At 41.7% G+C, this 144,179-nt stretch overlaps 2 long non-coding RNA genes across 2 annotated transcripts; both read right to left on the bottom strand.

The window, feature by feature from the left end:
• Positions 1–25,643: 25,643 nt before the first annotated feature.
• On the bottom strand, positions 25,644–32,954 carry LOC135229194 (uncharacterized). Its single transcript, XR_010319968.1, has 2 exons — positions 29,953–32,954; positions 25,644–27,973 (listed from the first exon to the last, which is right to left on the bottom strand). It is a non-coding gene; the product is annotated as an uncharacterized LOC135229194 (long non-coding RNA).
• A 10,344-nt stretch (positions 32,955–43,298) lies between these two features.
• Positions 43,299–99,559, bottom strand: LOC135229195 (uncharacterized). Its single transcript, XR_010319969.1, has 6 exons — positions 99,455–99,559; positions 98,012–98,216; positions 55,942–56,089; positions 48,738–48,912; positions 45,655–45,695; positions 43,299–44,679 (listed from the first exon to the last, which is right to left on the bottom strand). It is a non-coding gene; the product is annotated as an uncharacterized LOC135229195 (long non-coding RNA).
• Positions 99,560–144,179: the final 44,620 nt, after the last annotated feature.

Consider the following 144,179-nt stretch of genomic DNA (forward strand, 5'->3'; position numbering starts at 1 on the left):
TCTTTTAGTCCTTCTTTTTTGAGTTAATGTTGTCATCTTTTACTTCCTGATGTCTGTTTCCCTGTTCTGAGCATTTTAGCTTTGATTTAGTTTTGTGATTTCTCTGTCTTGGATGATATCTGGTTTCCCTGTTCTCTGTTCTTGTCTTGGGTTGTGATCTGATGTTATTGAGTTTCTAACTGGAGGATTTCCTTTAGAATTTCTTGTAATTTTGGTTTGGTTTTGGCAATTTCCCTCAACTTCTGTTTATCTGGAAATGCCATAATTCACCTTCATATTTGAGACAGTTTTGCTGGATATATAATTCTTGGCTGGCAATTATTTTCCCTTTAAGTCTTTATATATGTCCTCCCATTGCCTTCTTGCCTGCATGGTTTCTGCTGAGTAGTCCGAGATTAGTCTTACTGACTGTCCTTCACAGGTGACTTTTTGTTTATCCCTAGCTGCTCTTAAAATTCTCTTTATCTTTGGTTTTGGCAAGATTGACTATAATATGTCTTGATATCTTTCTTTTGAGATCTACCTTCTGTGGGGTTAGACGAGCATCTTGGATGGATATCTCATCTTTCATGATATCAGGGAGGTTTTCTGCCAACAAATTTTCAACAATTTTCTCTGTATTTTCTGTTTTTCCTCCCTGTTCTGGTACTCTGATTACTTGTAGGCTATTTCTCTTGATAGAGTCCCACATGATTCTTAGGGTTTCTTCATTTCTTAAAATTCTTTTATCTGATTTTTCTTTGAATATATTGGTGCCAAGTATTTTGTTTTCAGTCTCACTAATTCTGACTTCACTTTCTTGAATTCTGCTCCTTTGACTTTCTACTGAGTTGTCTAATTCTGAAATTTTATTGTTGATCTTCTGAGTTTCTGACTGCTGTGTCTCTAAGGATTCTTGAAGCCTATTAAATTTTTTGTTATTCTCTTGAATAACCTTCTTAATTCCCTCAACTGCTTTATCTGTGTGTTCCTTGGCTTGTTCTGCATTTTGCCTGATCTCTTTTTTATTTTTTTCTTTCCTGATATCTTGAAGAGTTCTGTATATTAATATTTTGTATTCTATCTCTGGTAATTCTAGGAATATATCTTCATCTGGAAGATTCCTCAATTCTTTGCTTTGGAAGCTTGCTGACATGATCATTGTCTGCTTCTTTATGTGATTTGATGTTGACTGTTGTCTCTGTATGTTTGCATACTGTGTCCTAGCTTCTTGCTTTGTTTTGTTTTGAAATACTTAATAAACTTAATAGGCTGCTCAAATTAGTTGGCTTGATTAATGGAGCCTTTGAAGCTCTAATGTCCTGTCACCAGATGGCTAGAGCTGTTATCAGATATATGAGCCTAGAAGTCCACTCAGTTTTCTTGTAAGGATTCAGCTCAGATTTCCAGGTAGTTGGTCACCAAGTGTGTGGTGTAGGCTCTCACCTACTGTCTTTGAGGAGCAGTGGCGATTGGTGTATGCACAGGTCTCTTGTTGCATCAGGTGGTCACACTCTGAGCAAGGTAGGGGGCTGACAACCTTTCCCTGAGTGTTTGTGAGGAAGACATGTCCCTGTTCTCTAGAGTGCACAAGCGGGTGAGCTCTGCAGCCATACCACTGACACCCGATACTTTTAACTGTAAGGACTGGGAGGCACCACTTATCCTTGTATCCCTGATATGGGTGGCTAGCTGGTATAGGTGGAGCCACCAGTCCTCAGGCCCCTGATGTTGGTAGTTGAGGACCCTCCTTAATAGAGCAGTGTCAAGCATCAAGAACCCACCTCGCCACTGCACAGCTGAAACCGTTAAAGTCAGACCTTAGGCCACACGCCCATGCACTGTAAGAAGAACCCAGCTCCTGAAATGGGCCACACAGTTCTATGCAGGGGTGAAAGCCATTCAAAGTCTATGGACCACTTGCGCCTGGCCAGGAGCTGCTTCTGCCCTGAGTTTCCAGCTTAGAGGAGCCATCAGATCATTTTTTCCCTGTTTGTTAATTTGTTCCTTCTCCAGTGGCTCTGGTTGCATGCCAGGACCTATCTCAGGCCCAGGGAAATCGAATGTCACTGAAGCCAGCTCGGGGGCCTGGGACAGAGGGGTGATGGCTCAGTTAAATGGGGGAGAGTTTTTTTGAAAAGGGAGGTATTTGATCTGTGCAGTGAATTAAATGCTAGCACTTATGCAGAGAGCGCTGTTCTTCTCTGATTCTGGAGGCATGAGTAGACTCTGTGCCACTGGCTCTCTGTGGCTGGGGAAACCGTGTACAGAAAGCTACTGCCAGCCCCTCTGCAGTCACACCAGCAGATCAGGGATGAGGGGCACTGGTTCCCACTGAGTTAGGTCCGGCAACTTCTTGCTGCTTCTGAACCATATCTCCCTCCCTCTGTTGCTAAGTCCAATTTCTTAACTTTGCCTTTGATGTTCAGGGCTTCTAGCTTGTCATATATATAATCAATTTACTTGTTTTTTCAGGTCTTTGTTGTAAGAGGGACTATCAGAAGCATCTGACTACTCCACTGTCTTGGCCCTGCCTGCATCTGATGCATTCTTGTCTAGCTATATTTGATAGATATTTTTCTAGGTTAGAATATAAGTTTTCCTAATGCTTTCAAAGTAGACATTATGTTCTCATGCCTGACTGATGGAAATTCACAGTCATGGGAATGCTTTCCTTTTTTTTTTTTTTTTTGATTCAAAAAATCCTCTTATAAAATGTAATAAAGAAAAGTATGTAAAGTTGTTTATTTGCATTTTATGAATTCCTAACTTGGATTATTTCTAGCACAAATATAAATATTGAAAAAACTGCAAATATATCATCACAAAGTTTCACAATCCATATTTGCAACAATGGCTGAGGGCACCTGCTTTCCCTTGGACCATTACTATTACTATTTTTAAATCTTCCAATATCTGCTAAACCATTTGGAAAAATGATGAATTCCAACTGCCATTTTAATTTAAATTTATTTTTTAGTGAAATTAGATAAATTTCCATGAATATAGTAGTGCCTTCTTATCTTCTACTGGACTCTCCTGACATATATTTTGCTCATTTTTATACTTTTATGTTGATTTGAGGAGTGCTATAGGAAACCCTGGTGGCATAGTGGTTAAGAGCTATGACTGCCAGTCAGAAGGTCGGCAGTTTGAATCCACCAGGTGCTCTTTGGAAACCCTATGGGACAGTTCTACTCTGTCAAAATTGACTCAATGACAATAGGTTTTGGTTTATATGTATCATAAAGACAGGAAAGAAAGAAGAGACCAAAACGGATGTCAAAAGAGACTTCGAAACTTGCTCTAAAATATCCGGTAGCTAATGGGAATAGAAGAAATTAAGAAGTAGAAGAGCTGAACAGAAGATTCAAAGGGCAGCTTGAAAGACAAAATAAAATATTATAATGAACTGTGCAAAGATCTGGAAGTAGAAAATCAAAAGGGAAGAAAACTCTCAGTATTTCTCAAGTCAAAAGAACTGAAGAAAAATTCAAGCTGCAAGTCGCAATATTGAAGGATTCTATGGGCAAAATATTGAACGAAATATCAAGAGAAAGATGGAAGGAATACACAGAGTCATTATACCAAAACTAATTGGTCAATGTTCAACATTTCAGGATGTAGCATATGATCAAGATCCAAAGGTACTGCAGGAAGTCCATGCTATGCTGAAAGGAATGGCAAAAAACAACGGTCCAGGAACTGACAGAGTACCAACTGAGATGTTTCAACAAACAAATGCAGCACTGGAAGTGCTCATTTGTCTATGCCAAGAAATTTGGAAGACAGCTACCTGGCCAACCAACTGGAAGAGAGCCAATATATATGCCTATTCCCAAGAAAGGAGGTCCAATCAAATGCAGAAATTCTTGAACAATATCATTAATATCACATACAAGCAAAATTTTGCTGAAGATCATTCAAAAGTGGCTGTAGCAGTGTATTGACAGGGAACTGCCAGAAGTTCAAGATGAATTCAGGAGAGGATATGGAATGAGGGATATCATTGCTGATGTCAGATGGATCCTAGCTGAAAGCAGAGAATACCAGAAAGATGTTTACCTGTGTTTTACTGACTATGCAAAGACATTCGACTGTGTGGATCATAACCAATTATGGATAACATAGCAAAGAATGGGAATTTAGAGCACTTAATTTTGCTCATAAGAAACTTGGACATAGATCAAGAGGCAATCGTTCCAACAGAACAAGGGGATACTTCATGGTTTAAAGTTAAGGAAGATGTGCATCAGGTTTGTATCTTTTCACCATACTTATTCAATCTGTACGCTGACCAAGTAACCTGAGAAGCCAGACTGTATAGAAGAATTTGGCATCAGGATTAGAGGAAGACTCATTAACAACCTGTGATATGCAGATGACAAGACCATGCTTACTGAAAGTGAAGAGGACTTGAAGCACTTAGTGATAAAGATCAAAAACCACAGCCTTCATTATAGATTACACCTCAACATAAAGAAAACAGAAATCCTCACAACCAGACCAGTAAGAAACGTCATGATAAAAGGAGAAAATATTGAACTTGTCAAGGATTTCATTTTACTTGGAGTGACAATCAAAGCAGCATTCAAGAAATCAAATGACGTGTTACTTTAGGCAAATCTGCTGCAAAAGACTTCCTTAAAGTGTTAAAAAGCAAAGATGTCACTTTAAGGACCACGGAGTGCCTGATCCAAGCCATGGTGTTTTCAACTGCCTTATACGTGTGTGAAAGCTAGACAAGGAGTAAGGAAGACCAGAGAAGAGTTGGTGCCTTTGAATAATGGTTTTAGTGAAGAATATTTAATGTACCGTTGACTGCCAAAAGGAGAAAAAAATCTGTCCTGGAAGAAGTACAGCAAGAATATCCTACTGAGCAGTTACATCTCTCTTATAGGGTTGCTGTAAGTTGGAATCAACTCAATAACATGGGTTTCATTTGGTTTAAGTGGAGTTCAAGGAAAAAATGTTTTATATAAATATCACAAAATACATTTCCTAAATCTAAATTGATAATTTAGATTTAGGAAATGTATAAATTTTGTTGCATTTTTTATTTATGAGAAAATAAAATTTGTAACTCTTCAGGGTTATACTTTATCTATATTAATGGGGTGCCAATTATACTTTCTGAGCATTCTTTTTAGTTCATATGATTTTTCAGTTGAGTCTAATAGTGTTTCAGGTTGATTATATCATACGTAAATACCATTCGTTTTTGCTAGCTTTTCAAAGGTAAGATATTTTTGGTTCCAGTGTTGTTTGCCATGATATCCAGGTCTACAACTTCCAAGAAAAATGTTGAGTATTTGATCCTTAATGTTTGATTGTAACATTGAGGGAAAACATTAACAGTGTTTTATTTTCCATTTAAACTATGTATGCATTTTATCATATTACAGATTTTTTTCTGCCTCTTCTAGACTATTAAAAAAAATTAGTATGTTTGTATTTAGTGTTCTATGGGAATTTGTATTATTTTTTACCAAAAAGGTTTATCCCCCACTGATGTGATGTCAGGGTTTTTCTCTAATTTGGACTCATCAATGACTTCTCTCTTTCTTTAACATCTTATATACAACATTTTCTGTTGGTTGTATCTTCAGAATAGATTCCATATCTGCCCACTTCTAAATTACTCCCTTGCCAACACCCTGGGCCTGGCTGCCACTACAGCTTGCTCAGACACTGTAAGGGCCTCCTAACTGCTCTCCCAACCTTCAGTTTTTCCCTCTAGAGTCTAATCAGACAACAACCAGGTGGAAGTTCTTAAAACATTACTCAGGTGACATGTCTCTCTGATCAAATCTTTTCAAAGATTTTAAATAAATCCAAGTCCTTTAGGCTGCCATGATAATCTTTTGGACATATCTCTCGCCTCACTACACAGCAACCTTCTCTCCCTTGATTTCTGCTGTGCATCCTGCTTGTTTTGTTTCATTTTCTCTAGGCCTTTGGACTGGGGTTTGTTCTCTCTCCTAGTATTTTTTTTTTTTTTTGCATATTTTCCTGTTGTTTGGCTCTCCCCTATCATTCAGATCTCTGCTGAGATATCACTGTTAAGAAAGGACTTTGCTGACCAACTAATTTAACCTATAAATTAACATTCTACTTCAATGCCTTGCTCATTTTGTAAGCATTAGCATCACTTTGATTTTTACTGTTATCTCTATTTGTATATGCATTTTTTGTGTATTTCTACATTGGACTGTAAGTTTCTGATGGGCAGAGAATTTGTCTGATGGTTTACTTATGTTTCTATGGGACCTGAAACAGCAGTTGACAAACAATATGCACTTACTTAACATTTTTTTTTTGTATTTTTTTATTAACTTTTATTAACCTTCAAGTGAACGTTTACAATTCCAATCGGTCTGTCACATATAAGTTTACATACATCTTACTCCGTTCTCCCACCTGCTCTTCCCTTATTGAGTCAGCCCTTTCAGTCTCTCCTTTCGTGACAATTTTGCCAGCTTCCCTCTCTCTCTATCCTCCCATTCCCCCTCCAGACAAGAGCTGCCAACACACTCCCAAGTGTCCACCTGATATAATTAGCTCACTCTTCATAAGCATCTCTCTCCCACCCGCTGACCAGTCCCTTTCATGTCTGATGAGTTGTCTTCGGGGACGGTTCCTGTCCTGTATCAACAGAAGGTCTGGGGACCATGGCCGCCGGGATTCCTCTAGTCTCAGTCAGACCATTAAGTATGGTCTTTTTATGAGAATTTGGAGTCTGCATCCCACTGATCTCCTGTTCCCTCAGGAGTTCTCTGTTGTGCTCCCTGTCAGGGCAGTCATCGATTGTGGCCAGGCACCAACTAGTTCTTCTGGTCTCAGGATGATGTAGGTCTCTGGTTCATGTGGCCCTTTCTGTCTCTTGGGCTCCTAGCTGTCGTGTGACCTTGGTGTTTTTCATTCTCCTTTGTTCCAGGTGGGTTGAGACCAATTGATGCATCTTAGATGGCCGCTTGTTAGCATTTAAGACCCCAGACGCCACATTTCAAAGTGGGATGCAGAATGTTTTCATAATAGAATTATTTTGCCAATTGACATAGGAGTCCCCTCAAACCATTTTCCCCAGACGCCCGCCCCTGCTCCACTGACCTTTGAATCATTCATTTTATCCCGGAAACTTCTTTGCTTTTGGTCCTGTCCAATTGAGCTGATCTTCCATGTACTGAGTGTTGTCTTTCCCTTCACCCAAAGCAGTTCTTATCTACTGATTAATCAATAAAAAACCCTCTCCCTCCCTTCCCCCTTCGTGACCACAAAAGTATGTGTTCTTCTCAGTTTTTACTATTTCTCAAGATCTTATAATAGTGGTCTTATACAATATTTGTCCTTTTGCCTCTAATTTCGCTCAGCAGAATGCCTTCCAGGTTCCTCCATGTTATGAAATATTTCAGAGATTCGTCACTGTTCTTTATCGATGCGTAGTATTCCATTGTGTGAATATACCACAATTTATTTACCCATTCATCCGTTGACAGACACCTTGGTTGCTTCCAGCTTTTTGCTATTGTAAACAGAGCTGCAATAAACATGGGTGTGCATATATCTGTTTGTGTGAAGGCTCTTGTATCTCTAGGGTATATTCCTAGGAGTGGGATTTCTGGGTTGTATGGTAGTTCTATTTCTAACTGTTTAAGATAACGCCAGATAGATTTCCAAAGTGGTTGTACCATTTGACATTCCCACCAGCAGTGTATAAGAGTTCCAATCTCTCCGCAGCATCTCCAACATTTATTATTTTGTGTTTTTTGGATTAATGCCAGCCTTGTTGGAGTGAGATGGAATCTCATCGTAGTTTTAATTTGCATTTCTCTAATGGCTAATGATCGAGAGCATTTTCTCATGTATCTGTTGGCTGCCTGAATGTCTTTAGTGAAATGTGTGTTCATATCCTTTGCCCACTTCTTGATTGGGTTGTTTGTCTTTTTGTGGTTGAGTTTTGACAGAATCATATAGATTTTAGAGATCAGGCGCTGGTCGGAGATGTCATAGCTGAAAATTCTTTCCGTCTGTAGGTGGTCTTTTTACTCTTTTGGTGAAGTCTTTAGATGAGCATAGATGTTTGATTTTTAGGAGCTCCCAGTTATCGGGTTTCTCTTCATCATTTTTGGTAATGTTTTGCATTCTGTTTATGCCTTGTATTAGGGCTCCTAGGGTTGTACCTATTTTTTCTTCCATGATCTTTATCCTTTTAGTCTTTATGTTTAGGTCTTTGATCCACTTGGAGTTAGTTTTTGTGCATGGTGTGAGGCATGGGTCCTGTTTCATTCTTTTGCAAATGGATATCCAGTTATGCCAGCACCATTTGTTAAAAAGACTATCTTTTCCCCAACTTACTGACACTGGTCCTTTGTCAAATATCAGCTGCTCATACGTGGATGGACTTATATCTGGGTTCTCAATTCTGTTCCATTGGTCTATGTGCCTGTTGTTGTACCAGTACCAGGCTGTTTTGACTACTGTGGCTGTATAATAGGTTCTGAAATCAGGTACAGTGAGGCCTCCCACTTTCTTCTTCTTTTTCAGTAATGCTTTGCTTATCCGGGGCTTCTTTCCCTTTCATATGAAATTGGTGATTTGTTTCTCTATCCCCTTAAAATATGACATTGGAATTTGGATCGGAAGTGCGTTAAATGTATAGATGGCTTTTGGTAGAATAGACATTTTTACTATGTTAAGTCTTCCTATCCATGAGCAGGGTATGTTTTTCCACTTAAGTATGTCCTTTTGAATTTCTTGTAGTAGAGCTTTGTAGTTTTCTTTGTATAGGTCTTTTACATCCTTGGTAAGATTTATTCCTAAGTATTTTATCTTCTTGGGGGCTACTGTGAATGGTATTGATTTGGTGATTTTCTCTTCGATGTTCTTTTTGTTGATGTAGAGGAATCCAAGTGATTTTTGTATGTTTATTTTATAACCTGAGACTCTGCCAAACTCTTTTATTAGTTTCAGTAGTTTTCTGGAGGATTCCTTAGGGTTTTCTGTGTATAAGATCATGTCATCTGCAAATAGTGATAACTTTACTTCCTCCTTGCCAATCCGGATACCCTTTATTTCTTTGTCTAGCCTAATTGCCCTGGCTAGGACTTCCAGCACGATGTTGAATAAGAGCGGTGATAAAGGGCATCCTTGTCTGGTTCCCGTTCTCAAGGGAAATGCTTTCAGGTTCTCTCCATTTAGAGTGATATTGGCTGTTGGCTTTGCATAGATGCCCTTTATTATGTTGAGGAATTTTCCTTCAATTCCTATTTTGGTAAGAGTTTTTATCATAAATGGGTGTTGGACTTTGTCAAATGCCTTTTCTGCATCAATTGATAAGATCATGTGGTTTTTGTCTTTTGTTTTATTTATGTGATGGATTACATTAATGGTTTTTCTGATGTTAAACCACCCTTGCATACCTGGTATAAATCCCACTTGATCATGGTGAATTATTTTTCTGATGTGTTGTTGGATTCTTTGGCTAGAATTTTGTTGAGGATTTTTGCATCTATGTTCATGAGGGATATAGGTCTGTAATTTTCTTTTTTTGTAATGTCTTTACCTGGTTTTGGGATCAGGGAGATGGTGGCTTCATAGAATGAGTTGGGTAGTATTCCGTCCTTTTCTATACTTTGAAATACCTTCAGTAGTAGTGGTGTTAACTCTTCTCTGAAAGTTTGGTAGAACTCTGCAGTGAAGCCGTCCGGGCCAGGGCTTTTTTTTTTTTGTTGGAAGTTTTTTGATTACCGTTTCAATCTCTTTTTTTGTTATGGGTCTGTTCAGTTGTTCTACTTCTGAATGTGTTAGTTTAGGTAGGTAGTGTTTTTCCAAGAATTCATCCATTTCTTCTAGGTTTGCAAATTTGTTAGAGTACAATTTTTCATAGTAATCTGATTCTTTTAATTTCATTTGGTTCTGTTGTGATGTGGTCCTTCTCGTTTCTTATTTGGGTTATTTGTTTCCTGTATTTCTTTAGTCAGTCTAGCCAATGGTTTATCAATTTTGTTAATTTTTTCGAAAAACCAGCTTTTGGCTTTGTTAATTCTTTCAATTGTTTTTCTGTTCTCTAATTCATTTAGTTCAGCTCTAATTTTTATTATTTGTTTTCTTCTGGTGCCTGATGGGTTCTTTTGTTGCTCACTTTCTATTTGTTCAAGTTGTCGGGACAGTTCTCTGATTTTGGCTCTTTCTTCTTTTTGTATGTGTGCATTTATCGATATAAATTGGCCTCTGAGCACTGCTTTTGCTGTGTCCCAGAGGTTTTGATAGGAAGTATTTTCATTCTCGTTGCATTCTATGAATTTCCTTATTCCCTCCTTGATGTCTTCTATAACCCAGTCTTTTTTCAGGAGGGTATTGTTCATTTTCCAAGTATTTGAGTTCTTTTCCCCTAGGTTTTCTGTTATTGATTTCTAGTTTTATTGCCTTGTGGTCTGAGAAGATGCTTTGTAATATTTCGATGTTTTGGACTCTGCAAAGGTTTGTTTTATGACCTAATACGTGGTCTATTCTAGAGAATGTTCCATGTGCGCTAGAAAAAAAAGTATACTTTGCAGCAGTTGGGTGGAGAGTTCTGTATAAGTCAATGAGGTCAAGTTGGTTGATTGTTGTAAGTAGGTCTTCCGTGTCTCTATTGAGCTTCTTACTGGAATTCCTGTCCCTCTTCGAAAGTGGTGTGTTGAAGTCTCCTACTATAATTGTGGAAGTGTCTATCTCACTTTTCAATTCTGTTAAAATTTGATTTATGTATCTTGCAGCCCTGTCATTGGGTGCATAAATATTTAATATAGTTATGTCTTCCTGATCAATTGTCCCTTTTATCATTATATAGTGTCCTTCTTTATCCTTTGTGGTGGATTTAAGTCTAAAGTCTATTTTGTCAGAAATTAATATTGCTACTCCTCTTCTTTTTTACTTATTGTTTGCTTGATATATTTTTTTCCATCCTTTGAGTTTTATTTTGTCTGTGTCTCTAAGTCTAATGTGTGTCTCTTGTAGGCAGCATATAGATGGATCGTGTTTCTTTATCCAGTCCGTGACTCTGTCTCTTTATTGGTGCATTTATTCCATTTACATTCAGCGTAATTATAGATAAATAAGTGTTTAGTGTTGTCATTTTGATGCCTTTTCATGTGTGGTGTTGGCAATTTCATTTGTCCACATACTTTTTTGTGCTGAGACGTTTTTCTTAGTAAATTGTGAGATCCTCATTTTCATAGTGTTTGACTTTATGTTGGTTGAGTCATTACATTTTTCTTGGCTTTTATCTTGAGTTATGGATTTGTTATACTTTTTTGTGGTTACCTTATTATTTACCCCTATTTTTCTACGTAAAAACCTAACTTGTATCATTCTATATCGCCTTGTATCGCTCTCCATCTGGCAGTTCAATGCCTCCTGTATTTAGTCCCTCTTTTTGATTATTGTGATCTTTTACCTATTGACTTCCATGATTCCATTATGTGTATTGTTATTTTTTTAATTAATCTTAATTTGTTTGTTTTTGTGATTTCCCTATTTGAGTTGATATCAGGACATTCTGTTTTGTGACCTTGTATTGTGCTGGTATCTGATATTATTGGTTTTCTGACCAAACAATATCCTTTAGTATTTCTTGTAGCTTTGGTTTGGTTTTTGCAAATTCTCTAAACTTGTGTTTATCTGTAAATATCTTAATTTCTCCTTCATATTTCAGAGAGAGTTTGGCTGGATATATGATCCTTGGCTGGCAGTTTTTCTCCTTCAGTGCTCTGTATATGTCATCCCATTCCCTTCTTGCCTGCATGGTTTCTGCTGAGTAGTCTGAACTTATTCTTATTGATTCTCCCTTGAAGGAAACCTTTCTTTTCTCCCTGGCTGCTTTTAAAATTTTCTGTTTATCTTTGGTTTTGGCGAGTTTGATGATAATATGTCTTGGTGTTTTCCTTTTTGGATCAATCTTAAATGGGGTTCGATGAGCATCTCAGATAGATATTCTTTCGTCTTTCATGATGTCAGGGAAGTTTTGTGTCAGGAGTTCTTCAACTATTTTCTCTGTGTTTTCTGTCCCCCCTCCCTGTTCTGGGACTCCAATCACTCGCAAGTTATCCTTCTTGATAGAGTCCCACATGATTCTTAGGGTTTCTTCATTTTTTTTAATTCTTTTATCTGATTTTTTTTTCAGCTATGTTGGTGTTGATTCCCTGGTCCTCCAGAAGTCCCAGTCTGCCTTCTAATTGCTCGAGTCTGCTCCTCTGACTTCCTATTGCGTTGTCTAATTCTGTAATTTTATTGTTAATCTTTTGGATTTCTACATGCTGTCTCTCTATGGATTCTTGCAACTTATTAATTTTTCCACTATGTTCTTGAATAATCTTTCTGAGTTCTTCAACAGTTTTATTGGTGTGTTCCTTGGCTTTTTCTGCAGTTTGCCTTATTTCGTTTCTGATGTCTTGAAGCATTCTGTAAATTAGTTTTTTCTATTCTGTATCTGATAATTCCAGGATTGTATCTTCATTTGACAAAGATTTTGATTCTTTTGTTTGGGGGGTTGTAGAAGCTGTCATGGTCTGCTTCTTTATGTGGTTTGATATGGACTGCTGTCTCCGAGCCATCACTGGGAAACTAGTTTTTCCAGAAAATCTGCTGACTGGTAAGCTGGCTCCAGGCTCTGAAAACAATCGCTGCCTCTCCGTATTTGTTCATTCTCCATCTCTAAATCTGTGTTTGTTGTTCAGGGTTCATAGATTGTTATGTATGTGATCAATTCACTTGTTTTTCCGAGTCTTTTTTGCAAGAGGGATTATTAATCACATCGTTTTGTTCTATTTTATATTCTCCATTGTCTAAACAGAAGCATAGCAAAAGGGGGGCAGAGGAGGGCACATGCACCAGGGTCCAAGTCCAAGGGTGCAGCAGACAAGGTACAGAATGATTTTAGGCGCCACATATATGAAAGCCAGACAAGAGGGGGGAAGACATTTCTGCTGACTCATCAACATCTATTCATCTTGAAATTTGGGATAGGGAAAGGCTGAACTTAAAGATTGCCCCTGGAAACTCCTTACCCTCACTATGCCCTGTGTGTGAAATATACTACAAAGTATAAGAATTGCAACTTTCTTGATATTTTGATAAAAGTAACATAAAAATTATACGACAGCAATTTGCTTTGGATTTTAATGGTTCAGTAGCTTTCTGGTTTAGGTATTTTCTATTCAGTGTTTTTTTGGTATTTTATTGATTATATTTTGTTAATGTATATCTGTGAACAGACTTACACGCGTGTATATGAATGCACACTTGCATGCACACACTCCTAGACTCGTGAACACACATATCCACTCAAGGATTTCATGGATAAAATTATAATATTGACATGAAGGTAGATCTCAATAATTCTTGAGTTATAGAAAGTTAATGGTTAAGAAGACTAAATTCCACCAATACTGTTTATATATTCTACGCAAATCTAATAAAAATCACAACAAAATTTGTAAAGAAAATGACAAACTAATTCTAAAACTTATGTAGGTATGTAAAGGCCCAATAGTAGCCAGAGTAATACCAAAAAATAAGTAACAGCCCCTACCAGATACCTGACATTTTGTAATAAATGAACAGTGCTGTGTCCTTATTTAAATAAACAGACTTCTCATTTGACTAAATCCAGTTTTTTTTTTTTTTTTTAGTTTATGTCATTGTTTAATTTCTACAACCAAATTTATACTTCCAAATAGAATCTCTTCCCTGAAATCCATGGTTGAATATCAACTTCCAAGGTAATATCTCCATGAGGATATATATTAAGTATTCAAAATTGACATATTTGAAGTTTAAAGGTTGATTACGCTCTCCAGGATATTTTCCTGCTCAATCTTCACCCTATCGTTAAATGATGCCTTTATTCAACCAAAGCTTTAGTAGCATCCCTGACTCCACTGTTCTCTCAAAGAATGCATTATTCAGCATTTCCTCATTGTCTTCAGGACTTTGCTACTTTTGCTATTTTCCATAGTTGATGGTTCAAGTCATCATACTTACTCACCTGTACTTTTGTAGTATCTACCTAAATGGTCTTACTGTGCCCATCTTTGTACCATAAAGCACATGGAATAATCCATTTAAAGTATGTTAGATTTTATTAAGGTTCTACTCAATTTTACAAAAACTTGAGTTGAATGGAAAGCTTTTAAAATTAAACTCAAGGCCCAACTCCACATGGCCTCCATTATTGTATGCTCCTCAATTCCTATTACCTCACTGGGCTCTTTCATTGTATTACATCTATATTTTGCTGAGGTTTCTTCTTTGGATAATAACTCATCTCTTATTTTAGGGCTTTAGCCAGTTCATTTGCTTTGAGCAGTCTGCTTCTAGAAATCATAGAGAGACTTCATCCCTGAACCAGTTACTATCTTGTCCTTTTACCTTACTTTTTAAATTTTTCTTCAGATAGCAAGGCACCATCTTACTATATATATGTAATTATGTGTATCTATTTCTGTCTACTACTAGAAAAAGAATCGATGCATGCAAACTCCAGTATTGATGAAGAATATTCAATATACCATAGACTCCCAATAGAATGAATGTTTAGTCATTCAGTCTTAGAAGAAATACAACCAAAATGTACCTTAGAAATTAGGATGGTGTCTTAGTCATCTAATGCTGCTATATCAGAAATACCACAGGAGGATGGCTTTAACAAAGAAAAATTTATTCTCTCACTGTCTAGTAGGCTACAAGTCCAAATTCAGGTCGTGAGCTCCAGGGGAAGGCTTTCTCTCTCTGTCTGCGCTGGAGGAATGTCCTTGTCATCAATCTTCCCTTGGTCTGGGAGCATCTCAGTGCAGACCCAAAGGACATGCTCTGCTTCAGCACTCCTTTCTCGGTGGTATGAGGCCCCCATGTCTCTCTTCTCACTTCTCTCTTTTGTATCTCAAAAGAGATTCACTTAAGACACTACCTGATCTTATACATTTCATCAACATAACTTCTGCTAATCCATCTTATTACATCATAGTGATGGGGTGTACAACACTTAGCGAAACCACATCAGATCGTAAAATGATAGGCAATCATAGAATCGTACAAGGGAATCATGACCTAGGCAAGTTGACAGATATTTTGGGGGGGGGACACAATTCAATCCATGACAGATGGTGAGACTTCAAATTGCTTGCTTTGGACATGTCATCAGGAAAAACTAATTGCTGGAAAAAGGTACCATGTTTGGTAAAGTAGAGAGCCAACCAAAATGGGGGAAACCCTCAGTGAGACGGATTAACCCAATAGCTGCAACAATGGACTCAAAATACCAAAGATCATGAAGATGTTACAGGACATGGCAATCTTTCATTTTATGATGCATAAAGTCACCATAACTCGGAACCAACTTGATGGCAGCTAACAACAACTAGAATGCATATACTTTGACATCCTGCTTGGTACCCGAAAAAAATATTTGTGTCCAGAAAGTATTTCTTGGATGAGTGAATGCAACTTGTGTAGATTAGATTATTAGTCACCAAATATTGACATTATTCCCCTGCTTGCCCCCACACACATAGACCTACACTGTCTCCATGGGAGGAGTATATTTCCTGACCCACTGACACTAGTCTTGGCCATGGTACTTGGTTAATGGAATGTGGATATGAGTGTGAGTGTGGTGTTTCCCAGCCTAGTCTGTAAGAGACTTCTCCTCTGAAAGCTTGAAGTTCTACCATGAGATGAACATGCCTCAAGTGTCTGCTGCCCCTTCAACTTGTCCAAGGAAATTAAGAGATGCATGGAAACAACCTGAACTCAAAACCTAGCTGATCTGTAGAGTTGCATGAAATACTTTTTATTATTTGTCACTAAGATTCTGTGGTTGTCTTTCATGCACTATTGTAGTAAATTCTGACTAATATCCCAACCCAGTGCCTTCGAGTCGATTCCACGACTAATATAAGAACATGATATGGAAGCCAAATACAGGCCTAATGGTATATGAAATATATGATTAATTCACTATACCTAGAAACAAGGGAGAGGGTTATCCTTGGTGCATCCTGAGTAGCGGGGTATTTCTCTTCTCTTTCACGTCAGGATTTGCGATATGACTTGCTGGGCAAATGGAATATGAGTGAAGTGAAGGATTCCACATTCAAACAGAAGAATTAAGTGCCATTTATCTGGTTCCAGGCATATTCCTATGCATTTGCCATGATAGTGGCTAACATAAGAGCTGCTAACCACAAATGAAATAGGAAAGATGATAATACAGAGCAGATTTGCACTTGACTCACATCCAAGAGGTATTATAAATGAGAAATATCCCCACATTTTAAGTCAATGAAGCTTGTGGATTGTCAATCAACTAGGATAGAGTTCAAGCCCAGTTCCAAGGATATAATCTAACCATTTCACCAATAACTGTAATCCCATTTGTCGTGATTATGTCTGGAGCATGAATTAAACCAGATGTTGTCTAATTAGGTCAGTTGTTTATTTTTCCTAAAGGGGTTCATGCACCTGTAATTATTATACAAGTTTGAACTCAGGTTTTTTTTTTTTTTAACCCAGTTAAAACAAATTTTAACTGATTTAGTGATAATGCAAAAAAAGTGCTGTTGCTGATAATAATGGCGATGATATACACCCGTCCCAACCCATATGTATTTTATATAATTAATACTGACAGGAGCTTGGGTGAAATTTTGACTTGCTCTACAAGCATGACTAGAAACCAGTGAGATATCATAGATGTCTCCTATGAACAATAGGCATATTGGTTTTGACAGACCCTAAACCAAAGAGGTCTCTATAATAGCTGACTTGAATATCATATTTTTAATACCATTAGGTGACCATTTATATATTTTTATAACTGGTCCTTATTAATGGTAAGATAAACGGGACATTAATAGATTTGAATATCAGTATAACAACAGGGAACTGCAAGAAATTCAAGCCAGATTCAGAAGAGGGAGTGGAACCAGGGATATCATTGCTGATGTTAGATGGATCCTGGCTGAAAGCAGAGAATACCAGAAGGATGTTTACTTGTGTTTTACTGGCTATGCAAAGGCATTTGACTGTGTGGATCATAACAAATTACGGATAACATTGTGAAGAATGGGAATTCCAGAACACATAATTGTGTTATCAGGAACCTGTCCATGGATCAAGAGCCAATTGTTCAGACAGAACATGGGGAGACTGAGTGGTTTACAGACAAGAAAGGTGAGTGTCAGGGTTGTGTCCTTTCACCATACCTATTCAATCTCTGTGCTGAGCAAATAATCTGAGGAACTGGACTACATGAAGAAGAATGAGGTATCAGAATTGGAAGAAGACTCATTACAGCCTGCATTATGCAGATGACACAACTTTGCTTGCTGAAAGTGAAGAGGATTTGAAGCATTTACTGAGGAAAATAAAAGACTACAGCCTTCATTATGGATTACACTTGAACATAAAAAACCAAAAATCCTCACTATTGGACCAATAAGCCAAACCATGATAAACAGAAAAAAGATTGAAGTTGTCAAGGATTTCATTTTACTTGGATCCACAATCAATACCCATAGCAGCAGCAATCAAGAAATCAAAAGATGCTATTTCCAGAGGCAGAGCCAAAGTGGCAGAATAGACAGGCGCTTCCAGCGAGCTCTCTTTACAACAAACACCTGAAAAAAACAAGTGAAACAAGTATATTTATGACAAGCTAGGAGCCCTGAGTATCAAAGGCAAGCTTAGAAAAAGAACTGAGGGGCAGGGGGAGGAAGAGATGGTTCAGAAGTGGAGAGGAGTTACCAGACCTGAATCATGGGGAACCCTCAGGCACCATTCCCAGGAGCTGCAGTGGCTGGTTGGTACTAGCGTTCGGCCACAGTTTCCTCAGGGAGAAGCAGCCAGCCATACAGCCTACTCAGACCTCCGGAACCAGAGAAGAATGGCGCTCTCAGCAAAAGCTAATTACCTTCATATATTTCACTGCAATCCCCACTCTGCACCCCCACCCCCCTACTCCCAAGATGGCTTCAGTGGCTGACTTCCCTGGGCCTGAGATAGGTCCTGTTTAGAGCCTAGACCCATCCTCACGGGCTTTGAGAAGGAGTAAATTTGCAACTGGGGAAAATCTTAATTTACCAGCTCCATTAACCAGGGAAGCTCAGGACAGAAGCAGCTCCTGATCAGACATAAGCGGTCCATGGACTTTGACAACCTTTCCCCTCTGCATGGACCTGTCTGGGCCTATTTCAGGAGAATAGGCCCCTGTTGGCAGACAGCAACTATTTCAGCTGTGCAGTGGAAAGGTGGGTGTTTGATGTTTGACATTGCTTTGCCTATTAAACAGGGTCCTCAGCTACCCATATCAGGGGCCTAAGGACAGATGGCTCCACTCAGGTCACCCAGCCAACCACAAAAGGGGTCCGAGGATAACTGGTACTTCTCAGTCCTTACAACCAAAAATATTGGGTGCTCATGGTCCATCTAAAGAACCCACCCAACTGTACACTCTAGGGAATAGGGGCACACTTTCTTCAGAGACACTTGGGGGATGATTCTCAGCCCCCTGCCTTGTTCAGAGTATGACCACCTGCTACAACCAGATACAGGTACCTGCACCAATCACCCCTGCCCCTCTAAGGGTGTAGGACACAGCCTGCACCACACACTTGATGATCAGCTACCTAGACAACTGAGCTGAATTCATACAAGAAAACTGAATGCACTCCTAGACTGATCTGCCTGATAACAGCTCTAACCATCTGGTGAGAGGACATCAGAGCACCAAAATTGAAAATAATCAAGTTAGCTCACTCAAGCAACCCATCTGGGCATATCAAAACAAAACAAAGCAAGAAGCTATGACACAGTAAGCAAACATAAAATAAACTAATACAATAACTTATAGATGGCTCAAAGAAAACAGTCAATTTCAAGTCACATAAAGAAACAGACCATAATCACCTCAACAAACTCTCAAAACAAAGAATCAAGGGATCTTCTAGATGAAAGTGCATTCCTGGAATTACCAGAGGCAGAAAACAAAACATTAATATGCAGAACCTTTCAAAACATCAAGAAGGAAATAAGGCAATGCGCAGAACAAGCCAAGGAACATACAGATAAAGCAATTGAAGAAATTAAAAAGATTATTCAGGAACATAAGGAAAAATTTCATAAGCTGGAAAAATCCATAGACAGACAGCAATCAGAAATTCAGAAAATTAACAATAAAATTAAAGAAATAAACAACTCCAATAGAAAGCCAGAGAAGCAGATTTGAGCATATGGAAGGCATAATTTCTGAACTTGAAGATAAGCACTTGGCACTCATACGTTTGAAGAAAAATCAGACAAAAGAATTTTTAAAAAATGAAGAAAGCTTAAGAATCATGGCAGACTGTATCAAGGGAAATAACCTACGAGTAATTGGAGTATCAGAACAGGGAGGGATAACACAAAATACAGAGAAAATTGTTGAAGATTTTTTAGCGGAAAACTTCCCTGATGTCATGAAAGATGAGAAGATATCTATCCAAGATACTCATCTAACTGAACATGAGACAGATGTCAAAAGAAAGTCTCCAAGACAGATTATACTTGAACTTGCCAAAACCAAAGATAAAGAAAGAATTTTAAGGGTAGCTAGGGATAAAGTAAAAGTCACCTAGAAAGGAGAGCCAATAAGAGTAAGCTTGGACTACTAGGCAGAAACCACACAGGCAAGAAGGCAATGGGATGACATATAAAAAGTTGAAGGAAAAAATTGCCAACCAAGAATCATATATCCAGCAAAAATGTCTCTCAAATATAAAGGTGAAATTAAGACATTTCCAGATAAACAGAAGTTTAGAGAATTCATAAAAACCAAAGCAAAACTACAAGAAATACTAAAGGGAGTTCTTTGGCTAGAAAATCGATAATATCAGTATCAACCAAAGACTAGAACACTGGGCAGAGCAACCAGAAGTCAACCCAGATGGAGAAATCCAAAAAAACAAAGCAAAATTATTTAAAAAAAAAAAAGCTCAAAACAGGGTAACAGCAATGTTATCATATAAAAGAAGACAACATTAGAATAATAAAGAGGGAGTAAGAAATGTTATCATACACCTTCTATATGGAGAGGAAAATATGGCAATACAAAGAAATAGAAGTTACATTTAAATTTGGAAAAATAGGGGTAAAGAATAAGGTAACCACAAAGGAGACAAACTATCCTACTCATCAAAATAAAATACAAGGGAAAAATACAGACTCAGCAGAAACAAAATCAACAACAACAAATATGAGGAAAAGACAATATATAAAGAAAATCTACTCAGCATATAAAATCAAGTGGGAAAAAGAAACTGTCAACACACAAAAAAAGACATCAAAATGATAGCACTAAATGCACACCTATCCATAATTACTCTTAATGTAAATGGACTAAATGCACCAATAAAGAGACAGAGAGTGGCAGAATGGATTAAAAAACAAGATCCGTCTATATGCTGCCTACAAGAAACATACATTAGAATTAGAAACACAAACTAAAACTCAAAGGATGGAAAAAAAAATCAAGCAAACAACAATCAAAAAAAGCAGGAGTAGCAATATTAATTTCTGACAAAATAGACTTTAAAGTTAAATCCATCAGAAAGGATAAGGAAGGACACTATATAATGATTAAAGGGACAATACACCAAGAAGATATAACCATATTAAATATTTACACACCCAATGACAGGGCTGCAATATACATAAAACAAACTCTATCAGCATTGAAAAGTGAGATAGATAGCTCCACAATAATACCAGGAGATTTCAACACACCACTTTCGCTGAAGGACAGGATATCCAGAAAGAAGCTCAATAAAGACACGGAAGATTTAAATGCCACAATCAGCTAACATGACCTCATAGACATATACAGAACACTCCACCCAACAGCAACCAACTATACTTTCTTTTCTAGTGCACATGGAACATTCTCTAGAATAGACCACATATTAGGCCATAAAACAAGCCTTAGCAGAATCCAAAACATTGAAATATTACAAAGCATTTTGTCTGACCAGAGGCCATAAAAGTGGAAATCAATAACAGGAAAAACAGGAAAAAGAAATCAAACACTTGGAAACTGAACAATACCCTGCTCCAAAAAGATTGGATTATAGAAGACATTAAAAAAAAAAAATAAGGATGGAATAAAGAAATTGATAGAATCCAATAAGAATGAAAACACTTCCTAACAGAACCTTTGGGACACAGCAAAAGCGGTGCTCAGAGGCCAAATTATATCAATAAATGCACACATACAAAAAGAAAAAATGGCCAAAATGAAAGAATTATCTCTACAACTTGAAGAAATAGAAAGACAGCAACAAAAGAAACTCACAGGCACTAGAAGAAAACAAATAATAAAAATTAGAGCAGAACTAAATGAAATAGAAAACATAAAAACAATTGAAAGAATTAACAAGATCAAAAGCTAGTGTTTTTGAAAAAAATGAACAAAATTGATAAACCACTGGCCAAACTGACAAAAGAAAAACAGGAGAGGAACCAAATAACCCGAATAAGAAATGAGATGGGCCATATCACAACACACCCAACTGAAATTAAGAGACTCATATCAGATTACTCTGAAAAATGGTACTCTAACAATTTGAAAACCTAGAAGAAATGGATGAATTCCTAGAAACACATTACCTACTTAAACTAACACAAACAGAGGTAGAACAACTAAATAGACCCATAACAAAAGACGAGGTGGAAAAGGTAATCAAAAAACTCTCCCCCCCCAAAAAAAAGCTCCGACCCGAACAGTTTCACTGAAGAGTTCTACCAAACTTTCAGAGAAGGGTTAACACCACTACTACTAAAGGTATTTCAGAGAACAGAAAAGGACAGAATACTCCCAAACTCATTCTGTGAAGCCACCATATCCCTGATACCAAAACCACATAAAGACATCACACACACACACAAAAATTACAGACCTATATCCCTCATGAACTTAGATGCCAAAATCCTCAACAAAACTCTAGCCAATAGAGTTCAACAACATATCAAAAAAATAATTCACCATGACCAAATGGGATTCATACCACGTATGCAGGAATGGTTCAACATTGGAAAAACCATTAATGTAATCTATCATATAAATAAAACAAAAGACAAGAATCACATGATTTCATCAGTTGATGCAGAAAAGGCATTTGACAAAGTTTGACACCATTCATGATAAAAACTCTCAGCAAAATAGGAATAGAAGGAAAATTCCTCAACATAATAAAGGGCTTTGATACAAAACCGATAGCCAACATCATCCTAAATGCAGAGAGCCTGAAAGTATTCCCCTTGAGATAGGGAACCAGACAAGTTTGCCCTTTATCAACACTTTTATTGAACACTGTGCTGGAGGTCCTACCCATAGCAATTAGGCTAGATAAAGACATAAAGACATCCAGATTGGCAGGGAAAAATAAAAGTATCTCTATTTGCAGATGACATATCTTATACACAGAAAACCCTAAGGAATCCTCCAGAAAACTACTGAAACTAATAGAAGAGTTCAGCAGAGTATCGGGATACAAGATAAACATACAAAAATCAGTTGGATTCCTCTACACCAACGAAAAGAACACCGAAAAGGAAATCCCCAAATCAATACCGCTTACAATAGCCCCGAAGAAGATAAAATACTTAGGAATACATCTTACCAGAGATGTAAAATACCTAAACATAGAAAACTAGAAGACGCTACTGCAAGAAACCAAAAGAGACCTACCTATGTGGAAAAACATATGTTGCTCATGGATAGGAAGACTTAACATTATAAAAATGTCTATTCTACCAAAAGCAATCAATAGATTTAATGCAATTCCAAGCCAAATTCCAACTTTTTAAAAATAATTTGTATTGTGCTTTAAGTGAAAGCTTACAAATCAAGTCAGTCTCTCACATATAGACTTATATACACCTTACTACACAATGAGATAGCCCGCTCCCTCCTTCCAGTCTCTCTTTTCGTGACCATTTTGTAAGCTTCTAACCCTCTCATCTTCCCTCCAAACAGGAGATGTCAACATCGCCTCAAGTGTCCACCTGATACAAGTAGCTCACTCCTCATCATCTCTCTCTCCAATCCGTTGTCCAGTCCAATCCAGGTCTAATGAGTCCAATGACATTTTTTAATGAGATGGAGAAAAAATCACCATCTTCATAGGGAAGGGAAAGAGGCCCCAGATAAATAAAGCATTCCTGGAAAAGAAGAATAGAGTGGGAGGCCTCACTCTACCTGATTTTAGAACATATTACACTGCCACAGTAGTCAAAACAGCCTGGTACTCCTACAACAACAGATACATAGACCAATGGAACAGATTTGAGAATCCAGACATAAATCCATCCACATATGAGCCGTTGATATTTGACTAAGGCCCCAAAACAGTTAAACGGGGAAAAGACAGTTTTTTTTAACAAATGATGCTGGCATAACTGGATATCCATCTGCAAAAAAATGAAACGAGACCCATACCTCACTCCATGCACAAGAACAAACTCAAAATGGATCAAAGACCTAAATATAAAATCTAAAATGATAAAGATCATGGAAGAAAAAATAGCGACACTGTTCGGAGCCCTAATACATGGCATAAACAGTATATAAAACATTATTAACAATGCAGAAGAAAAATTAGATAGCTGGGAGTTCCTAAAAATCGAACACCTATGCTCATCCAAAGACTTCACCAAAAGAGTTAAAAGATTACCCAGACTGAGGAAAAGTTTTTAGGTATGACATTTCCAATCAGTGCCTGATCCCTAAAATCTACATGATACTGCAAAAATTCAACTACAAAAAGACAAATAACACAATTAAAAAATTGGTAAAAGATATGAACAGACACTTCACTAAAGAAGACATTCAGGTAGCTAACAGATACATGAGGAAATGTTCATGGTCATTAGCCATTAGAGAAATGCAGATCAAAACTACAATGAGATTTCATCTCACTCCAACAAGGCTGGCATTAATCCAAAAAACACAAAACAAGAAATGTTGGGGAAGTCGTGGAGAGATTGGAACACTTATACACGGTTGGTGGGAATGTAAAATGGTACAACCACTTTGGAAATCAATTTGGCGCTTCCTTAAAAAGCTACAAATAGAACTACCGTAAGATCCAGCAATCCCACTCCTTGGAATATATCCTAGAGAAATAAGAACTTTTACAGGAACAGATATATGCACCCTTATGTTCATTGCAGCACTGTTTAAAATAGCAAAAAGATGGAAGCAACCAAGGTGCCCATTAACGGATGAATGAATAAATAAACTTTGGTATATTCACACGACAGAATACTACACATTGATAAAGAACAGTGATAAATCTGTGAAACATTTCATAACATGGAGGAACCTGGAAGGCATTATGCTGAGTGAAATTAGTTACAAAAGAATAAGTATTGTATAAGACCACTACTATAAGAACTGAGAAATAGTTTAAACAGAGAAGAAAATATTCTTTGATGGTTAAGAGAGATGGGAGGGAGGGGGGAAGGAGAGGGATATTCACTAATTAGGTAGTAGATAAGAACTACTTTAGGTGATGGGAAAGACAACACACAATACAGGGAAGGTCAGCACAACTGGACTAAACCAAAAGCAAAGAAGTTTCCTGAAGAAACTGAACGCTTCGAAAGCCAGAGTAGCAGGGGCAGGGGTTTGGGGACCATGGTTTCAAGGGACATCTAAGTCAATTGGAATAATAAAATCTATTAAGAAAACATTCTGCATCCTACTTTGGAGATTGGCATCTGGGGTCTTCGGCCCTAGCAAGCGGCCATCTAAGATGCATCAATTGGTCTCAGTCCACCTGGATCAAAGGAGAATGTAGAACACCAAGGACACAAGGTCATTAAGAGCCCAAGAGACAGAAAGGGCCACATAAACCAGAGACTACAACAGCCTGAGACCAGAAGAACTAGATGGTGCCCAGCTACAACTGATGACTGCCCTGACAGGGAACACAGAGAACCCCTGTGGGAGCAGGAGAGCAGTGGGATGCAGACTCCAAATTCTCTAAAAAGACCAGACTTAATGGTCTGACTGAGACTAGAAGGACCCTGGTGGTCATGGCCCCCAGACCTTCTGTTGGCCCAGGACAGAAACCAACTCTTCAGACAGGGATTGGACTGGACAATAGGTTGGAGAGGGATGCTGGTGAGGAGTGAGCTTCTTGGATCAGGTGGACACTTGAGACTATGCTGGCATCTCCTGTCTGGAGGGAAGAGGAGAGGGTAGAGAGGGTTAGAAGCTGGAGGAATGGACATGAAAAGAGAGAGTGGAGGGAGGGAGTAGGCTGTCTCATTAGGGGAAGAGCAATTGGGAGTATGTAACAAGGTGAATATAAGTTTTTGTGTAAGAGACTGACTTGATTTGTAAACTTTCACTTAAAGCACAACAAAATTTAAAAAATTAAACAAATCAAAAGACGCATTGCATTAGGTAAATCTGCTGCAAAGGACTTCTTTAAAGTGTTGAAAAGCAAATATGTCACCTTGAAGACTAAGGTGTACCTGACCCAAGGCATTGTGTTTTCAATCACCTAATATGCATGTGAAAACTGGACAATGAATAAGGAAGACCAAAGAAGAATTGACACCTTTGAATTTTGGCCTTGGCAAAGAATATTGAATGCACTGCCAAGAGAAGGAACAAATCTGTCTTGGAAGAAGTACAACCAGAATGCTCCTTAGAAGCAAGGATGGCGAGACTGTGTCTTACATACTTTGGACATGTTGTCAGGAAAGATCAGTTCCTGGAGAAGGACATCATGCTTGGTACAGTACAGGATCAGTGGAAAAAAAGGAAGACCCTCAAAGAGAGAGACTGACACAGTGGGTGCGACAATGGGCTCAAGCATAGTAACGATTGTAAGAATGGCACAGGACCAGGCAGTGTTTTGTTCTGTGATACATAGTTTGGCTATGAGTCAGAACAGACTTGATGGCACCTAACAACAATCGACTTGAAAATGATACCTTCAGTTCTTTTTTTACTCCAGTTTACTGAACGCTCTGTAATTCTGGTTGACTCATAGTGCCACAGTATTTCAAATTTATTTTCCTAACTTTTTTCAGATTCTTTGAAATGATCCTACTGAGTGATTTGGATAACTTTTATATACAACTTCCATCAACCTAGTTGCATGGTACATTCAAATATTAACAACAAAAAAAAAATTAGTCAACCCATTTATTTAAGTCTGATCAGAGCCACTTCATTTCTCACAAAATGATTTAATAAATATCTAATTATTTTACAAATAGTTGTGTTGACATTTGCAAACATATTCCATTTTTTCATGCTGTACTTGAGTCATATTAAGCCCTGATATCCTCCTTCCTTTTGGGAATGTGAGAGTGGAGAGGCAATTAAGAATAATCCACAGCGGGCTCCAGTCAGGCATTTCCTTTCCATGGACCCTTCCTTTATGATAAAAATCTCACATGAGATGATTCTAGATGATATAATTATCAAGGGAGAGTAAAATCCCCATGTTTCCATATGATGTTTCATTTCACTGGGAATTAAAATTACCTTGATTAGTGTTTATTTTCCTGGTGCCACACACAAGCAGTTGCACATAGAAGATATTGCTTATTTAAGATGTTTCTATTCATTTGTTTAACTTAATAGTCTTCTTTGGGACCCAGTCAAGACAGCCAAATTGCATTTGGTTCTTTTTCTCGTCTTTATGAGCCAATGATGTAATCACCAGGAAGGTAAGTAGCTATAAAAATGAATGTTTCTGCAAAAATGACTTTAAATGCATGACTGCAGGACATCAGGAATGTTCTGGATGAAATATGATGAATATGTTGCTGCTTCTAAGATTTTGTGGAAACCCTGGTGGCATAGTGGTTAAGTGCTACAGCTGCTAACCAAAGGGTCAGCAGTTTGAATCCTCCAGGCGCTCCTTGGAAACTCTATGGGGCAGTTCTACTCTGTCCTATAGGGTCGCCATGAGTAGGAGTGGAGTCGACTCGACGGCACTGGGTTTGGTTTGGTTTTTCGGTTCTAAGATTTTGCAGGTAAGGATAAATTTTCTTAATCTTTTTATTCCCATAAATGATTGTCTAATCAAATATACATTATTCTATTTTAAACACCATTGTAGAAGCAACCTTCTGTATGTTCCTGCTACGAACATATTTTACCTTTTGTTTATTACTGTTCTAGTCCTACTCTTCTGAGAACCAATCCTTTTGAAATCCTTACCTGCTCTTCATATTAGGTGTCTAACTTACTCTTCTTACATTAATAACAAAATATTAATATCTATATTTATAAATTTATCACTTCAACATGACAGTTAAATTATCTAGCCTGATGTATGGATTCAATAGATAATAAGTAACATATTTATATTTTCTTACTATTTTAAATAACTTTCGCATGTCATGTGAGGCAGACAGTGCAGGAATTACCTACATTTCAATTTCAGGAAGCTAAATTTGCTTACTTATATGCATACCCCCAATAGCATATAAACACTGAAATTCAACCTAGCGTTTATGAATTCACAATAAAACTGAAAGGGAAAAAAAAAGAGGCAGCATAGAAAGAAAGAAGAAAGGAAGGAAGGAAATGTAACTGAGTAAACCGTCTAGAAGCTTGGAGTAAAGAAGGCAAAAAAAAAAAAAATAGCAGTATTTGTTAGTATTGTCAGAAGTAAGCTTCATACGTCTGTATATATGTATATATGTATATTCTTTCCAGATGAAGGTCATCGTCCCATTCTGTGGGTGAGTAAATCAAGGCTACGGAAAGTAAAGAAGCATACTTAAAGTCATCAGCCAATTAAGGGCAGAGTGGGATTACAAAGACAAATCTGCCTAATTAAAAAGCCAACATTGTATCAATGATATTTCCCTTAACGTTATAATGGCTCCCACTTTATACTTACAGTGTAAGCATTGCTGGACAGTATAAAATATTTGATTCCTGAGTTTCCTATACAAAAAAGTAATGATGAAAGTGGTGAGAAATTTAAAGTATTGAACACTACAAACACTCTGGGCTGTACCATACATAATACGACATGAACAATTGACTTCGTTCTCCAAAAGTAAAAGATAAAAAATATTAGACAGTAAAGATAATTTAAATCTATTAGCCAGCAAAACATGTGAAAATAGTAGCCTAACCACTCCTGATCGTCTACAGGGTTAGCATCATAATCACTATTCAGAGACTGATGCTGAGTTTGTGCCATTGAGAATGGGTGAAAACAGGAGCACCAACTGGTCTCAAAGGCATTTAAACCCCTACTGAGATTTGGAGCTAATCATTTTATCTTACTTATTTGGAATTTATTATAATTTTTGATCAATTTACATTTTAAACTTTTAAACATTACATAATTCTCTTTGACATATTTCATGCACTAAATACATAGCTGGAATATAAGCTTATCAATTTATCTGACTTATTACAAGAAAGGAGTCCTGGTGATGTAGTGGATTACAACCTGGCTGCTAACCAAAAGGCCGACAGTTCAAATCCACCAGCCACTCCTTGGAAGCCCTTATGGCGCAGCTCTCCTCTGTCCTATAGAGTCGGTATGAGTTGGAATCAACTTGATGACAACAGGTTTGGTTTAGTTTTTTTATCACAAGAAAAATCTAAATGTTAACATCATTTTTGGTGAATTTATATTTTGAAATTTTAAAAAATGTATATATCTAAAAAAAGCATAGATTGTAACCTGTTTTACAAATGTTGAAATTAAGTTTTATAGTCAGTAAGTATTGCCGATATACAGTTAGTCAATGAAGGAAGTAAAACCCGGGTAATTGAAACTTGATTCTAAATCCCATTCTGTCTCCACAAAAATGTAATTACCCATATGTTTAATCATGCCTGAACTCTGAGTGGACAAGAAGAAATATAATAAAAGAAAACAACAACAGCAAATAAAATGAAACACTGTTTTAACTGTTAAGGTAGAGAAATAAGAAAGACATTTGAAAGTAAATACCAAGGCTTCAACAACAGGTAAAGAGCGCAATAAGGCAGTAAACATGTTGAGTCGACAATAGTGACGAGGTAAAAAAAAAAAAAAAGACTTCACAGGGATACAGAGTGATCAGTATCACATAAAATGGTGGTGGGACTAGAACTTGGGTTTACAGCTTTGCGAAGATTTTCAAAGCTATTTAGGAAGTGGTAAAGGGAAAAGTAATGGATTCAGAATGGGAAGAGTTGTGAGCAAAGCTATGTTTATGTAATGATTTAAGCATTTTTTCTACAGCATGGGACTTGTAAAATGATTTATTGCACTAAAATAATACGTGAATGACATGGACAACTAGTTTAATTCCAATAAATCAGAAATTGCAACACCTGCTAAAAGGAAAAGCTGCTGGATGCACATTTTGAAGCATCTAGCTATTTTATTTCGGTGTCAAGATGCTCCTCTCTTTTACATAATGCTGGTAACCTCTGCTGCACTTATTTTTTATTCTTTGTTTTCTGTTTGTATCTGTCATGATAATAGACATCTATTGACTTATTCTGCTGTTTAATGTGTTTTTATTTGTTTTTGTCTTTTTTAACCATCCGAATTATTACATTAAATATTTATCTACAAGTACACCTACAGTTATGGAACATATTTGTTGTTGAAACTTTCATGTCAAAATATTTTTTGATTCAATATTCTCTAGCCACAATAGTCCCTCCAACTCTTTAAACCATTGGAACATCACTTTATAATTTGAAATGTAATGATATACACATTATTACACACCTGATTGCTGCCTTAAGCCACATAGTGGTGAAAAATTTATATAGAGACGATGATTTGACAAAATAGTGGTTTGCCTAATAATAAAACTTAACATTTTTATAAGATTTTTCACTGTACTTTTCAAGGAGAGATTTGAAGCCAATTCTTGAACAATGCTCTTGGCAGGCTGAAGAATTTTTACCTTAGTAGAAGGTGAAGAGCAGTGGCAGATATTGAGACAAAGCTGTCTTTCTTCCTGTGCTGAGATGAAGGTCCGTGTTGCTGTGTGGAACTGCATCAGGCAGAGAATTTCTAAAGGGAGCCAAGACCCGCTATGCAATTTCTTCATCCTTAGAGTTAAATAACCATAAGAATATTTCCTATACTTCAATTTATTCTTGAACATTGAGTGAATGGTCAAAAAAATGAATGACATTGGGTAATATTTGTGAGAAACCTACGTGTAGAATGTTCATTATATGTACACAGAACTCTGGGTATATGGAGCAAGAAAAATATCTACAAAAAATATGAATTAATTAAGAGAATTAGATTCTGGCAACCAACACAGAACCAATATGCACTTATGTCTTTAGTGATGTTCAATATCCAATGCCTTTATTTTTAACTGACTTGCTTACAGAGCTGTGTTTTGTTCTAGAGATCAGTGTTACGAAGGCAAGTGGGACTTGCTGAGGCACCGCAAATGCAGTCAGTGTGATTGTGTGTATCCAACTGGGGATCCGTCACCAACACTGTCGGGAAACTGCTGGTAAGTAAGCACTTTTATTCAACCTGTTTCTGACTAAAAGAGCCAGTCCCCAAAATATACTAAAAGGTGGATGTCATGGATTGTATTATGTCCCCCCCGAAAAATGTGTGTACCAAGTTGGTTAGGCCATGATTCCCAGTGTTCTGTAGTTGTCCTCCATTTTGTGATTGTAATTTTATGTTAAAGAGGATTAGGGTGGGATTGTAACAAAAAACATTACTAACAATGTACAAGTACCCAAAGAGAAATTAGGTAACTCCTAAAAATCAAACACTTATGCTCATCCAAAGTCTTCACCAGGAGAGTAAACTGATTGCCTACAGCCTGGGAAACAGTTTTGAGCTATAACATTTCCGATCAGCATCTGATCTCTAAAATCTACATGATATTGCAAAAACTCAATAACAAAAAGACAAATAATCCATTTTAAAAATGGGCAAAGGATAGGAATAGGCACTTCAACGAAGAAGACATTCAGGCAGGTAACAGATACATGAGGAAATGCTCATAATCATTAGCCGTTAGAGAAATGTAAATCAAAACTACAATGAGATACCATCTCACTCCAACAAGGCTGCCATTAATCCCAAATCACAAAATAATAAATGTTCGAGAGGTTGTAGAGAGACTGGAACACTTATTCACTGCTGGTGGGAGTTTAAAATGGTGCAGCCACTTTGGAAATCAATCTGGCACTTCCTTAAAAAGCTAGAAATAGAACTACCATAGCATATGGCAATCCCACTCCTTGGAATATATCTTAGAGAAATAAGAGCCTTTATATGAACAGATATATGCACAACCATGTTCATTGCAGCACTGTTTACAATAGGAGAAAGATGGAAGTAACCAAGGTGCCCACCAACAGATGAATGGATAAATAAATTGTGGTACATTCACACGATAGAATACTTCACATAGATCAAGAACAATGATGAATCCGTGAAATATTTCATAGCTTGGAGGAATCTGGAGGGCATTATGCTGAGTGAAATTAGTCAGTTGCAAAAGGACGAATATTGTATGAGACCACTATTATAAGAACTCAAGAAATAGTTTAAACAGAGAAGAAAATATTCTTTGATGGTTATGAGGGTGGGGAGAAAGGGAGGGAGAAGGATATTCGCAAATGAGATAGTAGACAAGAACTATTTTAGGTGAAGGGAAAGACATCATACAATAAAGGAGAGGTCAGCATAACTGGACTAAACCAAAAGCAGTTTCCTGAATAAACCAAAAGCTCCAAAGGTCAGAGTAGCAGGGGCAGCAGTAGGGGGACCATGTTTTCAGGGGACATCTAGGTCAATTGGCATAATAAAATCTATTAAGAAAACATTCTGCATCCCACTTTGGTGAGTGGCATCTGCAGTCTTAAAAACACTATCAAGCGGCCATCTAAGATGCATCAATTGGTCTCAACCCACCTGGAGCAAAGGAGAATGAAGAACACCAAAGATACAAGGTAATTATGAGTCCAAAAGACAGAAATGGCCACGTAAATCCAAGACTACATCAGCCTGAGACCAGAAGAACTAGATGGTGCCCGTCTACAACTGAAGACTGCTACGACAGGGAACGAAACAGAGTATCCCTGACGGAGCACGAGAGCAGTGAGATGCAGACCTCAAAGTCCCATAAAAAAATCAGACTTAATGATCTGACTGAGACTAGAGGAACCCTAGAGGTCACGATCCCCAGACCTTCTGTTGGCCCAAGACTGGAACTATTCCCAAAGCCAACTCTTCAGACAGGGATTGGACTGGATTATAGCATGGAAAATGATAGTGGTGAGGAGTGACCTTCTGGTCTCAAGTGGACACATGAGACTATGTGGGCAGCTCCCGTTTGGAGGGGAGATGAGAAGGCAGAGGGGGACAGAAAGTGGCTGAATGGACATGGGGAATACAGGGCTGAGAGAAGGAGTGTGCTGTCTCATTAGTGGGAGAGGAACTAGGAGTACATAGCAAGCTGTATACTAATTTTTGTATGAGAGACTGACTTGATTTGTAAAGTTTCACTTAAAGCACACACACAAAAGATGGAAAGAATACACAGAGTCACAGTACCAAAAGAAATGGTCAACTTTCAGTCATTTCATGAGGTGGCATATGATCAAGAACTGGTAGTAGTGAAGCAAGAAGTCCAAGCTACACTGAAGGCACTGGTGAAAAACAAGGCTCCAGGAGCTGACAGAATACCCACTGAGTTGGTTCAACGAACAGATGCAGCACTGTTCATGCCCACTCCACTATGCAAAGAAATTTGGAAGCTAGCTACCTGGCCAACAGACTGCAAGAGATGCACGTTTGTATCCATTCCAAAGAAAAGCGATCCAACAGAATGTGGAAGTTATCAAATGTAAGTGATAGTAAATATGGTAAACAAACAAACAAAGAAACTCTATCTATTCTACACTGAATATGACATTCTATCCCCAGGAGATCCAGTGAGTTTATGATGTTGTTGTTAGGTGCTGTTGGGTCAGTTCCAACTCATAGCGACCCTGTGTACAACAGAACGGAACAGTGCCCAGCCCTGGGCCTTTCTCATTGCGATGTTTGAGCCCACTGTTGCAGCCACCGTCTCAATCTGTCTCATTGAGGATCTTTGTCTTTTTCACTGACCGTCTACTTTACCAAGCACAATGTCTTTTTCCAGGGACTGATTCCTCCTGATAATATGTCCAGAGGACGTGAGACCAAGTCTTGCCACCCACCTTTCTAAGGAGCATTCTGGCTGTACTTCTTCCAAGACAGGTGTGTTCATTCTTCTAGCAGTCCATGGTATATTCATTATTCTTCACCAACAACATAATTCAAGTTTCTGTTCTTTTGCCTTCCTTATTCATTGTCCAGCTTTAGCTGCACATGAGGCGATTGAAAATATCATGGCTTGGTTCAGGCACACCTTAGTCCTCAAAGTGACATCTTCGATTTTTAACACTTTAAAGAGGTCTTTTGTAGCAGATTTGCCCAATAAAATATGTCGTTTGATTTCTTGACGGCTGCTTCCATGGGTGTTGATTGTGGATCCAAGTAAAATGAAATCCTTGACGACTTCAGTATTTTGTCTGTTTACTGTGATTTTTTTATTGTTCCAGTTGTGAGGATTTTTGTTTTCTTTATGTTGAAGTGTAATCCATACTGAAGGCTGAAGTCTTTGATCCTCATCAGTAAGTGCTTCAAGTCGTCTTCACTTTCAGTAAGCAAGGTTGTGTCATCTGCATGTCTAGGCTGTTAATGAGTCTTCCTCCAATCCTGAGGCCCCTTCTTCTTCATATAATCCAGCTTTTTGGACTGTTTGGATTATATGTTTTTTTAAAGACACTGAGTTTTTGGTAATTTACTATGGCAGCCCTAGAAAATGAATACAGAGCCCTTCACCAAGAACAAGTCAAGTTAGCACCAAAAATGCTCCTGTAAGGGTAGCCACGTAACATGAGACATGGCAGTTTTAAAAAGTATGAAGTAAAACTCTCAGCTTTGACAGACAAAGGGCTCCTCTAAGACTAAGTTCATTGCTGTTGAGTCGATTCTATCTCATAGCAACCCTAAAGGACAGAGTAGAATTGACCCATAGGGTTTCCAAGGAGTGGCTGGTAGATTCGAACTGCTTGAATAAGTATTGTGAAAAAATACAACCCTGACACACAACTTTTCTGAGCTTAGTATTAAAACAAAACAAAAAAGTCGCTGTCGAGTGGATTCTGACTCATAGGGACCCTATAGGACAGAGTAGAGCTTCCCCACAGGGTTTCCAAGGAGTGACTGGTAGATTCAAACTGCAGACCTTTTGGTAGCACCCAAATGCATAATCATCGCACCACCAGTGGCTTTCAAATCAGCTATAGGCTGATGATCTCCAAATTCTTAGAACCCAGAAAACTACTCTACCTCTGAGTGGTATCCACAGCTGGGAACTGTTCTTCACACTTGGATGACCTCAGACATCCAAATCTAACATGTCCAGAAAAAATCGTTTGGTCATTTTCTCAAGTTTGTTCCTCCATGGTTTTCCACATGGTAGAGAATAGCTCTGGTGACCATGCGCTCATGGTAGCCTGAATTCTAGAAGTCACCTTTGATTCTCCGTTCCCCTCATCCCATACATCTGATCCACCAGCAATTCTTGGCAGCTCAAGCTCCAAAGTACACCTCAAGCCTGCCCACTGTTCCCACCTGCACTACCACCATCACTCCTCACCCTGACCACTGCAGAAGCATCCTGACTGGTCCTCTGTATTTGCTGTCTTCAAGTTCTCCTGGGCTACAGTTAATTCCTGGGACACATTCTTTCTCAAGACCATTGAACAATAGAAGGAGAAGGGCATTTAGTTGTATGCTACCTCCTCTGCTTGAGCTGCATGTCCCTCAGAAATCCCTTTTCACTGCCCACTCTATAATGTCTCTTTTCCAATTTCCTGTCTTTGGCCGCACTGCTTTGATAGCGTGCATGCATGTGTGCTTCAGGGGTCATGTAGACAGCTGCTTGGAGGAATTTTTCTTAGTACAATCATGGTTGTGTGCCATCAAGAGATTCTGACTCATATCAACCCTGTATGACAACTTAGAACTGCCTCACAAGGTTTCCTAGGTTGCAGTCTTTATGGCACAGCCCTGGTGGCCCCGTGGTTAAGAGCTTGGCCACTAACCAAAGGGTGGACAGTTCGAATCTACCAGTTGGTTCTTTGCAGAAAGACATGGCAGTCTGCTTCTGTAAAGACTTATAGTCTTAGAAACCCTATGGGGCAGTTCTGCTCTGCCCTATAGGGTCACTATGAGTCGGAATTGATTCAACAGCAACTGGTTTGGATTTTGTTTGGTTAGAATCTTTACGGGAGCCCATCTCCAGATCTTTTCAACCCTTGAGCTGGTGGGTTCCAACGGCCCACCTTTCAGTTAGCCAAGCACTTAACCGTTGCACCTCCAATACTTAACTCTGCACGCGAGAGGGCCCTCTCCTGACGTCTCCCGTCTCCTCACCCCGCACACCTTGGCATTCTCCTTGCTTCTAGACCCCACCCTTCCCTCTGGAGGCCCAACCCCCCCCACGCCCGCCCCACACCCGGGCCGCTGGGCCGGGCCAGCAGCCATGTTCCACGCCATCTAGCCAGTTACTCCCGGAAGCGCTGGGACGGGTGGTGAGGGGTCCGGGCCGGATGGCGCGCCTTAGAGAGGATGCTGTTCGTGCTGCTTTCCCTGCCGTGTTCTCTGAAAGGTATGAAACTCCGGCAGCTGGGTGGAGGGACCAGCTCCCAGACTGAACAAGCCTGGCCCCTCGAAGGTGTGGAGGGAAGGCACCAGGAGTGCGGGTCCCAGTCCCAGCATCCCGTGGGCTCCAGAGGTTGGAGAGTCCGGACGTTGGGTTAGCAGCTCGCGTCGCCCCCTCCAGCTTACCCCATCCCGAGTGATCCTCGGGGGCGGACGCTGCGTGGGGGCGGGCGGATGCAGCCACTCTACGGGCTGCGAGAGGGAGCCTCTGGCCCGGGAGACGCAGCTGGTCCGGGAAATTTGCATCCCCATGGCTTTGCAGCGGGGGAGGGGGGTCCAGCCACGGGATCCAGCTGCGGAGTGCCCTCGGGCCTGGGGGCTTGAAGGGCTTGGGGAGAAAGGCCGTGTCCAGGGCTGCGCCCAGGTCCCTACTCTGCCCGGGGCGGGTTTGCGGGCCAAGCTGGGGGATGGGGGCCTGCCCACCCCGCCCCCCACCTGCTCCCTCTGCCAGAGGGGAAACCAAGGCCTAGAGTTCGTCCGGGAGGGTGAGATTCCAGACTGAGGGCGGGGCACTCGCCCCCATTCCTCCTCCCACCCCCACCAGACTCCGTAGGGTGCCACGGACAGGGGAGAGAGGGATCCCCCGCCCAAGGCCATGCTGCCCCTTATTGTTTTGGGCGCTGTGCCTGGGAGGCTGAGGCACCCCGCGCCCTCGCCTGGCCGGTCTACTCTTGGGGCTGTGGCGTCGGCGCGGCCCCACCAGGAAAGGAAGGGGTCCTGGGAATCTGTGGAGCAGCGTGGGGATCCTACTCCTTGTGGAAGCAGCAGCGATTCAGTGTCTGTTAACAGTGTGGATGCCGGGTCCCGCTCCCCCTCTGGGTGGCGGGGGTGGGGGTAGCAGGAAGGGGTCCTGAGCAACCAGGTCGTTTGTTAACTTAAACGTTTGTGCGGCGCTGTGTACCGGTCACTGTGGACGGGGTCTCTGGTGCTGAGGGGATTTGAGGGTTCCTCACACTGGCGGGATTTGGAGCCTCTACCCTGGTGGCAGTAGGTTTAGTGGGTTACCCTGGTGGCGTAGTGGTTACCCAGGTTGGCAGTTTGAATCCACCAGGCGCTCCTTGGAAACTGTGGGGCAGTTCTACTCTGTCCTATAGCGTCACTATGAGTCAGAATTGACTCGATGGCAACGGGTGTGTTTTTTTTTTTTTTTTTTAGGTTGGAGATTAGGTGTCTCTCGGGCTGACATTTGAAGGTCTGGAGCTGACGGTTTATGAGGGTTTCTAAGGGTTTTAAGCGCTCCGGCCATGGGCACCAACCCGATCTTCCAGCCCCTGCGGATGGACCGCCCCCCCCCCCGGGGGATTGGCTGCTCTGGGACCCCAAGCCCAGAGGGCGGTGAGAAGCTGACAAACGTGAGTGATGTCCTGCAGGCTCCAGTTGGCGGGGCAGCCCTGCTCACATGGTCTCAATACCGGCAATCGGGCAGTCAGCTTCGTGCCTAGGGGTGGTTTCCGAATGTTCCCTCGTGTCCCCCCACCTGTGCGGGGCGACAACTCTCCCCTGGGTGGGGACCTAGTAGAGGCCTGCAGGGCATCAGGGTATGGAGGGGCAGAGCTTGGGCGGGGAGGGCGCGGCCCTGCAGGTTCCTCTACGTGACCACGGCGGGGGGCTGCGGGTCCTGAAGCCTCGGCCTGGTAGAGGACCCACTAGGTCACGCAGAAGGAGTGGGTTAGGATAATCATAGCATTAATGGGAGTATTGAGAGAGCGCCCTGGGGCCTTGGGTCCCTCGGGAAGAAAAGCTTCTGCTGTCGCCACTGCAGCGGTACCCAGGTCGTCCCGGCTTAGGTCCAGGAGGTTCCGGTGCTCGGAGGGCCTGGTGGGCAGAACAGAACCGGCGGTGCGCGCGCCCTCTCGCGGCCTTGCACCGAATCGCTGAAGTTCAGTGTCAGGCGATTCTAAGCCTTGGTTTTGGAACTGAATAGTGAAGCAGAGCAAATGATGCAGTGCCTTGATGGGACCGGTGGAGACATCAAGAAGCAAAGCACAGCTCAAACTTCAAAATTCCACTGAGTGTTAGTACGATTTCGAGGGAGAAAATAGACGGAGAGTCGAGAGGCCCAGAGATGCAGAAGGGTTAGAGGATTAGGGTTAGGGGTTAGGGTTTGGGGGTTAGAGGTTTGGGAGTTAGGTTTAGGGGTATAGGTTTTAGGTGGTTGGGGGTTGGGGTTAGGGCTGGGGTTACTAGGCTCGGGCACAAGTGGTTTAGGGTTAGGGTTAGAGTGAGGCTGAGGTTGATTCCCCAGTCTTGTGTACCGTCTTTCCTTCGCCAGAGTTACCACCGATCTGTTGTTTGGTTGGAAACCCTGGTGGCGTAGCGGTTAAGAGCCATCGGTGCTAACCAAAGGTCTGCAGTTCGAATCCACCAGGCACTCCTTGGAAACTCTATGGGGCAGTTCTAATCTGTCCTGTAGGATCGCTATGAGCTGGAATTGACTCGACAGCAGTGGGTTTGGTTTTTTTGGTTATTGTTTAGTTGGCTTTTCTCTACCCACTCTTCGTCTCCCTGGTGAACATCAAGGATTGTTTCTGTGCGTAAATGTTTTCATGAGTTTTTATGATAGTGGTCTCTCACTGTATATGTCATTTTGTGATTGACTTAGTCAGTGTGATGCGCCCCAGATTCATCCATGGTGTGAGATGTTTCGGAGATTCATCATTGGTCTTTATTGTCGTGTAGTGTTCCACTGTGTGTATGTACCGTAGTTTGTTTATCCATTCCTCTGTGGACGAGCACTTAGGTTGTTCCCATCTTTTTGCTACTGTGAATAATGTTGCAGTGAACACGGGTGTGCATATGTCTATTCCTGTGACTGCTCGTGGAAACCCTGGTGGCTAGTGGTTATGTGCTACGGCTGCTAACAAAAACGGTTAGGGTTTGGGGTTAGGGATGTTAGGGTTAGGGTTGTTAGGGTTTGGGGTTAGAGTTTAGGGTTAGGATTTTTTGGTTGGGGTTAGGTGTTAGGGTTAGGTTTAGGGTTTGAAGTTAGAGTTTGGAGTTACAGGTTAGGTGTTAGGGGTTGCAGTTTGGGGTTTAGGGTTTTGGGGTTTAGTCGTTAGGGTTTGGGTTAGGTTTTAGGGGTTAGAGGTTAGGTTTAGGGTTGGGGTTGGTGTTGGGTTTGTTTGGGATATGTGGTTTGGGGTTAGAGGGTGGGTGTTAGAGGGTTGGGGTCTAGAGGGTTGGGGGTTAGAGATTGAGGGAGTTAGAGGGTCAGGGGTTAGAGGGTGAGGGGGTTAGAGGTGAGAAGATTATAGAGTGAGGGAGTGAGAAGGTGAGGGTGTGAGGGGGTGAAGGTTAGGGTTTAGGGTTAGAGGGTTTAGGCTTAGGGTTCAGAAGCTTGGGGTTAGGGGGTTAGGGTTTCAGGGTTCAGAGGTTGGGGTTGGTGTTGTGGTTAGGGTTAGAGAGTTAGGGTTAGAGGGTTAGGCTTAGAGGATTAGGGTTAGGGGTTAGGGCTAGGGCTTAAGGTTTAGGGGTTTGGGGTAAGGTTTTGGGGTTTAGGATTAGAGGGTTAGGCTTAGGGCTTAGAGTTTAGGGTTTTAGGATTTAGAGTTTAGGGCTTAGGGCTTAGAGCCTAGGGTTTAGGGCTTAAGGTTTAAGGCTTAGAGTGAGCTTTAAGGCTGGGGGCTGGGGTTAGGGTTTAGGGTATTAGGGTTAGAGGGTTTGACGGTTTAGTGTTTAAGTTTAGGGTTTAGGGGTTAGGGGTTGGGGTTAAGGGTGTTAGTGTTTAGGGTTTTGGCGTTTAGGGTGTTAGGGTTAAATGTGTTAGGGCTAAGGGTGTTAGGGTTTTGCGTGTTAGGGTTTTAAGTGTTATGGTTTAGGGTTTAGAGTTAAGTGATAGGGTTAGGCTTAGGCTCATTCTTAGGTTTAGGGCTAGGGATTTGAGGTTTAGGGTTTGGGGTTGGGTTTGGAGGTTAGGGTTAGGATTAGGGCTAGGGTTAGAGGGTTAGGGCTAGAGGTTAGAGTTAGAGGGTTCAGGTTTCGGATTAGGGTTTCATGTTAGCGTTAGAGGGTTAGGGTTCGAGGGTTAGAGTTAGGGTCATTAGGGTTAGGGTGGTTAGGGGTTAGGGTTAGGTATTAGGGTTTACGGTTAGGTTTAGGGTTTGGGGTTTGAGGTTTGGGTTTAGGGTTTGAGGCTTAGAGTATAGGGTTTAGTGTGTAGGGTTTTGATGTGTAGTGTTTTGGGGTGTAGGTGTTTAGGTTGTAGAGTTTAGGGTATAGGCGTTAGGGTTTGGGTTAGGGTTAGAGTTTAGGGCCTTGGGGGTTAGGACCTAAGGGCTTAGGGTCTTAGGGGCTTTGGGGCTCAGGGCTTAGGGGCTAGAGTTAGAGGGCTAAGGCCAGAGGGCCAGAGGGCCAGAGGGCCAGGGTTATGGTTTGATTCCTGGCTGGCAATTTTTTTCCTTCAATATTTTGTGTAAGTCATCCCTTTGCCTTCTTGCCTGCATGATTTCTGCTGAGTAGTCCAAGTTTTTTATTATTTACTCTCCTTTGTTGGTGACTTCCTTTATCCCTAGCCTCTCTTAAAATTCTCTTTATATTTGATTTTGGCAAGTTTGATTATTATGTGTCTCGGTCACTTTCTTTTGAGATCTACCTTATGTGGAATTCGATGAGCATCTTTCATGATATCATGGAAGTTTTCTGCCAACAAATCTTCAACAGTTCCCTCTGTATTTTCTGTTAGCCCTCCCTGTTCTGGTACTGAAATCACTCATAGTTATTTCTCTTGATAAAGTCCCACATGATTCTTTGGATTTCTTCATTTAAAATTCTTTTATCTGCTTTCTCATCAAATATATTAGTCCCAAGAGTTTGATCTTCAATCTCAGTAATTCTGCCTTCCAATTCCTCAATTGTGCTCTTCTTACTTTCTATTGAGTTTTCTAACTGTAATTTTATTGTTAATCTTCTCAATCTCTGATTGCAGTCTCTCTATGGTTTCTTACAGCTTATTAAATTTTTAATTATGTTCTTGAGTAACCTTTTTAATTTCTTCAGCTGCTTTATCTTTGTGTTCCTTGGCTTGATCTGCATTTTGCCTCATCGGAGAAATCCTTAGGCCCTTCACTGGCTCGCCATACAGCTCCACGACGTCCACTACTGGCCCTGGCATTTCGCCGGTGCCCCACTGAACGTGTGCTCCGGAGCCATGTTTCTCCACCCATCACTATCCTTCTGCCACCAGGGGATATGTGAGTGTGGGAGTCACCATTTGTCACTGGCAGCAGCGTCACAAGTCACTAGACTTCCAGGTACCCGCAGACCTAGGCTGCCTTCTGCCTCAGGCACAGTCCCGAATCCTTTATACCAGACGCTGACACCGGGCCACTGGCGGACATTCATTTTGATCAACACAGAGGTCTGAGTGAGGGTCAGCAGGCCAGGTACGTGAAGTGAAGGCCAGGTGGGCAGGACTAAGGTTTCTTTGCCATCACCATGGAGAGAGTCCCCCCACCGGAAGAGTGGGCAGAGCTTATGATGGGCCTGGTGACAAGACTCAGCCAATGGCAGAGATCCAGTCCGCCAGGCAGATGACACAGGGTCCTCCATTGTGACCTAGGACACCTAGTGGCCACAGGATTTGAGCACACCCTGGGAAAGGCTATGCAGGCACAAGGGAGCCCCTGGAGTGGACTGCTTCACGGCATTGGCAGAGCAGGCCAGGGTCCAATTTTCCCACTTTCCTGAGGATATCAGTACGCAAGACATCCCCACTCAGCATCTCTTGCCTCTCTCTCTGTATGTGTTCATTCTCTGAAATCTCTTCCTTCTCTCCCTGAGTCACTTCACAGCTTGGAGTGCCTGATAGAGTGCCTAGAGACGAAAGAGCAAAGGGGGAAGGCCTCTGGCTCTACTGGTTGCCCATGGGCAGAGAAGATCTGCTAGTCTATCTGGAAGGTCTAGACAGTAGTGACTGATTGGGGAGCTACATCACGGGTGGACTCTGGCCAGGTGAAGCTTGCTGACATGTGGTAGCCTCTCCGGAGACTACTAATTCTGCTGATGACACTGTATGCAAATACCCGGTTGAGTGCCACGGGCAGAAAACATTGACACATACCTGCCAGAGGCCTGTCCTGGGTCTGAAGAGTCCATAGATAGATAGTATTGTCTCATCATGTCAGCACACACTTTGCCTGCACACATGGAATCTGCCTTTCTCCACGAATGCCTTCTCTGCTAGGGAAACACAGGATGGCACTCCAGCAAGGGAGAGAACACGCAAAGTCAACTGAAGCTCCATTTTCAAGATTTTGCTTCTGCTGGGCCACAGCCCCCGGTGGCACACTGCATGCACGTCACTTCTCCAAACACAAGCCGAAATCCGGGCATCCAGGGCCCCAGCAGTCCAGAGTCTGCGGGTGGCAGCATACTCTGGCGGAAGGTGACACCTCTTTGCCACGTACAGGAGGGAGGCCTGGGCCCTTGACTGGCTCCGCTAGAGCTCCACGACCTCAGCTATTTTCCCTGACCTTTGGCCCGTGCCCTCATGAGTGTGTGATCTCTAGTTACACTTCTCCTCTGACCACTCTGAATCCGTCAACTGGCGGATACCTGAGCGTGGACATCAACATCTATCGCTGGCTGCAGTGTCACAGGTCACTAGGTGTCTAGGCTCAGGCTGACCTTGGCTGTCTTCTGCCCACGCAAGGAGCCTAATACTTCCAAGGAAATGAGGATGCTTGGTCAGTGGCCGACATCCTTTCATTCATGCACAGAGCGGTCTAGATGAGGGTAAAGAGGCCAGGTAGGCCAGGTGAAGGCCGAGTGCGGGGCCTAGGGCTTCTTCCCAATCCTCATGGAGACAGCCACCAGAAGGCTGGGCGGAACTTCTGACGGGGACGAGTCACAAACACTGAGCCAATAGGAGAAGTCCAGCCTAACCAGCCCGTTCCGCAGAGCCCTCCATTGTACCCATGGACACACAACGGCCCCTCGTGTCTTTGGCCACAAAATCGAGGGCACCAGGGAATAATTTTACAGTAGCCACCCCTGATGTGGACACGTTCGACACACCTGGGACAGCAGGCAGGTACCTCTTTTACACTTACGCTAGGATATCAGTAGACAAGGCGCCCTTCCTCAGCATCTATGGCTCCTCTCTGGATGTGTTCATTCAGAGAAAATCTCTTCCTTCTACCCCTGAGACACATCACAAGTATGAGGGGCCTGACAGAGAGCCTGGAGATGAAACGGGGGAGGCTTCTGGCTGGACCGCTTCCCGGTGGGTAGACAATAGCAGGTAGTCTCTCTGGAAGTCTTAGCTTCTGTTGATTGACATGGGCAATACAGTAGGGGCGGACCCTGGCCAGGTGGAGCTTGTGGGCAGATGCAACCTCTCAGGCTACGAATAATTCCACTGCTGCTTTGTTTGGTGAAAACCTCCCCCGCCAACTCGGATGAGCATGAGAACATTGACCCACACCTGCCAGGGGCCTTTCCTGGGACTAAAGATCCCAACGTGGTCTCAACGTCGTCACCCTTTCGCACACACCTTTCCTACACACATACTCCTGCCTTTCTCCGTCAGTGCCTTATCCTACTAGGAAACAAAGCATGCCACTGAAAAAGGCCAATGCTAGGGAAATTGAAGAGATGATGCCATTTTCCAAATTTTTGCTGTCTACATGTCCCCGCCTCCGGTGCAACGCAGCGTATGTGGACGGGCTCCAATGGCAAGGCCGAAATCCTGGCAGTCTGGCACTGCAGTCCAGTGGTTTATGGACGTGGGGACACGGATGACCTGTTTGCCACATATAGGAGAAATCCTTGGGCCCTTCACTGGCTTGCAATTAAGCTCCACGACGTCCACTCCTTGCCCTGGCCTTTGGCTGGTGCCGCATTTAAAGTGTGCTCCGGAGCCATGTTTCTCCGCCCATCACTATCCTTCTGCCACCAGGGGATATGTGAGTGTGGGAGTCACCATCTGTCACTGGCAGCAGCGGCAGAAGTCACAAGACTTCCAGGTACCCACAGACCTAGGCTGCCTTCTGCCCCAGGCAAGGTCCCCAATCCTTTATCCCAGATGCTGACACCTGGCCACTGGCGGACACTCATTTTGATCAACACAGAGGTCTGAGTGAGGGTCAGCAGGCCAGGTAGGTGAAGTCAAGGCCAGGTGGGCGGAACTCAGGCTTCTTTGCCATCACCATGGAGACAGTCCCCCCACAGGAAGAGTGGGCAGAGCTTATGATGGGCCTGGTGACAAGACTCAGCCAATGGCAGAGATCCAGCCCAACAGGCAGATGACACAGAGCCCTCCATTGTGACCCAGGACACCTAGTGGCCACAGGATTTGAGCACACCCTGGGAAAGGCTATGCAGGCACAAGGGAGCCCCTGGTGCGGACTGCTTCAGGGCATTGTCATAGCAGGCCAGGGTCCAATTTTCCCACTTTCCTGAGGATATCAGTAGGCAAGACATCCCCACTCACCGTCTCTTGCCTGTCTCTCTGTATGTGTTCATTCTCTGAAATCTCTTCCTTCTCCTCCCAGGCACTTCACAGCTTGAAATGCCTGATAGAATGCCTAGAGACGAAAGAGCAAAGAGAGAAGGCCTCTGGCTCTACTGGTTGCCCATGGGCAGAGAAGATCTGCTAGTCTATCTGGAAGGTCTAGAGAGTAGTGATTGATTGGGGAGCTACATCCTGGGCGGACCTGGCCAGGTGAAGCTTGCTGACATGTGGCAGCCTCTCTGGAGACTACTAATTCCACTGATAACATTGTATGCAAATATCCGGGTGAGTGCCATGGGCAGAAAACATTGACATATACCTGCCAGAGGCCTATCCTGGGTCTGAGGAGTCCACCCCAGTCTCCAGCGACTCATCTCAGCACACACTTTGCCTGCACGCACGGAAACCGCCTCTCTCCACGAATGCCTTCACCTGCTAGGAAACACACGATGTCACTCAGCCAAAGGAGAGCACAGGCAAAGTCAACTGAAGCCCCCATTGTCAAGATTTTGCTTCTGCTGGGCCACAGCCCCCGGTGGCACACTGCATGCACGTCACTTCTCCAAAGACAAGGCCGAAATCCGGACAACCAGGGCCCCAGAAGTCCAGAGTCTGCAGAAGGCGGCACATGGATCGCCTCTTTGCCACATACAGGAGGGAGACCTGTGCCCTAGACTGGCTCCGCTAGAGCTCCACGACCTCAGCTATTTTCCCTGACCTTGGGCCCGTGCCCTCATGAGTGTGTGATCTCTAGTTACACTTCTCCTCCGACCACTCTGAATCCGCCACCTGCGGATACCTGAGCATGGAAATTAACACCTGTCACTCGCTGCAGTGTCACAGGTCACTAGGTGTCTAGGCTCAGACTGACCTTGGCTGTCTTCTGCCCAGGCAACTAGCCTAAGCCTTCAAAGGAAATGAGGACACGTGGTCACTGGCCGACATCCTTTAACCAACACTGAGTCCCTGGTCAGCATCCTGGAGTCCTGGCAAGAAGAGCCAGGCACCTCCAGGAGCATCTGGAGCAGGAGACAGGGGCTGAAGAATCTACCACACCTACTGGTGCTGCTACACATGTGGGAGGCCTGGCTGCAGAGATTGCAGGCATGGCCTCAGGGTCAAAGGAGAAAGCACCTGAAGACGTGCTAGGACTCTTAGACTGAGAGAAGCAGGATGTCTGGACTGCAAAATATGCACCCTTCAGGGAAGAAGTTCATTCAAGCTTCTTAAACTCACCTCACCTGGAAAATCCATCCTCTTTTAGCCTTGTGCCCCTTCCACGCCCCCTCTAGTACAAAGAGAGATGCAGCCCTACGGCACCAGGGTGGAAGAAGCCCCAGGATAGCTGTCCGAAGACATGAGGCCCACTCAAAACTTCCCCCGCCAAGGAGAGAAGAGGACAAGACTTACCTGCAGATGAGGTCTCAGGGCCCTGAGAATGAGCATAATGTCTGTAAGGAAAGAGAAATAGGATTTCAGTGGGACATGGAAGTCTGAGAAAGAGCCTCTGCAAAGATAGCTCTAAGGGAGGTGTGATTGTGAAGGTGGGCTGGTCACTGAGTTCTTTGTAGTACAAGGTAGCAGACAGAAGCCAGACTCTGGGGGGAACCTGCCTGCCGGTGAGCAGTGGGCATAAAACCCTAAACCAATGAGAATCGAATCCCTTCCCAGCAGCTTCTGCACAGATCAGTGATGTTTGCTTGGTCTTTCTCTTTTCTGTGGTCTAACCTGATCTGTTCTGAGATCAGAGAGTTGGAATAGAAAAGCCTGACTGAGATGAAACGAGCAAAGAGAAGACAAGGCCTCCTAAATCTGGTGAAGACAGAACACAGATAACCAAAGGTGAGGATGGGAAGAAACAGATTGAGTTCCAAGTCCCATCCACAGTATCCCAGGGCCTGGAATCCCTGGAAGTGCCAGAGGTGTGTGCTCCCTGGGAGATGCGACCCCAAGTGTCAGAGGAAGCCCTACGGAGCAAGGAAGGGAGGGCAGGGCCTCTAGGATGGGCACTTCCATACAGGCTGCCCATGTGAATTTCTCAGAGTGACCGTGACAGATCCTGAGAGGGACAGTTTGAGGCAAAGGAAAGTAAGTTTTCTGAAGAGGGGTGAATTCCGCCTTCTCCTGACAATGAAACAGAAATCCCGTCCTGCTCAGAGGTACTGAGTAGGAGGGATTGTGAATTCCCATCCTGCACAGAGGTTGGCTGGGAAGTTCGACTGTCTAAAGACAATGTGGCCAAAGTCTTCTTTATCTTTCAAAGATATATCTTTAACTTCCTGCAAATTCAATCCTGGATAAAAGCCTAGAATATACAAGTGTGGGTTTTTCAGGAGAGCAACAAGGGGAGAAGGTGATAGTGACATATCAGAGAAGGAGAACAATAGTCTAAGGGTCCCTGTGTTACTTAATGAATCACAGACAGTGTCAAGCATTCTTCCTTACCTGTAGACATGCAAATGCAGTAGATGTTTTAGCAATAACTGAATTAATCCTCACAGAATTCTTTTTGGCCATTTCCAGGTACAGAGACCAGAAGAATTCATTAGTTACAAGAGCAAGCAATAATTCGCTGGTCTGAATTTTGTTCAATTTCTGTGTTTGCCCTTCACAAATGGATAAAAGTCTCTGAATCTGGCATTGAAGACAGTGTTTTCTCTATTGTTATGGATTGAATAGTGTCCCCCAAAATGTGTGTCAACCTGGCCAGGCCATGATTCCCAGTATTGTGTGGTTGTCCTGCATTTTGTGATCTGATGTGATTACTTATGTGTTGTAAATTCTAACCTCTGTGATGTTAATGAGGCGGGATTAGAGACAGTTAGGTTAATGAGGGAGGACACAATCTACAGGATAAGGGTGAGTCTTGAGTCAGTCTCTTTTGAGATACAAAGAGAAAAGTGAGCAGAAATGAGAGGGACCTCATACCACCAAGGAAGAAGTGCCTGGAGTGGAGCAGGTCCTTTTGACCCAGCGTCCACGCACTGAGAATTTCCTAGGCCAGGGGAAGATGGATGACAAGGACTTTCCCCCAGAGCCACAAAGAGAGAAAGCTTTCTCCTAGAGCTGGTGTCCTGACTTCAAACTTCTTGCTTCTTAAACTGTGAGAGAATAAGTTTCTGTTTGTTAAAGGCATCCACTTGTGGAATCTCTGCTATAGCCACACTAGATAACTAAAAAACACATATATAAAATAGTCAAAAAAAAAAATGTTTCAAATACACACACATACACGTATGATGTTATTAAACTTTAAAAGATGTTACATTCTTATAACACATTTAACAACAGAGATTTGTATACAGAAGTTATAATAAGAGCCATCCCCACATAATTATATTGTACCTGCTCCCCCAAAGTGTCCAGTGTCCAAAGATACATATGTACCCTTTTACACACTTCTTTTTGCTTGGACACATGTAAGTACATTCATTTGTTTGTTTTTATGGAAATTAGGTCACATTCTACCCATGTTTTCCTCTGAATCACTCTTCACTTGACAATTTTTCATGGTTCCTCTAAATCAGCAGACATGGAAGAAGCACTCTTTTTGGTTCTTCTTATTTTTAACTCCCACCACTCTTCTGTCAGTTTGTTGTACTGTGGTGGCTTGCATGTTGCTGTGATGTTAGAAGCTATGCCACCGGTATTTCAAATACCACCAGGTTCACCCATGGTAGACTGGTTTGAGTGGAGCTCTGGATTTAGACAGACTAGGAAAAAGGACCTAGTGATCTATTTCTAAAAAAAACTGGCCAGTGAAATCTTACGAATAGTACTGGAACACTGTCTGACTGAATGACAGAGGATAACCCCTTAGGTTGGAAGGCACTCAAAATACAAGTGGGGAAGAGCTACCTCCTCAAAGTAGATCCCAGTTTAATGACGTTTCCTGATGGGCACAACTCATAATGAGAAGAAACTGATGCAAATATCCTTTAATAATCAGAACGTGGAATGAAGGAAGTATGAATCTAGGGAAATTGGAAGTCATCAAAAATGAAATGGAATGCATAAAGGTCAGTAATCCAAGGCATTAGTGAGCTGAAATAGCTTGGTTTTGGACATTTTAAAGTAGACAATGATATGTTCTACTATGCCAGGATTGAGATACTGAAGAGAACGGCATCATATTCATCGATAAAAAGAACATTTCAAGATCTTTTCTGAAGTAGAACACTACGAACAATAGGATAATATCCACAGGCCTACTAGGAAGACCAGTTAATAAGACTATTATTCAAATTTACACACAAATCATGAATGTGAAAGATGAAGAAGTTGAAGGTTTTTACCAAGTTCCGCAGTTTGAAACTGATCAAACGTGATGCATTAATCAATCAAGATGTACTGATAATTACGTAATTAGGATGCGAAGTTGAAAACAAAGCAGACAAATCAGCAGTTGGAAAATAAGGTATTGATGATAGAAATGACAATGAAGCTTACATGATAGAATTTGGCAAGACCAATGACTTATTCATTGCACATACCTTTCGTCAGGAACATAAATGGTGACTATACTCATGAACTATTCCAGGCAGAATAGATAGGAATCAAATTTGTGGAAGGTGATGATGGAGAAGGTCAATATCATGAGTCAGAATCAGGCCAGGGGCTGACCGCAGAACAGATGATCAGTTGCTCATATTCACGTTCAAGTAGAAGCTGAAGAAAATTAAAACAAGTCCATGAGTCAAAGTATGCCCTTGAGTATATCAAACCTGAATTTAGAGACCATCTCAAGAATAGATTTGATGCACTGCACACTAATGATCGAAGACCAGATTAGTTGTGGGATGATAGCAAGGACATCATATATGAAAAAAACAAAAAGTCATTAGAAAGACAGGAAAGAAAGAAAAGACCAAAGAGGATGTCACAAGAGACTCTGAATCTTGCTCTTGAATGTACAGTAGCTAAAGAGAATGGAAGGAAAAATAAAGTAAAAGAGCTCAACAGAATACCTGAAAGCGAAGCTGGAGAAGACAAAGTATGATAATAATAATGTGAACAGATCTGGAGTTAGAAAACCAAAAGGGAAGAAAACACCTGGCATTTCTCAAGCTGAAAGAACTGAAGGAAATATTCAAGCCTCTAGGTGCAATACTGAAGGAAGGATTCTATGGGGAAAATATCGAACAACACAGGAAACATCAAAAGAAGACGGAAGGAATACACAGACTCAATACACCAAAAAGAATTGGTCGACATTCAACCATTTCAGGAGGTAGCATTGGATCAAGAGCTGATGGTACTGAAGGAAGAACTCCAAGCTGCACTGAAGGCATTGGCAAAAAACACGGCTCCAGGAACTGATGGAGTACCAAATGAGATGTTTCAACACAGGGACGCAGTGCTGGAGGCGCTCACTTGACTATTCCAATATATTTGGAAGACAGCTACCTGACCAAATGACTGAAAGAGATCTACATGTGTACCCATTTCAAAGAGAGGTGGTCCAACGCAATGCGGAAATTATCGAGCAATGTCATTAACATCCCACGCAAGAAAAATTTTGCTGAATATAATTTAAAAACAGTTGCAGCAGTACACAGATAGGCAACTACCAAAAATTCAAGCTGGATTCAGAGGAAGACATGGAATGTGGGATATCATTTCTGATGTCTGATGGATCTTGGCTGAAAGTAGAGAATATCAGTAAGATGTTTACCTATTTTTGTTTCCTACACAAGCACACTCAACTGTGTGGCTCATGACAAATTATGGATAGCTTAGCAAAGAATGGGAATTCCAGAACACTTAACTGTAGTCATGCGGAATATCTACGTAGACCAAGAGGCAGTCATTTGAGTAGGGCAAGGTGATACTCTGTGGTTTAAAATCAGAAAGTTATGTGTCATGGTGGTATCCTTTCACCATACTTACTCAATCTGTATGCTGAGCAAACATTCTGAGAAGCTGGTCTCGAAGAACAAGAACATGGCATTAGTTTTGGAGAAAGATTCACTAACAACCTATGATATGCAGCTGATACGACCTTGCTTGCTGAAAGTAAAGAGGACTTGAAGCAGTTGCTGATGAAGAGCAACCACTACAGCCTTCACTATGGATTACACCTCAACATAAAGAAAACAAAAATTCTCACAACTGGACCAGTAAGCAACACCATGATAAACAGAGAAAATACTGAAGTCATCAAGCATTTCATTTAACTTGAATCCATAATCAATGCCCACAGAAGCAGCAGTCAAGAATTCAAACAATGTATTGCATTGGGCAAATCTGTTGCAAAAGACCTCCTTAAAGTGTTGAGAAAGAAAGATGTCACTTTGAGGACTAAGGTGTGCCTGAGCAAAGCCATGATATTTTCTATCACCTCACATGCTTGAGCAAGTTAGACAATGAATACGGAAAACCGAAGAACTGATTCATTTAAAATATGGTGTTGGCAAAGAATACTGAATATACCATGGACTGCCAGAAGAATAAACAAAACCATCTTGGAAGAAGTACACCAAGAATGCACCTTAGAAGCAAGGATGGCGAGACTTCGTCTCACGTGCCTTGGACATATTTTCAGGAGGGACCTGTCCCAGGAGAGGCTCATCATGCTTGGAAAAGCTGAGGGTCAGAAAAAAAGAGGAAGGCGCTCAACAACATGAACTGACACAATGGCTGCAAGAATGGGCTCAAACATAGCAATGATTGTGAGGATGGTTCAGGATCAGGTGGTGTTTCATTCTGTTTTACACAGGATCGATGGCATCTAACAGCCACAACTAACATATGTATGCGTGTATGTGTGTGTGTATATATATATATACCCATTGCCATCGAGTCGTTTCCAACTCATAGTGACCCTACAGGACAAAGTAGAACTGCCCCACAGAGTTCCCAAGGAGCGCCTGGTGGATTCGAACTGCTAACCTTTTGGTTAGCAGCTATAGCTATTAACCATTATGCGACTAGGGTTTCCATATATATATATATATATATATATATATATATTCTCTTCACTAGTTTTGCATCTCTAGAGATCCCAGGCTAAGACATTTGGTACCTACTGTGGTTCTAGAGGAACCAAATCTTAAGGATGAGTTTTCTGAATTGATTCTCAAGTCTGGCTAGTCTTAAAGGCACTGATGACTGTCTCCAGTAGTAAACAGGCTATTGCTAATCCATGGTGGGAGGTGACAATAGAAATACGCAAAATACTACTACCACTGGATCAAATATTTGTGAGAGACAAGGCTCTGCCTGATTACATATTTGATACTTTTCTATAATTTTGTCAGAATAAGAATAATAAGGAAGCTGCTTGGTTAGTCCTGCTTTTGCTAGCCACACTGGTGAATGAAAGAAATGGGCTCAAAGCTGAAGCACCACATACAAGATCTGAAAGCTGCCACTTGTGCCCAGAAAGAAAACCATATTTCTTATAGTAACAAGGCTAATGCTGCCAAAAATAAACTCAGATTCTTATCATAAGAGTGACTGAATTAAAGCGCTAGTTGAATATCCAGCCTCAAATGGTGTCTGAAGTTAGAGTGAGGGCACTGATTGGGAAGAAATGGGATCCTGAAACTCAGGATGAGGACATATGGGCAGACAGTCAGGAAGCGGGGGACAATGAACCTCCAATTTCTATTGAATCGCTCTTCCTAACAGAACCAGACCTCTTACTCCCATCTGAAGAGATTCTCTAACTCTGCCGCTAAGGCACCCTTCCCAGTAAAACAATTATCCCTTCCACCTCCATCTGATGAGATTACCCCAGCTGTGCCTGAAGTGTCTTGTTTGAGTTATCTCCTGGGGTGGTATCTGGGGCATTGCCTGGGGCATCACCTTAGGCAGATGTCTTATAAGACACGGCTGAACATCCCACTGCCACTGCCCATTTTTGCTTCTAGACCTATACCTAGACTTCAGTCCCAACAAGCCCCAAAAGGTGAACTATGAAGTGTGACCCAGGAGAAGGTATGCTAAACTCCAAAAGAACTACTTGATTTTTCTAATATATATATACAGAAACCTGGTGAATATGTGTGGGAATGGCTATTATGGGTGTGGGATAACGGTGCAAGCAACATAAAGGTGGATTAGTCTAAGTTTATTGATATAGACCCAGGAAGCATAGATTCTTCATTCAGTGTTTCAGCTTCAGAGGTTAGAAAAGGATCTCATAGTTTATTTGGTTGGTTTACTGAAGCATGGATTAAGTGGTGGCCTACAATAAATCAAGTGGAAATGGCAGATCTGCCATTGTATACTGTAGGAGAAGGTAACCAAAGGCTGAGGGAAACTGGCAGGTTAGAATGGATTTATTAGGCTGGACCCACAGACCCACACACGGAGTGCCCAGAGGGCTCTCTTTTTACCATAGCAGTGAGGTACAAATTTGTGCAGCAAGCCCCAGCATTATTGAAGACTTCTGTGGTTGCTATTTTATGTAAGTAAGAGTCCACAGTGAGAACTGCCCTAACTGAATTAAGACACCTAACTACAATGCAGTTGACTGGACCCCATGGTGGTAACAGCCAAGTGGTGGCACTCAATGAACAAAGACAAGGTGGGTGTGGTTACCATAACAGACAGTAGAGTCAAAGCAGTAATCAGAATAGTCTGCTCACATGGATTTATGGCAATGGCTACTTAGTCATAGTGTCCCTGGGAGTGAAAGAGCTGGGAAATGTACATCTCCTGGTACCTAGTGTCTTAGCTATCTAGTGCTCCTGTAACAGAAATACCACAAACGGATGACTTTAACAAAGAAAATTATTCCCTCACAGTCCAGGAGGCTTTATAAGTCCAAATTCAGGGTGCCAATTCCAGGGGAAGACTTTTTCTCTCTGTCACTCCTAGGGGAAGGTCTTTGTCACCAGTCTTCCCCTGGACAAGAAGGTTCTCAGCACAGGGATCCTAGGTCCAAAGGATGCACTGCTCCTGACACTTCTTTCTTGGTGGTACTGAGGTCCCCCGTCTCTCTGCTCTTTTCTCTTTTATATCTCAAAAGAGACTGACTTAAAACACAACTTAATCTTGTAGATTGAGCCCGGCCTCCTTAACATAACTGCTTCAAATTTTCGCTCATTAACATCATAGAGGTAGGATTTACAATACATTGGAAAATCACATCAGCTGACAAAATGGTGGATAATCGCACAATACTGGGAAGCATGGCCTAGTCAAGCTGATATATACATTTTGGGAAGACAGAGTTTAATCCATAACACCTAGTATGCAGCTATCGACCTGTTAATGCCTTTTTCTCCATACCCATTTGGAAGTATCACCAGAAACAGTGTGCCTTCTCTCTGACCTAAGTATATAAGGACGAAATAATATAGAGGAATCTCTGTTACATTTTCTCCATCTTACCGTTATTTGGCCTCATAGGCAGACCCAGTCACTTAATTGCACGGCAGAATGAAGAGATTAAAGCCCAACATTCTTGCCAGTGGACCAGGAAGGTAGCTGCTCAGACATCAGAGAGCCTCAGAGAGACAGAGACCAGGTGGCTCAAGAGAGGGATACCATAAAGTTGTTTTTCATACCCCCCTCCACTCCCATAGTTGCATATGCTTTCCTCTGACCCCAAGAAGTAGATCAATCCTTTGAGAACTGCATTATGGGTTAGAACACCAACAAGGTCCCAGACTGAGTGACACTCCCATAGATTACATCCAAATATCATTGCAAAGTCTTCAAAATCTGAACTGACATCTGAGCCACAGCATCCAGAAGTTGGGAAAGAACATGCAGCCTGAACATAACTGGGTCAAGTGATTGCTAAAACAAACAACATCGACATTTTCTGTAAGATTGAAGTAAGACATAGTCTTAGAATCATAGACAAAAACTTTAAAAAGCTACTTTAACCATGCTCAAAGAAGTAACAGTCACACCTTAGAAAAATAGAAAAATACATAGAAACCATTCACAAATGAAAATTTTAGACAGGAAAAATAGAGATAAAAAATTCACTTGACCAGCGGAATGCTGTTGACAGACAAAAGGATCAATGAGATGAAAATAGTTCAATTGAAAATATCCAATCTGAAAACAGAGGACAAATATTGAAAAAAAAATGAACAGAGCCTCAAAAAAATCCAAAAATACCTAACATTTATTTATTGGAATTCCTTAAGGTGTAGAGAAAATATATAGTGTAGAAAAAAATATCTGAAGAAATACTGGCTCAACACTTTCCCAATTTGTTGAAAGACATAAACTTACAGATTCAAGAAGCTATGCAAACTCCAACAAGTTAAACTCACATAATTTTACACCCAAATGCCTCACTGTCAATTGTGGAATAACAAGGACCAAGAAAATATCTTCAAAGAAGCTAGAGAGAAAACAACTCATTTCACACAGGAGAAACCATTGGAATGACTCTGTATTCATCATCAGAAGCCATGGAGGCCAAAAGGCTGTGAAAACAACATTTTTTCAACACTGAAAGAAAAGAAACATTAACCCAGTGTTCTATAGGCTGTTATTTCCTTCATGAGTAAAGGAAAAATATTGACATTCTCAGGTGAAGGACGCTTAAGAGAATTCATCGCCACCAGACTTGTTCTAAATGAAACACTAAGGAAGTTCTTCAGGTGGTAGACTTGGAATTTCAGGAATTATGGAAAGCAACAAAGTCGAAAGTACCTTCTGAAGTTTGCCGTTCAGCCAAAGATTAGACAGGTCTACAAAACAAACAATAACACACGTGAAGAAAGTGTTTCTTAGTTCAATCGTGTGTATGAGACCAAAGGTGCAAAACCTGCCCAAAAGCACAGAAAAGAGGGCAGGATGGAACAGGAATCATGGCGGATGGGAACGGGGAACTGGAGCATAGAAGAGAATATTGACACATCATGAATATTGCCACCAATGTCACAAACCAATTGTGTATAAATGGCTGAACAAGAAAGTAATTTGCTTTGTAAAGTTTCAAATAAAGCACAATAAAAATTTTTTAAAAAGTGGTAGGTATCTGGGTAAACATATTACGCCAACCCTGCTGTCACTGCACAACATGGCGCAGGACTCCCCTCTTTGGATAGACTTGCTAGCCTATTGGAAACACTTTGGAATATACTCTTGGTGGCAAATTAGTATTAGAGAATGGGATTATTTTGAAAATATGAGATGTCTGTACTCATGTCTGGTGAATAAACTGGATAATAAAATTTTCAGAGCGAAATGAGATGTTCTAACAGAAAAATAGGCCTGAATTCCCACGTGGGCCATGAGCCTAATCTGAAGGCCTTTCCCAGAGAGGCATTTCAGGCACTTCTAGAGCAGCAGGAGCACTGGGGAATGCATGTATCAACCTCCCCCAGGGCCTTCTCTGAGGAGTAAGTACCTGCTTTAGTACTAAGCTTAAAAAAAAAAAAGCTTAGGGGTTCATAAATAGTCATTCTGCATAAGGTCTTCAGGTTCAAGTCTGTAATCCAGCTGGGATTCTGTGTGTGCTGCATCTCTGCATCAAAAGAACATGCTTCTAGAAGCAGAATGCCAGGAGAGAGGCGGTTGGGCAGTTGGGGGTGGGGGGTGCTGCGCAGACAGGGGTGCCCAAGGGAGGCACAATATAGTCATTCTGCAGCAGGTCTAGTCCTTCTGCATAAGAATTAGAATGCTTCTGTCAATGCATAATAGTTTACATGCAGGACATAAACAAAGTGACTGAAGGACAAAGTCAAATAGTAAACCAAGCCACTCCCTGTCAATCCTTACCTGAGAGGGTCTTCATGAAGACTTCCGGGGATGGAGAAGGACACAGTAAACGCTGATTTATTTTACCTCTTCCTTCCTCAAGAAACAGGAACTGGTGTTAAGACGTCAGGTGTCAAGCCCCAAACTCCTCTTCTGGTCTGTATTTAAGCTGTATAATAAAACTGGGATCAGGCAATCAGCCGTGAGCAGACAGACCCAGAGTATTCCCAGTGCCCCACATCTTTGAGCTCCAGTGAGATCCTGTTCTTAGTCACTAGATTAGCAGAGGAGCTGAAAGACTGAAATTCCGTGTTTTAAGGCAACTTGGGCTTCAAACAGTCACATATTGCTAAAGTCGTATTTCTCTGTGTTAATTTATGATCCTTAACTCAAATCTGGAGTTTGGAGCTCATTTTGATAACTCCTCATTAGTCTGCATAGACTAGAGTCTGCTCACAGTCAGTGATGACAATGGAGGAAACAAAGTCCCTAGCCCAGAGGAGGGACTGCTCCCCATATTTGGGGCAATGCCCCTGGGAAGCATCGGCGAGGTGCACTTTGGCCTCTGTGGCTTTGCCTTCTGCTCCTGGAATTGCACCCTGGGGGCCTCCATATGCAGACCCAGAGTCCGTGGGTGACCACAACTCCCCCGTTCTGGGTCATCGTCCGGACACACGTTGCGATATGCTTTCTGCCCTCCTTTCCAGCATAAGCGCTGCGATCACAAGTGGCAGAACCAGTTCTCAGGTCCAGACCCTAGACCTTGCCCTCCTTGGCCTTAGGCTTCCCTAGTCCTGGTGGAACCTGCAAGCCTGGCGGATGCGAGGTTAGCACCCGGCTGGGTGGGCTTGGGCCTGTCTCAAAAGGCTCATGGCGCACTCAGGTTCCTCCTCCTTGGAGCCTGTGGGCTTGCAGTGGGCAGCCCGGCATCTCGTGCCTCCCTTGGGAGCCCTCTCTGAGCAGCAGCTCCCCTCCCCCTCCCCCGCCAACCACCCAACAGTCGCACTGCCTGCTTTCTGCTTCTAGAAGCGTGTTCTTTTGATGTACACATGCAGCACACACAGAAGCTCAGTTGGATTACAGACTTGAACCTGAAACGCACAACTTTAAAACTACTAGACGGGGGGGGGAGGTTATTGGCAGTGAAAAAAGCAAAAAAAAAAAAAATAAGAAAGAGAACAATTACAAAAAAAGTATTAGAAGACTGTATCCTCACATTATGGACTCAAGAAAGTTGCGGATAAACAACCGCGTAGATAGCATACTGTTGTCTCTTTGCAAATAAGTCTTAAATGAGGGAATTTGGTACCGGGAAGAGTTGCAGAGCCTGACTTTGGGGAAATCTGGGATTGATGAATTGCCTTGCATGAGGCTACAAGCCCTGATAATCAATATTTGAAGATGAGATTCGAGCAACCTAGAACATGCATCAGAATTTTTTCTAAGTAAATTAGCACCAGAAGATGCCTTTAACCACTAAATAAAATGAGTCAGTAGTTCAAGATCTCCCTAAAAAGAAAACGGCAGACCTAGATCGTTTCCAGTCAGGTTCCAGCAAACATGCAAGAAACAGTCATTTTAATCTTGTACATAGTCAACAGAGATTAGAAAACCATGAGATACTCCCCTAACTTGATCCTTAAGGCTAGTTTAAAAATGATAACAAATTAGAGAAGGATGGTAGAAGAAGAGTTAGAGGACAAGCACACTCAGTAACTGAGATGCAAAACTCTACGTAAGATGCCAGCAAAGGAAATCCAGCAAAGTATAAACCACGTAACATGCCATGATCATGTAGGCATACAAATTTGAGTGAACGTTAAAGATTTAGTAATTTCATTCACCACATGCATAGGTGAAAGAAGAGAAGACATATGCTCACCTCAAGAGATGGGGGCAAAGCAGGTTGATAAAATCCAATCACATGGAGAGATAAGGACTAGGAGCAAATATGGAACAGAAAAGGAGTTCCCGAACGTGGAAAACTACAACTAGCATGATAGTTCATGGTGACGTGTGGGACATTCTCTTTAAAATTAATAAACAATAAAATAAGGGTGCTTCTATCATTACTTTTATTAAACATTGAACACCGGAAGTGTAAGCTAGTACAAAAAGAGAAAAAGTATAACTGCTATTCATAGATTATAGGACTGTCTCCATTGAAAACTGTAGAAAATACCGGAATTAATAGTAATCATAAATAAAAAATAAATTGAAATTTCAATGCATCAGCATCAAGCTGACTCTGTCATAGCTCTTAGGTGAAAGCAAAGGACACTGATAGGGAAAGAGCAGGTTCGGGTGGTCTAGACCAAGGAGGGAAGAAAATTATTCTGCACTGGGCTGAACTTATAAGAACGGGTCTTATGTGTGTTAGTTACCTAGTCCCTCCATAACAAAAAATAACACAACTGGATGGCTTTAAAGAACAGAAATTTATTTTCTCACAGTTTAGCAGGTGGTCGTTCGAATTCAGGGCATGGCTGTAGTGGGAGGTCCTTCCTTGTCTACCTCAGCTTCTAGTAGATGCCAGCAATCATTTGTGTTCCTGGCCTTCTAGAAGCATCTGTCTTCTTTGTCTGTCTTCCTTTTCACCTGTTTGAGTCTGTGTGTATTCTGCTCCTTTTATAACTAAGAAGAGTTAGGCTTAGGACCCACCCTACATTGGTATGACCTCATTCACATAATAAAAGCAGGCCCCCTCTTTCCTAACAAGGTCAGATTTACAGGTACAGGGGTTAGGATTTCCACAGACATTTTGGAGGGACACAATTCAATCCCTAACAGTCGACTTACCAGATATTCTGGATTGAGAGTACTCGCATGAACAGCTGAGAGTGGTTCCAATTCTTTGCTACATTCGTTGGCTGAAACTTGTCTCAATGGTCACCCAAAGGAATGCTAGAGCAATTTATTGTGTAGGACCTGGCCAACCATTCCTAATCAAGTCCATTGTGTGGAAAAACACACAATCCCATCACCAAAGCCTTGAGAAATTCATGGATAAGAAAAGAATGGTGGTTGGAACCAAGAATTGTTTCATAGCCTAGATAACATGGTACAGGTGTTAGATATTCACATGGAGATGTCAGGTAATAAAACTTCACCCCACATGGGGATGTCAAGGATAATACCAACAGCTAATGTTCATTGAGTACCTACACTGGTGCCAGGCACTCCTGTGCTTTTTCTTTCATGTTTGCTTTTCATGATGGCCATATGAGGAATGTATCATTATAATGCCTAAAGAGGTCAATACAGAGAGCTAGGCTCACATTTGAATATATGAGTCTGGACCCAGGAGGAGTTTGAATGGATGGAGGTATAAACCTCACGTCCTTAGCTACAAATAGACAGCAGTAAACTCACTGAGGCATCCTAGAGAGAGGGTGTCAATAGAGAGAGGAACAGGCACCAAGCCCAAGGGTACTCGGGTATCTAGAAGCCTGCCAGGTGAACAGCAGCCAACAAGCCTCTCTGAAGTCCAGTGTGGTTCCTGGAGGGTTGTCTGTCCTTGCTCTCAGCTGCATTTCCCCAGTGCCCCTCCCACCTGCACTGGGTTGTCCCCTTCATGAGGACAGGGGCAGTGTGTACCTTTCACCACTGTATCTGCATAACATAGACTACTTCTGGCCCATGGAATATACTGACTGAATGAAAAATAAACGATAAGTACGTAAAATCCTTCGTAGTTGATACCTTGGGATACATTAAGGAGCTTCATGAGTAAGAGGGAGAAAAACTGATCAGGGCTGCTTCTGAGACCATCTCTTAGGCGTAAAGAGTGTTAAACAATAATTAAACAAAGAGATTTAATGGCAGAGATGTATGTTAAAAAGATGTAAGTATACGTTGAAGATTACTAGAAACATGCACATTTATTATTGCAACTATAGTTCAAATTGTTAAAAAAAATATACTACATGCACACAGAATATTATAAAGTAATTTAATGCTCTCATTAAAAAAAACAAAAAAAATTATCATGAGAAAAGACTAATGATGAATGAAAATATCAGGATATAATATCCGTGTTAATATACATAAATGTGTGTGCTAATACACACATAAAACCAGTTGCCATTGAGTCAGTTCTGATTCATGATGACACCAGCGTGCCAGAGTAGAACTGTACTCCATAGGGGTTTCAATGGCTGAGTTTTCGGAAGTAGACTGCCAGACCTCTCTTTCATAGCAATTCTGGGTGGACCTGAACTCCAACTTTCTGTCAGCAGCTCAAGATATTAACCATTTGCACCAACCAGAGACTCTAACACACATACATGCCAATGTAAGTAAGATAACAGACATATCGGAACGTTAGTAATTTATTCTATGCATTACGTATGTTTTCTTGTTATTTATTGCATACTTTCCCATTGCTTCCAAGTTTTTGAGGAATAGAATGTACTTCTGGAAAAATTCATGAGAGATTTTTAAGTAATGAAATAATCAACAGAAACAGAATGAGTAAATCTGTGGCAAGGCAGCCCATGAACCCAAGATTACAGTAACACTGGTATGAAAAGCAGAATTGTGGAGTCCTGAAGCTCAGTGGTCCCATGCATGCATCAGGAAAGAGGGAAGAGCAAATAAACAAGGAGAAAATACAGTGAGCCAGAGGAGTGGGAGCCCTCTGTTGTGGGCACAGTTTTCTCATGAAACTTTAGATGGACACAATGGGTGGGATTATCCACTTCCATCACACAAACATTTTTATTACCCTTGATTTTAACGGAACTATGTTATAAAAACAAATGATAAAATAAAGTATAATAAAAGAATAAATCTCATAGTGGACTACTATCATTTTCCCCAGCCACTGAGGAGGGCAGGAAACACACACGGGAAAGAAGATGGAGCAGTGTGAAGAATCATGCTTAGTGAGGAGGGGAGTGTTTCTGAGACAGGCCTTACTTGCTACCACCTAGGGAAGCAGGCAGCCGTGCAGGACCAACTGGAAGAAATGGCACATTATTTCTGAGACCTACTCCAGCTCATAACAAATTATGGATAACATGGGGAAGAATGAGATTTCCAGGACACTTAATTGTTCTCAGGAGAAACGTGTACACAGAAAAAGAGGCAGTCATCTAAACAGAACAAGGAATACTGCATGGTTTAAAGTCAAGAAAGGTGTGCATCTCCATTGTATCCTTTCACCATACCTATTCGACCTGTATGCTGAGCAAATAATCCGAGAAGCTGGACTGTCTGAAGAAGAATAAGGCGTCAGGATTGGAGGAAGACTCATTAATAACCTGAGATATGCAGATGATACAATCTCGCTTGTTGAAAGTGAAGAGGCCTTAAAGCATTTACTGAAGAAAATCAAAGACTACAGACCAACAGCCTAACAACAGGACCAATAAGCAACATCAGGACAACGGAGAAAATGTTGACATCACTAAGGGCTTCATTTTACTTGGATCCACAATAAACACCCATGGAAGCAGCAGTCAAGAAATCAAATGACACGTTGCATTGGGCAAATCTGCTGCCAGAGACCTCTTTAAAGTGTTCAAACGCACAGATGTCACCTTGAAAACTAATGTGCCCCTGACTCAAGCCATGGTGTTTTCGGTCACCTCATACGCACACGAAAGGTGGGCAATGAATAAGGAAGACTAAAGAAAAATTGAAGGCACTGAATTACGGTATTTGCAAAGAATATTGAATATACCACGGACTGCCAAAAGAATGAACAAATCTGTCTTGAAAGAAGTACAGCCAGAATATTCCTTAGAAGCAAGAATGGCGAGGCTTCATCTCACATATTTTGGACATGTTGTCAGGAGAGATCGGTCCCTGGAGAAGAAAGTCATACTTGGTAACAAGTGGCCACAACAATCGGCTCAAACATAACAACGACTGTGAAGGCGACGATAGGTAGTTTAACATACATTTTGACCCATACGAATTAAAATTTAAACAATTATTTCATGCCTTTTTGTAGCGGTTTCAGAATATACAATTAAAATAAATGTAAACAATTAATAGAAAAAATCTCTGAAAATAAAATTTAATTTTTTTAAGTCACTGCTCCATACCCCAAATCTAAATGGCTTGATATAAAGCACTGGTCTTTGTGATTCACAAAAAGCAGGTGCCAATTCCTGAACAAGAACTGAAGTGACAGGAGAAACTCCCCATGCTGTTAGAGCCCTGAGTGTGGGCCCTAATCCAATAATCTGTCCTCATTAATTCCTTTTCATTTCATCTCTGTGCAAGAGGGGAGGGAGAAGGTGAGAGAGGGTTACATGTGCCTATTCTGTTCTTTAGCATCTAGTTCACTGCCAGGAACAAGTATTCATAAGAGGCTACAAAACATTAAAGTACAAATAAGGAGGAAAACCTCCTAGTATATATATGTATTAGGTGGCACAAAGAGTTAAGTGCTCAGCTACTAACTGAAAGGTTGGCAGTTTAAATCCACTCAGTTGCCTTGGAAGAAAGGCCTGGCAATCTACCTCCAAATGGTCACAGCTATTGAAAACCGTATGGAGGGCAGTCCTACTCTGAAAACTCACGGGGTCGTCATGAGTGAAAATCTCCTCAACGGCAACTGGATTGGTAATCTATATATGGCATAAATGTTGGGAAAATTAGCTTCTGAACATATACACGGCATACAGAATACACTGCACATTAGTATTATGTGCCAAAACCCACTGTCATCAAGTCGATTCTAACTCATAGTGACCCCAAAGGACAGAGTAAAACTGCCACATAGGGTTTCCAAGGCTGTAAGTCTTCACTGAAGCAAGCTGCCACATCTGTCTCCTGCAGAGAGGCTGGTGGGTTCGAACCACTGACCTTTCAGTTAGCAGCCAAGTTCTTTAGCCACACAGCCACTAGGGCTCACTGCTGTCATGTACAGTGATTACATAAGCAAATTCTGAAACAAACTGCCTGGGTTTAAATCCTAACTCAATCTATCAGCTGGTTGATCTGGGCACGTTACTTTACCTCTCACTGCCTCAGTTTCCCATTTCTAAAATGGGTCTTATTCAAAAGGTTGTTACGCAGGTTAAATAAAACACACAAGGCACTTAGAAAAAGGCCTTACACACAGAATGAACACAATAAATGTTAGCTTTCATAATTATTAAGGGAATACAAACAGCTTAGTTGAAGAAACTTCCATCGAGAAATAGTTGCGTTCCAAAATTCATGTGTAAAGTCATTTACATCAACTGTTAAAGTTGTATGTTTAGATTCAAGTGATTACTGAGGTGTGTTATGATCTTGAACAGAGTTCAGGGGACTATACAGGCTGACTCTGCATGCCCTTCTCCTGCACATCCATTCCATCTCCCTTGGAGCCCAGACATCATGTTATCAATTAAACCCCTCCCACACTGGTGGTGTACTGTTTAAGAGCTACAGCTGCTAACCAAAAGGTCATCAGTTCAAATCCACCAGGCGCTCCTTGGAAAGTCTATGGCACAGTTCCGCTCTGCCCTATTGGGCCGCTATGAGTTGGAATAGACTCAGTGGCAATGGGTTTTTAATGGGTATGAGTTAACTGTTCAGTGCTTAAAGACATATCAAAAGCAACCACGAACACAAAAGTATAGTAAAAAGTTCTTATTTCAGAATAGCAAAACCTTTTTCTAACACAGTGGTGTATTAGGGTGGACTGTGTATCAAGAGGAGGCCTGGTGGCATAGTGGTTAGGAGCTCAGCTGCTAACCAAAAGGTCAGCAGTTCGAATCCACCAACTAGTCTTTGGAAACTCTATGAGGTAGTTCTACTCTATGCTATAGGGTCTCTATGAGTTAATATCAACTAGGGTCTGTATGGGTTGGAATCAACTTGATGGTGACAAGTTTGATTTGGTTTGGATTAAATTATGACCCTAAAAAATGTGTGTCTCAACTTGGTTAGGCCATGATTCCCACTATTGCATAGTTGTCCTTCATTTTGTGATTGTAATTTTACTGTAAGAGGATTAGGGTGGGATTGTAACACCACCCTCACTCAGGTCACCTTTCCCTGAGGTGTGGCCTGCACCACCTTTTATCTCGCAAGAGGTAAAAGGAAAGGGAAGCAAGCGGAGAGTTGGGGTCCTCAGACTATCAAGAAAGCAGCACCAGGAGCAGAGCATGTCCTCTGGACCCAGGGTCCCTGCACCTGAGAAGCTCCTTGACCATGGGAAGGCTAAGGACAAGGACCTTCTTCCAGAGCCGAAAGAGAGAGAAAACTTTCCCTTAGAGCTGATGCCTTGGACTATTCGCCTACTTTAATGTGAGGTATTAAATTTCTCTTGGTTAAAGCCATCCACTCATGGTATTTCTGTTATGGCAGCACTAGATGATGAAGACAGTGGGTAAAGGTGGAAGAGGTGGATGAAGGACAAAAAAAGAAAAATGGACAACAAGAGAAATATAAGAATTCAGAGAACTGTGAAAATTTAATTCCTGAATATACTTTCTTTCTCCTCCCTGTAACTGTAAGGACTTTTCTCATATACAGCATATATAAGTAAATCCTTGCAATATTTAAAACACTTAGATTTTTGTAAAACTCATTCTCTGAAAACTCATGGTGGCCCCATTAATTTGTGGCTTAAAAACAACTCAGAACTAAAAAGAAACATAAATAAATAAATAAAGGCGCTGCTGTCATTTGCGGGTGATGTTCTTTTCCTGTTATCCACAACCCACACACTTGGGAGTTAATTTTCCAGGGTCAGTGTTCATAGACCATCCTCTTTCTCTTACCACCACCCCACCACCCTTAATTATTTAGAAAAGGCAGGGCCAGTCAGTGCTCCAAACATCAAGATTTCTCTCCAAAATGCCAACTCGCACTTGGGGAGCAGGCTACATTCTCAGCTATCAGCAATTCCACTAGCCCGTGCAGATAAGGAACATGTCTCCACTGAACTGTTCGTTGTAATTAAAAAAAAAAAAAGTAAAAAACTGTTTCTTAAAACCAGAAAAAAAACAAAAAAAACAGGCATTTCCCTATTACCCACCCACCCCACTCTCCCACACCGAGTGCTCCCCTCACCACACACACACTCAAATATTTCCTACCAAGAGTGTGTCCCAAGCACGAGGTCTGGCTCCACTCTTCTTTTACACCCCTTGGAGGCCTCTGGAGAAACCATACCTTTGGTTGGCAATTCCCTGAACCCTGCCTATTCAAGCTGGCACTTATTCAAAAAGGCAGGTGAGTCTTCAAGTCAGGTTTTTAAAAGGAGTTTAAGAGGAGCCAGGTGATATGCCTACTCACCCTCAAGTTTCTCAAAGGTAATAATTTCTTGAGATGTGTACAATGTCTCAACTATGGGTTAATTAAATCCCTTAGGATGGTGGGCATAGGAAAATCCTCCATCTCAATGCCCCCCACTTTGAAAAAAAAGAGGGGGAATCTCCAAAATCACAAATTTGAATTTCTACATACTTGATTGAACTAAGGAGTAAGTTCCTCATGTGTGTTATTCTTGGTTTGAGCCTGGTGGTGCAGTGGTTAAGAGCTCAGCTGCTAACCAAAAGGTCTGCTGTTTGAATCCAACAGCTGCTCCTTAGAAACCGTATGGGGTAGTTCTACTCCGTCCTAGAGGGTTGCTAAGAGTCAGAATTCACTGGATGGCAATTGGTTTGTTTGTTTTTCAATCTTTGGCTGAAAGGTAGACTTTGTTATCAATTTATTAAATCAACTGGTAATTTGCTGGATATTTCTCGTACAGGAACTTATGATGTCTTCAAATCCAGCTAATCAGGTTTAGGGAGAGAGAAACTTCTCTACCTTAGCCTCCCTGCCACTCCCACACCTTTTTCATTGATTTCCATGCCCTGTTTAAGTAACATCATTCATTACTTCTCACTATCTAGGTTATCTGAGCCAATTCATGGCAGTCAATTCCACCTGAGCCCTAGGATACCCTCATTTTACATACTCTGCCCTGTTGTTCCTTCACAAATGGCTGACCTCACATCTCCCCTTGAATGTCTACTAGGCATCTCAAACTTAATGTGGTTCAAATAAAATTCTTCGTCCAAGTGTCTTATCTACCTCCCAGTCTTCCTTATCTCAGCAAATGTTCTCACTATCGTCTGGGTTGTTCAGGACAAAAACCTAGAAATCATCCTTGATTTCTCTCCTTTATTCAAATCTTGTATCCAATCCATTGACACATATTCTGGACTCTTGGCGCTACCTTAAAATAAATCCTGACTCTATCCACTTCTCACTACCTCCACCTTACAGCCACCATCATCTCTTGGTTAAAACTGGACTCCATGCCACCGATCTTCCCTCTTACAGTCTACATAACAGCATCACGTCAGTGGCTTCTCATGGCAATTAGGAAAAATTCCCAAATCCTTCCCATGGTCTTTCATGATGCGGGGCTTGCCCACCATACTAACCTCATTTCCTAACAGTCTTCCCTCGGTTCACTCCACACTAGCCATGACTTATTTCCTGAGCTTCCTCAAAACATGCCAGAACACTTGGTTATTTAAGGGCCTCAGAAACAACTCTTTCCTTTATTGGCAATATCCTCCCTCCAGAACTTCATACAGCTATTCTCTCCTTTGATATAGGTCAGTTATCTCCTCAAATATCCTGATCCCATAAGCCTTTACTAACTATTAATCTAAAACAGCTCACCCCACTCATTCCCTCACATGCAACTCTGTCTTATTTTCAAAATATTTAGCTCTCCTTGACATTTTTTGTTAATTATTACCTGTAAATGTATTTTTTGTGGTTGAGAATATATGCAGCAAAACATACACCAACTCAACAGTTTCTACCTGTACAATTTAACGACACTGGTTACATTCAAGTTGTGCAACCATTCTTACCCTCCTTTTCTGAGTAGTTCCTCTGTCATTAGCATAAACCCACTGCTCCTTAAGGTTCCTATCTAATCTTTTCAGTAGCTGTTGTCAATCTGATGCCATATAGACAGTTCTTAAAAGAGCATATGCTCAAGGTAGACCATTTTTATTAGTTAAGTAGCTAATGTTCTGGAGCCCTCGTGGCACAGTGGTTAAGTGATACGGTAGCCAAGCAAAAGAAGAGCAGTTTGAATCCACCACCTACACCTTGGAAACTCTATGGGGCAGTGCTATTCTGTCCTACAGGGTCTCTGAGTCGGAATCAACTCAACAGCAACAGTATGGTGTTTCCTTTTTTATACTTCAGTTTTAAGATGATTCAACGGAATGCTTTTGGTGTAATGTTTAAAGATTATCTCACGGCAATAGTTTCAGGAGTTCATTCACCCTCAATGGCTCCAAAAAGTCTAGGGTTCATGAGAATTTGAAATTCTGTTCTGCATTTTCCCCCTTTTGATCAGGGCTTTTCTATGGACTCTTTGATCAAAATGTTCAGCGACAGTAGCCGGGAACCTTCTGGTTCTTCTGGTCTCATGGCATGCTAGATGTTCTTTTAAAAAACATGAGTGGATGCTGGAGGTTATCAAATACTTATTTTATTACACCTATTAGTATAATCACATTTATTTTTCCTGTACATATGGCAAATTATACTGATTCATTTTTGAATGTTAAACTAACCTTGAATTCTTGGGATAGACCGAACTTGGTCATAATATATTCTTCTTTAGAGTATTGCTGGATTTGTTTTGCCTATTTCTTTTTATATTTTGCATCTATGTTCATCAGTGACATTGGCCTGTAATTTTCCCATCTTGTGCTGCTCTTGTCAGGTTTTGGTATCAATATTCATTCTACAAGCTTTATAAAATGAGTTTGGGTATATATTTCATTTTATATTGAAGAATTTGTGAAGTATTTCTTGAATATTTGGCAGAATTTGCAGGAAAAGCCATCTGACATGAAGTTTTCTTTTTGAGAATAGTTTGAGCTCCAATTCAATTCTATTAACAATTGTGGAATTACTTTTGCTTCCTGTTTCTTCTTGAATCGTTGTTATTAACTTACATGGTATGATACGTTTGCCTACTTTACCTAAATTTGCAAATTTATTAGCTAATATGGTTCATAACATTCTCACATTATCTTTAAGTTCTGCAAGATCTGTAGTCATTTTCTTTCTAATTCCTGATATTCGTTATTTATACCTTCATTCTTTTTCACTTGATCAATCTTGCCTAAAGTTTCTCAATTTTACTAGCATTTTCTAAGAATCAACTTTAGTCTTCGTTGATCGTCTTTTGCATGTATCCAATCATTAATAGAAACAAAAATTCCTATGAATGTTTGTTTCTGTTTTTTTCCCAACATTTTGAATGGATGTTTAACTCACTTATTTTTCAAAATTTGTTCTTTCCAATTATATTTTTCAGGCTATAAGTTTCCTATTTTATATTGTCTGTACTGCACCAATTTTTATATGCACTATGTTCATAATTGTTCACTTCAAAATATATTCTAATTTTCATTATGATGTCTTTTCTAACGCCTAGTATTTTAAAATATCCAAGCACATGGAGATTTTGTATTTTCTTTTTCTAAGATTTTTTTTTTAATTATGCTGTACTTACACAGTATCCTCTATATTATTGCAGACTCTTGAAATTTGTTGAGACTTGCTTTATAACACAGTATACAGTTAATTTTTATAAACACTATGTATATGCATGAGATGAATGTATATTCTTTAGTGGTTAGATAATGCACACACATACACATATATCAATTTGGTATTTTTATACATGTTAAATCTTCTGTATCCTTGACAATTTATGGACTTCTATGTTTCTGAGGGGTGTGTTAAAAATCTATTATGATGCATGATGTCAAAAGGAGCCCCAGTAGTGCAGTGGTTAAGCACTCAGCTGTTAAATCTTTTGATTTGATCCACCAACTATTCCACAGGAGAAAGATATGACAGTTTCCTTCCATAAAGATTACAGCCTTAGAAACCCTTTGGAGAAGTTCTACTCCATCCTATAGTCACTATGAGTCAGAACTGACTCAACAGCACATAAGAAAAAAGGTATGATGTGATGGAAACTGAGCAGTACAAAGGTATAAGAATTGGTCCTACCTCCAGGGTCAAAGGATGAAGGACAGAGAAAACAGCAGAGACATCCAAAAGCTTGGAAAAAAGGGGGCTGAGAGGACAATGGTTGGTGGTTTAAGGGCTTTGAAGGGCTACCACATATACTGAGGAATCTGGAGTGCAATATTCTTGCCTAAGGATGAAGACATGCTCATAAAGATCCTGACAAAGCTTTAGGCTTGCACCTCTGGCTGATCTTTGGGCTCCACGGGGGCAGGAAGTGAAGGCTAAGGCAGAGTTTTAGGCGCTCTTGCTTAGCACTGAAAGAACACCCCAGTTCAGAGCCAATCTGCAAAGACTGGGATAATGTTACTTTTTCTTTTTGGCTACAAGTATTTAAAGAAATCACTGTCAGGTCATGAACTGACTGCTGTCATAACAGAACAGAACTTCAGTGTCCACACATGAGAAGACATACAATCTTTGCAGAAATAGTTTGGAAACATCACTAAGCAAATGGATGACTGGCCCTCAACAATTAAAAAAAAAAAAAGCAAACCCTAATGACTGGAGGGAATCTGATTTCCAGAGTTACATTATAATATTTAAGATATCCAGTTTTCAACACACTATTTTAAGTCATAAAAGGAAAAAGAAAAGGATGGTTCATTTGTTAAGAAGAAAGAAAGAAGAGAATGAACAGAAAGCATCCCTAAGGAAACACAGATACTGGGATTACTAGACAAAGATTTTAAACCAATTGTCTTAAATTTCCTCAAAGAGCTCAAGAAACCATAGACAAAAAAAAAAAGGAAACCAAAAGAAGAATGTATGAACCAGTAGAAAATATTAATAAAGAAATATTATACAAAAGAACCAAATAGAAATTATAGAGCTGAAAAGTAGAATAGCTGAAATAAAATTTTCATTAGAGGAGCTCAACAGCAGATTTGAGCAAGAAAGCAGGAAAATGTAAACTTGAAAAAGCACAACTGAAATTGTTCTAACTGAGGAGCATAAAGGAAAAAGAATGAAGAGAATGAACAGAGCCTAAGGGACCTGCGGGACAACATCAAGCATACCAATATACTCATTAAGGAGTCCCAGAAAGGAAAGAAAGATGAAAGGACAGAAAGAATATTTGAAAACGTAATGACTGGAAGTTTCCCAAATGTCATCTAGATATCCAAGAAGCTCAATAAACTCAAATGACAATAAATACATAGATATCCACAGAGAGACATAATCAAAATGTCAAAAGACGAAGACAGAAACTTGAAAGTAGCAAGAGATAAGTGACCCCTAATGTACAAGAAGAGAGTCTCAACAAGTTTAACTGTTGATTTTTCATCAGACACCATTGAGATGAGAAAATAGTGGGATGATGTATTTAAGATACTGGAAAAAAAATACAGAAACAAAACTATGAACCAAGATGTCAATATCTAGCAAAATTATCTTTCAAAAATGAAGGCGAAATTAAGACATGCCCAGATACACAAAACCTGAGGGAGTATGTTAGCAGCAGAACTGCCTTATGAGAAATGCTACAGGGAATCATCCTGGCTGGCATGGAAGGACACTAGACAGTAACTGGAAGCCATAAAAAGAAACAAAGACTCCGTAAAGGTAACTACTTAGATAAAACAAAGTCAGTAATATTTTTATATCACGCCTCTCTTTTTTTCATATATGATTTAAAGCACGAATGCATAAAAATACTTACACATCTCTCTTAATGGACACACAATGTATAAAGATGCAATTTTTGTATCAGCAACGTAAGTAGGGGAGGTAACTGAGCTGAATAAAAGCAGAATTTTCTATACTGTTGAAGCTAAATTTGTATTAATTAAAAGAAGATTGTTATAAATATAAGATATTAATTGTAATCCTCATGCTCACCACTAAGAAGTTAAAAAATATAAGGAAAGGAAACAAGGAGAGGATCAAAATTGTACACTTGAAAAAAAATCATTCAAACACAAAAGTGGACAGTAGTGAAGAAAATGAGAAACAAAATACGTATATCACCTACTATTACAAAGTAGAAGATATAAGTCCTTCCTTATCATTAATCGCTTTAAATATAAATAGATTAAATTCACAATTGGGATCATTAAAGTTGTGTGTCAACTTTGTTGGACCATGATTCTCAGTGCTTTGGCAGTTATGATGTAGTTTAGCAGTCGTAAAACGATGCAATCACTTCCATGATGAGATGTGATATAATGTGATTACCTCCATGATGGGATCTGCTGTGAGTAGCCAATCAGATGTAAGGGAGTTTCCTCAGGGGTGTGGACTGCATCCAATATAGGTGGACTTTCTGGCAAGGCTCTTGAGCTTTTGCTCACTCTGAATCCTGCAGCTGTCTCCTCTTCATCTGATCTCAAGTTTTTGGGACTTGAACTCTCAGCTTACCTTCCAATTTTGGGATTCATCAGCCTCCGCAGTCTGTGAGCCGCGGCCTGCCAGCTTACCTGCCGATCTTGAGATTTGTCAGCCTTTGCAGCCTGTGAGCCACAGACCTGTTGTATGACCTGCAGATCTTGAGTTCTGCAGTCCCTGCATCTATGTGAGTCAGGAGAAGCCACCAGCCTGACCCATGGACTTGAGACTTACCAGCCTCTACAGCCTCGGGAGCCATTTCCTTGATATAAATCTATTTATATATAAATACATACATATATATACATCACTGGTTTTGCTTCTCTAGAGAACCCAGCCTAAGATACCAATTAAAAGACAAACACTGGCAGAATGAATAAAAAAATCATTCAATTGCTATCAAGCTGATCTGACTCATGGTGACCCCTCGCCCCATGTGTGTCAGAGTAGTAGTGACACACAAGTGTGTCAGTTCAACGGCTAATTTTTCAAAAGTAGATCGCCAAGCCTTTCTTCTGAAGTGTCTCTGGGTGGACTCAAACCTTCAACATTTTGGTTAGCAGCTGAATGCATTAACCGTTTGCACCTCCCAAGGACTCTATGTTTATTTCTGTATTACTTGTCTTTATACTATATACATACACACACACATAGACATCCATGAGTGGTTCATACAGATGCTTTGGACTTCGACTAGCAGGGCTCTATTAATTATTGATAGAAAAGTACTGATACCAATTACAAATGCGTATTTGTCCATTTCCCCTTTCAGATTTATTAGTTTTTGTATTTTGGAGCCCTGTTGTTAAATATGTACACATTTAGGATGGTTTTATCTTTTTGGAGAAGTGAACCTTTATTTTGTTATGTCCCTACCTATTCCCAATAATACTCCTTTTTCTGAAGTATAATTTGTCTGATATTAATATAGTACTGCAGTAGAACTGGATAATTTTCAACCATTTCAAGAGGTAGCATAAGATCAAGAACTGATGGTATAAAAGGAAGAAATCGAAGCTGCATTGAAGGCATTGGTGAAAAAACTATCCTCTCTCCACCATCTTCACTAACCCTGACACCAACTGTCCCTCACACAGCACTCCCTACTTCTCTGCTGGGTTCAATAATTCATTGCAACGGCCACACAGAGCTCACAGTCCATATTCATGATTATGGGGTTTATTAGGGAAGTAACAGTTATAACTCAGGCTCAAAGATACTCAGAATACAGTTCTTCTATTAGGACAGCCTCTTCCCTCCTGTGCTCATAGGTGTGCCTCTGCCTGGCCTTGGGACTCTCTCCAAAGGCACTCAGCTTTCCTTCTCCATGGGCCATCATCTCCTATACCCGGGTCCCTGTTGCTTGGTCTCTCCTGCCATGGCATCTTACCGTCTTCAGGGTTACAGCTTCCTCTCTCTATCTCAGTCTCCTGCTTCTAGGAGCTTCTCAGTGCAGGGATCTCAGGTCCATAATATATGCTCAGCTCCTGGCTGTTCTTCCTTGATGGGAGTTGAATCCTCCTCTTTGCTCTGGAACTGGTTCTCTTTGAAGGGAAAACTAAACAATCCCCTTGGTGAGCCACAATTACCCTATCACACAGTCCTGCCCAAGTACCAGGGTAGATGTTATAAGACCATGGCTAGAAAGGCCACACAAAGTAAACAATCACATCACAGTACCTTGGACTCGTTTTTCGAGTGAAGTATCAAAAATCCCATCAGAACGGATTGGTAAAGAACATAATCAATAGCAAGAACATTTTCATAATTATGTTTTCTGTATTTGGAAGAAATCTATAGCACTATTCTTATTTTGCCAATTCACAGGGATCACAGAGATTAGTGGTAGATATTGCAGTACCAGAAAACTCTCTGGTGAAACAGTCTGTGAGCAGTTTTACAAACACGGATATTCCACCAGAGTCAAAAGAATGACGTTACATTAATCATCAAAGAGAACATTTCAAGATCTAGCCTGAAGTACAATGTTGTCACTGATAGGCTAATATCCATACACTTATAAGGAAGACCAGTTTATATGACTATTCAAATTTATGCACCAACCACCAATGCCAAAGACAAAGAAATTGAAGATTTTAAACAACTTCTGCAGTCTGAGATTGATCAAACGTGCAATCAAGATGCATTGATAATTACTGGTCATTAGAATGTTAAAGTTGGAAACAAAGAAGGAAAAGTAGTTGAAAAATACAGCATTGCTGATAGAAATGATGCCAGAAATCTCATGAAAGAAGTTTGCAAGACCAGTGACTCATCCACTGCAAATATTTTTTTTCACCAACATAAACGGCAGCTATACACGTGGACTTTACCAGTTGGAATACACAGGAATCAAACTGACTACATCTGTGGAAAGAGAAGATGGGAAAACTCATATCATCAGTCGGAACAAGGCCAGGGATCGATTGTGAAACAGACTATCAATTGCTCATATGGGAGTTCAAGTTGAAACGGAAGAAAAGTAGAATAAGTCAAAAAGGGCCAAAGTATGACCTTGAGTATATCTCACCTGTATTTAGAGACCACCTCAAGAATAGATTTTATGTGTTAAACACTAATGACTGAAGACCAGGTGAGTTGTGGAATGACATCAAGGACATCACACATGAAGAAAGCAAGAGGTCCTTTAAAAGACAGGAAAGAAAGAAAAGACCATAATGGATGTCGGAAGAGACTCTGAACGTTGCTCTTGAATGTCGAGTAGCTAAAGGGAAAGGAAGAAATGACGAAGTAATAGAGCTGAACAGAAGATTTCAAAGGGTGGCTTGAGAAGAAAAAGTATTATAATGACATGTGTAAAGATCTGGGGATGAATAACCAAAACGGAAGAACACACTCAGCATTTCTCAAGCTGAAAGAACTGAAGAAAAAATTCAACCCTTGAGTTGCAATACTGAAGGATTCTACGGGTATAATATTAAATGACGCAGGAAGCATCAAAAGAAGATGAAAGTAATACCCACAGTCACTATGCCAAAAAGAATTGGTCGACCTTCCACCATTTCAGGAAGTAGCATATGATCAGAAACCGATGATACTGAAGGAAGAAGTCCATGCTGCACTGAAGGAATTGGTGAGAAAAAAAAGCCTCCGAGAACTGATGGAATACCAACTGAGATGTTTCACCAAATGGATGCAGCACTGGAATCGCTCACTTGTCTAATCCCAAGAAATTTGGAATACAGCTACCTGGCCTACGAACTGGAAAGGATCCATATTTATGCCGATTCCTAAGAAAGGTGATCCAACCAAATGTGGAAATTATCAAACAATATCATTAATATCACATGCAAGTAATATTCTGCTAAAAATCATGCAAAAGCAGCTGCAGCAGTACATTGACAGGGAACTGCCAGAAATTTAAGCAGGATTCAGAAGAGGACATGGAAGGAGGGATATCACAGCTGATGTCATATTGATTCTGGCCGAAAGCAGAGAATACCAGAAAGATGTTTAAACCTGTGTTTTATTGACTATGCAAAGGCATTTGACTGCTTGGGTAATAACAAATTATGGATAACATTGCAAAGAGTGGGAATTCCAGAACACTTAATTGTGCTGATGAGGAACCTGATCAAGAGGTAGACGTTCAAACAGAAAAAGGTGATACTGCGTGGTTTAAAGTCAGGAAAGGTGTGTATCAGGGTTGTATTCTTTTACAATACTTATTTAATCTGCAAATAATCTGAGAAGCTGGACTTTACCAAGAACACGACATCAGGATTGGAGGAAGACTCACTAACAACCTGCATTTTGCAGATGACACAACCCTGCTTGCTAAAAGATAAGAGGACTTGAAGCACTTAATGATGAAGATCAAAGACCGCGGCCTTCAGTAGAGATTGCACCTCAACATAAAGAAAACAAAAATCCTCACAACTGGACCAATGAGCAACATCATGATCAACGGAGAAAAGACTGAAGTTGTCAAGGATTTCATTTTATTTGGATCCACAATCGACACCCATGGAAACAGCAGTTAAGAAATCAAAAGATGCACTGACATCAGGCAAATCGGCCCAAAAGACCTCCAAAGTGTTGAAAAGCAAAGACATCACCTTGAAAACTAAGATGCAACCGATCCAAGCCAAGGTGTTTTCAGTGGCCTCGTATGTGTGGGAAAGCTGGCTGATGAATAAGGAAGACCGTAGAAGAATTGATGCCTTTTAATTGTGTTGGTGAAGAATTCTGAATATACCATGAACTGCCAAAAGAAGGAAAAAATCTATCCTGAAAGAAGTATAACGAGAATGTACCCTAGCCTAGAAGCAAAGATGGCTGGCTAGACTACATCCTACAATACTTTGGACCTGTTTTCAGAAGGAATTAGTCCATGGAGAAGGATATCATGTACTATTTCTTTGGACTATCTAAGACCTCAAGAACAAAATCTCATGGTCCAAATTAACATTTTTACTTACTAATTTTCAAATGTAGCCCTGGTGGAACAGTGGTTAAGAGCTTGGCTGAAACTAAAAGGTCTCAACCAGCCTCTCCTTAGAAACCCTACTGTGCAGTTCTATTCTGTCCAATAGGGTCACTGTTAGTTAAAATTTAATCCACAGCAATGAGTTATTTAATTTTCAAATATAAATTTTTTTGTGTTAATATCTAAATTCTAAAGTAAATTTTATTTTATAAACTTCCGGTTTTATAAATTTATTTTCTATTATTCAAATTTATTGTTATGGTAGAATCAAATTTAAAAAGTGACATTAATTTTCAATCCAGGCAAAATGAAACGGCAATAACTAAGTGCTGTACAAAAATGGAAGCCTGCAGAAGATAAAAAGAAAATGATCTGTGAATCCCTAAAGACTATTCCAAAATTCGTTTTTAGAATGTAATAAATCAGCAGAGACTTCTTGCATTAAAGGTACGTGCTTAATGGGTGGAAATCATCTTACTAGTACCACTAGTGCTGAAATTAACGATGGCAATACAAATATAACAGAATTTGTTCCAAATTCTGCAACTATTTCTTGCTGTAGTAAAAAAAAAAAAGAAATTAGTAATGATCTAGAAAGTGAAACTAAGAGTATTAAATTGTCACATCTGCAGACCCCATAAATAACAGAAATGCAGATCCTGCCTTGTGGAATAATTTTCTTCCAATGAAGTAAATTACTGGATCAAAAGAGGCCCAAGTGATTGTCAACATCACATTTGTCCACTTGTAAATTTGTGTTGAAAATTTCTGGACGGTAAACAAACTTCTGTAGCCAGAATTTTTTCTAGAGTGCAATGTTAATGATGAAAATTATAAGAGGGAGTGGCTACTGCAATCTCCATCAGTCAGCTCTGTGTATTGTTTTGTTTGCAAACCTACTAACCAAACAAACAAACCCGTCATCCTCATTTAATTCTCGAATTGTTACAGATGAATTTAGCAATTGGTGCAAATTGAATAGGATCGGTAAACATGAAAATAGTTCAATTCACAGAGATTATGTTATCATATTTAAACCAAACACATTGTTCTGGCTTAATTTATGAACTGGAATCACAAATTAATGAACATCAGTATTGAAAAGCCATTTTGTAATGTGTCTTTGTTTTCCTAACAATCACTGAATGTGGACTATCTTCGTGAAAAAGAAATGAAGTCTTTGGGTCCCCACGAAATGGAAAATTTTAAAGTTGGCTTCAACTTGTTGCTCATTTGATCTATTTTTAACGAGTCACATCTCAAAATACGGTAACACAGGAAAGGGCAATCCATCCTATAATTCTAAAATAATGTGTAAAAAATTTATAATCTTGATAAGTGATGAAGTTCAATCAACCACTGTCAGTGAAATAAGTATAGCTCGATATTTTATTTTGTCTGTGGATTCCACTTCTGAGCCTTCTCATACAGGCCAGCTAAGTATTGTTTAAAGATCCATATCTCCAACAGACAGAAAACCTGTGTGGTGATTTATCACATTTGCTAGCTTAAAAAATCTAAAAAATCATACTAGTAAAGACATTGTGAAGCAAGTGTTTCACTAATTATGTGAAGTTTGCAAAATTGATTTTTCTAAGTGCAGAGACCAATCCTGTGACAATGCTGCCATTACGTCACTGCATTATAAAGGCATGCGACAGAAAATTCTGGAATGAAATTAATATGCCCTTTTCATACCAAGGTGCTGCACATTCACTTAATTTTGTAGGATGTATCACAATAGATTTTTTTTGTCCAAAAGCAATTGATATTTTTTCTAATATTCAGTTACTTTACAAATTTTTTGCCACCTCTATTCACTGATGAGCTGTTCTTAAAACACATTCAGGCAATGATTGAGCATTAAAATGTCTAATACACATTGGGAAGCACATGCTATAGCAACAAGTACAATTCTAGGTGCCACACAGAATATTGCTGAAGACCAGATACAAAAAGGAAACACCAAAACAGAAGCTAAAATCATCGCTGCCTTAGTCATCTAGTGCTGCCATAACAGATACCATAAGCGGATGGCTTTAACAAAGAGAAATTTATTTTCTCACAGTCTAAAAAAAAAAAAAAAAGGTTACAATTCAGGACGTCAGCTCCAGGGGAAGGTTTTCTCTCTCTGTTGATTCTGGAAGAAGGTCCTTGTCCTCCATCTTCCCATGGTCAAGGAGCTTCTCAGGCGCAGGGACCCCGGGTCCAAAGGACATGCTCTGCTCTTGGTAGTATGAGGTCCCCAACTCTCTTTCCTTTCATCTCCTGAGAGATAAAAGGTGGTACAGGCCACACCCTAGGGAAACTCCCTGTATCTCGGATCAGGGAGGTGTTAAAATCCCACCCTAATCCTCTCAACATAGAATTACCATCACAAAATGGAGGACAACCTCACATGGCCTATCCAAGTTGATACACACATTTTGGGGGGACATAATTCAATCCATGACATTATACCCTTTGGCCCCCACCCCAAATCACATTCTTGCAAATGGAAAACATATTCATCCCATCACAAACCAAAACCAAACCCACTGCCGTCCAGTTGATTCTGACTCATAGCGACCCTATAGGACAGAGTAGAACTTCCCCATAGAGTTTCCAAGGAGCGCCTGGCAGATTCGAACTGCCGACCTTTCAGTTAGCAGCCATAGCACTTAACCACTACGCCACCAGGGTTTCCTCATCCCATCATAGCATAGAAAAAGTCTTAAATCAAGTCCAAGTCCAAACTTCAAAAATCCCTCTTCATCTGTGAAATCTAGGACACAAGTTATCTGCTTCCAAAGGTACAATGGCATAAAAGGCACAAGCTAGACATTTGCATTACAAACTGAAGAAACTTGAGGGAAAGAAGGCGTAACATGCACCAAGCGAGTCAGGAGAACACATCGCATTAGCCCTCAAAGACATTGCAAACCAAGTGTTTCACTAATTAGGAGAAACTTGCAAAATTGATTTTTCTAAGTGCAGAGACCAATCCTATGACAATGCTGTGAAATGTCACTGCATTATAAAGGCATGCAACAGAAAATTCTGGAATGTAATGAATATGCCATTTTCATACCAAGGTGCTGCATATTCACTTAATTTTGTAGGATGTATCACAATGGATTTTTGTCAAAAAAATGATTTTTTCTTCTATTCAGATATTTTACAAATTTTTTGCCATCTCTATTCACCGATGAGCTCTTCATAGGAAATGATCAGCATTAAAATGTCTTTCTAATACCCACTGGGAAGCACATGCTATAGCAACGAGTGCAATCCTGGAATCACACACTCAGATTCTAGGTGCCATAGAGAATATTGCTGAAGACCAGTCACAAAAAGGAGATACCAGAACAGAAGCTTAAAACGTCGCCAACAAAATGTAAACACAGCCCATATATTTATGTTTGTTATGTATAATAATATATTGCATTATTTTCATTTGACGAGTCAATTCTCCAAGATTCAGAAGTAAATTTATAGACATGCATGGATCTCTACCAGCTATTAACAAGATATTTACATAAGAGAATATTTTGAAAACACAATAAAACAAATACTGCCAAATACTGATTATCAAGCAGTTTATTGTTGCAGAAGCATTAAAAGAAACAAGTAAATGACAGAAATGCTCCAGAAGTATTGAGTGCCAGGGATCAATTTCACACAACCATCCTCACTGACACACCTGAATCTTGCATGAAATGAAGGGTGAAGATGTATGAAGTTCCTTCTGATATTTTTTTCCTTCTTAATGTGAATATAACTGATGAAGAATTCCTGAAGGTACCCAATAAACCAGCACAGGCTTATCCTGACGAGAAAACCCTGGTGGCACAGTGGGTAAGTGCTACGAATGCTAACCCAGAGGACAGCAGTTCAAATCCACCAGGCGCTCCTTGGAAACTCTATCGGGCAGTTCTACTCTGTCCTATAGGGGCGGGATGAGTCAGAATCGACGCGACGGCAGTGGGTTTGGTTTTTATCCTGATGACTTAAGATAAACCTTTATGGAGAAGTGCTACAATTTCATTCTTACATTAGAATTAAGTTTAGAGATTGAAGACAAATTTTACTCATGTAGGCGTGTAAACCAAAAAACCAAACCCATTGCTGGTGAATTGATTTCAGCACATAGCAACGCTATAGGACAGAATAGAATTGCCCCCATAGGGTTTCCATGGAGCAGCTAATGTATTCGAACTGCCAAGCTTTTGGTTAGCAGCTGAGTTCTTAACCACTGCACCACCAGTGCTCCAAATATACTCTGGCCCAGTAGTTCAAATGCAACACCCGCTCCTTGAAAACCCTATGAGGCAGTTCTACTCTGACCTATAGGGTCATTATGCATCAGAATCGACTCCAACCCAACAGGTTTGTTCTGCCTACTGCCTCATCCCTATTTCATTTTCTCAGAGATAAGTTTCTGTGATAGTGTCAGATTCAGGAATGTGATGAAAAATGTCTCTTGTAGGGGTGGGGCCAAGATGGCAGAATAGTCAGATGCTTTGTGTAGCCCCTCTTATAACAAAGACCCAGAGAAGTAAATCGATTATATATGACAATCTAGGAGCCCTGAACATCAAAGGTGAAGTTACAGAATTGGACTTAGTGGCAGGGGGAGGGGGATATGGTTCAGAAGCAGTGAGAGGTGGACAGATCTGACCCGGCAGAAACCAGCACCCTGCAGGCTGGATCGGATGGCATGTGCGGTGACACAAGCAGTGACGCTCGGGACATGTTTTTCACATCAGAAGAGACTGAGTGGTAGAAAGTCTACACAAGTCTCCAGAACCAGTGAAAAGCAGTGCTAAGTTGGCAAAAGATAAGTACATGCATTTAAAATGCCACACAAATCAAAAATCATCCCCTTTGGGAAGAACATCTCTCCCATTTACCTGCTTCCTCCCTCTCTGTTTTTAGTCTTAGACCAGCTTCGGCTATTTCTGGGTCCCCTGGGCCAGAAGTAGGAACTATCACATGCCCTGGAGCAGGAACAAACAACAAAAAATAATCTGCCAGCTTCCCTAAGCCAGGAACTCAGGAAAGGCACAGACATAAGGGGTCCAAAGACTTTCACCCTTGCATAGACCTGTGTGGGCCCATTTCAACAGCGTAGGCCCTCATTAGCACACTACAACAGGGTATATACCTGAAGCCTATTTTCAACTCTATCAGCTATAAAGTGGAGTGGCAGGTTCGGGATATTTGACAATGTTCTGCCAATTAAACAGGGTCCTCACCTACCCACATCAGTGACCTGAGGGTTGGTGGCTCCACCCACGTCACCTAGCCACCCAATTCAGGAGTCCAAGAATAAGTGGTGAATCCCAGTCCTTACAACCAACAGCATTGGGTGCCCATGGTCTGGCTGTAAAACCCACACACCTATGTGCTCTAGGGAACAGGGACATGCTTTCCTCCCAGACACTCAGGGGCAGTCATTCCCCCCACAGTAGCCAGACACCTGTACCTACACCAATCAACCCTGTCTGTGCAGGACTGTAGGTGAGAGCCTACACCACACACTTGGTGACCGACTACGTGGACAACTGAGCTGAATCCATACAAGAAAAGTAAAAGGGCTCCTAGGCTCACATACCTAGTAACAGCTCTGATCACCTGGTGACTGGATGTAAGAGCTTCAAAGGTGCCAATAATCAAACTAGCTCAACCAAGCAGCCTATTTGGGCATATTAAAATAAAACAAGAAACTAGGACACAATACAACAACAACAACAACAAAACCAAACCCAGTGCCATCAAGTAGGTTCCGACTCAGTATGCAAACATAAAATAAATGAATATAATAACTTATTGATGGCTCAGAGACAAGTGTAAATATCAAATAACATAAAGAGGCAGACCATGATGGATTCAGGAAGCTCCCAAAACAACAAATCAAGAAATCTTCCAAATGAAGAAAAATTCCAGGAATTACTGGAGGTAGAATTTAAAAGATTAATAGACTGAGCCCTTCAAGAGATCCAGGAGGAGATCAGGCAAAACGAAGAACAAGCCAAGGAACACACAGATAAAACAATAGAGGAACTTAAGAAAGTTACACAAGACTATAATGACAAATGTAACAGGCTGCAAGAATCCATAGAAAGACAGCAAGCAAATCCAAAAGAGTAACAATAAAATTTCAGAATTAGACAACCCAATAGAAAATGAGAGGAGCAGAATTGAGGCACTGGAAGTCAGAATTAGTGAGACTGAAGATAAAGCTCTTGACGCCAACTTATTTGAGGAAAAATCAGATAAAGTAATTTTTTTAAATTGAAGAAACTCTAAGAATTATGCGGGACTCTATCAAGAGTGATTGGAACACCAGAATTGCGGCAGGGGGTGGAGGGATAGCAGAAAACACAGTGAGAACTGTTGAAGACTTTTTGGCTAAAAACTTCACTGATCTTGTGAAAAATAAGAAGATATCTATCCAAGATGCTTACTGAACCCCACCCAAGGTAGATGCCAAGATAAAGTCACCAGGACATATAATAATCTTGCTTGCCAAAACCAAAAATAAAGAGAGAATTTTAAGAGTAGCTAGGGATAAACAAAAAGTCACCTATAAAGAAGGGTCAGTAAGACTAAGCTCGGACTACTCAGCAGAAACCATGCAGGCAAGAAGGACATATACAAAGCCCTGAAGGAAAAAAAAAATTGCCTGCCAAGAACTATATATCCAGCAAAACTGTGTCTCAAATATGACGGTGAAATTAGGACATTTCCAGATAAGCAGAAGTTTAGGGAATTTTTAAAAACCTAACCAATATGACAAGAAATAATAAAGGGAGTTCTCCAGTTAGAAAATCAATAACATCAGCTAACAACCCAACACTAGAACACGGGACAGAACAACCAGATATCAACCCACGTAGGGATGTCACAAATAAATCAAAGCTAAAACACTGAAAATGTAGAAACAGAGACATCGATCTGTAAAAGATGACAACATTAAGAGAAAAAAGAGGGACTAAATAATGTAGTCATAGATCTTTCATATGGAGAGGAAGTCAAGACGATATAAAGAAATAAAAGATTGGTTTAAATTTAGAAAAACAGAGGTAAATGTTAAGGTAACCCAAAGGAAACTAGCAATCCTACACATTAAAATAAAAAAAACAAGGAAAACATAAATTTTCGGCAAATACAAAAGCAACAACAAGGAAAAAGATGAAAGACTAAAAAGAAAAACGATTCAGCACAGAAAAAATTAATTAGCAGTAAATACAAAGGCAACAAAAATGAAGAGGATGGAAAGAAAATGCACAAAGAACAACGACTCAACAGAGAAAATTAGGTGGAATAAGGAAAATGTCAACAAGACATTCACAAAAAAGACGAAAATGACAGCACTAAACTCATAACTATGAATAATTACGATAAATGTAAATGGTTTAATTGCACCAATAAGGAGACAGAGAGTAGCAGAATGGATTAAAAAACATGATCCTTCTGTATGCAGACTGCAAGAGACACACCATAGACTCAAAGACATAAACAAACTAAATCTCAAAGAATGGAAATATATATATATATCAAGCAGACAACAATAAAAAATAAGAGTGGCAATATTAATCTCTGATAAAACAGGCTTTAAAGTAAAATCCGCCACAAAGGAAAAGGAAATACACTATATAATGATTAAAGGGTCAATATACCAGGAAGACAAAATCATAATAAATACTTACATACCCAATGACAGGGCTCCAAAATACATAAAACAAACTCAAACAGCATTGAAAAGAGAAATAGCTCCACAATAATAGTCGAAGACTTCAACATACCACTTCTGATGACAGACAGGATATCCATAAACAAGCTCAATAAAGACACGGAAGATCTAACTACCACAATCAGCCAACTTGATCTCATAGACTTAAACATAACACTTCACCCAACGGTAGTCAAGTAAACTTTCTTTTCTAACGCTCATGGAGCATTCTTGAGAATAGACCACGTATTAGGCCACAAAGCAAGCATTAACAGAATCCAAGACATCAAAATATTACACAGCATGTTTCCTGACCATAAAGCCATAAAAGTCAAAATGCTGTCGTTATCACACATTTTAATTTCTTACATATTTTAAACCCAATAAAGTCTATTCTTATTATGTTATGCAGTCAGTAATCCTCTATTTTTACCCATTTCATTAACTTTCATTCCTTCTTGCATCTTAAGCCTTTCACCCTATTTTCTTTCTGCTTGAAGAATACCTTTGGAATTTTCTTTAATGTGGGCATGCTGATGTTAACTTATCTAGGTTTTGTTTGTCTGAAAACAAAAGGTCTTTGCTCGTTCATGAAGGATGTTTTTCCTCAGCATAGAGTTCTGGGTTGCCATGGATTTTCTCTCTATAATTTAAATATACCATCTTATTGTCTTACGGTTTTCACTATTTCTGTACAGAAGTCATCGGTCAGTTTCTTTGTCCTTTAAAGATAATCTTTTAGTAGTGTTCAATTATTTGCTTTTTGTGGGGTTTTTTGTCTTTAGCTTCAGCAGTCCTACTATGAATTTCTTTGTATTTACCCTACATGGGTCTTATAAGGAAACCCTGGTGGCGTAGTGGTTAAGCGTTACGACTGCTAAGCAAAAGGTCAGCAGTTCGAATCCACCAGGCGCTCCTTGGAAACTCTACGGGGCAGTTCTACTCTGTCCTATAGGGTCGCTTTGAGTCAGAATCGACTTGACAGCAGTGGCTTTGTTCTTTTTTTTTTGGTTTGGGTTTTGTAAGTCTTCTAGAATCCGTGACTTGATATCTTTAATCATTTGAGGAAAATTCTCAGCAATGATCTCAGTTTTTCTGCCTCATTCTTTTTCTTCCTTCTTAAAGTATTTTATGCTAGATATTCTCATTGTATTCTCTGTATCTTATTCCTTTTTATATTATATATATTTTTCCTTTTGTCTATGCCTCTATTTTCTTCCAACATGTCTTCCAGTTCACTAAATCTCTCTTCAGCATTTGTAATCTGCTGTTATATACATACATTAAGATTTTAACTTCAGCTGTAGTTTTCAGTTGACTTTCTAAGTTTATCTTTTTCGTAGTTTCTAGTTTTTTGCCAAATTTCTAAGTCTTGCCTTTATTTCTTTGAACATAATAGAGTTATTTCACTGTTTTTGTCTGATAGTTCAAATATCTAGTTTTTCTGTGGATCTCATTCTGTTATTTGTTGTTTCTACAGGTTTCACTCTTTTCTTTCTTTTTTAAAAAAATTGTTGATTATATTAGAGAGGCGAGGCCAAGATGGCAGACTAGTGAGACGCTGCCAGTGATCCCTCTTACAAAAAAGACCCGAAAAAACAAGTGAAGCGATTATATTTATGACAAGCTAGGAACCCTGAACATCAAAGGCAAAGTTAGAAAATGGACTCAACGGCAGAGGGAGGGAGAGACTATTCAGAAGTGGAGAGGAGTTACTGGACCTGAATTGCCAGGAACCCTCAGGCACCATTCCCTGGAGCGACTGCAGCGAGGCTGGCAGTAGCGTTCCAGAGGCGCTTCACTCAGGGAAAGACAGCAAGTTGCACAGACTACTCACACCTGCAGAACAAGAGAAGAACGGCACTCTCGGCAAAAGCTAATTACTTGTGTTTATTTTACCACGCCCCCAGCCCCCAAGCCGGCTTCAGTGGCTGTCAACTTCCCTGGGCCTGAGATAGGCCCCGGTAGCACTCTGAGCCATTCTTCCGTCCTTGAAGAAGATATAAGTTCACAACTGGGGGAAAGATAATCTGCCAGCTCAATTAAGCTGGGGAGCTCAGGACAGAAGTAGCTCTTGTTCAGGCACAAACGGTCCATGGGCTTTGAATATCTTTCACCCCAGCATGGACCTGTGTGGGCCCATTTCAGGAGAATAGGCCCTTGTTGCCAGACTGCAATGGTTTCAGCTGGACGGTGGAAAGATGGGTGTTTGATGTTTGACACTGCTTTGCCTATTAAACAGGGTCTTCACCTACCCACATCAGGGGCCTAAGGACTGGTGGCTCCACCCACAATACCTAGCCACCTGTGATAGGGTTCCAAGGATAAGTAGTACCGCCCAGAACTTACAACCAAAAGCATTGGGTACCCACTGCCCTTCTGCAGAACCCACCCGTGTGCTCTACAGAACAGGGATGCACTTTCCTCACAGACACTCAGAGGACAGCTGTCAGACCCCTGCCTTGATCAGAGCCTGACCCCCTACTGCAGCCAGATACTTCTGCCTACACCAATAACCCCTGCCCCTCTAAGACTGTAGGACAGAGCCTGTACCACACACTTTATGACCAACTACCTGGGCACCTGAGTTGAATCCATACAAGAAAAATAAATGAACTCCTAGGCTCATATATCTGGTAACAGTGCTAGCCATCTGGTGATAGTACATTAGAGCTTCAAAAGTGAAAATAATCAACCTAACGCACTCAAGCAGCTTATTTGGGTATACCAAAACTAAACAAAGCAAGAAGCTAGGATACAAAAAGCAAGCATAAAATAAACTAATACAATAACTTATAGATGGCTCAGAGACAACAGTCAATATCAAATCACATAAAGAGGCAGACACGGGGGCAGGACCAAGATGGCTGACTAGGTAGAAGCTTCCGCTTATCCCTCTTGAGACAAAGACTCGAAAAAACAAGTGAATCAATTACATAAAGGACAATCTACAAACCCTGACCATCAAACACAGAACTAAGGAGTTGACCTGAGTGACAGGGGAGTGAAAAGCCACACTGCAGCAGCGACCGCTTCCGGAGCCAGTGTCCCACGCCACAGCCTTGAGCCCTCACGGTTTCCTGGTGTCAGAGTGGTGGGGCTGATTGTGGCTTACTGAGACAGGGAAGCACGGATGTAGGCCTAACCTCAGGACCAACCTCAGAGGGGACCCAGGCAGCACACGCAGGCTCCACACAGACGCGGCTGGCAGGGAAATGAAAAACCACGGGGAAGCAGCAACTGGTTTTGGAGCCTGGAGTGCAGCGCCCCAGAAAGGAAACCTTGGTGCTGGGTGTTGGACAAAGTGTGGGGGAGCTGATTGTGGCTTCCTGAGATGGTGTGAGCATGGACGCAACCCTAACCCTCTGGGACAGTCTCAGCAGGGATACAGCCAGCACACGCAAGCTACACAACGCTCTGGAATCTCAGAAAAAACAGTCCTCACCAAACAACATAAGTAACTTTGTATATTTTGCCAGGTTACTCTCTTCTATATATCTGATTCCACCCCTCATTGCCCCAGCCAGCTTCATTAAGACTGGAATTCCCTGTGCCAGAGAGTGAAGTGCACTGCTCGATTTTTTTTTTCTTCTTTCTTTTCTAACCCATTCTCCTGGCCTGAGAAAAGTACCATTTAACAATCAAAGAAAAAATCCTTCCCTGACTTCCCTAAACTGCAATTAACAATACAGAATCAGCTCCATCCAGGCATTAAGAGACCCATAGTCTTTGGCTTTCACCCTACAGGTAACTAGGTGGCTATTATAATGCAAAGGTAATTCTGATAGAGATCTGACCATAATTGTTTTAGCTCAGCAGTGGAAAGGCAAGTTTTGGAGGTCAGATACCTCTGTACCTATTAAACAGAGCCCTCACTGGTCCACACCAGCGAAAAGAGGGCTGAAACTCCACCCACACCACCTAGCCACCTGCTAGAGGAGTCTGAGAATAGTGACGTCTACCCAAGTATTGGGTGCCTAAGATACAGCTGCAGAGCTCACCCACCAGAGCACTCTAGAGAATAGAGCCACACCTACCTCACTGACACTTGAAGGAAGGCTGTCAGCATCCTGCCCTCCTCGAAATGTGACCCCCTACCACTAATAGAAACTGGCACATACAACCATCACCACTACTCCTCTAAGATAATAGGTGAGAGCCTACACCACACACTAGGGGACCAGCTATCAGGACACCTGAGCTGATTCTATTCAAGAATAGTGAATGGGCTCATACACTTATATACCTGGTAACAGCTCAGGCAAGCTGGTAATAGGATGTAAGTGATTCAAAAGCTACAGCAATCACGATACCACAATCTAGTAGCCCATCTGGGTGTATTGTAACAAAACAAAACAACAAGATAAGACTCAGTGAGCAAATATAAAAGAAAATATTACAAAATCTTATAGATGGCTCAGAGACAGCAGTCGACATCAAATCACATGAAGAAGCAGACCATGATTGATTCTACAAACCCCCAAATCAAAGAATCAAAATCATTCCCGGATGTAGATACATTCCTAGAATTGCCAAATGTAGAATATAAAAAAATTGTATACAGAATGCTTCAAGACATCAGGAATGACCTCACAAATGAAATAAGGCAATCTACAAAAAAACCAAGGCATACACGGATAAAGCAGTTGAAGAAATCCAAAAGATTATTCAAGAACATAGTAAAAAAATTAATAAGCTGTAAGAATCCATAGAGAGATAGCATTCAGAAATCCAAAAGATTAACAATAAAGTCACAGAATCAGACAACTCAATAGGAAGTCAGAGGAGCAGACTCGAGGAACTGGAATGCAGAGTGGGGGAGCTGGAGGATAAGGCAACTGACACAAATATAGTTGAAGAAAAATCAAATAGAATTTAAAACTATGAAGAAACCCTAAGAATCATGGGGGACTCTCTCAAGAATAATTTGCGTGTGATTGGAGTTCCGGAAGAGGGAGGGATAACAGAAAATACAGAGAGAATAGTGGAAGATCTGATGGCAGAAACATTCCCTGGCATCGTGAAAGATGAAAAGGTATCTACCCAAGATGCTCATCGAACCTCATACAAGATAGATCCCAAAAGAAAATCACCAAGACATACCAAAACCAAAGATAAAGAGAAAATTTTAAAAGCACCCAAGGATAAACGAAAAGTTACCTACAAAGGAGAATCAATAAGTTTGCACTACTCGGCAGAAACCATGCAGCCAAGAAGGCAATGGGATGACATATATAGAGCACTCAAAGAGGAAAAACTGTCAGCCAACAATCATACATCCAGCAAAACTCTAAAACATGAAGGTGAAATTAAGATATTTACAGATAAACACAAGCTTAGAGAATTTGCAAAAAACGAACCAAAACTGCAAGAATTACTAAAGGAAATTCTTTGGTCAGAAAATCAATAATATCAGATACCAACACAAGGTCACAGAACAAAACATCCTAATATCAACTCAGATAGGGAAATCACAAAAACAAAATAAGATTAATTAAAAAAAAATTACTCAAAACAGGAAATCATTGATGTCATTATGTAAAAGATTACAACAGTCAAAAAAGAGGGACTAAATACAGGAGGCATAGATCTTACATATGCAGAGGAAACCAAGGTGATATAGGGTGAAACAAGTTAGGTTTTTACTTAGTCAAACTGGGGTAAATATTAAGGTAACCACAATGAGGTCTAACAATTCCATACTTCAAAATAAAAACCAAGATAAACATAACGACTCAGCAAAATAAATTCAACTACTATGAAAGGGAGGAACACACATTCTACAAAGAAAACTCAACACAAAAAAGTAAATGGAAAAATGAAATTGTCAAAAACAGGCATCAAAATGACAGCGCTAAACTCATACTTATCTATAATTACACTTATGTAAACGGACTAAATTCACCAATAAAGAGACAGAAAGTTGCAGACTGGATAAAAAAACACTATCAGTCTGTATGCTGCATAAAAGAGACACACCTTAGACTTGGAGACACAAATAAACTAAAACTGAAAGGACGGATAAAAATATATCAAGCAAACAACAATCAAAAAAGAGCAGGAGAGGCAATATTTATTTCCAACAAAACAGACTTTAAAGTTAAATCCACCACAAAGGATAAAGAAGGACACTACGTAATGATTAAAGGGACAATTTACCAGGAAGATACAACTATATTAAATATTTATGCACCCAATGATAGAGCCACAACATTCATAAAACAAACGTTAACAGAATTAAAAAGTGAGATAGACACCTCCACAATTATGGTAGGAGACTTCAACACAACACTCTCGGTGAAGGGTAGGAAATGCAGTCAGAAGCTCAATAGAGACACAGAAGGTCTAATTGTTACAATTAAACAACTTCACTTCATAGACTTATACAGAACACTCCACCCAACAGCTGCAAAGTATAATTTTTTTTTTAGTGCACATGAAACATTCTCTAGAATAGATCACATATTAGGTCATAAAACAAGCCTTTGCAGAATGCAAAACACTGAAATATTACAAAACATCTTCTCTGAACAAAAGACCGTAAAAGTAAAAATCAATAACAGAAAAACCAGGGAAAAGAAATCAAATGCTTGGAAACTGCACAATACCCTGCTCAAAAAAGACTGGGTTATGGAAGACCTTAAGGAGGGAATAAAGAAATTCACAGAATTCAACAAGACTGAAAACACTTCCTATGAAAACCTTTGGGACATGGTGAAAGCAGTGCTCAGAGGTCAATTTATATCAATAAAGGCACACATATTAAAGAAGAGCCAAAATGAAAGAACCGTTCCTACAACTTGAACAAACAGAAAGAGAGCAACAAAAGAAACTGTCAGGCACCAGAAGAAAGCAAAAAATAAAAACTACAGCAAAATTAAATGAATTAGAGAACAGAAAAACAAATGAAAGAGTTAACAAGGCCAAAAACTGCTTCTTTGAAAAAAATTAACAAAATTGATAAAACACTGGCCAGACTGACTAAAGAAATACAGGAAAAGAAACCAATAACCCGAATAAGAAATGGGATGGGCCATATCACAACACATGCAACTGAAATTAAAACAATCATATCAAATTACTACAAAAAATTGTACTCTAACAAATTTGAAAACCTAGAAAAAATGGATGAATTCCTAGAAACACACTGCCTACCTAAACTAACACACACTGAAGTAGAACAACTAAATAGACCGATAACAAAAAGAGATTGAAAAGGTAATCAAAACACTCCCAACCAAAAAAAGCTCTGGACCTGACGGCTTCACTGCAAAGTTCTACCAAACTTTCAGGGAAGACTTACTACTACTACCGAAGGTATTTCAAAGCATGGAAAAGGACGGAATACTACCTAACTCCTTCTCTGAAGCCAGCATAACCCTGATACCAAAACCAGCTAAAGACAACACAAAGAAAGAAAATTACAGACCTATATCCCTCATGAACATAGATGCAAAAATCCTCAACAAAATTCTAGCCAATAGAATTCAACAACGTATCAAAAAAATAATCCACCATCACCAAGTGGGATTTATACCAGGTATGCAAGGTTGGTTCAATATTAGAAAAACAATTAATGTAATCCACCACATAAAAAAAGACAAGAACCAAATAATTTTATCAATTGATACAGAAAAGGCATTTGACAAAGTCCAACACCCACTCATGATAAAAACTCTCAGCAAAATAGGAATAGAAGGAAAATTCCTCAACATAATAAAGGGTATTAGTACAAAGCCAATACCCAGCATCATCCTAAATGGAGAGCCTGAAAGCATTTCCCTTGAGAAGGGGAAACAGACCAGAATCCCCTTTATCACCGCTCTTATTCAACATTGTGCTAGAGGTCCTAGCCAGAGCAACTGGGCTAGACAAAGAAATAAAGGGCATCCAGATTGGTAAGGAAAAAAGTAAAATTATCTCTATTTTCCAACGACATTATCTTATACACAGAAAACCCTAAGGAATCCTCAAGAAAATTATTAAAACTAATAGAAGGGTTCAGCAGAGTTTCAGGTTACAGTATAAACGTACAAAATCAGTTGATTCCTCTATATCAACAAAAAGAACATTGAAGAGGAAATCATCAAATGAATACCATTCAGAGCAGCCCCCAAGAAGATAAAATACTTAGGAATAAACCTCACCAAAAACCAAAACCGCTATACCAAGAAAACTACAAGGTACTACTGCAAAAAAACAAAAGAAACCTACGTAATTGGAAAAACATACCTTGCTCATGGATAGGAAGACAACATTGTAAAATTGTCCATTCTACTAAAAGCCATCTATAGATACAATGCACTTCCGATCCAAATTCCAATGACATTTTTTAAAAAGATGGACAAACAAATCACCAACTTCATATGGAAGGGAAAAAAGTCGTGGATAAGTAAAGCATTACTAAAAAAGAACAAAGTGAGAGGACTCACTCTGCCTGATATTAGAACCAATTATACTGCCACAGTAGTCAAAACAGCCTGATACTGGTACAACAACAGACACATAGACCAATGGAACAGAATTGAGAATCCAGATATAAATCCATCCACATATGAGCAGCTGATATTTGACAAAGGCCCAGTGTCAGTTAATTGGGGAGAAGACAGTCTTTTTAACAAAAGGTGCTGGCGTAACTGTATATCCATCTGCAAAAAATGAAACAGGACCCATACCACACACCATGCACAAAAACTAACTCCAGATGGATCAAAGACCTAAACATAAAATCTAAAACAATAAAGATCATGGAAGAAAAAATAGGGACATTAGTAGACCTAATACATGGCATAAACAGAATACAAAACATTACTAAAAATGACGAAGAGAAACCAGATAACTGGGAGCTCCTAAAAATCAAACACCTATGCTCATCTAAAGACTTCACCAAAAGAGTAAAAAGACCACCTACAGACTGGGAAAAAGTTTTCAGATAAGACATCTCCGCCTGGCGCCTGATCTATAAAATCTACATGACTCTGCTAAAACTCAACCACAAAAAGACAAACAACCCAATTAAAAAATGGGCAAAGGATATGAACAGGCACTTCACTAAAGAAGTCATTCAGGCGGCTAACAGATATATGAGGAAATGCTCTCGATCATTAGACATTAGAGAAACGCAAATCAAAACTACAATGAGATTCCATCTCACTCCAACAAGACTGGCATTAATCCAAAACACACAAAATAATAAATGTTGGAGAGGCTGTGGAGAGACTGGAACACTTATACACTGCTGGTGGGAATGTAAAATGGTATACAACCACTTTGGAAATCAATTTGGTGCTTCCTTAAAAAGCTAGAAATAGAACTACCATACAACCCAGCAATCCCGCTCCTCGGAATATATCCTAGAGAAATAAGAGCCTTTACACAAATAGATATATGCACATCTATGTTTATTGCAGCACTGTTTACAATAGCAAAAAGATGGAACCAACCAAGGTGCCCATCAATGGATGAATGGATAAATTATAGTATATTCACACAATGGAATACTACACATTGATAAAGAACAGTGATGAATCTGTGAAATACTTCATAACATGGAGAAACCTGGAAGGCATTATGCTGAGTGAAATTAGTTGCAAAAGGTCAAATAGTGTATAAGACCACTATTATAAGATCTTGAGAAATAGTTTAAACTGAGAAGAACATATTCCTTTGTTGTTATGAGAGGGGGAGGGAGGGGGGTAGGAGAGGGGTATTTACTAAAGAGATAGACAAGAACTATTATGGGTGAATGGAAGGACAACACTCAACACAGTGGAGGTCAGCACAACTGGACTAAACCAAAGCAGTTTCCTAACGCTTCAAAGGTCAGCAAAGCAGGGGCAGATGTTTGGGAACCATGTTTTCAGGCGACATCTAAGTCAACTGGCATAATAAAATCTATTAAGAAAACATTCTGCATCCCACTTTGAAATGTGGCGTCTCGGGTCTTAAATGCTAACAAGCGGCCATCTCAGATGCATCAATGATTCTCAACCCACCTGGATCAAGGGAGAATGCAGAACACCAAGAACATAAGATAATAACGAGCCCAAGAGACAGAAAGGACTACATGAACTAGAGACTACATCATCCTGAGACCAGAAGAACTAGATAGTGCCGGGCCACAACCAATGACTGCCCTGACAGGGAACATAACAGAGATCCCTTGAGGGAGCAGGAGAACAGTGGGATGCAGACCCCAAATTCTCATAAAAAGACCAGACTTAATGGTCTGACTGAGACTGGAAGGACTCTAGTGATCATGGCCCCCACACCTTCCATTTATCCACTACGGGAACCATCCCCAAAGCCAGTTCATCAGACATGGATTGGACTAGACAATGGGTTGGAGAGGGATGCTGGTGAGGTGTGAGCTACTTGGTTTGGGTGGACACTTGAGACAATGTTGGTATCTCCTGCCTGGAAGGGAGATGGGTGGGTAGAGGGCCTTAGAAACTGGCAAAACGGTCACGAAAAGAAAGAGTGGAAGGAGGGAGTGGGCTCTCCCATTGGGGGGAAAGTAATTGGGAATATGTAAGTAGTTGTGTATAAGTTTTCATGTGAGAGACTGGCTTGATTTGTAAACTTTCACGTAAAACACAACAAAAATTATTAAAATAAAAAAAAAGCTGACCCATGATTGCTTCAACAAGCTCTCAGAACAAAGACTCAAGGAATCTTCTGGATGAAGGTGCAATCCTGGAATTACCAGATGCAGAATACAAAAGATTAATATACAGAACTCTTAAAGACATCAGGAAGGAAATGAGGCAAAATGCAGAACAAGCCATGAAACGCACAGATAAAGCAGCCGAAGAAATTAAAAAGGTTACTCAAGAACATAATTAAAAATTTAATAGGCTGCAAGAAACCATAGAGAGACTGCAATCAGAAATTCAGAAGATAAACAATAAAATTACAGAGATAGAAAACTCAACAGAAAGTAAGAAGAGCACAATTGAAGAACGGGAAGGCAGAATTACTGAGATTGAAGATAAAACACTTGGGACCAATATATTTGAAGAGAAACCAGATAAAAGAATTTAAAAAATGAAGAAATCTGAAGAATCATGTGGGACTTTATCAAGAGAAATAACTATGAGTGATTGGAGTACCAGAACAGGGAGGGCTAACAGAAAATACAGAGGGAACTGTTGAAGATTTGTTGGCAGAAAACTTCCCTGATATCATGAAAGATGCTCATCGAATTCCACATACGGTAGATCTCAAAAGAAAGTGACCAAGACATATAATAATCAAACTTGCCAAAATCAAATATAAAGAGAATTTTAAGAGAGGCTAGGGATAAAAGAAGTCACCAACAAAGGAAAGTAAATAATAATAAACTTGGACTACTCAGCAGAAATCATGCTGGCAAGAAGGCAATGGGATGACTTATATAAAATATTGAAGGAAAAAAACTGTCAGCCAGGAATCAAACCATAACCCTGGCCCTCGGGCCCTCTGGCCCTCTGGCCTTAGCCCTCTAACTCTAGCCCCTAAGCCCTGAGCCCCAAAGCCCCTAAGACCCTAAGCCTTTAGGTCCTAACCACCAAGGCCCTGAACTCTAACCCTAACCCAAACCGTAACCATATACCCTAAACCCTACAGTCTAAACACCTACACCCCAAAACACTACACACAAAAACCATACACACTAAACCCTATACTCTAAGCCCAAAACCCTAAACCCAAACCTCAAGCCCCAAAGCCCAAACCCAAAACCTAACCGTAAGCCCTAAACCCTAACACCTAACCCTAAACCCTAATCACCCTAACCCTAACGACCCTAACCCTAACAACCCTAACCCTAACTACTCTAGCCCTAACCCTCCAACCCTAACCCTCTAACGCTAACATGAAACCCTAACCCAAAACCCTAACCCTCTAACTCTAACCCTCTAACCCCAACCCCCAAACCCAACCCCAAACACTAAACCTCAAATCCCTAGCCCTAAACCTAAGAATGAGCCTAAGCCTAACCCTAAAACACAACCCTAAACCCTAAACCATAACACGCGAAACCCTAACACGCGAAACCCTAACACCCTTAGCCCTAACACATTTAACCCTAACATCCTAAATGCCAAAACCCTAAACACTAACACCCTTAACCCCAACCACTAACCCCTAAACCCTAACTTAAAGCCTAAGTCATCTAACCCTCTAACCCTAATACCCTAACTCTAAACCCTAAAACCTACACCCTAACCCCAGCTCCCAGCCCTAACCCTCACTCTAAGCCTTAAACCCTAAACCCTAAGGCCTAAACCCTAGGCTCTAAGCCCTAAACCCTAAGTCCTAAAACCCTAAACTCTAAGCCCTAAGCCCTAAACCTAACCCTCTAACCCTAAACTCTAAAACCTTACCCCAAACCCATCCCAAACCCCTAAACCTGAACCCCTAAACCCTAGCCCTAACCAATAACCCTAAATCTCTAAACTATACCCCTAACCCTCTAACCCTAACCCTCTAACCCTAACCACAACACCAACCCCAACCTCTGAACCCAAAAACCCTAACCCCCAACCCTAAGCCTCTGAACCCTAAGCCTAAACCCTCTAACCCTAAACCCTAACCTTCACCCCCTCACACCCTCACCTTCTCACTCCCTCACTCTATAATCTTCTCAACCTCTAACCCCCTCACCCTCTAACCCCTCACCCTGACTCCCTCAATCTCTAACCCCCAAACTCTAAACCCCAACCCTCTAACACCCACCCTCTAACCCCAACCCTCTAACCCCAAACCACAAATCCCAAACAAACCCAACCCCAAGCCTAAACCTAAATCCCTAAAACCTAACCGAAACCCTAATGACTAAACCACAAAACCCTAAACCCCAAAACCCTAAACCCCAAACTGCAACCCCTAACACCTAACCTGTAACTCCAAACTCTAACCTCAAACCCTAAACCTAACACCTAACCCCAACCCAAAAACCCTAACCAAAAAACCCAACCCTAAACTCTAACCCCCAAACCCCAACCCCTAACCCCAAACCCTAAGGACTTTAACTCTAACAACCCTAACCCTAACATCCCTAAGCCCAAACCCTAACCCTTTTTGTTAGCAGCCATAGCACTTAACCACTAGCCACCAGGGTTTCCATGAGCAGTCACAGGAATAGACATATGCACACCCGTGTTCACTGCAACATTATTCACAGTAGCAAAAAGATGGAAACAACCTAAGTGCTCATCCACAGAGGAACGGATAAACAAACTACGGTACATACACACAGTGGAACACTGCACGACAATAAAGACCAATGATGAATCTCCGAAACATCTCACACCATGGATGAATCTGGAGCGCATCATACTAAGTCAATCACAAAACGACATATACAGTAAGTGACCACTATCATGAAAACATTTACGCACAGAAACAATCTTTGATGTTCACCAGGGAGACGAAGAGTGGGTAGAGAAAAGTCAACTAAACAATAACCAAAAAAACCAAACCCACTGCCGTCGAGTCGATTCCAGCTCATAGAGACCCTATAGGACAGATTAGAACTGCCCCATAGAGTTTCCAAGGAGCACCTGGTGGATTTGAACTGCAGGCCTTTGGTTAGCACCGGTGGCTCTTAACCACTACGCCATCAGGGTTTCCAACCAAACGACAGATATGTGGTAACTCTGGTGAAGGAAGAGACGGTACACAAGACTGGGAATCAACCTCAGCCTCACTCTAACCCTAACCCTAAACCACTTGTGCCCGAGCCTAGTAACCCCAGCCCTAACCCCAACCCCCAACCACCTAAAACCTATACCCCTAAACCTGACTCCCAAACCTCTAACCCCCAAACCTGGACCCCTAACACCAAACCCTAACCCCTAACCCTAATCCTCCAACCCTTCTGCATCTATGGGCCTCTCGACTCTCCGTCTATTTTCTCCCTCCAAATCGTACTAACACTCAGTGGAATTTTGAAGTTTGAGCTGTGCTTTGCTTCTTGTTGTCTCCACCGGGCCCATCAAGGCACTGCATCATTTCTTTGCTCTGCTTCACTATTCAGTTCCAAAACCATGGCTTAGAATCACCTGACACTGAACTTCAGCGATTTGGCGCAAGGCCGCGAGAGGGCGCGCGCACCGCCGGTTCTGTTCTGCCCACCAGGCCCTCCGTGCATGGGAACCTCCTGGACCTAAGCCGGCACCAACCTGGGTACCGCTCCAGTGGCGATAGCAGAAGCTTTTCTTCCCGAGGGACCCAACGCCCCAGGGCGCTCTCTCAATACTCCCATTAATGCTGTTATTATCCTAACCCACTCCTTCTGTGAGACCTAGTGGGTCCTCGACCAGGCCCAGCCTTCACGACCCGCACCCCCCTGCCGTGGTCATGTACAGGAACCTGCAGGGCCGCACCCTCCCCGCCCAAGCTCTGCCCCTCCACACCCTGATGCCCTGCAGGCCTCTACTAGGTCCCCGTCCAGAGGAGAGTTGTCGCCCTGCACGGGGTGGGGGGACACGAGTGAACATCCGGAAACCACCCCCCAAGCACGAAGCCAACTGCCCGTATTGAGACCATGTGAGCAGGGCTGCCCCTCCTACTGGAGCCTGCAGGGCATCACTCACGTTTGTCAGCTTCTCACTGTCCTCTGGGCTCGGGGTCCCAGAGCAGCCAATCCCCCCAGGGCGGGGGGGGGGCAGTCCGTCCGCAGGGGCTGGAAGATCGGGTTGGCGCCCATGGCCGGAGCGCTTAAAACCCTTATAAACCCTCATAAACGGCCAGCTCCAGACCTTCAAATGTCAGCCCGAGAGACACCTAATCTCCTCCAACCTAAAAAAAAAAAAAAACACACGTTGCCTTCGAGTCAATTCTGACTCATAGCGACCCTATAGGACAGAGTAGAACTGCCCCACAGAGTTTCCAAGGAGTGCCTGGTGGATTCAAATGGCCAATCTTTTGGCTAGCAGCCTTAGCACTTAACCACTACGCCACCAGGGTAACCCACTGAACCCACTGCCACCAGGGTAGAGGCTCCAAATCCCGCCAGTGTGAGGAACCCTCAAATCCCCTCAGCACCAGAGACCGCATCCACAGCGACTGGTACACAGCGCCGCACAAATGTTTAAGTTAACAAACGACCTGGTTGCTCAGGACCCCTTCCTGCTACCCCCACCCCCGCCACCCAGAGGGGGAGCGGGACCCGGCATCCACACTGTTAACAGACACTGAATCGCTGCTGCTTCCACAAGGAGTAGGATCCCCACGCTGCTCCACAGATTCCCAGGACCCCTTCCTTTCCCGGTGGGGCCGGGGCCCCGCCGACGCCCCAGCCCCGAGAGTAGACCAGCCGGGCGCGGGCGAGGGCGCGGGGTGCCTCAGCCTCCCAGGCACAGCGCCCAAAACAATAAGGGGCAGCATGGCCTTGGGCGGGGGATCCCTCTCTCCCCTGTCCCTGGCACCCTACGGAGTCTGGTGGGGGTGGGAGGACGAATGGGGGCGAGTGCCCCGCCCTCAGTCTGGAATCTCACCACCCCTGGGCGAACTCTGGGCCTTGGTTTCCCCTCTGGCAGAGGGAGCAGGTGGGGGGCGGGGGGGCAGGCGCCCATCCCCCAGCTTGGCCCGCAAACCCGCCCCGGGCAGAGTAGGGACCTGGGCGCAGCCCTGGACACAGCCTTTCTCCCCAAGCCCTTCAAGCCCCCAGGCCCGAGGGCACTCCGCAGCTGGATCCCGCGGCTGGACCCCCACCCCCGCCCCCCGCAAATCCATGGGGATGCAAATTTGCAGACCAGCTGAGTCTCCCGGGCCAGAGGCTCCCTCTCGGAGCCCCTAGAGTGGCTGCGTCCGCCCGCCCCCGAGCCGCATCCGCCCCTGGGGATCACTCGGGACGGGGTACCCTGGAAGGGTCGATGCCAGCTGCTAACCCAAAGTCCGGACTCTCCAACCTCTGGAGCCCACGGGATGCTGGGACTGGGAACCGCCCTCCTGGCGCCTTCCCTCCACACCTTCGAGGGGCCAGGCTTGTTCAGTCTGGGAGCTGGTCCCTCCACCCAGCTGCCGGAGTTTCATACCTTTCAGAAAACACGGCACGGAAAGCAGCACGAACAGCATCCTCTCTAAGGCGCGCCATCCGCCCGGGCCCCTCACCACCCGTCCCAGGGCTTCCGGGAGTAACTGGCTGGAGGGCGAGGAACATGGCTGCCGGCCCCGCCCAGCGGCCCGGGTGTGGGGCGGGCGTGGGGGGGTTGGGCCTCCAGAGGGGAGGGTGGGGTCTAGAAGCAAGGACAACGCCAAGGTGTGCGGGGTGAGGAGATGGGAGACGTCAGGAGAGGGCCCTCTCGCGTGCAGAGTTAAGTATTGGAGGTGCAACGGTTAAGTGCTTGGCTAACTGAAAGGTGGGCCGTTGGAACCCACCAGCTCAAGGGTTGAAAAGATCTGGAGATGGGCTCCCATAAAGATTCTAACCAAACAAAATCCAAACCAGTTGCTGTTGAATCAATTCCGACTCATAGTGACCCTATAGGGCAGAGCAGAACTGCCCCATAGGGTTTCTAAGACTATAAGTCTTTACAGAAGCAGACTGCCATGTCTTTCTGCAAAGAACCAACTGGTGGATTCGAACTGTCCACCCTTTGGTTAGCAGCCGAGCTCTTAACCACGGTGCCACCAGGGCTGCGCCATAAAGACTGCAACCTAGGAAACCTTGTGAGGCAGTTCTAAGCTGTCGTACAGGGTTGATATGAGTCAGAATCTCTTGATGGCACACAACCATGATTGTACTAAGAAAAATTCCTCCAAGCAGCTGTCTACATGACCCCTGAAGCACGCATGCATGCACGCTATCAAAGCAGTGCGGCCAAAGACAGGAAATTGGAAAAGAGACATTATAGAGTGGACAGTGAAAAGTGATTTCTGAGGGGCATGCAGCTCAAGCAGAGGAGGTAGCATACAACTAAATGCCCTTCTCCTTCTATTGTTCAATGGTCTTGAGAAAAAATGTGTCCCAGGAATTAACTGTAGCCCAGGATAACTTGAAGACAGCAAATACAGAGGACCAGTCAGGATGCTTCTGCAGTGGTCAGGGTGAGGAGTGATGGTGGTAGTGCAGGTGGGAACAGTGGGCAGGCTTGAGGTGTACTTTGGAGCTTGAGCTGCCAAGAATTGCTGGTGGATCAGACGTATGGGATGAGGGGAACGGAGAATCAAAGGTGACTTCTAGAATTCAGGCTACCATGAGCGCATGGTCACCAGAGCTATTCTCTACCATGTGGAAAACCATGGAGGAACAAACTTGAGAAAATGACCAAAAGATTTTTTCTGGACATGCTAGATTTGGATGTCTGAGGTCATCCAAGTGTGGAGAACAGTTCCCAGCTGTGGATACCACTCTGAGGTAGAGTAGTTTTCTGGGTTCTAAGAATTTGGAGATCATCAGCCTATAGCTGATTTGAAAGCCACTGGTGGTGCGATGATTATGCATTTGGGTGCTACCAAAAGGTCTGCAGTTTGAATCTACCAGTCGCTCCTTGGAAACCCTGTGGGGAAGCTCTACTCTGTCCTATAGGGTCCCTATGAGTGAGAATCCACTCGATAGCGACTTTGTTTTGTTTTGTTTTGTTTTAATACTAAGCTCAGAAAAGTTGTGTGTCAGGGTTGTATTTTTTCACAATACTTATTCAAGCAGTTCGAATCTACCAGCCACTCCTTGGAAGCCCTATGGGTCAATTCTACTCTGTCCTTTAGGGTCGCTATGAGATATAATCGACTCAACAGCAATGAACTTAGTCTTAGAGGAGCCCTTTGTCTGTCAAAGCTGAGAGTTTTACTTCATACTTTTTAAAACTGCCATGTCTCATGTTACGTGGCTACCCTTACAGGAGCATTTTTGGTGCTAACTTGACTTGTTCTTGGTGAAGGGCTCTGTATTCATTTTCTAGGGCTGCCATAGTAAATTACCAAAAACTCAGTGTCTTTAAAAAAACGTATAATCCATACAGTCCAAGAAGCTGGATTATATGAAGAAGAAGGGGCCTCAGGATTAGAGGAAGACTCATTAACAGCCTAGACATGCAGATGACACAACCTTGCTTACTGAAAATGAAGAAGACTTGAAGCGCTTGCTGATGAGGATCAAAGACTTCAGCCTTCAGTATGGATTACACTTCAACATAAAGAAAACAAAAATCCTCACAACTGGAACAATAAACAGAGAAAATACTGAAGTTGTCAAGGATTTCATTTTACTTGGATCCACAATCAACACCCATGGAAGCAGCCGTCAAGAAATCAAACGACATATTTTATTGGACAAATCTGCTACAAAAGACCTCTTTAAAGTGTTAAAAATTGAAGATGTCACTTTGAGGACTAAGGTGTGCCTGAACCAAGCCATGATATTTTCAATCGCCTCATATGCAGCTAAAGCTGGACAATGAATAAGGAAGACAAAAGAATTGAAACTTGAATTATGTTGTTGGTGAAGAATAATGAATATACCATGGACTGCTAGAAGAATGAACACACCTGTCTTGGAAGAAGTACAGCCAGAATGCTCCTTAGAAAGGTGGGTGGCAAGACTTGGTCTCACGTCCTCTGGACATATTATCAGGAGGAATCGGTCCCTGGAAAAAGACATCGTGCTTGGTAAAGTAGACGGTCAGTGAAAAAGACAAAGATCCTCAATGAGACAGATTGAGACGGTGGCTGCAACAGTGGGCTCAAACATCGCAGTGAGAAAGGCCGAGGGCTGGGCACTGTTTCGTTCTGTTGTACCCAGGGCCGCTATGAGTTGGAACTGACCCAACAGCACCTAACAACAACATCATAAACTCACTGGATCTCCTGGGGATAGAATGTCATATTCACTGTAGAAAAATAGAGTTTCTTTGTTTGTTTGTTTACCATATTTACTAATACTATGATTTACATTTGATAACTTCCACATTCTGTTGGATCGCTTTTCTATGGAATGGACGCAAACGTGCGTCTCCTGCAGTCTGTTGGCCAGGTAGCTAGCTTCCAAATTTCTTTGCATAGTGGAGTGAGCATCTACAGTGCTGCATCTGTTTGTTGAACCAACTCAGTGGGTATTCTGTCAGCTCCTGGAGCCTTGTTTTTCGCCAGTGCCTTCAGTGTAGCTTGGACTTCTTGCTTCACTACTACCAGTTCTTGATCATATGCCACCTCATGAAACGACTGAAAATTGACCATTTCTTTTGGTACTGTGACTCTGTGTATTCTTTCCATCTTTTGTGTGTGTGCTTTAAGTGAAACTTTACAAATCAAGTCAGTCTCTCATACAAAAATTAGTATACAGCTTGCTATGTACTCCTAGTTCCTCTCCCACCAATGAGAAAGCACACTCCTCTCAACCCTGTATTCCCCGTGTCCAGTCAGCCACTTTCTGTCCCCCTCTGCCTTCTCATCTCCCCTCCAAACGGGAGCTGCCCACATAGTCTCATGTGTCCACTTGAGACAAGAAGGTCACTCCTCACCACTATTTTTTCTATCCTATAATCCAGTCCAATCCCTGTCTGAAGAGTTGGCTTTGGGAATAGTTCCAGTCTTGGGCCAACAGAAGGTCTGGAGACCATGACCTCCAGGGTTCCTCTAGTCTCAGTCAGATCATTAAGTCTAATTTTTTTACGGGACTTTGAGGTCTGCATCTCACTGCTCTCGTGCTCCGTCAGGGATACTCTGTTTCGTTCCCTGTCGGGGCAGTCTTCGGTTGTAGATGGGCACCATCTAGTTCTTCCAGTCTCAGGCTGATGTAGTCTTGGATTTACGTGGCCATTTCTGTCTTTTGGACTCATAATTACCTTGTATCTTTGGTGTTCTTCATTCTCCTTTGCTCCAGGTGGGTTGAGACCAATTGATGCATCTTAGATGGCCGCTTGATAGTGTTTTTAAGACTGCAGACGCCACTCACCAAAGTGGGATGCAGAATGTTTTCTTAATAGATTTTATTATGTCAATTGACCTAGATGTCCTCTGAAAACATGGTCCCCCAACTGCTGCCCCTGCTACTCTGGCCTTTGGAGCATTTGGTTTATTCAGGAAACTGCTTTTGATTTAGTCCAGTTATGCTGACCTCTCCTTTATTGTATGTTGTCTTTCCCTTCACCTAAAATAGTTCTTGTCTACTATCTAATTTGCGAATATCCTTCTCCCTCCCTTTCTCCCCAACCTCATAACCATCAAAGAATATTTTCTTCTCTGTTTAAACTATTTCTTGAGTTCTTATAATAGTGGTCTCATACAATATTTGTCCTTTTGCAACTGACTAATTTCACTCAGCATAATGCCCTCCAGATTCCTCCAAACTATGAAATATTTCACGGGGAGGGGGGGAGGGAGGGAGGGAGAGGGTTTTTTTTACTGATTAATTAGTAGGTAAGAACTGCTTTAGGTGAAGGGAATGACAACACTCAATACATGCAAGGTCAGCTCAATTGGACTGGACCAAAAGCAAAGAAGTTTCTGGGATAAAATGACTGCTTCAAAGGTCAGCGGGGCAAGGGCGGGGGCTTGGGGACCATGGTTTAAGGGGACTTCTAAGTCAATAGGCAAAATAATTCTATTATGAAAAAATTCTGCATCCCACTTTGAAATGTGGTGTCTGGGGACTTAAATGCTAACAAGCGGCCATCTAAGGTGCATCAATTGCTCTCAACCCACCTGGAGCAAAGGAGAATGAAGAACACCAAGGTCACACGACAACTAAGAGCCCAAGAGACAGAAAGGGCCACATGAACTAGAGACCTACATCATCCTGAGACCAGAAGAATTAGTTGGTGCCCGGCCACAATAGATGACTGCCCTGACAGGGAGCACAACAGAGAACCCCTGAGGGAGCAGGAGATCAGTGGGATGCAGACCCCAAATTCGCATAAAAAGACCATACTTAATGGTGTGACTGAGACTAGAGGAATCCTGGCGGCCATGGTCCCCAGACCTTCTGTTGGCACAGGACAGGAACCATCCCTGAAGACAACTCATCAGACATGAAAGGAACTGGACAGTGGGGGGGAGAGAGATGCTGATGAAGAGTGAGCTAATTATATCAGGTGGACACTTGAGATTGTGTTGGCATCTCATGTCTGGAGGGGAGATGGGAGGATAGAGAGAGTGGGAAGCTGGCAAAATTGTCACGAAAGGAGAGACTGGAAGGACTGACTCATTAGGGGGAGAGCAAGTGGGAGTACGGAGTAAGATGTATGTAAACTTATATGTGACAGACTGACTTGATTTGTAAACGTTCACTTGAAGCTCAATAAAAGTTAATAAATATATATATATTAATGGTCACCTAATGGTATTAAAAATATGATATTCAAGTCAGCTATTATAGAGACATCTTTGGTTTAGGGTCTGTAAAAACCAATATGCCTATTGTTCATAGGAGACACCTGTGATATCTCACTGGTTTCTAGTCATGTTTGTAGAGCAAGTCAAAGTTTCACCCAAGCTTCTGTCAGTATTAATTATATAAAATACATATGGATTGGGACGGGTGTATATCATCACCATTATCATCAGCAAAAGCACTTTTTTTGCATTATCACTAAATCAGTTAAAATTTGTGTGAACTGGGTTAAAAAAAAAACCTGAGTTCAAACTTGTATAATAATTACAGGTGCATGAACCCCTTCTAGAATAAATAAACAATTGACCTAATTAGACAACATCTGGTTTAATTCATGCTCCAGAAATAATCACGACAAATGGGATTACTGTTATTGGTGAAATGGTTAGGTTATATCCTTAGAACTGGGCTTGAACTCTATCCTAGTTGATTGACAATCCACAAGTTTCATTGACTTAAAATGTGGGGATATTTCTCATTTATAATACCCCTTGGGTGTGAGTCAAGTGCAAATCTGCTCTGTATTATCATCTTTTCTAATTTCATTTGTGGTTAGCAGCTCTTATGTTAGCCACTATCATGGCAAATGCATAGGAATACGCCTGGAACCAGGTAAATGGCACTTAATTCTTCTGTTTGAATGTGGAATCTTTCACTTCACTCATATTCCATTTGCCCAGCAAGTCATATGGCAAATCCTGACGTGAAAGAGATGAGAAATACCCCGCTACTCAGGATGCACCAAGGATAACCCTCTCCCTTGTTTCTAGGTATAGTGAATTAATCATATATTTCACATACCATTAGGTCTGTATTTGGCTTCCATATCATGTTCCTATATTAGTCATGGAATCGACTCGAAGGCACTGGGTTGGGATATTAGTCAGAATTTTACTACAATAATGATGCATAAAAGACAACCACAAAATCTTAGTGACACATAATAAAAAGTATTTCATGCAACTCTACAGATCAGCTAGGTTTTGAGTTCAGGTTGTTTCCATGCATCTCTTAATTTCCTTGGACAAGTTGAAGGGGCAGCAGACACTTGAGGCATGTTCATCTCATGGTAGAACTTCAAGCTTTCAGAGGAGAAGTCTCTTACAGACTAGGCTGGGAAACACCACACTCACACTCATATCCACATTCCGTTAACCAAGTAACATGGCCAAGACTAGTGTCAGTGGGTCAGGAAATATACTCCTCCCATGGAGACAGTGTAGGTCTATGTGTGTGGGGGCAAGCACAGGAATAATGTCAATATTTGGTGACTAATAATAATAATTTTTTTTTTTAATAATCTAATCTACACAAGTTGCATTCACTCATCCAAGAAATACTTTCTGGACACAAATATTTTTTTCAGATACCAAAGCAGGATGTCAAAGTATATGCATTCTAGTTGTTGTTAGCTGCCATCAAGTTGGTTCCGAGTTATGGTGACTTTATGCATCATAAAATGAAAGATTGCCATGTCCTGTAACATCTTCATGATCTTTGGTATTTTGGGTCCATTGTTGCAGCTATTGGGTTAATCCGTCTCACTGAGGGTTTCCCCCATTTTGGTTGGCTCTCTACTTTACCAAACATGGTACCTTTTTCTAGCAATTGGTTTTTCCTGATGACATGTTCAAAGTAAGCAATTTGAAGTCTCACCATCTGTCATGGATTGAATTGTGTCCCCCCCCCAAAATATCTGTCAACTTGCCTAGGTCATGATTACCTTGTGTGATTCTATGATTGCCTATCATTTTACGATCTGATGTGGTTTCGCTAAGTGTTGTACACCCTATCACTATGATGTAATAAGATGGATTAGCAGAAGTTATGTTGATGAAATGTATAAGATCAGGTAGTGTCTTAAGTGAATCTCTTTTGAGATACAAAAGAGCAAAGTGAGAAGAGAGACATGGGGGCCTCATACCACCGAGAAAGGAGTGCTGAAGCAGAGCATGTCCTTTGGGTCTGAGATTCCTGCACTGAGATGCTCCCAGACCAAGGGAAGATTGATGACAAGGGCATTCCTCCAGAGCAGACAGAGAAAGCCTTCCCCTGGAGCTGACGACTGAATTTGGACTTGTAGCCTACTAGACAGTGAGAGAATAAATTTTTCTTTGTTAAAGCCATCCTCCTGTGGTATTTCTGATATAGCAGCATTAGATGACTAAGACACCATCCTAATTTCTAAGGTACATTTTGGTTGTATTTCTTCTAAGACTGAATGAGTAAACATTCATTCTATTGGGAGTCTATGGTATATTCAACATTCTTCATCAATGCTGGAGTTTGCATGCATCGATTCTTTTTCTAGTAGTAGATAGACAGAAATAGATACACATAATTACATATATATAGTAAGATGGTGCCTTGCTATCTGAAGAAAAATTTAAAAAGTAGGGTAAAAAGACAAGATAGTAACTGGTTCAGGGATGAAGTCTCTCTATCATTTCTAGAAGCAGACTGCTCAAAGTAAATGAACTGGCTAAAGCCCTAAAATAGAAGAAACCTCAGCAAAATATAGCTGTAATACAATGAAAGAGCCCAGTGATGTAATAGGAATTGAGGAGCATACAATAATGGAGGCCAGGTGGAGTTGGGCCTTGAGTTTAATTTTAAAAGCTTTCCATTCAACTCAGGTTTTTGTAAAATTGAATAGAACCTTAATAAAATCTAACATACTTTAAATGGATTATTCCATGTGCTTTATGGTACAAAGATGGGCACAGTAAGACCATTTAGATAGATATTACAAAAGTACAGGTGAGTAAGTATGATGACTTGAACCATCAACTATGGAAAATAGCAAAAGTAGCAAAATCCTGAAGACAATGAGGAAATGCTGAATAATGCATTCTTTGAGAGAACAGTGGAGTCAGGGATGCTACTAAAGCTTTGGTTGAATAAAGGCATCATTTATTGATAGGATGAAGATTGAGCAGGAAAATATCTTGGAGAGCCTAATCAACCTTTAAACTTCAAATAAGTCAATTTTGAATACTTAATATATATCCTAATGGAGATATTAACTTGGAAGTTGATATTCAACCATGGATTTCAGGGAAGAGATTCTATTTGGAGATATGAATTTGGTAGTTGTAAGCATAGAGATAGAAATTAAACAATGACATAAACTAGATTTAGTCAAATGAGAAGTCTGTTTATTTAAGTAAGGACACAGCACTGTTCATTTATTACAAAATGTCAGGTATCTGGTAGGGGCTGTTACTTATTTTTTAGTACTACTCTAGCTACTATTGGGCCTTTACATACCTACATAAGTTTTAGAATTAGTTTGTCATTTTCTTTACAAATTTTGTTGTGATTTTTATTAGATTTGCATAGAATATATAAACAGTATTGGTGGAATTTAGTCTTCTTAACCATTAACTTTCTATATCTCGAGAAGTATTGAGATCTACCTTCATGTCAATATTTTAATTTTATCCATGAAATCCTTGAGTGGATATGTGTGTTCACGAGTGTAGGAGTGTGTGCATGCATGTGTGCGTTCATATACACGCGTGTAAGTCTGTTCACAGATATACATTAGCAAAATATAATCAATAAAATACAAAAAAAATACTGAATAGAAAATACCTAAACTAGAAAGCTACTGAACTAGTAAAATCCAAAGCAAATCACTGTCGTATAATTTTTATGTTACTTTTATCAAAATATCAAGAAACTTGCAATTCTTATACTTTGTAATATATTTCAGACACAGGGCATAGTGAGGGTAAGGCATTTCCAGGGGCAATCTCTAAGTTCAGCCTTTCCCTATCCCAAATTTCAAGACGAATAGATGTTGATGAGTCAGCAGAAATGTCCCCCCTCTTGTCTGGCTTTCATATTTGTGGCGCCTAAAAGCATTCTGTACCTTGTCTGCTGCACCCTTGGACTTGGACCCTGGCGCACGTGCCCTCCTCTGCCCCCCTTTTGCGATGCTTCTGTTTAGACAATGGAGAATATAAAATAGAACAAAACCATGTGATTAATAATAATCATACAAATTCTAGTTGCATGACCAAGGACAAGTTACTTAACCTCTCTGAGCCTCAACTTTGTCATCTGTACAATGGCAGTAATAACAGTAACAGATTCAATAGAAGTAATAGGTCTTGACGTTGTGAGGATTAACTAGTTGCCATCCAACTGATTTCATCTCATGGCAAGCCCATGTGTGTCAGAGCAGAACTGTACTCTGTAGGGCTTTCAATTGCTGTGACCTTTTGGAGGTAGATCACTAGGTCTTTCTTCTGAGGTGCCTCTGGGCAGATTGAAACCACAAATATTTTTGGTTAACAGCAAAGAGCTTAATAATTCGTGCAACTAGGGACTCCCTGTGAAAGTTAAGTGACTTATTATAAACAAAATGTGTAGAACACTGCTTGGTATATTGTAGTTGCTACTTAATTGTTATCAATATATCATGAATATTTATGGCATTATCACTGAAACATTTGATAACAAAGAGAACAAAAATATAAAGTTGGACAAGTCTCACTTATGCATATTATTTAATACCATAAATAAAATCCCAGAAAATGTGTGCTATCAGTAGATAAAAAGATACTGTATTTTAAACATATATTTGTAATTACAAAATTCCTAAGATGGTCCTACAATAGGACCAGTACAATCATCCATTCATTAAAAAATATTAAGTAAGTGCATATTGTTTGTCAACTGCTGTTTCAGGTCCCATAGAAATGGAAGTAAACCATCAGACAAATTCTCTGCCCAGCAGAAACTTACATTCCAATGTAGAAATACACAAAAAATGCATATACAAATAGAGATACAGTAAAACTCAAAGTAATGCTAATGCTTACAAAATGAGCAAGGCATTGAAGTAGAATGTTAATTTATAGGTTAAATTAGTTGGTCAGCAAAGTCCTTTCTTAAGAGTGATATCTGAGCAGAGATCTGAATGAAAGGGGAGAGACAACCAACAGGAAAATATGCAAAAAAAAAAAAAAAAATACTAGGAGAGAGAACCAACCCCAGTCCAAAGGCCTGGAGGCAATGAAACAAAATAAGGAGGATGCACAGCAGAAATCAAGGGAGAGAGGGGTGCTCTGTAGTGAGGTGAGAGATATGTCCAAAAGATTATCATGGCAGCCTAAAGGACTTGGATTTATTTAAAATCTTTGAAAAGATTTGATCAGAGAGACATGTCACCTGAGTAATGTTTTAAGAACTTCTCCCTGGTTGTTGTCTGATTAGACTCTAGAGGGAAAAATTGAAAGTTGGGAGAGCAGTTAGGAGGCCCTTTCAGTGTCTGAGCAAGCTGTAATGGCAGCCAGGCCCAGGGTGTTGGCAAGGGAGTAATTTAGAAGTGGGCAGATATGGAATCTATTCTGAAGATACAACCAACAGAAAGTGTTGTATATAAGATGTTAGAGAAAGAGAGAAGTCAATGAATACTCCAAATTAGAGAAAAACCCCGACATCACATCAGTGGAGGAGAAACATTTTTGGTAAAAAATAATACAAATTCCCATAGAACACTAAATACAAACATACTAATTTTTTTTAATAGTCTAGAAGAGGCAGAAAAAAATCTGTAATATGATAAAATGCATACATATTTTAAATGGAAAATAAAACACTGTTAATGTTTTCCATCAATGTTAGAATCAAACATTAAGGATCCAATACTCAACATTTTTCTTGGAAATCGTAGATCTGGATATCAACACTGGAACCAAAAAATCTTACCTTTGAAAAGCTAGCAAAAACGAATGGTATTTACGTATGATATAATCATCCTGAAACACTATTAGATTCAACTGAAAAATCATATAAACTAAAAAGAATGCTCAGAAAGTATAATTGGCACCCCATTAATATAGATAAAGTATAACCCTGAAGAGTTATAAATTTTATTTTCTTATAAAATAAAAAATGCAACAAAATTTAAATTATCAATTTATATTTAGGAAATGTATTTGGTGATATTTATATAAAACATTTTTGCCTTGAATGCCACTTAAACCAAATGAAACCCATTGTTATTGAGTTGATTCCAACTTACAGCAACCCTCTAAGAGAGATGTAACTGCTCAGTAGGACATTCTTGCTCTACTTCTTCCAAGACAGATTTTTTTCTCCTTTTGGCAGTCAACGGTACATTAAATATTCTTCACTAAAACCATTATTCAAAGGCACCAACTCTTCTCTGGTCTTCCTTACTCCTTGTCTAGCTTTCACACACGTATAAGGCAGTTGAAAACACCATGGCTTGGATCAGGCACTCCGTAGTCCTTAAAGTGACATCTTTGCTTTTTAACACTTTAAGGAAGTCTTTTGCAGCAGATTTGCCTAAAGTAACACGTCATTTGATTTCTTGAATGCTGCTTTGATTGTCTCTCCAAGTAAAATGAAATCCTTGACAAGTTCAATATTTTCTCCTTTTATCATGACGTTTCTTACTGATCTGGTTGTGAGGATTTCTGTTTTCTTTATGTTGAGGTGTAGTCTATAATGAAGGCTGTGGTTTTTGATCTTTATCACTAAGTGCTTCAAGTCCTCTTCACTTTCAGTAAGCATGGTCTTGTCATCTGCATATCACAGATTGTTAATGAGTCTTCCTCTAATCCTGATGCCAAATTCTTCTATACAGTCTGGCTTCTCAGGTTACTTGGTCAACGTACAGATTGAATAAGTATGGTGAAAATAAAGAAAACAAAAATCATCAAAACTGAACCAATAAGCAGCAACATGATAAACAGAGAAAAGACTGAAGTTGTAGAGGATTTCATTTTGCTTGGATCCACAATCAACATCCAGGAAAGCAGCTGTCAAAAAAATCAAATGTCTTATTGTATTGGGCAGATTGGCTGCAAAAGAGTTCTTTAAAGTGTTCAAAAGCAAAGATGACACTCTGAGGTCTAAGGTGGGCCTGTCCCAAGCCATGGTATTTTCCATCGCCTTATATGCATTTTTTTTTTTTACATGCATGCAAAAGCTGGGACAATAAATAAGGAAGGCTGAAGAAGTACTGACACCTTCGAATTATGGTGTTGGCAAAAAAATATTGAATATACCATGGGCTACCAGAAGTAGAAACAAATCTGTTTTGGAAGAAGTATGACCACAGTGCTCCTTAGAAGCGAGGATGATGAGGCTCTGTCTCACGTACTTTGGACATGTTATCAGGAGGAACCAGTCCCTGGACAAAGACATCGTGCTTGATAAAGTAGAAGCTCAGCAAAAAAGAGGAAGTTCCTCAATGAGATGGATTAACACAGTGACTGCAACAGTGGTCTCCAACATGGTGACAACTGTGAGGATGGTGCAGGACTGGGCAGTGTTTCCATCTGTGGTCCATAAGGTCAGTATGAGCTGGAACTGATTAGATCCACCTAACAAGAACAACACAACAGCAACAATGTACGGCAATTTCACATGGGTTTCACCACGTCTTTGATGTGGTGGTTGACAGGTGAAATGGTGCACTGTAGATTAGTGGGAAGGCACAACTGGACCCATGCATAACCTTGCTTATTGGGTCACAGGCTGTGACAGTAATAATTCCTGCTTAGGAGAATTTGAAAGCTGTTCATTGTGGATGTGTGAGGGACTCCGAAATACTTGCAGAAATTTCCAAGTGGGTGGGGTGCTCTAGTGTGAGCATCAGGAGGAATGGACCTAATGTGTGCTTTACATTCTCTGCAGATTATGACACAATCAAACATTCCCTTTTCACTGTCTTGCAAATTGTAAGAGAACAGGGGGAATTTTTAGGCAGGACGCTTTCAAAACACATGACAAGAAAATTTATTGAAACATTAAATTCAAAATAAAATTTTCCTATATTTTTCTTCCTTCTCTATCTTATTTCAAGGAGGTAGTTGGACTCACAGGGTTGAACCTCTGAAGCTTTGAGACCCTGAAGAGCCTGTTGTAAAAGTCTCAGCTCACTGGAGTAATCACACTGCGTGAACTGAAACCCAGGGGAGGAGTGAGAGTCGGATAGCAGAGTCCTAGAAATAGAAAAGGGGTTGGCCCTGCTTCTTGACAGTGCCCTGGGGTAGACGGCAGCACCTCAAAGGATAATGCAGGCACATAGGTACACAAACCCCATCATGGTGTTCGCAGCCCTGCCAAGGTTCTCCTGCTCCAGCTAGGAATGGAAGGAGCAGAGCCAATACTTCTAGAGAAATCACCCACGTAGGCTGGGGCAATGGGTGTTTTGAAGCCTGTCTCCAAACCTTGGTCCTTCATTAGACCCCAGGAATTATTGCATATCTGGATGAGGAGGAAACCTAAAAATAAGTACGGTGAAAATCCACCACCCCGTCCCCCCCCCCGCCCCCCAATTTTGTAAGCAGGCTGCTCTGAGCTGGAATTCAGTTTATTTAAAGAAATATCATGCTTTTTTTCACACAGGATTTTATGCAGATTCACACTTATGATTCATATTATTCATTTATCCATTAAGTCAACAAAGATCTACTGTATACTGACTACATGTCAGACCCTATGCCATGTACTCTTGATGATAAGATAACTCAGAGAAGGTCCCTCACTGCCTGATCAGAGAAAGAGCCAAGTTAACCGTTGTATCAGTTGTGTATTGCTGTGTAACAAATGACCCCAAAATGTAGCACTTAAAAGAACAATCACTTACTAAGCTCAGAGTTATTCTGGTTGTCAATTTGGGGATCTTCCTATCTGGGCCAAGCACAGTGACTCGCAGCAGGCCTTCCTCATGTGTCTACAATTCGCTTCCAGGTCAGCTAGGAGCCATTTCATCTAAAATCAACTCAGTGAAACTGCTGGATCCTCTCTCCAATGGTCTCCCATCATCCAGCAGGCTGGTCTGGGTCCGTTCCCATGGGTTCTCAGGCTTTAAGAGCAACAAAAGGGCAAGTCTGAATGCAAAGTCCTTTCAACTCTCACCTTGTATCCGGTTCACTACTATCCTAATGGCCAAAGCAACCGTAAGGTCAGCCTCAACTGAGGGTGCAGAAAGACTCCTGCTGCTGAGGAAAGGCGCTCCAGAGTCTCACAGAAGGCATGGACACAGAGAGAGGGAGAATGTGTCGACCTTCCTAAAATCATCTGTGGCAAGTAAATGTAATTGTGTTTTATGTGGTGGTAAAGGGTATCTTGAATACAAAGGTGTACAGAGCAAGAAGTGGACAAATTTACCAGGAAAAGGGTCAGGGAAGATCTCAACTAGGAAGTGATGCCTGAACCAAGTTGGGAATATGGTTGGATAGTTAAGGGATGACAAAGGCCCAGAATCCAGGAAACCCCAAGAATTCTCTAGAGGCTTCAGTACAAGGTGAGGGATGGCTTGATGAGAACATTCTGAGGAGACAGAGTGAAGCCACTGGTGCATTTGTCAACAGGCACAGATCGTCTTTTGTTCTGTTTTCCAACCAGTCCTCCCTCCTATACAGTTGGGAGTCACACAAAACGAGCCCCTAGCATCTTCGTGTTAAAATTTCTATTTTCTACCGAGAAGTCAGCACCTCTCTCATCACCTCCCCAACTTTCCTAATTTCTTCCATAATAGATCTCCCCATTTCCAGGATCTTTTTCTAAATGGCATCCAAAACAAAAATAGAGTCTGGAAGAAGCAGAGGTCATGGGCTTTCCCAAGTCAACTCCTAAACCTCCTATTCTGGCTGCATAAAAGTCCTGAGTCTTAGGGCTTTTTGGTGAGGCCATAAGCCTAACCTGTTCCAACAGGGTCAGTTCTCTTCACCACATACTTCACCAGGGAGAGTAGGCCAGGAGATGGGAAGGGGGACAACATCTCCTAGTCAGAGTGAAGAGCCTGTGTGAAGCCTCAGAGGCTAAGGAGACCTGAAAAGGGTGCAGAGTGGATGTTGTATGACCAGGGCTGGAGAGACGATTCAAATTGAGTTAAATGAGAGGATTTGGTGGAAGCAACTGCCTATCACACTATTTTCATTCCCTGTATGCTCTCTCTCCCTCCCAAGGGATGGTAACCTCTTTGAGTGCAGAGAGAAGTTTTAATTTATTTTTAATATATAATCTCCCTCCTCCCAGCCCCCAAGCCCCTACTTCAACAGTTGCCATATTTTCCTTGCTGCCCAGCTTCGCTTCAAACTGGGCCCATAGAACCGAGCAGTGTCAACAATGATGTCACACAAGGGCTATGGAAGTCTTGGTGCTCGCTCAGATGTCAACTGCTCTTTGGAGAGGGTGCCGATCTGAGGTCTCCTGCAGGAGAGTGTCTTTAGATAGCAAATCCAGGAAATTCAGGACTACGTCAGAGTCTCCAAGTCATGAAAGATTCAGATATCATCAGTAACTGGGAGGAGGAATAGAGATCCTTCAGAATACCATTATTTTTGGATGTCTTCACCCAGACAGGATGAATCAGTGATAAACGAAGAAGAGGCCTTTCTCTAAGACTCTAAATAAGGGTGGGAGGAAAAATCTCCCAGATGGGTGAGAGCTAGGGAACTAGGGGATCTGATTTCCACAGAAATCAGGGCTATGACAGGAGAAGATGAAGGATTTGAGGTGAACAGATAGGGTCATAAGGAGGATTGACCTAAGAAAGCATTTCCTGTCATTTGGTAGATAATTCACCAAAGTTTGTAATGTCAATGGGAAATGCAGGAATAAATCAATGATCAAACTTAGGATTCTGAGAAATTTCTGGAATAAGTGCAGAAATAATACTCAATTGTTCTGGCCTTTAAACCTGATGGAAAGGAAGGAAGCCAGTGTACAACTGGGACAGAGAATGTAGGACTGAGGAAAGGGTGGTTAGGGAAAAGTGTACTGCATTATTATATTTTCTAATGAGATGGAATGAACATACTATGTGAAGAACTAAGAAAATTTTCACGAGGTTCTAGGAGTGGGTGGTGTGAAGAAGTACAGGGCCCACATCATTGTCAACCATGCAGCCCCAGCCTGTTAGGGCAGAAGAAGGTCTTTCAGACTCCTTCCCTAGACCCAGGAACTCATCTTCTCCTCCTATGTCTCCTCCCTACCTCTCCCCCAGGGCCTAAATCCCTCACAGCAAAGATAGCTACAGGATAGAATTTTTTACATTCCTACTTGACTTAACCTGAGCTTCATCTAGGATTACTAATTTCCCACTGTATCACAGGCCAGTTTTGTTGCTCTCCCCACTACCATTATCTCTGATGCCCCCTAGCCTATGCTGCCCTCCCCTGGCCGTGCTTCCTGCTCCTTCCTGGTTTTCTGACACCCTCTTGACAAGTCCCCCATCCCATCTTCTGTCTGTCCCTGGAGCTTTCACTCCCCTCCCAAACTGCTTCCATTCATTTCTTCGTTAACTCACCAATCCTTCCTTCATATTCAGAAATGTACACAGACCCTTAGGCTGACATTACAGCACACCCAGCCACACTCAGGTGAGGTTCTTGTATGTTGCCCACCTGAGGTTTGTGGCATCAAAACTCTCAGAAATGGACATCTGTTTCTGCCTCACCCTGAAGGAGTGCTTCTCATAGCAACATGGTAAGGGCCTTCTGTTCAGAAAAGGGCAATTTTAACCTTCTACCCTGGGTTGGTTAAGGATACAAGGAGAAGCTTTATATGCATATAAAATACAAATTTTTCTAAGTATGCTTCCTCCTATAAATACCCTTCCCTTAAAAGAAGGCTGAAAAGAGTTTAAAAAGTGATGACAATTTCTCCTGTTTCACTGTTTACACTCTAAATCTGTTATGAAAATCACTTTCATAGAAAATGTCTCTCAGAGAAGTCATGTGTGATTATGAAAGTTCAGACAAATGAGGTCATTTTCAAGTTCCAAAGGAACAATTTCATTTGGCATTCAACAAATGCCAAAAAAATTAATGTGGAGACCCTCTCTTTGCAATAGAAATTATCAGTGTATTATAGTCCTTTGAAAGACTATAGACTTCTGTTATGAAGTGCTAATATCACAAAAGATTTTCCAGAGGAGACTTGGTCTCCCACAGTGATGTTCCCCAAAGATGGAAGGTCCCCAGGGAAAAAGGAAGAACCCACAGGTCCTGCAGAGGTGGAGGACAGTGATGATGGAGAGGCTCCCAGGGACACCTGAAACCAGGGTCTTGGGTCACAGTTGAGAACTCAGTGCCCAGAGGGTTCATGTAAGTTAACTCTTTATTATCAGAAGTCTCAACCCAAGAGGAAAGTGCCACTCAAGCCAGAATATCGGAAGCAAAAAACGTAAGCTTCAGGTCCAGGAAGACTCCTTAAGAATCAGAGAGATCTTCTTTCTCAGCTTCCTCTGAACAGATATCTCACTCATCAAGCTACTCCAGAGAAGCAATGAGCCAAGTATGTGTATTTCACCCAAGTGTGTACAGTTAAGGGGGTAGCCGTGGTCTGGCAGACCAAAACATCCCATGCCTCCGTAGGCAAGATGCCCCCAGTCTTGAGGCCAAGTTCTCAAAGACAGCCCCATCGGCTCTGCTTCCAGTCTACACAATACCTAAGCCTCGGTCAGCATCCTGGAGTCCTGGCAAGAAGAGCCGGGCACCTTCAGGAGCATCTAGAGGAGCAGAGACAGGGGCTGGAGAGGCTACAGCACCTACTGGTGCTGCTGCAGATGTGGGAGACCTGGCTACAGAGGGTACAGGCATGGCCTTAAAGTGTGGGCCCTTCTGGAAAGACATCCTTTCAGGCTCCTTTCACCCACTACACCTGTAAAATCCTCACATGTGCCTTCCTCCCCACCCCACTCCATCCCCTTAACTGCATGGAGAGCTCCAGCCGGAGGGGGAACTGGATGGAAGAAGCATCAGGACAGCTGATCATAGACACCAGGTCTGCTCAGAGGCTCTCTTGGAGAGGAAACGACAGGCCTCATCTGGATGGTGAGCTCTTGAGGCCTTGAGGATGAGCACAGCATTAGTAGGGAAAGTGAAATGGGATTTCAGTGGGACTTGGGAGACTGAGAGGGAGCCTCTGTAATGACAGCTCTAAGGGAAGTGTGACGGTGAAGGGGGCATCACCACGTTATTTGTGACAGAAGGAGCCAATGAGACAGTAGGCTGTGGGGAAACCTGCCTGCAGGTGAGCAGTGGGCATAAAGCCCTAAACCAATGACAGTCAATTCCTTTCCCAGCAGCCTCCACACATAATCAATGACACTTGTTTCATCTTTCTCTTTTCTGTGGTCTAGCCTGAACTGCCCTGAGATCAGAGAACTGGAAGAGAAAAGCCTGACTGAGATGAAAGGAGCAAAAGAGAAGGCAAGGCCTAATAACCTGGTAAAGACAGCCAGAGTACAGATAACCAAAGGTTGAGGGTAGGAAGGGGCAGCTTGAGGCCCAGGCTCTGCAGGCCCAGAAAAGCCCAAGTCCCATCCTTAATATCAAGCTCCAGGGCCTGGGAAGCCCTGGAAGTGCCAGAAGTATGTCCACCCTGGGAAATGAAACCCCAGTTGGCACAGGGAAGCCCTCAGGGGTAAGGAAGGATAGACAGGGCCTCCAGGTCAGGCACCTCCACCTGCAGGCTGTCCTACTTTTATTTCTCAGAGTGGAAGTGAGGGGTCCTATATGGGACTGGTTGGGGTTGATGGCAGCAAGCGTTCTGAAGTGGGTAAATTCTGCAGTCTCCTGATAAAGAAACAGAAAGACTGAAATGCTCAGAGATACTGAGTGAGAGGGGTCTTGCATTCCCATCCTATGCAGAGGCTGCCTGGGAGGTCCACCTGTCTAAAGACCTTGTGGACAAAATCTTCTTTATCTTTAAAAGATGTATCTTTCCAGTTAACTTCCTCTATGTTGAGTCCTGAAAAATGGCCTACAATGTATACCATGGGTTTTCCAGTAGATCAACAAGGGGAGGAACGGGGTAGTGGGACATCAGAGAAAAAACTGTCTAATGGTCCACTTGTTACTTAATGAATTGCACATGGTGTCCAGCATTCTTCCTTACCCCGAAGACATGTACACGCAGTAGATGTTTGAACAATGACTACATTAATCCTGACAGAACTCTTTTTGGCCATTTCCAGGTATAGAGACCAGAAGAGGTCATTAGCTCCAAGAACAAGCAAGAAATTTGCTGAGACTTTTGTTCCATCTCTGAGTTTGCTCTTCATCCAGTGGTGAAAGTCTCTGAATCCAGTATTGATGACAGTGTTTTGCCTATATAAAATAACAGCCAATAAAACTGTTTTAAATATATACATATATATATTTCTATGATTTTTTTTTTACTTTGAAAACTTTTGTATTCTTATTATAACACATTTAACAACACAGATCTTTATAAGAATTATAATAAGAGCCATCCCCACATGTGTAAATTTTACCTGCTTCTCCAAGGTGTCCGTGTTCAAAGACACATGTGTACCTCTTCACACATTCCTGTTTGCTGGAACACATATGCATAGTCACAGGTACACACGTAGCTTTATGGTTTGTTTGCTCTTCTGGAGATTAGGTCACACTCTACCCACATGTTTCTCTGCACCATTCTTCACTTGACAATTTATCTTGTTTCCCATAAGTCAGTAGACATCGCAGTAACACTATCTTTTTGGTTCTTCTAATTTTTAACTCATATATAAACGGGAACATACCAAAAAAACAAAAAACCCGAACTCACTGCCAGCAAGTTGATTCCGACTCATAGCAACCCTATAGAACAGAGTAGAGCTGCCCATTGGGTTTCTAAGGAGCAGCTGGTGGATTTGAACCACTAATCTTTTGGTTAGCAAGCGAGCTTTTAGCCACTGTGCCACCAGGGCAGTACACACTGTCAACAGTCACATACAACTCTACAGAAATGAAAAGACATATCATCAATGCTTTTGAAGCATACTGTTTCTATATGTTTTAACTCTCCTCTGCCTGTCTTTTCCGACAAGTGAATCCAAGGGAATTCACACTAAGAATCTGTTAAGTTTATCTCATTATCCTTGCTTAAACCGTTAAACAGTTATAAAACTCTGCAGATTCCCTATTTAAATTACACGTTCATGAAGAAACGTGCATTTTCTTCCTGAAATAATATGATAAATTCACATTACCAAGGTTGAGCAAATCCGTGTTGTTTCCATGTCCCAGTGGTAGACATTAATTCAGCAGTCAATTAACAAAAAATGTTTTAACAGAATTATTTAAACTGTGAATTCCTCTGAGATTGAAAATATACCAAGTATAAATGCAACACTTTGCACTGGGTTTTCTCCTCGAAATGAACACATTTTTCTTTCAAGTTTATTTTTCATGTCCTTTGGTACTAAGTACTTCTCTTTAAGACCTCAACTAGAAGCTGGGAAGGCTTATCTCCTGAGAAGGAACCAAAGAGATCTCACTTACTGACAGAAAGATGGGGCCAAACCAGATCTCAGGGATGACAATCCCTTTTGTAATGGGCCCAAGAACTCACATGCATTATATTTGATTTCTCTGAGATCCAGGTCAGTCATGGTGCTTCCCAAACTTCACTGTGCACCCAGATCACCTAAGGATCGTGTTAAAATGATGAGTCTGAGTCAGGAGGTCTGGGTTGAGGCCCAAGAGTCTACATTTCCATCAAGGTTCCAGGTGCTACCAGTGCTGCTGGTCCCTGGATCCCAGCCTGAGGAGAGAGGTCCTAGAATATCCAAATGAAGAATTCAGATTCAAGAAGATTCAGGGAATAAAGAAGAAACATCTACATCAATTCAACTGGCCATACCTCTGAGAAGGGTGGGGGTCAAAAGTGCCTAGAGCAACCATCCTTCATTCCCAAACCCAACCGGGATATCAGAGCAGTAGCCAGAGCCATGGCTGGGTTCCTGTGCTCAGCCCACCAAGGTACAAAGAAGAGTAATACGGATTGGTGAAGTCAGAAGTGGCCGAGTCTACTTCTATCATAAGCACGGGTGTGAGTGTTGACCTCAATACATGCAGGCCCAACTTGTGACTCCCTCCTTCTAGACCTGGTGAGGCTCCATGACCTGTGGTCAGCTCAGAATTCTTCCATAAGAGACACCTCTGAGACAAATTTGATGAGAAGATCTGTGGCCTTGGGATTTTCTGATGGGCTTGGTGTCTGTTTTGGGGCGCAGATTTGACACGGGGGGGCCTTTCTTTCTTTCCATGGGGCTCTCTGACCCTTGCTGACATCGCAAGATCAGATGCAGCGAGTGCCCAAAAGAGCAAAAAAGAGGGGATGTTGGTTGGGCCTGGGTGAGGGGTGTCAACTTGAATCTCAGTGGTGGGAGGGGGACATGGAGCATTTCACGTGCATGTCTCCAGCATAAAGAGTAGTTAGGAAATCCCAGTCTACAGCTTTGGCTGCAAATGAGAGGCATGGAAAGCCCTGGAATCACCAGAGATATGACAGTTGTGCCTCCATCATTGGGAGAAGAGATAGCAGAGAATTTCCCTATTCGAGCTGTCTTTCTTTGGATTCATGCATCCATTCCACAAATATTGAACTACCTAAAACATACTACACTAGGAAGTGTTCTATCTATGATCGGGGGATATATATCAATGCATAAAGCACACAAAAATTCCTGTCCTCACTAAGCTTATAGTCCAGTGGAGAGACAATAGATAATAAATGTAATAAAGTAGGAAATATTTATTATGTTAAAGGTGATAAGTGCTAGTAATAAAATAGGGCACAATTAGTGAAGGTGACAAAGACTTCCTCCAAAACTGATAGAGAAAGCCTTCCCCTGGAGCTGACACCGTGAATTTGGATCACCAGCCTATTAGACTGTGAGAAAATAAATTTGTCTTTGTTAAAGCCATCCTCTTGTGGTATTTCTGTTGTAGCAGCACTAGATGACTAAGACAGAATTTGGTACTGAGAGAATGGGGTGCTGCTCTAACAGATACTTAAAATGTGGAAGTGGTTTTGAAACTGTAAATGGACAGACTCAGAAGGAAGTGAGGAGAACTGGTAACACCGGAGAAGGTACCGATGGTGAGAAACAGCAGCAGAGGACCAGCAGCAGCAGGGAGCCAGGAGCAGCACACCCAGGAAACCAGGGCCAGGCAGTGCTGAAGTCAACCCAAGGAGCGAGAGAGCTGAGTGCCTGTGTGCTGGAGGATTCCTGGCAGAGTGGGGTGCCTCCAGGCACTTATCGGGGGAGCTACTGAGCTTTGGAACACTTGCCCCAATAGGACAGATGTGGGCATAAGGCCAGAGGGCCAAGAAGCCAAAAAGCAGAGGTTAAAAGAGACAAGGAACACTGTAAGCTGAGCTGCCTTAGTCTCAAAAGGTATAGCCTTGACCTCTGGGATTTCAAAGTGGAGCCATGACTTCTGGTGTTTCTAAGGGTGGAGTCGCCACTCAGATGGACCAGGAGAATGGTATGACTAAAGTCGAGGGAGCAGAGTTGCCATCAAAGTGGGTCAGGAAGGCAGAGCTGAACCCCAGGGCTCTGGGGCCTCCGCTCAGAATCTGGAGAGTGTGGCCAATACCTAGAGTCTAGAGGGCTGGGCCATTGTGTAAATGGTCTCAGAGAACAGAGGATTATTTGCAAAGCCTTTAGGGATAATGTAATGTGTTCTGTTAACTTGCTTGGTGCTTGTTATCCCTTCTATTCTTCTAGTTTCTCCATTTGTAATGGAAACGTACAGCTTGCACTTGTCCTGCCACTGCATTTGAAAACAGAAAACTTATATTCTAGATTTCACAGATGAAGAGGAATGTTTGGATTTTAGACTAGGAGTTGATTTAAGACTTTTGCTGTCATATGATGGGGTAAATACATCTTACATGTAGCAAGGACATGAATTTGGTTGGGGGGCAAAGGGTGGAATGTCATGGATCAAACTGTGTCTTCCCAAAATATGAGTCAACTTGGTTAGGCCATAATTCCTAGTATTGTGTGCTTGCCCTTCATTTTGTGATTGTAATTTTATGTTAAAGAGGATTAGGGTGGGATTGTAACCCCCTTACTAAGGTCACATCCCTGATCCAATGTAAAGGGAGTTTCTCCGGGGTATGGCCTACACCACCTTTTCTTTTCAAGAGATAAAATGAAAGAGAAGTAAGCAGAGAGTTGGAGATCTCATAACACCAAGAAAGCAGTGCTGGGGTTCCTGCACAGAGAAGCTCCTAGTCCAGGGGTAGATTGGTAACAAGGACCTTCCTCCAGAGATGACAGAGAGAGAAAGACTTCCACTGGAGCTGGTGCTCTGATTTTGGACTTTTAGCCTACTAGGGTATGAGAAAATAAATTTCTCTTTGTTAAAGCCATCAGCTTGTGGTATTCCTGTTACAGCAGCACTAGATGACTAAGACAGTTAAAGGTGATAAGTGCTAGTAATAAAATAGGGCAGGGCTAGGGAGCATGTGAGTGTGAATGGGAGGGAAGAGTTTCCCTGGTTGCAATTTTAAATGGGTGGTCAGGGTAACCCTTAATGAGGAAATGGATTTTGAGCAATGAATTTTAAATGGTGAGCTAATTAGTCACATCTAAATCCTAGATTCTGGGGGCCAGAGGTGGTGCTGGAATGGGCCAGGACATGGGCAGAGCTGTGAGCTCATCTCAGGGAACCATGGAGATTTCCCTCTCAATATGGCTATGCTGTGCCACCTTGAAATAGGCTATAGGATTTCAGGGCTGGCCCCAGGGAAATAGGTCATCTCCCCATCTGCGCACTGCATGGGTTTTCCCTCTGATTTTCTCCTCTTGGGCAGCAGACACCCGTTTTGAGAAGCTGGGCTAAGGGAAATGCTCTCCAAACCCCTCTATAAGGTCACCTGGTTTTTTTACTTAACCAGAAGCAGAACCTAGGTATTCTGGTCAAAGGCATGCAGGATGCCGAGTGGGCCCCAGTGGTGGTATAGACGGACTGATCCTCTTTTCTCAGTGATAGCTTCATAACACGTTCATTCAGGGGCCTGGCCCTGGACTGCTCCCTGTGTGGGAAGGACTATTCTGTGTGGTCTCTGTGATGATCCCTGATTACTTCTGAGGAGCTCGGGTTTATAGGCCATTTTAGGTGCCTCTGCTATAATCTGCCTTCTAGTGACTCTTCTCCATTGGGTTTTTGCTTTTTCTCTATTCACTGAGAGAGATCTTAACATATTCTGAATGCCTATCCTTAGGTAGTTATGTTCATTGCAAATATCCCCACCCACCCCCCCCCCGAGTTTGTGGCATTTTTTCCCCTTTTTCAGTAAGAATGAAAACTTCATTGGTTTGAAAAATACTGAATTTAAAAAGTGCCTTTCTTGCAGGATTTTCTAAGAATTCCCATATTGTCTCTTAGTCACACTCACAGCAGAGGCCTTGGAAATGAGACATTGGGCAATATCATTCTGGACCCCAAATGAGCAGTGTTAACAGAAAAACGGGACTGAATTCCCATGTGGCCAGGAACCAGGCCTGAAGGCCTTCCCCAGGGAGGCATTTCAAAGTTGTCTGGAGCAACGGGTGTGCCTCCCAGGGAATCGTGAATGAACCTCTCCACAGGCCTGCTTTGAGGGGTGCCCACTCACTTATGTACCAAGCTTAGTGCTTAAAATGTCGTCATTCTGCTTACAGTCTAGGTAAGAATTAGAATGCTTCCCTGAGGGGAAAATTCTTCATATGTGCTCCATAATCAAAGCACCTCAGGACAAAGTTTAAAAGAAAAGCAAGGCACTTCCCACCAGTCCTTAACTGAGAGGGTCTTCGTGAGAATTTCGTGAGACTCACGGAAAAGGACACAGTAAATGCCGCCTTCTTTTCTCCTCAAGAAAAAAAAAAAAAAACTGGCGCTAAGATGTCAGGCATTCCACAATCTCCTCTTCTCGTCCCGTATCTAAGTTTTCTAATAAAACTAGGAACCAAGCGATCAGCTGCTGTGAGAAGAGAACCCAGGAGTATTTCCAGTCTATGTCATGTTTGAGCTTCAGTGAAACCCTGTTTCAAGTCATTAGATCGGTGGAGGAGCTGGAAGGCTGAAACTACTGGCCCTCGGACTTGCGGGAAGGACGGAGTGTGGTTGACAGGGCCTCCTGGGCTATTCTTTGCCCCAAGAGGCTTTGGAGGCTCCTTCGTGTTAAAGCAAAGGCCTTTCAGGCCTAGCCAATAAGAGCAGCGAAAGACTTTGAAAGAAGAAACGGACTCAGGAGGGGCAGGTTTGAAGCTTTTCGTCTTCAGTCAGCTTTCTGGCTTCAGGTCACCCTGGCCCCTGGCTGCCTGCAGAACCGGGCCTTTCTAACTCATCCACCTCTCTCTCCCTCCCAGCTTTCCCTCAGCACCATGGGCTGTGGCTTCTGCCAGTTATGATGGTGTCCTTTCAGTAGCTCCTTGCACCTTTCAGAGTGGGCAGGTGCTCAGGGTATAGAGCACAAACCCACAGTGTCCTTCAAAACCCAAACCTACTGCCATCAAGTCGATTCCAACTCATAGAGACCCTGTACAACACAGTAGAACTGCCCCACAGGGTTTCCAAGGCTGTAAATCTTCACAGAAGCAGACTGCCACCTCTTCTCCTGTGGAGTGGCTGGCAGGTTTGAACCACCAAACTTTTGGCTAGCCGCTGAGCACTTTAACCACTGTGCCACCAGGGCTCCTTACAGTACCCTTTGTTGTCCTTTAGCAGAAACACTGCTGAGAGGACATGAGGCCTGACTGATCCTGAGGCTCAGATGGGGAGAACCCGAGGAGTGGGTGGGAGTATTGACTTCAGAAAATCTCAGCTTCCTCAGGGTCAGGTCCCTGGGGTCAAGCCCGAGTGTTGGAAAACTGAAGTGGTTCTGAACCTCAGTGTGTTGAATGTCTAGTACACAGGCCTGGGCAGTCCCTGGAGGATTCTCAGACCTTATTCTGGCCAGCACTGGGGAAACCCTCACGGGGCGACGAAAGCAGCAATATTCCTGGGGATCTTTATTCCAGGATCTGAACTCAGTTTGTACAGTCTTGGGAGGTGGAAGATGAGAAAGTTAGGGACCAGGCAGAGTGTCAAAAGAGGAGGCTCATTTCACGTCCTTTGGATTCTTGTTTCATTCCCCCCCTCCCGCCTTTTTTTTAGCAACTAGGGCTCCAAACAGGCATTTATTGTTTCGAGCTCATTTTGTTAACTCTGTCTGAGCAGAGAACAGTCTGCTCACAGCTAGTGATGAGAATGGGGGAAACAAATTCCCTAGCCCACACCAGGGCAGGCTTTGCTGCAGGAAATCCTTGCAGCTTAGCTCTGCTATCTTCTTCTGTCTCCCCTAGACTGAGCAAAGCAGAGGGGTGTGTGGAAAACCTGCCACAGCCATTCTCAGTAGGGGCCTGCTCACAGCTGACCTCTAAAATAAAGCCTTCCATTGTATCAGGACCAGAATTGCCTGAAGAGCTTCTTAGAAGTGTAGATCCCTAGATACCCCCTCCCCAAATTGCTGAGCAGCTAGGGGCCCATGAACCACTCTCTAGCACCTTCCATGGGGGTCTTCCAGGGTGGGGTCTACAGTGGCAGAGTCATGGGAGGGTGGGGGCAAAAGAACTGATAGATGTCACAGGAGCCAACAAAATGGAGGTGGGAGGAAAAGAAGAAAGAACTAGATAGGGCTGAGAAGAAAATCTAGGAAAACATGTCATTGGAAAGAAACCACCCAACTAAAATCATGGGACCTCGTCCTGGGAGTGCACAGGCTCAGGACCTCAGTGCAAAGCAGCTTCATGAGGCAACTCTCCCTGCAGCTTCTGTTGCGGAATGCCAGGCTGGTGGAAAAACAGTGCAAGAAATTCAGGCTGACAAAGGGGTCACATGCAAGAGGAACTGCTGCCAGGGCTTGGCCTGTAAGCACCACTTCACCCTCCCCGTGCGGTGCTGCAGCTCTGGGAGCCTGGGGATCCCCACAGTCTGATCGTGGCCTTCAATCTAGGGGTGAGCCCTTGGGAGGACTCTTCCCAGTGCGGTGCAGGTGGTGAGTCCTGACTGGAGAGAGGGTCCACCTGACAGTGTGGCCTCTTTGGCCTGGCCTTTTCCTCCTGGAAGTGCACCCCCCGGGGTTTCCTATGGATGGATTTAGAAACCCATGTGTGATCGCAACTCACTCACCCGTGCCTAGCGTCCTAGGGATACCCGACAGCTGACTGATTCGCAGCGGAAGTGCTGCGGGCCCGGCGGTGCACGCGGAGCTCCTGAAGTCCAGGTTCTGGGCCACCCCCTCCGTGGCATTGGCCTCCCCCTAAATTTTAGTGGTAGCAATGAGGAGACTGGTGGGGGAGACCCAGAGGGATGAGGGCAGGGGCTGAAGCCTGGCTGGCAGGCAGGTATGAGGGGAGCTGGCCCTTCGCCAGAGGCACCGGACCCAGGCTCAGGTCCTCTGCCAGCCCTGCTGGGCGCAGGACTCCGTGACGCCCTGGAGTGCTCCTCTCCCCGCGCGCAGCACCCACTGTGGTTGGCCCAACCGCCCCAACTGCCTCTCCCTGCCTTTTAGTTTCACAATGTGCGTGTGTGTGTGTGTGTGTATAACATTTTTGTGCTTTAGGTGAAAATTTACATAGTAAATTAGTTTGCCATTCAGCAATTCATACACAAATTGTTCCTCGACATTGGTTGCAATCCCGGCAATGTGTCAGCACCCTCCCCATCCCCACCCTCCTGAAAAATGTGTCCTTTTGATGCCCACATGCAGCTGGACACCACAACATACCACACACAAAGGGAATCTCAGCTGGGTTTCAGACCCAGACATAAAAGCACAACTTTAAAACAATTACGATACGGTATGAAAAAGAAATTAAGTAAAGACAAAAATAGAAAATAAAAGAATATTTGAAGACAGTATCCTCCCTATTTTGGACTCAGGAGCCTGTGGGCACGACACTGCTTGGGTGGCACACTGTTCATTTCTTTTCAGAAAATACAAAGTCTGAGAGGAGGGAACTGGTACCAGGAGTGGATGCAGGAAAGGACCTTTGTGGAAATGGGGAGAATCTGGGATTGATCAATGGGTTTGGATAAGGCTGAAAAGAGTGAATATCCACATAATCTTTAAAGATGGGTTTCTAGCAGCCTAGAGCACACATTGGAAACTTCTCTAATAAATTATTGCCAGAAGATTCCATGAAGCAAAATGGATTGTTGTTGTCGCTACTTGCCGTTGAGTCGAAAATGGATTAGAGTTAAAAATCTTCCTGCAAAGAAAATTACAGGCCTGGTTGGCTCTCAGATTTCATGAAGCATGCAAACAGTTAATTTTGGTCTTAGACAGGATCCATCAAAGAATAGATGAAGATGAAACTCTCCCCAACTTGCCCACGAAGCTAAATGCAATCATGGTCGGCAAGGTCAATGTGTTTGTTATCTACTGGTGCGCAACGAATTATCCCAAAACTTAACAAATGTGGGATAGACTACAAAACAGTCCATTCATTTTGATAAAATTCACAACTAAACAAAGATAGCTATAATTACTTCTATCCCAGAATATAGTTTTGACGGTGAATGAATAAGCCAGAAATTTTAAATAACGAGGGTAACTATTAAAAGATTTTAAAACTTTTTTAATGCTGATATAATTGCAAACCTAGAAGACGAATATAAAATTGCTGATAAAGTGGCAGGATATAGGACATATATACCAAAATCAGTGCTATATTTTCGACCAGAAATAAGCACGCGAAAAAATGGAAATGGGAAGGATAGACCATTCTTTTTTCTCTGCTATTTGATTGTACCAAATAGTGTCAAAAACAATAAGATACTTAGGGAAATGTTTTGATAGAAACGGTAAGGAACCTATATGAAGAAAATAATCTACTGAAGTAAATAAAACAAAACCCGAATGAACGCAAAGAAATATGCCTGTTCTCCCAAACGTGAAGACTTGTAAAATAAGTCAAGTGTTTCAAAACTAAGATATATATATAATGTGATTCCCATTGGAATATCAAAATAGTTGTCTGTTGAACTGAACACAGAGTAGAACTGCCACTTAGGGTTTTTTCTGAGGGGGAAGGAAGGGGGCTGTAATTTTTCCAGAAGCAGATTCCCAGGTCTTTCTCCTGTAGAGCTGCTGGGTGCGTTCGACCCGCCAACCTCTCGGTTAGCAGCCAAGTGCTTAACCATTGCACCGCCAGGGCTCCTTATACCAAAGAACAGACAATTGAAATATGAAAAAGGATAGTAAGTGCAGCCTTCTTTCATTGAATAATAGAACATATTAATACATTATACTAAACCAAAAAACCAAACCCATGCTGTCGAGTCGATTCTGACTCATAGTGACCCTATAGGACAGGGTAGAACTACCCCATAGTTTCCAAGGAGCGCCTGGTGGACTTGAACTGCCAACCTTTTGGTTAGCAGCCATAGCTCTTAACCACTGCGCCACCAGGGTTTATACTAGGAACTGAGAAATACACCAATGGAACAAAATAGAAAATTCATAAGGAGATCCTAATAACCACGAAGACAGAGTTGATATTTCAACTAGGCAAAATTATGATTTACATAATAAATGGTGCTGACTCAACTGATTGTCCTTATAGAAAAGTGTGCCAAAATACCACATGGATTTACAAATTTAATGTATAAATCAACAACAATCTTAACAGAAAATTACGAAGTTACATGTAAGATTTTCTTAACCTATATAGGAAATCCAGAAATTCTAAGAGAAAAGGTAGATGTAATTGAGCATAAAACATTTCAATTATTGAAGAGAGGAAAATATCACTCGCAAAAAAAAAAAAAAAAGAAAAGATAAACAAGCAAAAGATTTAAAAATTTGAAACGTAGATGACAAAGGACTAATAACTATTCCTACTTTAGATGAAGGAGACACAAAAATTTGGCATTTGGAAAATGAGCAATGATTTTTTTTAATAATATTTTATTATGTTTTTGGTGAAACTTTACGCAGCAAATTAGGTTCCTGTCTGACAATTTCTACAAAAATCATTCAGATCTTTCACAGCGTGTCAACAGTGTCTTTAATTGTGTTCTGGTTGTTCCATTTCCAGTACTCTAGTTTCCCTGCCCCCTTATCATCTCGTCTTTGCTTTAGAGTAATGGTTGACATTTTGGCTGCATATAATGGCTTTTTAATGGAGTGCCGTACTGATGGATAATACCCTTTATTTTGTGTGCCAGTCTGCTATTTCGCTAAAAGATGAACTCAGGGAATAGTTTCAGTACAAGGTTTAAAGAGTATCTCAGGGTGATAATCTCAGGGAGTCCTCTAGTCTCAACTGGTCCAGTAAGTCTGGACTTTTTAATAACCTGAGTTCTGTTCTTCATTTTTCTCCCACTTTTTCAGCATCTATGTATCGTGGCCCTCATCAGCACTGTTGGTAATGAGCAATTACCGACCATTCAGAAAATATCCAAATCCCCAATAAAAATAATCAAAGTTTCAAAAACACTGATAGTTAAGAAAATGTCAATCAAAATCCCAGTGAAACTGGCACAATTTAAAAATCAACACCACTTATGGCTGGGTGGGCTGTGGGAAGAAGGATGCCCTCAGACATGGCTGGAAAGGTGCTGTCATGGATGGAATTATGTCCCCTCCAAAAGGTATATATCAATTTGTCTGGGCCATGATTCCCAGTATTGTGTAATTGTCCTCCACTTTTGATTGTAATTTTACGTTAAAGAGGATTAGGGTGGGATTTTAACACCCTTACTATGATCCAGTGTAAATGGAGTTTCCCTGGGGTGTGGCCTGCTCCACTTTTTACCTTACAAGAGATAAAAGGAAAGGGAAGCAATTGACCTGAGATTCCCACACTGAGAAGCTCCCAGACCAAGGAAAGAGTGATGACAAGGACCTTTCTCCAGAGCTAGCAGAGATAGAAAGCCACCCTGCATTTGGATTTGCAGCCTACTAGACAGTGAGAGAATAAATTTCTCTTTGTTAAAGCTATCCACTTGTGGTATTTTTGTTAAAGCAGCACTAGATGACAAAGACAGGTGTGTTACTACAGGCTCATAGGGGAAAGACATAGACATGGCTCTATACTTTTTAAAACATTCTTTGAACTGGAAATGTCACTCATTAGAATCTACCCCACAGATACAAATCCTAGAGTATATAGTAACCCTACAGGACACAGTAGAACTGCCTCATACAGTTTCCAGGGAGCAGCTGGTGGATTCGAACTGCCAACCTTTTGGTTAGCAGCTGAGCTCTTAACCACTGTGCCACCAAGGCTCCATGTAGTATATGCAAAGGATGGTTATTGTTAAAGACAAAAAAGGAAAAATAAAATTATTGCCCATTGATGATGTGATATTATGATAAAATTTTAATACATAATATTCAAATATTCCAGTAATATTAGAATAATAATATAATAACCATATCATATAATAATATATGGTAGTCATTAGAATGAAACAGAGCTATAGAAGATTAGTAAGTGAAATCACTGTGAAGTATCATTGAAGAAAAAAAAGCAAGACAGAGAGAAGTATATATATAAAGTGAGCCCCTATGGGTAAAACAATAACAAATAACCAAATGTATTTACATAAGCATATAAAAAAATTTTTTTATATGTATATATATATATGTCCATAAATGAGTAGATGTGGTTATTTGCATGTATGAGTATGATAGTTAAGCAAGAATAATAAGATAGAACACTTACCTGATTGTTGATATGAACTATCTTAGATTCAGTTATGGGAAGGGACAAGGGGTGGGGAGCTAGAACATACTGAAAAGACTATGCTTAATCGACTCAATGGCAGCAGATTTTTTTAAAGATCATAGCTGCTATGTGTTTTCATTTCTGTAGAATTATATGAAAGTGTATAGGTTGCACATTGTCATTGTTCCCATTTATTTACATTCTTTGTGTATAAATACGAGTTAAAAAATTAGAAGAACCAAACAGCATTAGTTCCATATCTACTGACTTACAGGGGGCCATGATCAAATGTCAAGTGAAAAAAGGGGCAAGGAGCAATGTGGGTAGACTGTGTTGAAGGTTCTGTAACAGCAAACATGCAAATAGATCTACATGGATACGTACAACTGTAACATGTGTCCCAGAAAAGAGAAATGTAAGGAAGGACACACATGTGTCTTTGAACACTGGACACCTTGGGAGAGCAGGAGCATCATACATATGTAGGGATGGCTTGTATTATAACTTCTTTACAAATTTGTACTGTTACGTATGTCATAATAAGATTATAAGATATTTGCAAGTCGTAAAATATGACATATATGTTTTTAAAACTATTTTTTTTATGTTGTTGTTGTTGTTAGGTGCCATCAAGTTGGTTCCGACTCATAATGACCTTATGTACAACAGTAGGAAATACTACCCCATCCTGCACCATCCTCACACCTGTTGCTGTTTGATCCCATTGTTGCAGCCACTGTGTTAATCCATCTTGTTGAGGGTCTTCCTCTTTTTCTTGTAGGAAAAAAAACAATCTTTAATGTCAGATCAGAGATTTTAATCCCTGGATAGAGAACACAAACACAGACTGTACAAAAGTCAGACTCTGCAGATTTCATGTTTGGTATATGGAGCCAGTGACCTCTTCTGATCTCTATCCCTAGAAAGGACCAAAAAGAATTCTGCGAGGCTCAATACAGTAACTCTTAATGCATGTACACGTGTATACGCAAAGATGAGGGCTGAACACCATGTGCAATTGAGTAGGTAACGCAAGGCACAAAGAAGAGTCTCCTTGTCAGGTATGCTATTACCATCTTCCTCCCCTCATTGCTCTACTGGAAAACCCACCCTTGAGCACTCCAGGCCTTTTATCAGGACTCAGTGGCAATGGGTTTGGCTTTGGTTTAAACTTAGAGGAAGTTAACTGGGAAATTGCTGCTTTTAGGATAATGAAGACTATGGCCATAAGTCTTTAGACAGGTGGACCTCTTCAGACACCTCTGCCCACCTTGTAAACATCAGGCCCCTGGCAGTTCTGTACCTGTGAGAACCGTAGGCTTTCCTTTTTCATCCTCTGGTACTGGCAGAATTAATCCTGTCTCAAAGCTCTCGCTTCTGTCTGCCTCTGACCCCGTCCCTCGCAGGAGCCATTACTGTCACTGAGAAATATACACAGGGCAGCCTGTGGATGGAGATGCCTGTCCTGGAGGCCCTGCCCTCCCTTCCTTGCTCCTGAAGGCTTCCCTGTGCCATTTGGGGTCTTATCTCCCAGGAGGGTCAACATGCCCCTGGCACCTGCAGGGCTTCCCAGGGCGTGGGACATGATGATGTGTCTAAGACTTGGGCTTTTTTGTTCATTATACAGTCTGGGCCTGAATCTGCCCCTTGCTGGCCTCACCTCTAACCATCTGTGTTCTCCCAGGGTTAAGAGGCCTCGTCTGCCTTTGTTCCTATACTTCCAGCCCAGTCTTTTTCTTCCGGTTCTCTGACCTCAGGATTGGCCAAATTATACCACAGAAAAAAAGAAAGAACAAGCTAGTGTCATTGATATGTGCAAAATCAAACAGAAAAATCTTTTTTAAAAGAAAAAAAAAAGTTCCCTTACATCCTAGGAACTCATCCTTTGCATGAGTTATGCAGACACTACTAGATCAACTGTTACGCAGAAAAGGGTGACACCCAGGAGAGTTTTTCTAAACCATCTCCCAGTCCAGTCCAAAGAGGCCCAGTACCCAGTGCCGCCAAGTCGATTCCGACTCATAGTGACCCTATAGGACAGAGTAGAACTGCCCCATAGAGTTTCCAATGAGTACCTGGTGGATTCGAACTGCCGACGCTTTGGTTAGCAGCCCTGGCACTTAACCAATACACCATGAGGGTTTCCTCCAAAGAGGCAACACTAAATCACAGCAATAAACCCAAATCCCCCCAGCGAGGGCAGTAGACTTGAATGCGGTGAGCTCTTTATTTCACCACCTCCTCCTCTTTGCCCAACCAGGACCTCTTCCTTTCTATGCTTGGAGGATGATGAGAAGTGACCCAGAGTCCTTGGTTAGGGCCTTATGCCCACTGCTCACCTACAGGCAGGTCTCCCCACAGCCTACTCTCTCTCTGGTTCCTTCTATGCAAAAAACTCAGTGACACCCCGTTCACCAGCACACTTCCCTTGGAGCTGTCTTTCCAGGGTCCCCCTCAGCCTCCCAAGTCCCACTGAAATCCCATTTCTCCTCCCCCTCCTTATGCTGTGCTCATTCTCAGGGTTCTGAGACCTCACCATCCAGATCAGGCCTGTCCTCTCCTCTCCTAGGCTAGGGGAACCTCTGAGCAGACCTGGTGTCTGCAGTCAGGTGTCCTGGGGCTCCTTCCATCCAGGTTCCCCTAGGATTGCAGCTCTCCATGCACTTGGAGTAGTTGGGTTGGGGCACAGGCTGGGAGGAGAGGTTCTTACAGGGCAGGTGGGTTAAAGGAGCCTGAACAGAGGCCTTAACAGAACAAAAACCTACTGTCTTGTTGATTTCAATGCATGGTGAACCCAGGTGTTTCAGAGTAGAACTGCACTGCACAGAGTTTTCAACGACTGTGATAGTACAGAAGTAGATTGCCAGGCCTTTCTTCCGTGGGCCACATATCTTTTGGGTAGCAGCTGATGAGACAACCCACATTTCCCGGCACAAATGCCCTGCTCCTCCCAGTCCCAAGTTGCTAGCAGGTCTTCAGGCTCTTCCTCTTCTGCTGTGTCCCCACCCTCTGTAGCCTGGCCTCCTCCCTCTGCAACCTCACCAGCTGGTGCCTCAACCTCCTCAGCTGCTCTCTCTGCTTCTCCAGCTGCCCCTCCAACTCCTGCAGATGGCACTCCTCTCCCACACCTTCCTCTTCTTGGAGGCCATCAAGTGGCCTTGGCCAGCTGGTGGCCGCCTCTGGGCTCGCGTGGGGGTGAGGGTGGCAGTTCCTTTTCCAGCAGCTCTTCACACAGGACCTGGCAGCTGAAGTCCTGGCGTAGTCCATGCTCCACGTGAGCCACCAGGGCCTCCTGGGACTTGAACACAAGGCAGCAGGCCAAGCAGTGGAAGCTGCGCTCATGGGTCACTAGCCACTCCGGGGTGGCTGCGTGGGGGCTTTCCCCATGCTCCTCTCCTTAGATGCTGGGCTCGGTGGTGCGGGCCTGGGGCCCCTCCTTCCAAGGCCCCAGGGTGCTCACCAGGGACTCAGTGTTGGCCAGACTGGGGGCACAGCGACGGTGCTCTACTCAGAGAGCTCGGCCTCAAAGACTTGGGGCATCTGTCCCACGGGGGCAAAGGAGGTTTTGGTCTGCCAGGCCACAGCCACCCACTTGACCGTGCGCACCTGGGTGAAATATGCACACCTTACCCATCGCTTCTCTGGGGTAGCCCCTTAGCTGGATGAATGAGATGTCTGCTCAGCGGAAGCTGAGGGAAAAGGCCTCTCTGATGGTAGTGGAGTCTTCCTGGCCCTAGAGCTTGGGTTTTTTGCTTGAGATGTTGTGGATTCTTGGGCATTTTCCTTTTGGATAGAGACCTCTGAGAATAGTTAATTTATATGAGCTCTCATGGCCCTGATCTTCATATAGGAGCCCAAGGCTCTGGTCTCAGGAATCCCTGGAGGCCTCTCCATCACCAGCATCCTCCACCTCTGCAGACCTCGTCCCTTCTCTCTTTCCACAGAAGCTACCATATTTTTGGGGGCATTGCTGTGAGCAATAAAATCTCTGCAAAATGGTACCAATGATAATAGCCATTTCCAAGCAGTGGATTCTGACTCATGGCTATACCATGTGTTACAGAGTAAAGCTGCACTCCATAGAGTATTCTTGGCTGTAATCATTATGACAGCAGAAGCAAGGCCTCTCTTTCAGGACGCACCTGTGTGAGTTGGAACCACTAACCCTTCGTTTATCTGTAGAGCACAAACGGTTTGTGCCACCAAAGGTCCCCTTCTAGTGATAGTAGTGCCTTGTAACAAAAGTTCACGCCCTTTGAAAATAGTATTGTGGGGTTTCATATTTGTAAACAAAGAATCTTCAAGTTAATTTTTTCGTGGCATTGATATGTTGAATGCCAAGTGAATTCCCTCCTTTGGAACATGTAAATGTCCTCATTTCCCTGAACCTTTTTAACAGTCTGAAACTTCTCCTAAAGATTTCTTCTACACCGGTGATTTTCTTACCATATTTAACAAGTAAACATTCAAACAGGAGAAATGCTCATCTCTTTTAACTCTCTTTGAAGGGAGGACTTTTATAGAGGCGCCGTACCTAAAGAGAAAGAAAAATTTGTATACTTTGTTAAAAACCTTACAGGTATACCTCTTCCTTGTACCCTTCCTAAACAAGCAACAGAGGGTTAAACTCATCTTTCTGTAAACAGAAGTCCCCTCTACAGGTCCATCTTAGATGAACTCTTTCAAGGTCCTCAGGCAGAAAACAGATGACTGTATGTATCTGAGAGTCTTGATTCCACAGACGTCAGTGGTCAAATAAAACTACCTCACCTGGGTGTGTCTGGGTGGGTTGTCCATGTCAGCCTAAAGGTCTGTAGGTTTTTCTGTATCTGAGGGAAGGACTGGAGAGCTCAGAGAGAAGAAGGAGATGGAGGTAGGTTGTGTGAGTTGGATGGACAGAAAACTCCAAGGTGAGATACAGGATAGAGAGGAGGGACCTCCCAGGAGTATGTTAGAGAGATACAGAGACCAAGGAGGGAGCAGAAAGCAGGGCTCAGCCACTGTGGGGCAATACAGGAGAAAAGCAGAGAAGAAAAAGGGGTGGGTGGTGGAAGAGGTTATAGTATCAGGGTGTGCCACCAGGATTTACAGCATAAGCTCAGGTTCAGTGTGGTAAAATTTTAAAACTTCAAGTCTAAATAGAACTTTAGAACTTGGAGGAAAAGGGCAAGTCCCTGGAGCTCAGGCAGCAAGTCATGCCCAGACCTTCTGCTGCCTGAGTCCAGGCTGGGAACTGTTGGGGCTCACAGTGACCGGCAACTCTGGGTCAGCGTGGGGTACTGTGTTCTCTCACACCACCCACTCCCAAAACTCCTCAAATACCTTTATTTCTTTTAGTTCATCACATGACTTATCAATTCGATCTCATTAGAACATATTAAAAATAAGTACAAGTCTCCATAACTACCCTTCTTCCTGGTCCTTCACCCACTGCCCTAGGTGACCACTTGCCTCCTTCAATCCCAGAGATAGAAGCATATGCCTAAAATATTGAGTGTCTTCTCCTCCCTACTCTGAAAAACCCTCAGGTTACAGTAGAATTTTATGATTAACGCATTTATTCCTTCACATTACCTACTTTGCTTAATCGTCTACTAAATGGCAGGAAGTACTTTCCCAACAAAAACCTTAGTGAGCCCGGTCATCCCACATCAAAGGCTTCATCTTCTCTCCTTGTGGCCTTCTTTTTCAGGGAAATACAACCCCTCACTGCCAGCTCTAATTGATTGGGAAGAATTTTCCTCCCACCTCAATTCTTAGAGAAAGCCCTCTTCGTTGCATTCCGCTGCTCCATCCCTGGGTGAAGATGAGCCAAAAAGGGTGGTTTTCTGAAGGAGGTTTCTCCCTCCTCCCAGTTAGAGAAGATATCCCAAACTCTCACTAGCTGGACGACTCTGACTTAGGAAACACTCTCTGGCAACTGGTAGCTTAAGTCGCTCTCCCACAGAAGACCTCAGATCAACAACCTCTCCAAAGAGCCGTTGGGATCTGAGTGAACACCATGGCTTCCCGTAACTCTTGTGTGACATCATTGTTGACATATCTCAGTTCCAAGGGCCCATTGTGAATCCATACACGGCAACAAGAAAAATGTGGCAACTCTTCTGGCAGGGGTTAGGAAGTTATTTTAAGGGAAATAATATAGAAAGAATGAATTGAACCTTTCCCCTGCCCTTAAACAGGTTAATATCCACTGGGGTGACTTGAGAGTCCAGGGAATGATAACAGTATAAGGGCTGTTGTTCCCCAAGCCACTCCTCTGACACTGTTTGAACCACTTTGCTCCAGTCCTAGAAACACATGTGCACTCTGAAGCCCTCTCAGGCCTCCTTTGCAGCTGAGGCTTCACATAGGCTGTTCCCTTCGGATGGAAGATGTTCTCTCCCCTCCCTTCTTCTCCGTGGTGAACCATGATGGTGAAGACAGCAGGCCCCAGCCAAACTCCTGGGCTTGAGTCCCAGTGTCTCCATATACCTGCCATATGACCTTGGATGAGGCATTTAACCTCTCTATGCCTCACTTCCATCACCTGTCAGATTAAGAGAACTCTTTTTTTTTTTTTTATCCTTCTCATAGGGTTGTTGAGAAGATGCCACCTTTAACAACAGTGACTGCTACAGACTAAGATTGTGTGAATGCTCACTGTTAGAGGAGCCATGGTGGTGCAATTGTTAAGTGTTGGCTACTAAGGAAAAAGGTGTCAGTTCAAACCCACTTAGTGGCTTTTGGGGAGAAAGAGCTGGCTATCTGCTCTCGTAAAGATTACAGCCTTGGAAACCTCATGGGGCTGTTCTACTCTGTCACGTGGGGTCAGTAGGAGTTGGAATCGAGTTGATAGAACATAGCAACAACAACAACATTGTTATACTTCATGTCACAGCTTGCTGAGTCTGCCTAAACTACTTGATATTCCTGCTCTAAGTATATCAGATCACTCTATAATCCCTACATGATAACACTCCGCCTCCCCACCCCACTCAACTGTTCACGTGAAATCCTCATTTAAAAATCTATCTCCTTTAGAAGGATTATAAGCAACTTAGGGGCAAACACAAGGTCTGCCTTATACGTGTAGTCCTAGAAAGTAGGATAGTACCTGACACATAGTAGATACTTGACATATATTAGTTGGATCAATGAATGATGAATAATGAGTCCCCCAAAAGACCCATCCTTTGTAGAAAATCAGCGCAGAATAGAACTCTTCGATGTGGTGCCTAAAAGCACCATCACTCATGGGTAGGCTGTTGACCCAAATTCATTGATCTTCCTGGCTCTGAGCCCCAGAATATGGTACACTTACCCCCTTCCCATGCTTTCTCTTGGGCCTTCTGGAAAAGGGTTAGCATTATGGCCTCACAGAAAAGTAATGAGTATAAGGACCTCCATGGTCAACCCACATGGGAGGCCTAGCAGAGCCCTCAGGAAAAAGCCCACTGTTCTCTGCTTTGCTGCACATTTGATTTTGTTCTAGAGCGCTGTTTAGAAAAGCAACCAGTAAAATTGTTGAAACCATTTGAGAAGGGGTTTTAGAAAGTTTTGTTGGTGAACAGAAGGGAATCTGATAACTTGGAGGAAAACGGAAGGTCTCAGATGAGGAGGAGAGGAGGATTGTTTTGTGTGACTGCAAAGGGTAGAACCGGGACAAGCATCTCTAAACACAAAAGGACAAAAGAAGAACTTTCTTGCTCAGAAATGCAGCAAAAATGCCCCAATAGCTTCACCCTGTCTCCTCAGAATTTTTACGTTCATGATACCCATGCACTTGCACTGTGGCCTCAGGAGAATACTTGGGGTTTCCTGAATATATTGGGCCATTTCCTACTTTTTAACCAGCTACTGATATTTCCACATTTGGCTCAGCATCACTTCCTGGTAAACCCTTCTCTGACCCTACTGCTGGTATAACTCGTCACTCCCTGCTGTGTACTCCATTGTGTTTTAGAAACAATTTGCCATAGCTCAGAACACACTTGATTGTATTTGCTTCTTGTGATTGATGGTAAAAGTGGCCACTCATTCTTGCTATCTCTGTACCTGTGCCCTTTTAATGTTTCAAGCATCACTTCTTGGTTGAAGCCTTTCTTGACACTATTCCTGGTAGCACATCCTACTCCCTGTTGCTGTTGTCTTTAGGTGCCATTGAGTCAATTCCGACTCATAGTGACCCTATGTACAACAGAACTATGTCCCACTCCGGGAGATTCTTGTACTCAAGAAATTCCTTACCATAGTTCAGAAAACACTCAAGTGCTTTTATTTATTGTACCTGAATACAGTATGGCCATATATTTTTCCTGTTTGTTTTCCATGCCTTTGGAAAATGACCTGGAAGCTGCTTTCATCAAAAGCAGAAGTCTGTTAACCTCTTGAATTGCGACTGAACTTATGACAGCTTTGGCCATTGGCCAATACCAAACCTGATAGAAGTAGAGAACTGAAAGGACTTGGGCTTTGGGGCTTGCTCTATAGCTGCTCTTCAAACCCTGGAAACTCATGGGTTTGAGCCAAGGCCAGTGTGCTGCATGATTTATGTCTTTCATCAAATTTGGATAGTGTCCGGCTGTTATTTTTGCTTCTGCACCTTTCTCTCTATCCTCTACTTTTGGGATGACCATGATGTGTTGCCGGGAGAAAAATATGGCAGTCTGCTCCCATAAAGATTTACAGCCTTGGAAACCCTATGAGGCTGGTTCTACTTTGTCCTACAAGGTTGCTATGAGTTGGGATCGACTCAACAGCAATGGGTTTGGTTTTGGTGTGATATGTTTACTGGCGTGTTTGATGTCCCACGGGAAATGCAGGTTCTGTTTGTTTTTCTTATTCTTTTTTCCCCCTTCAGACTGGATAATTCCAAATACCTTGTCTTCAAATTTGCTGACTCTGTGTTCTGCCTGTTCAAATCTGTCATTGAGCCACTCTAGTGAATTTTTATTTCAGCTGTTGTGTTTTCAGCTTCATAATTTCCATTTGGTTCATTTTTATAGTTTCAATTCCTTTATTATAGAAACTATGTCATCATGAGTGAGACTATATCATAGAAACTATAAAAATGAACCAAATGGAAATCATGAAGATGAAAAGCACAACAGCTGAAAAAAAAAAAGTTTCTGTATCTTTATTAGAGCTCTGCTGGTGCAGTGGTTAAGAGTTTGGCAGCTAGAATCCACCAGCTTCTCCTTGGACACCATATGGGGCAGTTCTCCTCTGTCCTATAGGGTCACAATGAGTCAGGTTCAACTGAATAGCAACCGGTTTGATTTATACCACTGTGGACATTTTCTATTTGTTCATACATTGTTCTTGTGATTTACCTCTTTATTCATGGCTTTCTTTATTTCATTGAGCATATTTAAGATATTTGATTTAATGTCTTTGACTACTACTTCCAATGTCTAGGCTCCCTCAGAGATTGTTTCTGTCAGATATTTTTCTTTACTTTATATGAGCCATATTTTTCTGGTTTTTTGTATGCTCTGGAATTTTTTGTTGAGAAATGGAAATTTTGACTATTAAAATGTGGCAGTTCTGGAAATTATATTCTCTCCCTCATCATGGTTACTGCTGTTGTTTTTTGAGGGCTTCAGCCATCCATTTGCAAAGTGGATTTTTAAATTATGTATGTAATGTCTTTATTTCACCTGTGAGTGGTCAGTCAAGCATCTGTTCCATTATCTCTGTGGTCAGTTTGTGACCTTACAGATATTTCCTTAAATATGGAGATTTTTTTAAAGGTGTGTATATCTCTTTAGAAACCCTGTTAGCACCGTGGTTAAGAGCTCGGCTGCTAATCAAAAGGTTGGCAGTTCAAATCCAACAGCTGCTCCTTGGGAATCCTATGAGGCAGTTTTATTCTGTCCTATAGGGTTGCTGTTGGTTGGAAATGACTCTATGGCAACAAGTTTTTTTTTGTTTGTTTGTATCTCTTTCAGCCACTGGATCCTGAAGGGGCTAAAACAGGGCAAAAATATCCTCAGTGTTCCCTCAAGTAACCCCCTGACCCACCAAAATGTACAACTCCAAATATTTGGAGGACAAGGTTCTTATAGTCCATGCTGGCATCAGTTAGCCACTCTAAGAATAAAAGCCACTGCCCGTATGTCTGTGGTCATGCTGAGGAATGGGTGCTGGTAGCTCGTTCCCCCATGTTGCTCTCTTACTAAAGCTCAGCAGCCACTCTCTTCATCAAGTAGTTCTCTGGTTGCCCTAAGTATCTGATTAGGTTGCAGAGCACTGCAATAGATGATTCTGACTTTTTTTTTCAAGCTTAGTGCTGTTTTGCTGGAGAGACCAATACTTGGTGCTTTCTACTCTGCCATTTTCCATTACATTAAGTTTTTTCAACTATATTGTTTTTCGCATCACATTCACTGTCACTTCAAAAGTAGGATGAGGTGTCATTATTTGCTGAGCCTTTTTGGGTATTTACACTACAAATCAGGTCTCATGCCCTACTGACAGCTCAGGAATCAATGTTCTTGGTTGCCTCTCCCAGTCTGATACTTGCATATTAATTCCTTTAAAAATGATTTTTCTATGGCTATTTTTTATTTTAGTGGACTTTAAGGAATTAAAGGAGGTAAGTATGCGTATTCAATCTTCTGTCTTAAAGTGGAATCATTGACCTTGCCCATTTATTAATTGGGGATTTTATAGTAACCCCTATTGATGTATTGCTTCTGTTTATTTAAGTTTGCCTTTATGAGTGATACATTTTTATTTTGCTTTAGGTGAAAGTTTACAGCACAAATTATTTTCTCATTCAAAAATTTATACACAAATTGTTTTGTTGCCGTTGGTTGCAATCCCCACTATCTATTAGCATGCTCCCACTTTCCCTTTACACCTCAGGTTTCCTGTGTCCATTCCTCCAGTTGTCCTGAACAGATGATGCCCATTTGGTGTCATACACTTCATTGAATTAAGAAGCATGTTCTTCACGTGTGTTATTGTTTGTTTTATAAGCCTGTCTAATCTTTGGCTGAAAGGTAGACTTTGGGAGTGTCTTCAGTTCTGGGTTAGCAGGTGTCTGTGGGCCATAATCTCTAATCTCTGGCTGAAGGGCACACCTCAGGAGTGACTTCATTACTGAGCTAAAAGGATGCCTGGGGACCATACTCTTGCAGTTTCTCCAGTCTCTGTCAGGCCAGTAAGTCTGGTCTTTTTTTGTGAGTTAGAATTTTTTCCTACATTTTTCTCCAGCTCTGTCTGGGGCCCTCTATTGTGATCCTTGTCAGAGCAGTCAGTGGTGGTAGCCTGGCACCATCTAGTTGTGCTGGACTCAGTCTGGTGGAGGCCATGGTAGTTGTGATCCATTAGTCCCTTGGACTAATCTTCCCCTCGTGTCTTTGGTTTTCTTCATTCCCCCTTGCTCCTGAGGGGTGAGACCAGTGGAGTATCTTAGATGGCTGTTCACAGGCTTTTAAGACCCCAGATGATACTCGCCAAAGTAGAATGTAGAATATTTTCTTTATAAACTATGTTATGCCAGTTGAGCTGGATGTTCCCTGAGACCATGGTCCCCAGGTCCCTCAGCCCAGTAATTTGGTCCCTCAGCCCAGTAATTTGGTCCCTCAGGGAGTTTGGATGTGTTTATGGAGCTACCATGACCCTGAGTTATACAGTTCTGCTGGTTTCCCCAGTATTGTGTACTCTTTTATCCTTTGCCAAAGTTACTACTTCTCTATTTGGTTATATTTTCTTACACCTAACTTATCACCTTTCTATTTTATGACTTTGAGTATTTTAGAATGCACTTCCTCCTTATCAGTTAAAAAATTAAGCAAAAATGCCATAGTTTCTTAAAATTTTTTTATTTTTTGTATTTTAAATTTAAATATGTGATCTAACTGGAAATAAGCAGGTGTAAGCAGCAAGTCAATGGATCAAAATGTTTATTTTTAGAGGTTATTGTTTAGGTAGTTACCAAATTGCCCAGAAAACTACTTCTTGAATAAACCGTCTCTTTCCTCTGCTCCCCACCATCAAACAAATTGAAAAGCATTTTCAGAAAAAGGAAGCCCACCATTCTCACCATTTCATTTTAAATATATTGCTTTGGTGCAAAATATACCCTTTCTCTTTTTTTTTTTTATTTATCCATCTGTGATCTTTTCTCTATTAAACTCACAAAAATTTTGAGGTGTGCGGGATTTTTGCAAAACTAACAAGCAAGGGTGATTTCATAACTGGGTCTATGTGTTCCAGCCTCAAAGCAGGAGAGGTGTAAATAGAAACCACAAGGATGTCTTAAGCCATGAGAACATGATTCTCTGGGATTTGCTATTTTGTTCTACAAAGGGCTCTAGATTTTTTCCATATGAAGATGAATCTGTATATCAACTTTACTATCCACAGGGAATAACACCCTAAGCCATAGGCATTTATAAGGAATATATTCATGCCTTGGAGGATATTTACAAGTATATGTATTTTGGTGAACATATATTTTCATTTTTGATGGGTATTTGTCTAGAAGTAAATTTGCTGAATTATAAATTATAGATAGGTTCAAATAATTGTTTAAAATGGTTATACCAGTTTACACTCTCCCTTGCAGTAGATTAGAGTTCCAGTTCCTCCATTCTACTCAAAATTTGGTATTTAGTATCTTTTTTATTTTACCCATCCTGGTTGGTATGGGGTAGTATAATATTGTTGCTTTATATTTGCATTTGCATGATGACCAAAGATGTCTAGCCCCTTTTCTTGTGTTTATTGCTCACTAGGCAGGCCAAAGTGGGAGGTGAGAGTGAGGGCTGGGGTAAAAAAAGGAGTCAGAAATAATGTGCCATTTTTCCTTGTAGATCATATACTTCTGTCTGCTTTCCTAACTGGTAGCAGCTAAGCCCTGTATTAGAAATACTCCCACCACCATTCTGCTTGACTCTTTTAATGATGTTCTATTTTCTTTTTCCATACATATCTCCTG

This window comes from Loxodonta africana, unplaced genomic scaffold (genome assembly GCF_030014295.1).
Source record: "Loxodonta africana isolate mLoxAfr1 unplaced genomic scaffold, mLoxAfr1.hap2 scaffold_132, whole genome shotgun sequence".
NCBI lineage: Eukaryota > Metazoa > Chordata > Mammalia > Proboscidea > Elephantidae > Loxodonta > Loxodonta africana.